General features: G+C 37.7%; 2 protein-coding genes across 5 annotated transcripts; one reads left to right on the top strand and one right to left on the bottom strand.

Moving 5' to 3' along the window:
- Positions 1-45,358: 45,358 nt before the first annotated feature.
- SACS (sacsin molecular chaperone) lies at positions 45,359-68,490 on the top strand. Its single transcript, XM_081326609.1, has 7 exons — positions 45,359-45,371; positions 46,576-46,661; positions 48,505-48,616; positions 49,123-49,269; positions 49,886-51,368; positions 52,583-52,674; positions 54,993-68,490. Exons 3-7 carry the CDS (start codon positions 48,601-48,603, stop codon positions 66,551-66,553), a joined length of 13,299 nt encoding a protein of 4,432 aa, XP_081182735.1. The 5' UTR covers positions 45,359-45,371; positions 46,576-46,661; positions 48,505-48,600; the 3' UTR covers positions 66,554-68,490.
- A 3,098-nt stretch (positions 68,491-71,588) lies between these two features.
- Positions 71,589-91,955, bottom strand: SGCG (sarcoglycan gamma). Of its 4 annotated transcripts, none has more exons than XM_081326657.1 (8): positions 90,549-91,955; positions 81,991-82,188; positions 80,569-80,670; positions 79,860-79,947; positions 79,016-79,141; positions 76,787-76,871; positions 74,243-74,366; positions 71,589-71,957 (listed from the first exon to the last, which is right to left on the bottom strand). In XM_081326657.1, the coding sequence occupies exons 2-8, from the start codon at positions 82,183-82,185 to the stop codon at positions 71,787-71,789; spliced, it is 891 nt and encodes a 296-aa protein (XP_081182783.1). In that variant the 5' UTR covers positions 82,186-82,188; positions 90,549-91,955; the 3' UTR covers positions 71,589-71,786. The 4 variants fall into 4 exon arrangements, with proteins under 4 accessions (XP_081182783.1, XP_081182785.1, XP_081182784.1 ...); XM_081326659.1 differs by having other exon boundaries at positions 81,991-82,185; positions 90,549-90,702; XM_081326658.1 differs by lacking the exon at positions 90,549-91,955 and adding an exon at positions 84,123-84,196 and having other exon boundaries at positions 81,991-82,185.
- Positions 91,956-144,179: the final 52,224 nt, after the last annotated feature.

Below are 144,179 nucleotides of genomic sequence, written 5' to 3'. Positions count from 1 at the left end.
CCTGGCACAGACCAATCTACTAGGTCCAGCCTTTCTTCAGGGGTGTGTGTGTGTGTGTGATCCCAGCTCTGAAAACCATGGAACCTACTGATGACTGGAATAACATGTGAGAGGCATTATTGATTTATGATAATCAGTTTTCTAGCTTGAGGGCAGTTTTGTCTTCCCTTCTTGCTTCAAGTTTGCATATCAAGGCAAGCATTTTGTCTTTTTTTCAGATGCCACCAAATTTCATATCTTAGCAGCCCAACCAGCAATGGACAATAGTGAAGGACAGTAACCATTACAGCACAGGAAGTCTGAACGTGCACAGTTTGCTTACTGTGTTGAAATGTACACATTGAATGCTTAAAGAATATTAGCATAGCAGCAAATGCATCTTGTTAGTCTTCTACCTGCAGCCATTAACTCATCTTGTAAGCAACAGGAGTTATGAGACTTAAAAACTTTAAAAAAGACCCAAAGATCCCCAAAAGAATAAAGCCTTCATAGGACTTATTTGTCAGTAAGCTATGTTATGGTTTAGTGCACGGGAATCAAATTTGCTGCGTCACATGATGTGTCATGACATATCACTTTTTTTTTTTTTTGCATTGACGGAGCTGGGGTGGGCGCGGCCTCCGCATGATGCAACTGGCCTGTGGGCTGGCATTTTGACATCCGTGGTTTAGTGGCTTAGTGGCCATAAGAATATAAAACAATATCTCTACCAATGAATACACTGTGATAATAATTATACATAATATTTATATTTTCAAAAGGAGATGACAGATAACTAAAAGCCTTTTTTTAATTTTAAACAACTGAAATCTGATCCTCAGTAAAATTAGTCTGAATTGCAATATAATTTAAGGTGAGCCAAATTTTTCACACTAAATCTTTCCTTTATTGTCAATTTTTGGCAACAAAACTTAATGCTGGGAGGGTAAAGAGAATGTACACAGATCTGTTTTATTTTGTAATTTCCAAATGTCTGGACGTCTGTTTTTAATTTACAAAATTGGATTAAATTCAGCTCATCCTAATGACAGAGAATTTATAATTTGAATCTTGCTATAATAAATTGATTGAATAATGAAGTCAATACCAAGACAGATGTTTTCTTTCAACTAGAAGTACAGAAAATGGTTGACTAGAATTAGATAGTTGAGATATTTGACTGGTTGCTAGTTTAATGGACATTAATGTTCTACCATAGTTCAGTATAGTTTAAGGAAAAATATGTTACAAGCAAATCATATAAATATAAAATATGTAGATGATATTTTTCACATTATAATTAATATAACATTAGGAGAAAATCTAATTGCAAAAACCTAACAATGTGTTTATTTATAATTTATTTACTTGTGTAGAACTAAAAAAATACTTCTACACAAGGATGACATTTATATTTGACATGTAAAAGTAATAGCTGCCCTTAAGACTATAGAGTAGAACTGTAGAGCGTTTGTGCTCTCTGAGTTTGGTTCTTTGCTTTCAGACATTTCATTTTCTGTCTAGGTAATAACATTTGTGCAAGTAAGTGTAGAGTAAGTGCATGTACCCCAATTTCTCTGGCAACCTAAGTTGCTTCCTCTCATCTTCAGTCTTGGTGACTTTAAATACTGAGATCCTGCAAGGAATGCTACAAATACTGATCTTCAGCTGACCAACTAGAAAAGACAATTAATGTAATGAATGCTCCATCTCCAAGTTATTACAGAGAACAGAGTAAAAATCACTCCACATAAAAAAGTGCTAGTCATTTCAGATCCACAGTTTTAGTTGATGTTATATATATTTGTCTGATCTCAAATAATTGAAAAAAAAATCAACTACCAGTACCTTTTTTTCCTGTATTTAATAGCTCATTGAGGGAGCTTTCTTGACAATAGTGAGAGCTCATTTTTATATCAACAGAGTTGGTCGTATTTATGTATGTATTAAATTTATTTGCTGCCATCTTATTGTGGGGCTACTCTGGGTGGTTCTGCTCTTCTTCCTATACCTGTCAATTTAGTTGTCCCTAAATGCTGCCCGAAATTACATGGCCGTGTTTTTACCGTATTTTTTGGACCATAAGACGCACTTTTCCCCTCCCAAAAGTGGGTGGAAAAACGAGGTGCGTCTTATGGTCCGAAGGTAAGCGAAAACACTTGTCTCCCGTTCAGTCAACGCAGTCCATCAGCTCCATTGGAGAGACGTGATTGAATGAAGACATGGAATTCTCCGCCCCGCCCCTGTGATTGGTCGGCAGGGGAGGAAATATGGATGTGCCTGCCATGCCTTCTGACTGCCTCCCACTCCCTGCGCACGCACATTTTCTTTCTTTTACCTCACTGCTAAATAAAGTTTTTGCTAAACTAAACCTCATAGGCAAAGCCGTGAGGAGTTGTCCCTGCAGGTTTCTCTGCGAAGTTTATTGGAAGTGATTTCCCATTTGCAAGATAATACTGCTAATTGTTTGAAATTGCTTCGGCATCTTAGAAAACCTATTCAGGGAAAAGAAACTACCGGTACCTACCTTTCTTTCTTTCTCTCTCTCTTCCTCCCTCCCTCCCTCCTTTCTTTCTTCATTCTTTCTCTTCCTTCCTTCTCTCTCTCTCTTCCTTCCTTCCTTCCTTCCTTCTTTCTTTCTCTCTCTCTTCCTTGCTCCCTCCATCCTCCCTCCTTTCTTTCTTTCTTTCTTTCTTTTTCTTTCTTTCTTTCTTTCTTTCTTTCTTTCTTTCTTTCTTTCTTTCTTTCTTTCTTTCTTTCTTTCTCTTTCTTTCTTTCTTCCTTCCTTCCTTCCTTCTTTCTCTCTCCTTTCTTCTTTCTTTCTTTCTTTCTTTCTTTCTTTCTTTCTTTCTTTCTTTCTTTCTTTCTTTCTTTCTTTCTTTCTATCTCTTCCTTCCTTCCTCCCTCCCTCCCTCCTTCCTTCCTTCCTTCCTTCCTTCTCTCTCTCTCTCCCCTCCTTCCTTCCTAGTATACAGGTACTATTTGGTTCAGAATATTTTTTTTCTTGTTTTCCTGCTCTAAAAACTGGGTGCGTCTTATGGTCAGGTGCGTCTTATGGTCCGAAAAATACGGTATTTTGTTTTTCGTTTTAAATTGTGTACATGAGATTCACCTATTGAATGGATGAATCTGCAATGGGATTCATGAATCTACAGTGGGATTCATGATCTTCATTGATCAAGAATCCCACTGAGAGAAAATCTGTATCACTTAACCTGCCTCACATACATCCCCATGGAAATTTAGATAGATAGAATGAATAATGGGAAGAGGATTTAAGAGAGGATAAAACTCTTATAAATACAGGAGGAGGCTAACATTTGATTCATCAGTGATTGCACAATTTATAGATTTTATCAGAGGATTATAAAGGGTCAAAATCTGCAGCTTATTCCTAAATGTTAGATTTTAAGATATGGTTCAAGATATAACATGCAAACTGAGCCTAAACTGGTCTTGAATGGAGAGTTTCGCAATAAGGATGTCTATCCTTGTTGTTGTCCATTTAAAGCTATGTATAATTTATCTCCTTTCCAAGTCTTAAATATACAAATTAGCCTGAGGTCTTATACAACTATTTAAGAGTCCTCTGCTAGAGGCAATAAAAATGGTTCTGCACAGTATTTTTCTTTAGGATTTTACTGTTCTGTGCCCTTGTTTTGGCTGTATCTGATGATTAATAAATTATTTATTTATTTATTTTTTTATTTTAATCCCATTTATATCCCGCCCTTCTCCGAAGACTCAGAGCGGCTTACAATTTAAGCACAAACCAATGTGCTTAGCAATAGCCTTCATTCTATGTATATGCCTGCTTATTAGGGCTTTCGCCCCCCCCCCCAAGCGGCATTATTACAAAGTCAGCTTATTGCCCCCAACAATCTGGGTCCTCATTTTACCTACCTCGGAAGGATGAAAGGCTGAGTCAACCTTGAGCCTGGTGGGACTCGAACCTGCACTAATTGCAGGCAGCTGGTGTTACTTAAGGAGGCATTAGCCCACTGCTCCACCAAGGCTCCTTAAATGATCAATACAAATTCAAATAATATATCTAATATGAATCTTTGTTTTACATCTAGAGTAAAAACAATCCTTATATTCCCTTCATTGGATAATGGTTAAAAAGATGGACAACTTCACAGAATTTTCACTGATAGCAATGAAACCTTAAATTTGCTGTGCATGGAAGGTGCATTTTAATAAATGAAGAAAGGAATAAGGATTATAGTATTCCGTTCCAGTCTTTATTGGTCTTGATCCATCAGCCATTCCTTCGTTCTGGAGAAAGGGTGCCTAAATGTTTTGGACCAAAAAACCTCCTTCGGTGGTATGTCAGAGGTCTTTATGCTAACACGTCAGCAGGGTCTGGACAGGAAATGAATGGAATAATATTTAATTGAATACAGTTAACATAAGTAGTCTCTGTATATTTAACATTTCTCTCCTTATGTCACATTAAAAGTTATATTTCATAGCAGTCTAAGGCTTCAGAGGGCTGTTTGAAGCCTCCAAATTTTGTACCCTCATTACAAAAATAAAAAATGGAGTTGTGCAACAATTTATTTCTAATTTAATGATCTAGGGCTGTTCTAAACAACTTACTGAGATTAAAAAGCAAAAGAAGAATATGTTAAGACATTAAGCCCATAAATAAAAAATGGTCATGCCAGGGGGATAAAAATATAATTATTAGCATCAGATAAATACAACTTCCATAGCAGATCCCTGCCGTGACCCAGCTCAGAGCCTAGAGAATGATCCAGGTCTTCAAGGTTTTCTTGAAGGACAAATGAATTGGGGTTCTCAAGATTGTGGAGGGAGGGGAAATATTGTTACAACAGAGAAGGTTCACTTTCTGGGTTCCTTCAAGTGGCGCTGCTTAATAAATGGTACCCAAAATCCCGTTGGATCTCATGGGAAGCAGAAACAATTGGAGAATGATAATTCTGCAAATATTCTGGCCCTGTAGATGACAACCAGCATCTGAAAGTGACCACGTAGTTAGTGCAATTCTTGTGGTAGAAGTATTATATGCAGTGCTTTTTTTGTAAAAGAAAAAAGTGCCGGAACTCACACATGTCATACAACCCGCCTTGCCTACCCTACAAGGTTCCATCCAAAAAAGGTGCCGGAACTCCGTTCTGAGCGTTCTATGAGAAAAAAAGCCCTTATATGGGTGTACCAAGGCCCATTCATAGCTAGCCACACTACTTCAATATGTGACTACTCTGTGGGTGCGCCAGACCTTTGGAACAGCTTACCGGTTGAGCTCCGGATGGCCCCCAACCTTCGCTCCTTCCGGCGCGATCTCAAAACTTTCTTTTTCGAACAAGCTGGCCTGGTCTGATGGGATGGGGTTGGGTTTTTATAAATAGTTTTAATTGTAATATGTATTAATTTTAAGGGCATAATGTTTAATGGCTTTTTAATTTTTGTATAATATTTTTATTGTGTATTGCCCTGTTCACCGCCCTGAGTCCTTCGGGAGAAGGGCGGTATAGAAATCAAATTATTAAATTAAATTAAATTAAATTAAATTAAATATGGATATGTATCAAATCTATAGTACTATTAGCTCTTCAATGAATTCAAGAGATTGCTCATTCTTCCTTTGTTTCCTGAATGCTTAACTTCCTTGCCTATGTTTTTTTTTGTCACTGAAGCTATTAATTTTGTTGCCAAGATACTTGGCTCCATTCAGTTGTCAAATTATTTCTTCTCTTTGTTTTTGCAAAAGAAAAATATTATTGTAAGTTCTTTCCAGCTTGCAAGTAACAATATTTTTATTTCAAGATTTTTTAAAAAATAATAGTCTTTCTTTTCCTTCCTTCCATCAGACCTGCAGCAACTGGCCAAGCTTTTACCAACGGCAAAAAACAATAACAAAACAAACACACATTTATAGCTGAAGTAACATCTTGTGTTCTTCATTCTGGACTTTACGATCTCTTTCTGAGATACCCTTTCCTGTTCAACAAATAAAAATTTTATAGCAATGGCTAGAATTCTGTACTTTACAAGCTTTGTTTCAGTTTTGGTCCTTGGTTTTTTTTTAAAATGTACATTTCTTTCATTTTCTAATAAGAGGATAGCATTTGTTTTGCTCTTCTAATCAGTAGCCAGAAAACTATTATTTTTCTGGAAATCCTGCAGTGCTCCTACATTTGCATAAGTAGTTTTGTGCCAAAATAAAGCCTGTTTTGTCTTGATATCTAAAGGAAAATTGCTCATTCAGCAGTTTCCCTTGATAATCCATGTGTTTGAGAAGCCCGGCAAGAAGACTTAGTCTCTCTCATAGCATTAGCGGTTATTTAAATTAGGGATACACATTTTTTTCAGGACAACTGCCTCGAGGCATTTGAATAGCATGCTAGGGCTATAGTCCAAAAGAAGTGAGGCTAGGGGGAAAAAAATCTGCATTTGATCTAATGAAACTGGAATACAGTTAATGTAATTATTCCCCACAAACACAGCACTTTCCCCCTTCCATAACATAACCAACAGCAAATGTGTGGCGCATTTTGGAAGACATTGAGAGTGGCACCAAAAACTTTCAGAGCCCAATATATTGTGTGCTCTCTTGGCTTAAACTTTTAATCAACAAAATTGAACTGGATAACTTTGGAGTTGGGCAGCTATTATATATTTGAATAAAGAAGTAAGTGAGCATTTAGAATTGATGTCAGGGGATTTGGTCTATAAGATTGGTTAATTTACTTACTGAGCCTCATATAATGCACCATGGGAATTGTATTTGTTCATTGTTTTTGTGTTTCTGTCATGCCTTACAAGGGGATATGCCCCCATTTTATCCCCACAGTAGCGTCCTATTGGGAGGGAGGTTGCATCAATCACCTGGTAAGCTCTATGGCCAAATAAAGACTTGGGCCTCCCCAGTCAAAGTCACTTATGCAGGGTTGTCCCAGAGGGGTTCTGAAGTAAAGCTGGCAGTGACAACTCTATGATTGAAGCCTCAAAATGAAGGGGGGGGGGCTTTGGTCCTGAGTCGTGGGCACCATCTTGACATTTTTTACCCCCATGATGCCCCTACATTCACATCTACATTTTTCTATAACGTAACTGTCAAACCTGTGGCCATATACAAACTTTTATATTTCCTGCTGTTCTCTTGAAACTATTAATAATAGCAACCACAACAGATGGGGGAATGCTGGAGCCTGGCCTGGAAAGGAGGAAGAGAGCCAGATCCCAGGATGTAGAAGGCCGAGGCCAAAACTAGGAGTCTGGGGTTTCCAATGGTTAGACTGGTGGGAGAGCAGGGAGGGGGAGAGAAAAGAGAAAGGGTGAGGAAGGAATTTGCTGGCTGGATAACAGAAGAGGAAGCAAAAGGAATAGAAAGACAAATGAGTGAAGAGAAAGAAACAGAGAGCCAGGGAACTGTGTGTGCATATGTCTCCATATATAATATATCAAAAGCAATTAATTTGGTGGAACAGTAAGTTAACTTTACCTTCACAATCAGAGCCTTTGGGCACCCCAGGGCTCATCATACTGCACACAATTGAAAGGGACAAAAACAGTATTTGCATCTTTTTCTCCTGCCTCCTTGTCAGCTCAAAAGATAAATACTCGAAAAATTTGTAGGGTAGTGTGTCAGAAATCCCTGTCATCATGGAGAAAATAATTACACATATAAATTACATCAAATTTGGGGTATTTCATCCTTGAGATCCTGTAGATTCTCACTTGAAATGTCACAAGATTTAGCAAGTGTCACAAAATTTTAACCATTTTGTTTTAAAAAATAAGTAATATGTAAAAATAATGTTACTCTAGTGGTCTGCAGATTAGCACCTGTGGAAACTATATACAGATAGTCCTCACGTTACGACCACAAAAGAGCCCAAAACTTCTGTTGTCAAGTGAGACATTTGTTAAGTGAGTTTTACCCCATTTTACGACCTTACTTGCCGCAGTTGATAAGTTAGTAACCCAGGTGTTAAGTGTTAATCTGGCTTCCCCATTGACTTTGTTTGTGAGAAGGTCACAAAAGGTGATCACATGACCCTGAGACACAGGAATGGCCATAAATATTGAACCAGTTGCCAAGCATCTGAATGTTAATCACATGATCATGGGGAATACTGCAAAGGTCATACCTGCGAAAAATGGTCCTAAGTCACTATTTCAGTGCCGTTGTAACTTTGAACAGTCACTAAATGTACTGTTGTAAGTTGAGGACTACCTGTACTCCTTTTGTTGGACCATGATTATTTTGCAAAATGAGTCAGAAAAAGTCAAGAGGACAGCCACAGCTGTGAGATTAAAGCTGCACTCTTTTTTTGTGTGAGTTGCATGTTTGTGTTCACCATCTTAACTTTTTCTTTTTTACTTCTCCTTTGGACTCCCTTGCTTAGGATCATGATTGAAACAGGATCATGATTGCGTAACACTGAACAGCCGAATGTCATAAATTTGCAGTCCTATATTGGTAAATATTTCTTTTACCTCTTTTCCTTTTAATATCATATTAAAATTGATGCTTGAGTAGCATTCTGCCTAAAAGACATTTGGAGAGAAGGCAATATTACGTCAAATGTTTAATAAAATCTAAACTTTGGCAACACTGGTGACCTTTACATAAAATAGAGATGCATCATTTTACTGTTATGTGCAATGACTGAACTAGACGTTAAACACAATTTAAAATGAAAAAAATAATTGTGTGTATCTGACTACTGCTGAGGTAGTGTGAAAAGGAAAATGGAATGCTAAATCATTCAGTTGCATTTGCTGTAATGTAATAGCTTTATTTTTTATATGTGCATTGATTTTCAAAAAAGTAATAAGGCAAGATGAAAATCATTGAAAAGAAGGAAAATATCAAAGCAAGATAAAAAAGGAAAAAGAAAAAAAAAGACTTTAAATTTGGTACAGATATAAATAAAAAATATACCAAACACTTGTTTTAAAATTGACAATAGTCTACATTATTTCTACAAGCCCAAATACTTCTAATCATCAAATTTCATTTCTCCCATTTTTTTTGCAAAGTCTAAAAGTGGATTCCAGGTAGGGATAAAATTGATCAAAATATTTTCTTTGTAGAACAATGCCTTTACAATAAAAATACTTGTTATTATGTTCACTTTTTTGCATATTCATCTTGGTATCCTATTACTAAAATAAAATTTTAAGAAACCTAAGAAACAGCTAATATTTCCATAGTCCTACAAGGGCCCCTGCTGGATAAAATCTAGATAGCTGTATTTGAAGGTACATTCAACAATATTTAATAAGTACTGCAAAGATTTTATGGCACTGTAATAGAATGAATGAGAAAAAATATCAGTGCTTTCATTAGGTTGCAGTTAATGAAGCAAACGTGTGAAATCTCATCCTTTTTCTGCTTTCAGGTTGTATTTCTTTTTGATGGAATGCTAAAGAATGCTAGAGCCTTGGTGGAGCAGTGGGCTAATGCCTCCTTAAGTAACACCAGCTGCCTGCAATTAGTGCAGGTTCGCATCCCACCAGGCTCAAGGTTGACTCAGCCTTCCATCCTTCCGAGGTAGGTAAAATGAGGACCCAGATTGTTGGGGGCAATTAAGCTGACTTTGTAATAATGCCGCTTGGGGGGGGCAAAAGCCCTAATAAGCAGGCATATACATAGAATGAAGGCTACTGCTAAGCTTGTAAGCCGCCCTGAGTCTTCGGAGAAGGGCGGGATATAAATGGAATTAAAATAAATAAATAAATAAATAAATAAAGTCAAAATAATTCTGAGATGCTTTTCTAGTGTTATAACCATGGGATTAGAAGTTATAAAAATAATAAACTTAATAATAATAATAATAATAATAATAATAATAATAATAATAATAATAATAATAATAATAATAATAATAATAATAATATAGTAGTAGTAGTAGTCGTAGTAGTAAAAGTTGGAAGGGACCTTGGATGTCATCTAGTCCAACCCCCTGCTCAGGCAGGAAACCCTATACCATTTCAGAAAAATGGCTGTCCAGTCTCTTCTTAAAAACTTCCAGTGTTGGAGCATTCACAGCTTCTGGAGGCAGGTTGTTCCACTGTTCATTTGTTCTAACTGTCAGGAAGTTTCTCCTTAGTTCTAGGTTGTCTCTGTCTTTGGTTAGTTTACATCCGTTGCTTCTTGTCCTGCCCTCAGGTGCCTTGGAGAATAGCTTGACTCTCTCTTTTTGTGGTAGCTCCTGAGATATTGGAGCACTGCTATCATGTCACACACACAGCCATCCTTCTCTTCATTAGACTAGACATACCCAATTCCAGCAACTGTTCCTTATATGTTTTAGCCTCCAGTGCCCTAATCATCTTTGTTGCTCTTCTCTGTACTCTTTCTAGAGTCTCAACGTCATTTTTACATTGTGGTGACCAAAACTGGATGCAGTATTCCAAGTGTGGCCTTACCAAGGCATTGTAAAGTGGTATTAACACTTCACGTGATCTTGATTCTATCCCTCTGTTAATATAGCCTAGCACTATGTTGGCTTTTTTGGCAGCTGCAGCACACTGTGTTCTAAGAACATTTTAGCTCTTTTAATTTTGTGTATACATGAACTGAGTGTCTTAATTTGTCAAAATAGGAAATCTTTTGACTCTTAAAAATTGAGCATGTATTAAATACCCTTGGACCATGACAAGCAATTTTTTAAATGACTTAATCATTTTTAGAGTCTCAATTTTATGGTGCAGCTGAAGGGAGAAGAAAGTGAAGCCAGGGAATGATAATTGTATCAACTGAAGACTCAGAATACTTGACAGAAATTCCTTGATCTATACCATGAATAAAGTAATAATGATAGTTTCAAGTTTTAGTCTTATTTTTGACAGATTATAACTTTCTATACATTGGAGATTTTCTTTGCCCTGCTTTATGCTAATACTTCTTTGTTTGGAGAAAGTGTCCTTCAGATCAAACAACATTTGAGAACTTTATGGATGCATCTTAAAATTGTATTCTGAAATACTTTTTTTTGCACTAATTCCCACTTTAATGCTGTACATCGCTGCATGGAATCTATTACATATGTCTACATCCAGTGAATTCACTCTGGCTCATATGTCTTGGAAGGTAGACATTCAGTACAAGTTGAAACATATCTACTCAAAAGCAAACTCTATTGAGCAGTTTCCAGGTAAGTGGAACAGATAATGCTCTGGGTCTTCAAAATACTGAAGCAACAGGTATTCCCACAGATGCCTGAAATTAATGATATGTAGCCCTTTTAAAAAAAAGGGAGAGAAGAGAAGAAAGAGGGCGCTAGAGTCTTTTACTGCATTAGTTCTGTTTGGCTTTGCTAAACCTGCAAAAAAAAGATCATTCAGCGTTCCATAAGAAGAGCTAATTTTACATAGAGTAAAGTGTGTGCTCCTCTGAAGGAGTTGATACAGTTAAACACACACCTCTAAAGGAAGAACTGGGTATCATTCTGGCTAGCATGTGGATGTCATTTAAAGTGAAAGAGTTAAATTTAACTCTTGATGTTCTTCTACCGATGTAAGTACCAGCTTGATTGAAAACTGCTCAAGTATTATTGTAGGTTGTCTGAAGGAAATTTTATAGGATGCCCCATGCTGCTGAGAAGGAAATATTAAAAAGGGCAGAATATTATATTTCCTCAAAGGATCTTAAAAAGGCAGAAAAGCATGCCCAGTTTTTCTTAATAGCCCCAAGTCTCCCTCTCCCACGCAGAACCCAGCTCTGTAGAAATGCAGATATCATAATCATTTCAGAAAGACTGGCGCTTGGAAGTTTAGAGGTGATGGGATTAGAAAGACAAAGATCCCTAGAATCAACAATCCCTCACACCAAAAAAATCCGACACAGGACATAGTCATCAGCCACACCCCCAGGGAAGCAGGATATGACCTTTGGGACATAATAGGATCAACCCACCACACTCAGGCACACTCAGTCTCAGGTCAAAGTTCATGCCACAGGAACCACTCCAAACAAAAGCTCAAGAAGGTATAAAAACCCACCACTCCCTACTACATGTGGTCAGCTTTCCAAGAGCCATCTTTCTGTCTGGCTCTCCTCTTCAATAAACTACAATCTCCTTTCTAAAGCAGTCTCCATTTTGATTATTCCCAGCTTGGACTGGACTCTGATGAAGATTTTTCTTTCAACACCTCTTATTGTCAGTAGCAGTTGCAGTTCCACTGTTTTGCTTGTAAATCTAGGAAGGTTTTAAATTTTATTTTATTACTTTATTGACATATGCTAAGATGTAACTGTTTGAAGCTGAATGAAATGCAGGCCTGGTTGATTTGCTTCTGTCTTTCTTTTACCCAAAGTTGGTGAAAATGCTCTTGTTTCTGCAGATTTACAGAGGGCTTATGCTGGTATATAAAATTCAACCTGAATTTCTATTAATATAATTTCTATTGATATTAGAAAGGCTTCAATGGAAACAAAGGAGGCATCTTTGAAGCCCTTGAAAACATTGATTTCATGAGCCTTGTCTTTGTTTGAAATGATGGACAGCTACCTAGCAGGAGAATAAAAGCATTCTTTATACCCAACCCATTGTAAGAATGAGAGAATCTTCCTCTGCTTTGACCATTTTTTCTCATGCCTTAGCATTATGTTTTCTTGGCAGGTCTCTCTTAACTCTTCATTAGAAGATGTGAAGTATAACTGATGTGACTAGGGATCTTTGGTTTTTAAAATGATTTAAAGTATTATAAAAGCCACCAGTTGGATTTTGGGTAATAAACTTTATATGGAAACTTCATATCTTTGGGCGGCTGGTTGGTGGATAATGCTTTCCATGTGTCAGGAGTATTAGGTATGAAACTGTATATTCTTAGTAACAGGTGGAAAAAGGATAAACTTTCTCATTCATAGGGAACTTAGAGACAATTGCACAGTAATAAACTCTTTAAAGTGCTATAGTTGACTTTTTAGCCCTGATAAATTACTTGCAGAGAGTCCATCATCTCGTTAAAAAAAAGTCATATAATCAGCAGTGAAAGAAAGAGCAGATGTTTACTTCCTCTGCAACATTTGGTTTTTTTTAATCACATCCCTGAGATTTCAAACGTAAATCTCTGGGTATCAATATTCTTTGGTTTCTGTCTGGCTCTTTGCCCTGTTCTGCTTATTTTAATTTTAAAGGAAACTTAAAAGGAACCTGGTCTGTATATAAAAAACAAAAATAGAAGATGGTTTTACTTTAATGCAGACACTTTATTCCAGGAGAGTCTGGATGAATTTATTTCAAAATAGTGTTTTTCCACACCATTCAGCAGAACAACTGTCTGTCCCCTGACCCCAGGTCATAAATACATGCCAGTTGCCAAGTGGCCAGTTTTGATCATGTGAATATAAGTATGCTGCAATAGTTGTAAGTACAAGGACTGGTTTTAAAATACTTTTTTCAGTACCCTTGTAACTTTTGAAGGGTTGCTAAATGAATGGTTGTAAATCAAGAACTACCCCTATAGACTGTTGGGAGATATTGTGATACTTTGAAAGATTAGGCACTAAGTCACACACGTTTAGTTATGCATCTTTCATATTATTGCTCAATAATCCAGTTCACGAGAATTACATCTAACTCTCCTTTAAAAATAAAATCTTTTAAAAAATGTTGAACCTTATTTTTTAAAAAATTGTAAACCAGCAAAGGCAATTCTGTGTGGGAGAAAGTGGTTTTTCAAATATGTTAAGAGTATTAAATCATTTATGGACTTAACTGTATATTGCCCGGAGATCTTTGGAGAAAATCTAAAAGATTGATAAAAGAAAATGTTGTGTATTCAATTTTTTAAAGTTCATTATAAGTTATTCTCAGAATCACTTCAGTTCCAGGAATAGAAATGTGAAAAATAGGAAAAATTTGGATAGCCTTATACAACCTGAAACATAATCAACATGTTTCCATATCTTTTGGTAGGAAAGTATTTAAAGCATTCTGCCATCATTTTTTTTTAAAAAGTGCTTTTGAAACAAAAACCTATCCTAAGAGGTTTAGTGCTGCAAAAGGCACAATAAATTAATCTTAAAATGCCACAGTACTTTTCACTACGTTTGCTGTAGTAATTTCCTTTGAATATTAATGTTTAACAGAAAACACAAGAAAGCTTGATGTCAGAGAAATGTACAAATAACACTAAAAAATCTAGTGTTTGCAAGTAGAAATCTGTGAAAATCAAAAAGAAAGCACATGTACCAATGTATATTACAAAATCTTATATTGGAGGAATTCATGTTCTGGCGTACCTTTTCACAGTGATCACCATTGTGACAGTACTTTTGACACCACATCATTTAGGAGAATTCTACCAGGGAAAAAAAAATGGCAGCCTGTAGCTGCCAAACATAGTTCTGTCACTATTCCACTGTCCCTGGCAAACATACTGCAACCACTTTTGCTCACCATACTACAAAAAAGATGTCGAGATCTTGGAAAAAGTTCAGAGAAGAGCAACTAAGATGATCCAAGGCCTGGAGACTAAAACATATGAAGAATGGCTGCAGGAATTGAGTTTGGCTAGTCTAAAGAAAGGAAGAAATAGGGGAGACATGATAGCAGTATTCTAGTATTTGAGGGGCTGCCACAAAGAAAAAGGAGTCACGTTATTCACCAACAATGGTTGGAAACTGATCAGAGAGAGAAGCAACCTGGAACTAAGGAGAAAGTTCCTAACAGTAAGGACAATTAACCAGTGGAATAGCTTGCCTTCAGAAATTGTGGGTGCTCCATCACTGGAGGTTTTTAAGAAGAGATTAGACAGTCACTTGTCTGAGATCGTATAGGTTCTCCTGCTTGAGCGGGGGGCTGGACTAGAAGACCTCCAAGGTCCCTTCCAGCTCTATTCCATTCTATAAATTGGGAGGCAAGGGAGAGAGAGAGAAATAGCTGCCATTGCTAACGGTAATTTGTCCTTGAGAAGCCTGAGCAGAAGAGGGCATATTATTTTCTGCCTTACTGATAGAGCTATGATCCACCGAGTTAGAACATAGAACATCTATGAGAAGATAATGTCAGGGGCATTTCCATTTTATGAGAATGCAGAAGATATCAATGTCCAAGAGCTCTGGACTGTTGCCAGTGGCTCCAAACATGAAATTGATTCAGAACTGTACTCTGTTTTTATGAGGTTGGTTTCTGCCTCATAAGCACAAATTACAATCTCTGTGGATGCATGAGAAACAAATTAGAGATTGAATAGTCACATTCTGAGTTTTTTTTTTTAAGGCAGGCCCACTTAGAAGTTTAGGTTAATGAGTTTGTAGAGTGCTGCTATAAATAAACCCATGCACAGTCTTATGAATCAATTATTCAGTTGCTGGGAAACAAAAGGAGATATGCATGCCTAGTTTCTGAATTGTTCTTCTCTGTTGGAGACTTGCTTCCAGATCCTTCCAACCAGTTTAATTTTGCTGCTCTAATAAGGTTGGTGCCTGGCTAGTCTTCTCACAGGAGAAATGAAGATCATTCTGCTGTTTGGATTAAGAAGTGCTAAAACTAGTATTCCTTAATAAATGATATGGAAATTCTGGATATCATTAGAATGAGGATGTTAGTTATCTAGACTAATGTATTAAGTTAGCATACAGTCTTGTTTGTTTTTTCTCTCTTCTGTAGGGCTACAGCCATAGCATAGATGCCTAGAGAGGTCGTCTGCTCTGTTACAGTAAGTTTATAATCTGGTGTGGATATAAACCCACACTTATTAATGGAGGATTAAGGAATCTTTGTAATTAGAGATGCCTCTTCCCATGTTCATCTGGTTACAGCATTTCCAATACACGTACAGCCTCATTACAGGGATGCATGCTTAATCTCATGGTTAACCTCATGGTTGTACAATTGTATAGGTCTGCCTTGAGATTGATGAAGAAGGTTCAACTAACGTAAAATGTTGAAAAGTCTACTTCAACATTTTAGACCAGTTTACACTTGTTTTGAAAGAGTTGTGCTGGCTACCAGTGTGTTACTGAGATAGACAATTCTATTGACTTATAAAGCCATATATACAGTCCTTCCAGTGGCGTAGCGTGGGTTGTCAGCACCCGGGGCAAGGCAAGTAATTTGCGCCCCCTAACCCATGGATTTTAGCACTCGAGTCTCTTCCACTAGATTAGTTAAAGAAACCCTTACCCCCTAAGCACATGTATTGTTTGTTATGAAAATACTGATGTAATTAAAGTAAAATGCATCTAATGCGCCCCTCCCAGATGTTGCGCCCGGTGCGGCCGGCCCCCCCTGCACCCCCCACGCTACGCCACTGAGTCCTTCACATTTGATCATGAACCATCAAGTCATTGCTGACCTCTAGAAGTAACATTGATAGATTTGCTCCAGGGTGATTTGTCCTTAACCTGGTCTTTCAGGTTCTCCAAAAGTACACTCATCATCACTGTACCTGAAGGTATCCACATTGCTGACAGCCGTCCTTTTTATTTATTTATTTTATTTTATTTGTATACCGCCCTTCTCCCGAAGGACTCAGGGCAGTGAACAGGGCAATAAATACTAAAATACAGAAATACAAAAATTAAGAAGAGATTAAACCATAATGCCCAATACAACAAATAAATTACATAAAAACAGTGATAAAACCCAAACCCATCAGACCAGGCCGGCTTGTTCAAACAAATAGGTCTTTAGATCACATCGGAAGGAGCGAAGGTCAGGAGCCATCCGGAGCTCAATCGGTAAACAGTTCCACAGATCAGGCGCACCCACAGAGAACGCCCTCCCCCTGGGGGTCACCAGTCGGCACTCTCTGACCGGTGGCACCCTGAGAAGGCCCTCTGTGGGAGCGCACTGGGTGGAGGGAAGTTGATGCCGGCTGCAGGTGCTCCCTAAGGTACTCTGGACCCATGCCATGTAGGGCTTTAAAGGTCATTACCAGCACCTTGAATCTCACCCGGAAGGCAACTGGAAGCCAATGCAGCTCACGGAGCAGAGGTGTAACATGGGAGTATCGGGAGACCCCCAACACGACTCTCTTTCTTTCCATTTTTACAAGCATTAGTGTTAGGTCTTTGCATAATGTGTCCAAAGTAGAATAATTTGAGCCTGGTAATTTGTGCCACAAGTGAGAACCCTGAGCTGATTTGTTTGACAATCTATTTGTTTGTTTTCTTGGCTATTCATAGTATATTCTGCCCTGTTCACTGCCCTGAGTCCTTCGGGAGAAGGGCGGTATATAAATAAAATTAATAATAATAATAATAATAATAATAATAATAATAATAATAATAATAATAATAATAATAATAATAATATTCAAAAGCAATAATACTCTTTTATATCCTGCTTCTTGAAAACCCAACTTTTGCTTCCATGGGGTGTCATAGGGAATACCAAGGCTTCCACGATTCCAAACTTAGTAGGTATAGACACATCACAAATACCCTTTTGTATGGAAACCGACTTTTCAGTATCATCACCGGTATGACTTCAGTCAGAAAGACATTGTTCATTGAAATTTGTGTGCTCATGGAAAGCAAAGATATCACCCGAATATTGTAGGAATGCCATAACCTTCCTGACACTGATGTCCAGGTTATAGAATTCCACCCATCCATTTAAGTGAGTCTTTTTCAGCATCCATCAAAGACCTGCCTGTTTACCTAGCTTATGGCTGAATTTATGCAGCAGTCAAAAAACATGTGGGAAAACACAGTAAGTGATATTGAGTAGAGTACTTGACCTTGTCCTAACAATGCAGCAGCTATATGAGACACCAATCCATACTTTATACAAGTTGCTTTCAACTATTTTCTGCAAGTACTGCCCAAAGGAATATGCGGCAATAAAGTGTGTTTTATGATGAAAATAAGAATGTTAGAAGATCAACCATTCTGGATTAATTGATTACTTTGAAAATCAGGAAATAGATTTCAGGTTTCAGCTAAAGGATACTAACTCTGATCTCTGTAAAACAGTGAAAACAGGGACTGTTCTCCCTATCCTCTTTCATCACTCCATCACTGGCTCTAATGTGGGAATGGATACAGACCTGCATCATTTGCCTGAAATTTTGGGGAAAGATTCTGCTCCGTGATCCCCCTATTGCAGAATCTAAATAAACTGGGGAAGAGGAAATGAAGTGGCACTAATCACAGCCAAATTGTGAAATTCTCTGCTTGGCTAGAATAGTTTTTATGGAGTTGCTTCTGTTTCCTGATGGTAGCCAGAAAGGCATGGTATAAAGGATACGTATGTGTATGTGTACATGCTTTGCTGGTTTAAAACTGCCGTGAACACATATACACTTGTGTGTGCAAATGCATTCCCAATCACATACTTAGAGAGAGTTGCATTGTAGAGTTGTTGTAAATTATTTTGGAATATTCAATGTACGTTGGTTTCTTCTGCTTTATCTCTAATGTTACCATTTTAAAACTTTTTTGTTTGAAATAGAGAGTTCTAAGATGCACTATAGAGAGTTCTAAGATGCTCTTGCCAAATGACTGCAGGCTAATGTGTCTCTAATGGTCTTCTGTGGTTTTTCAGACCTTGACTTTGATGATGGGAAAGGGGGAGGCAGGAGAAAGTACTGCCTTCTTCTGTTTCAACTGGCAAAGCAGACTACTGTGTTTTTTCCCCCTGCAAATGTGACAGACCTTCAGGGTAAATCAGACAAAGAAATCCAAGCTATGTAGGTCAGTTCTGTTTTTATGGTAAACCAACCTTGCAAGATTCTATGGTACTCTTGCAAGTCTGAACGCACTTTGTGACAAAGTTGCTGATCCCAATTTTGGTCATTAAACAAAAACTATCTGTACTCATACTGCATTCCTGTCCTGGATCCAGGTTTCTCTTAGCTGACCTTGGGAGTGGCTCTTCCTGCTTTTTCCCAAGGCCATTCCATCTGCCCTCTATGGGAATGGTTATACACAGTGCTTTTTTTGTAAAAGAAAAAGGTGCTGGAACTCACACATGTCATACAACCTGCCTTGCCTACCCTACAAGGTTCCATCCAAAAAAGGTGCCGGAACTCCGTTCTGAGCGTTCTATGACAAAAAAAGCCCTGGTTATACATATTATACAATTTTCTGTTTTATTTTCAATGAGTGATTAATGATAAACAGCTGATCCTGAAGAACTTTCCTGTTAATCTGCTTTCGTTGTTTATTTCCGGTGATTAAAGCCAGTAGGGAAAGGTTTTATTGTTAATTTCCTCTTATTGATTTCTGTTTCATGATGTAATTACAAAGCAAAGGGAAAAAAAAGAGAACAAATATTACAATGGTTAGAAAAAAAGAATCTGGAAATGCAGTAAGACAAAAAGGCTGAAGAAAAGCAATTTGTGAGTCTTCTTCATTAAGCCGATATCAATAAAAACCAGTAAACTGGACAGAACTTTAATAACCTTAATAACCTTTTTTTAAAAATAAAAATTGGAAAGTAATAAATGAAGCACACAAACATTATAGAGGAAACATAGCCATGGTGAACGTTATTTATTTATTTATTTATTTATTTATTTATTTATTTATTTATTTATTTATTTATTTATTTATTTATTTGTTAAATTTTTATACCGCCCTTCTCCCGAAGGACTCAGGGTGGTGTACAGGGCAATAAATATAAAAACGATGTACAAAAGTTAAAAAACAAATAAATATTATGCCCGAATATAAACAGTAATTAAAAAACATGTTAAAACCCCAACCCTTAACCCATCAAACCAGGCTGGATTGCTCGAATAAATGAGTTTTTAGATCCCGCCGGAAGGAGCGAAGGTCGGGGGCCATCCGGAGCTCGACCGGCAAGTGGTTCCACAGGTCTGGCGTGCCCACAGAGAACGCACTCCCCCTAGGGGCCACCAATCGACATTCTTTGATCGGAGGCACCCTGAGGAGGCCCTCTCTGTGGGAGCGCACTGGACGGAGGGAAGTTGATGCCGGCCGCAGGTGTTGCCGTAGGTAATCCTATCAAATATCACAGAATTATTCAATTGCTAAGTTGAATCCCTGCTTTAATTTGTTTTATAATTATGGAAAACAATACCAACTGGAGCTCTTTTAATTAAGCAGCTTAGAAAGAGGGCTTTTTTACCATCATTTGTGCATCATTTCAATTTTTGCCTAGTCGCCTCAATTCTGGTACATGCAAAATTGATGTTGCCTATCTCTTTGAACCTCATATCTCATGATGTATTTATATCTGCATATGCAATTATACATATATGGGGTGACTCCAAATGAATTGAACAACACATTCAATCCCTACTGTGGATGGATGGCATGCTTGTTTTTGTCTGTCAAAATTGACATTATCCCAAACTAAGTTTAGCTTAATCCTCCCATGAAAAAAGTTTTTTTTCTCTCATGAATTTTCTCTTAAATTTAGTTGGAATGGTAAGACTTTATCAAACAAAAAATAGCTGTAATAGGCAGTGCTTTTTTTGTAAAAGAAAAAGGTGCTGGAACTCACACATGTCATACAACCTGCCTTGCCTACCCTACAAGGTTCCATCCAAAAAAGGTGCCGGAACTCCGTTCTGAGCGTTCTATGACAAAAAAAGCCCTGATAATAGGTAAAGACTATTTTGCTAGATTATCTGAGAAAGAAGAGAAGTCAATCCCAATTAGACCCAGCAGTTGTAATTAGTTGGTACAAACCTAGAGCTGAGTTTAATCTAGGGGTTTATGAAATTGCCCCCACAGGCTGGCATGAATTCTAAGAGCTTTGTTAGCCCTTTCAAGTAGTCCAGGCAAGAAGCCACAAACCATGAGTATTAACGCTATTTTATTGCAAGGTTAGAGTAACAAAATCTTCAAATTTGAAAGCATTTCTCTCCTCCTTTACTTTTTTTTCCAGAAAAGAAGGGAGAGTCCCTTCTAAAATGCTTCCCATGCTTGTTTTGTTTCCATGAGCTATCTTTTGCACGACAGTTATCTAATCTATGGCTCTTCCTCCTGTCTCCCAAGGTCATTCTTACATACCATTATATTTGTAGACCTAGCACATTAAATGCTCAACAATTTTATGAAAGTTCGGTTAGAGCCGGCATTCCTTCTGTGTCCTTGCATATCTCACTGCGTGCTGGTTTCCTGGATCAACTGTATGTCTTTTAATTATTACATTTTTAAAAAATGTAACAGGGAAGATGAAATACTTCAAAGCAAAGCTGCAGTCTCCAGCCCTTTTCCTCCTTTCTTCTCCAGAAATGTAATTGTGTCCAGAGTGGTTTTGGAGGGATTCTTAAGAACTAAAAGTGGTGGTTTCATGCTTCATTTAGAAGTGTCTCATGTGGACTCTAAAATGACCAAGGTAGGATGTGATAGAGAGCTCACTGGGATGAGAGACAAAGAGTTGTGCCATTCTTTTCTAAAAAAACAGATAATTTATGATTGGCTAAATCACATGAGAGCTATTTTATGAGACCACTAATGACTTGTTCTCAAATTTTTAAATGTGCCTGCTAGCAACAAAGTTTGCATACTTAGACCAGTCAATCGTTTCATTTAGCATATAATCTTAAAAACTAATGTGGATGTCCCAAATTTATTTCTTAGTTTCGATGTAATAACCTATGTCCGCTGATCCAGTGTTTATACAAAGTAACCAATAAAATGGTAGCATAAAATGCAACTACACAGGTGCATGCAATATGAGCATCAATGTAATTATGCAAGAAATGCATAGTATAGTACAGGGGTCAGCAACCTGAAACAGTGAAAGAGCCACTCGGAACCGGTTCCCTCACAAAAGGAAAAACTGGGAGCCGCAAAAAATGCGTGCGCATGCGTGTACATGCATGCATGTGCAGAACAGGGTTTGACTGAAGAGTGGAGACAAGGCGAGATATGCACCTACCCTGCATATTTGAATTGATTGGTTGAACTTTTTTAGTCCCACTTTTTTTTTTTTTGGACTGCACATGGCAGAGGACTGGGAGCCGCAGGAGACGGCTGAAAGAGCCGCATGTGGCTCCAGAGCCGCGGGTTGCAGACCTGTGGTATAGTATAATCTTATGGCATCATATCTTTCTGCCCTGTACAGATCACATAATGTGGGCTTCAAGGAAGGAAACATTCACGTATAAATAGAAAATATTTTTTTTCTTCATTATTTCTTATTTCTATAAATGTACTGTATAGCTTTTGCTTGTTAAACAAAGCACCAGTTGTAAAGAAATCTTCATGCAAAATTGTCACTTGTTTTTGATGTATCCACTCTTTGAATTCAATTTACAATACCTGAAGAATAATAAGTATTCGCATTAAACATAGGAATTCCTAATTACAAATAGATTGTAATTGTTCGTTAGAGAAGTTATTTGAGCAGTTTATTTAAACTGTTCTGGAGAGTGGATAGCTACTATAAATATTTGTTTACATTATCGGGTTTGTCAGTATATATCCTATAAAAATATTAAACTAGATTCAGTCCAAAGCCAATGGTTTTACTAACATTTCCTATGGAAAAAAATCTGTAATATAACAGAATATATTGGAACGAAGAAGGATTCTAAATTTAATCAAATGTCAGTGCACAGCTTAACTTCATTATTATAAAGGATGGAAACTATTAGGATGACTATGTGTTGGGAATTTGAACAATTTTTTTGTACATGACTGTGGTTAATTTTGAATTTGCAAGATATACCTCACTTTTCTAGAAGGTTCAGTCTCCCACAGTTGGAATAATTCCATATTCAAATAAACTTAGCAATCTTTGAATGCAATATTCAGTAATAAACCTTTAAGCATAAAGCTTAAAAATAAAATTAAAAGGAGGTATTATAATGCAAATATAACATCAGTGCATTAAATTTCAGAAACAGTAACTAGTTCTAGATCAAATATATACATGGAGGGGGGAACCATCCAAATTATAGTTTAAAACATGAAATAATCAAATATATCAGTATTTTTCATTCAAGGTATTAACACTGATCACATTACTAAAACAGAAATAATTATCTCAGTTTTCCCTTCTCCCCTCCAAAATCGTTCTGCTGACTTAATAGACAAAAGAAAATGGGGAAAAAAAATTAGATGGCAACATGAAGACAATTGGAGTCAAATGAATATACTGCTGCCAAAGCTCTCAGATCTTAAAAAGGCGCAGACACAAATTACCCAAAGCTAAAAATATATTGCAGATAGAAAACTCAAAGTGAGGCTTGTTACACAGTGTTTAGTTTTTTTTAAAAAAAAAACCATAGAAAAGACTCAGCTGCTGTCATTAATAACATCTGTTACTCAGGTTGCCATTCTTGGGTAGATGCTTTAAAGGGGACAAAATCTTATTTCTGAGTCTGGTAGTCTGTTTTTGAAAATGCTTCTTAAGAATGCAGGAAAATCATGACCCTAATCTTCCCTCTTCAGTTGTCCTACAGATACATTTTCAGCATTGCAGAGGTTTCAGATAGCACATGGAACACATACATCAAACAGAAAGCACTACTCAGCTAAATATGCTCACTCTGCGGTCATGTTTCTTGCATGCCTTATATCAGCAAATAGAGTACAGCTGGGAATCTCCTGGGCCCCATGAAGTAAAACATGTCTGCTGCCTATTGTGCATGAATATTTGAGTAATTCAGCCTCTGCACCTTAAAACCTTCTGAAAAGCAATCTCTCATGGGAAGAGGAAAATAAAAATCTATATGGTATCACTGCAAGGTTTAATTTAATCTCCACGGGTCCAGGCAAAAGTGAGCAAAGAAAAATGTGGCTAGTGAAGAAATCAATTTGGTGTCCATTTATTTTTTTAGGAGTTATTAAGAGCTACAGAAACATGCAAATTAAATCTTGTCAATTTCGTAACAGAATATTAATGCAGATTCTACCAAATTTGCTGAAGGGAAAAAAAGCCAGCAATGTTTGTAAATTCTCTGTATCGCTTCCAATATACAATCATTTGTCTACGTTCTTTTGTAGTCTGGTTTAAAAAAAGAGAGAAGCTCTTTTCCTGTCTGCACTATTGTTCCTCTTTTATCTTTTTAGGTCATGGAGAAAATCTATGTGGTTGTTAAAAGTCAGCAATGGCACATAATTGATCAATGCTAGTTTTCGACATTAGACCTTATAGAGAGTTCATCTTTCAGGATCAGAAAGGTCTCTCACCATTGCCCCATCTCTTGTCATCACTGAAGCCTTCCGAAATGAATTTATAAAACCGAACAGAACACCGCTGTCGGTTCATTTTTCTTACTGCATAAATAAAGCCAGTGATTATATGTTCTAAGAAACTGAATACAATTGTTTCTATGGTTTCCCATCATGATGTAAAATCAGAGGGCAGTACAACTGGCTAATGGTATATTTGTATGTCAGCTGTAAAGCTCAACATAATCAACGGGGAGGAAGGCAACTCAACTCAAAGGGCCCTTCAAAAGTGAAGCCTTTCTGTCCCTCCAAACCATCTACTTCTAGTATAAAATATACCTGATCCACCTTTCCTTCCTGGAACTTCTCCAAGTACCCCAATATGGAATTGATAATAGCTAATGTGCAGAAGACAAGCTCAAATTATAGGTCTTCTTTGAGAGATCTGAAAGGTAACTCCCTCTTTCTCTTCAGTTTGACAGAAACCATTGTGCAAACTAACAGGCTACACAGATTGCATCATACTCGTTTCGGAAGCACCGAGGCACTTCCTGGTTGAAAGGATTAGCCAGTAGCATCACCATTGTCTCGGGATACCCATTTGGAGGCTCCTTTCATGTCCCCAGCAGGAGCTGGAGCAAGGATGGGAGCTTACCCTGCCCCATAGCATCACTTGGGTCTCAAATATAGATTACCCAGGATCCTAACCATGTAAGTCACCGTGCTCCTGGGCTACACAAATGAAGGAACTGGATTGTGCCTCCAGCAACAAGGGCACCTATTCTTCATATAATACATTTAGGTCTCAAGATGATGGGAAAGACTTCTAAGTTTCTTTTTTTAAAAAAAGTAGATCATATTTGGCCAAATAATCTCACGTGTATACAGATGTCTATGTAGTACAATCTGTACTTCTTGAAAAGTAGCAAACTTAGCTATCCAATATAATTATGAAGGTTATTGAGCATCAACTGCAGGAAATCATCCTGTTTATAAGTCTGTTATAGGCTTTAAAACAAACTGAAACATGAAGGATAGAGAATTTACCCTTATCTCCTCTTCCTCCTAGCCTTAAGAAGCCTTTCTTGATTTTTGTTTCTCTCTTACAAATTCCTGTCAAGAAATACATCGCTTCTTTTCTAAGAAAGTCTCATGTTTTGTCTATTCATTAATGGCCAGTTTTGTTTGATGCATATAATTTAAAAAGGGGGGTTGGGAAGAAATAAACATTTGGCTTCGGGCTCATTGGCTGATGGCCAGGTCATTGTGAGAAAGAGAGATTGAGAAGAAATTCACCAACTGGCAAATGAATGAGATATTCACTGATGTTGGCAACTCTGTGAGCCTGGCATTTTCTGAGACTGACCCAGGGGTTCTGACACAACTAATTTCAGTAAATGAACAAATTCTTAGCATAGTAATTGCCAAGACCATTATTTTCAAAGAAGAAAAAAATGATCTTGCAAGTAAATAAACCATATTAGGATAACTGTGCATATTAATGCAGTAAACTGTTTTCAATAACTTAATAGGTCACTCATACAGATCTTATAATTATTGATTATAAGGAATATAATATAATATACCTGGAAAGAGGAAAATACATGTGAAAAAGTTGTCAGAGGAATCAATCTGATACACTTCTCTTAAAAGTAGCATTTTTAAAAAATCTTTCCACAGTTTTTAAAAACTTGTGCACTTCCCATAAACATGAGCTAGATTAAACTGAAGAATATTCTTTTTCTGTTATACAGTTACTAACTTTTAAATCTGTTAAGAAAAAATGGAAAATTAAATATATAAACTTGCAGATGAAATCTAAATTTCTAAATAGTCATCTATTTGGGAGGTTTATTCCAAACTGAATCAAGCAGCAATTTAAGTTATAAACACTTTGCAACCTTTGCATGCTCCTTCTGCTACTCCTTTTTAAATGGATCAACCTCCAGTTATCTATGAAGCAAATTATGAGTAGTTTCATGAGAAAAAGTCAACAATAGTTACCACTTCTTAAATCTAGCTCATATTCATCTGTGGCTTTATCACATTCTATTTTTTCTGTTGAAAACTAGAGTCATATGATGTGATCCTAGGCTATTAGTTTCCCCTTGGATAAATATCTATTTCATATATTGGTTTTGTTTTGGAAAACTCATTGTTTTTTGTAGATAATTCTTTTGAATTCTAAATGTCTGTTCTAAAAATGAAGAGAAATGTTAATTTTGTCCTTTTAGGATTGTAAAACAATTGATTTAGCAAAATTGATATTTTAATTCCTAGGGTATGATGACCTGAAGAATACAGATTGCTTTTAGCAACTGTTATTACTTCCGGAGCACTACTTTCAGAGCTGTTCAGAAATATGGAGTATATATAATAGTTTATATGCTTACTTTTCTATTTTTTAGTTACAATATCTGACTTAACATTCTTTAAATATTTTTCAAATCACACAAGATTTTGGTAATCTTAACCCCGGATCCATGATTTTATATGATCTGGGTATAAGACAGAGGGAAGGAAAAGTGCAACCAGACTTGCATTATCCTACTACTATAGCCTTGCTCAATAAATTTTAGTCTTCCTATGTAGTTGATTTTCAGATCTGGTCTACTTTGTAGGGCTGACATTTTGCAAGAATTCATGTAAGTAAGTAAAAATGCACAAGGTTTGGCAATCATGAACTTTTGACTATTTTAATGATTTAATTATATCATTAATTATATGATCAAAATTATATGTAATTTTGAAGATTCAAAGAAGCTATGGGGTTTTTTCCGCAACAACTTTAATTCCCGCAGAATGTATGTCCTATATATATCCTAAATATGATTATCTGAAAGTAATGAAATAAAAAAGAATGAAAATAATCAATGGGTTACATGAAAGTCAAATGATTATATCAGACTGGTAGTTTGCAACCCATTTTCTTCCCTATAAGTAAAAATATTCATTCATACAAAGGAATTCTATACTCCTATAATTCACCCAGAGAGCAGAACATTATAAGAATCTACTAGCTGGACTTCAGCTTTCCCAATCCCTTGCCACTGGCGATTCCAATTAAGACTCTTTTAATCCCATTTATATCCCGCCCTTCTCCGAAGACTCAGGGCGGCTTACAATTTAAGCACAAACCAATGTGCTTAGCAACAGCCTTCATTCTATGTATATGCCTGCTTATTAGGGCTTTCACCCCCCCCCCCCAAGCAGCATTATTACAAAGTCAGCTTATTGCCCCCAACAATCTGGGTCCTCATTTTACCTACCTCGGAAGGATGGAAGGCTGAGTCAACCTTGAGCCTGGTGGGATGCGAACCTGCACTAATTGCAGGCAGCTGGTGTTACTTAAGGAGGCATTAGCCCACTGCTCCACCAAGGCTCTTAATAACTGATGTCCAAAATATCTGAATGGCACTAGGTTTCTATTTGGATTAATAGACCATCATTTAGGCAATGAAAACTACCTTAAACTAACACAGATAGATTTAAGCAGAATCCAATTGTCCTGCAGTTTCATTGAAGGAAGGGAGTAAATGTAGCTTACATTGTCCATGGGCTGAAATTGGAAAGAAAACAATGTGCTAAGGAACTTATAATTAGAAATATGACTCATGATGGCCAGCTACATTTTCAGAGGCAATGATTTTCCCAAACCTGCAGTGCCTTCACTTTAGCTTCTGCCTTACTCATTTTCTTTTTTTATCCTTTAGGAGCAAGCTATTATATGAAGCTTATTATCAGACTGAGAGAAGAAAACAGAATGGATTCAGCCTCAGCCTTCATCCCTAGGCTCTAGGGAAGTAGGAGAACATAGCAGCTACATTCCAATTTATTCTCAGTCAAAGGACACCATTAACCTTGTTGTGTACTGGATTCTTGGCAAGCAGGAGATGAGGCGAGAGAGTTCAGGCAGGAACATGCTTTATTGAATAACAGGAACTGAACTGGTAACCAAGGCTTCTACACAGCTCCTTATACTGCTGGCCACTAGGTGGCGGCCACTAGGTTCGAAGGAACCTATTGCCGCCCTAGAGCCAACCAACGGTCGTCCTGAAGACTGCATGACTAAGGAGCCTGCGACCGTTACACAGACTCCCTGATTAAGCAATCTCAAGCAGCATTCAAAACCAAGTGGAACAGTTCAAGCAAAACAGGCCCAATACATTACAAACCTATTGTTTATTGTTTAGTTTATTGATTAGTCCATAGGCCATATCAAAATACAGAGTTCCAAAAAACAAATTGCTAATAAAATCCTATATAAAAACAGTTTAAAATGAAATTGGAGTAAAGTACAATAATTTGATATGTAGATAACTAAAATAAGATAAAAGTATGTTTCAGTATCACCCCTACAATCTACCCCAATCAATCCCACATATGCTGATCTCAGCCGAATCATTTTACTCAAGTACTGAGCTGTATTAAATGTTGTTTAATTTGGACTAAAGTTGATATAAAGACAATATCAGACAGTCTCAAAACAGAGAATGCTGCTATTTGGGCTAGAACAATCCAATCATCTACTACCGACTGGCTGTCAGCCTCCAAAGCATTTTTTAATATCTGCAATATGCTGAAGTAATATTTAATAACTAAACCTACTGCCAAAGGTTTTCGAGTGAGTAGATCTCGCTGGTTTGATTTTGAATGCTGGTTGCTGAAAAAAAATTGAAGGCAGCCATGAGACTCGTTCAGAGGAGTTCTACTGCCCATTAACCTAAGTAAAAGAGAACATGGTATGATTTTCTTTCAAGCTGCAATTCAAATCCATATATTTTCCCATTATGGTCTCCTCGTCCGTGAATTGAAACTGAATCTAACCAACCCTATGAAGAGAATGACTTGGAAGAAGCCAGATAAAAAGCAGAAGTTTTGGAAATAAGATTTTTTTTCTTAAAAAAATATGCTAGATTTTGAGATGATAGACTGATATATAACCTTATTAAAAATGCTGCATTTATGTCTGCTTCATATTGCTAGTAAAGAACAAACATATGTGCTGGGGAAAAAAACAGGATGTCAGGTAGCCACTATTGAACATCAGGGTATATCTGGAGTTACAAAAAATAATCTAATATTACTTCCTTCTTTTCAAATTCAATTCAGTTCAACTGATTTCTCTATAAAGTCAAGCCATGCTTCTTGTATTGTTTGAAGAAGCTTTGTGTTATGTATTCCTGCTAATATTCTCTCCAAAAATAATATGTAGCAAAACATTTCATTCATTCATTCATCCATCCATTCATCCATTCATTCATTCATTCACATTTCTACCTGCCCATCTTACCTAAATGACCCTGGTTGGTTTATCAAGGTCTTTAAAAATGTAAATAATTCCATTGTCAAGCAAATATTTTTATGTCAGATAACAGTATATTCAGTATATTCACCTGGAATACTGCATCCAGTTTTGGTCACCATGATGTAAAAAAGATGTTGAGATTCTAGAAAGGGTACAGAGAAGAGCAACAAAGATGATTGGGGGACTGGAGGCTAAAACATATAGGGAACGGTTGCTGGAATTGGGTATGTGTAGTTTAATGAAGAGAAGGGTGAGGGTGACATGATAGCAGTGTTCCAATATCTCAGGGGCTGCCACAAAGAAGAGGGAGCCAGGCTGTTCTCCAGAGCACCTGAGAGCAGGACAAGAAGCAATGGATGGAAACTAGTCAAGGAGAGAAGCAACCTAGAACTAAGGAGAAATTTCCTGACAGTTAGAACAATTAATCAGTGGAACAACCTGCCTCCAGAAGTGGTGAATGCTCCAACACTGGAAGTTTTTAAGAAGAGACTGGACAGCCATTTGTCTGAAATGGTATAGGGTTTCCTGCCTTAGCAGGGGGTTGGACTAGATGACCTCCAAGGTCCCTTCCAACATATTATTATATAATGTATAAACTTATACATTGGGGTGTTGTATGCATATGTTAAAGAGAAACAACCTATTTTTGGGTAAATCCAGCTGCTTGACATCATTAGTTATGTCCTAAGATTCATTTGAGGGGATAGTTTTGTCCAAAATTAAATGGTAAAACCAAGGGGCCTTATTATACTAATTCATATTATGCTAACTGATGAACACATGGAGTCACAGTGAACTTCCAAAATGTGCATTTATTAACATTTTTGTTCTTTCCGAGAACTGAGCATACATTTTATGCAGATAAACCATGATTGTAATAGAGATGGCCAGTTGACCTGAATAGTACAGTAGTATTTTTGAGACTGGTTGAGCCTTCCTTTGTGCCCCCTCCACAACTCACAGTGACAACAAACCCACCATCTTGTTACACCATGTGAGCTAATTGCACAACACACCGCCCTCGCAAGTCAATCATACATAAAATTGTAAAAATTATTTCCTGTTCAAGAGCCTGACAGCCCATGGATAGAAGCTGTTCTTCAGCCTGTTGGTACGGCTGGCTATACTCCTGTATCTCCTACCCGATGGTAGGAGAGTAAAGAGGTACCGACCAGGGTGTGAGTTATCCCTGAGAATTTTCTCTCTTCCAAGGCAGCAAGCCCTGGTGATCTCATCCAGTGGTGTAAGGGGACAGTCCACAATGTTTTGTGCTGTGCTCTCCACCCTCTGTAATACTTTCCTATCCGCGATTGTCAGGCCAGCATACCAAACCACAATACAGTGCGAGAGGATGCTCTCTATAGTAGACTGGTAAAAGAAGGTCATTAGCTGTTGTTCTACCCTGTTCTTCCGCAAGACCCTGAGGAAGTGGAGTCTCTGTTGGGCCTTTCTGGCCACCTGGGTTGTATTGACTTTCCAGGTAAGATCTCCACAGAGGTAGACTCCCAGAAATTTAAAGGAGGAAACTCCACACAACCCCCCCCCCATGTAAAGTGGGGCAGGTTCCTCTCTTTTCCTCTGGAAGTCTAGCACCACCTCTTTTGTCTTGCCGATGTTCAGGTGCAAGTTGTTCTCTAAACACCATAAGGATAGTTTTTGTACCTCCCCCGTATGCTGTTTCATCTCCACCTATAATAAGACCCACTATGGTGGTATCATCTGAGGACTTAATTATCACAGTAGATGGGTTGGACGATACACAATATGTGTACAACGAGTACAGGTAGGGGATAAGCACGCAGTAAGGAGGAAAATCTGCCTTTGCCTGAAAACAAACTCACACTATGTCAGTACAAAGACAAGCTAGCATCAGGCATGTGTCAGAACAATAAAATTTGCCTACGCAGAGTAATACTAGAATTGATGGAAACCAGATTCCTCTCTTCCTTGAACTTTAGAGAGTTCTTTACGAAGAAATTACACTTCCATCCTGTATTTTATATTACCAAGTCAGCAATGAACAACTTCTATATTCTCAGTGGTCTGCTAATATGTATTATGTTGTACAGATTGACTCAATATGAATACCTCATTGTATTATGTCTCTAATCTCAGATATAATTGTAGCATTAAGTACAATACCAAAGAGAATGCCAGCTTACCTCATTCATTTAAACATCAACAAACTAAGCCCTATCCATCACTTTTCTTTTCTTTTTTTAAAAGTATTTTTTTAAGGTTGCTATCACTCCCTGCAGGAAAGCGTTGGTATTTAGAGGCAGATACACAATCTTCAGAATTGGATGGAAATTGTGCAAGGAAAAAGGATGACACAGAATATTATCCCAAACAATAAGCAACTTGAAATTCATCTTTTTCTGTGGCAGCAACTCCTCAATTCCAGGATGAGATGGTGGAAGAAGTAGTGTTCAGAGATGACAAGGGTGACACAAGCTTTCTTGTTAGGCTTCCATACAACAGGAAGTGAGCTCTTTGAGAAGTTCTTGAGTAGTAGACCAGCAGTGGTTTTAGGCTCAGGTCATCAAAAGCATTGCCACCTAGCAGCACAATTAGTCTATTCTTTGCAGTTCTGAAGCCTGGCATTATCTTCTCCTCCTAGCTCATATAGGTTCGGTCTGGCATGTTATTCCAATAAAGCCTCATTTCATCTGAATATTTGTGGAGCAAATAACCACCTTCCTCGATGATCTACTTGAAGGTTCCAGGAACTCCCTGGCTGCATCCATATCTGCCTTTGCTGCCTTGCCACTCACTTTCATGTTATGGAGATTTGTATGAGCCTTAAAATGCAGGAATCACTCATGACTTGCAGCAAATGTGTCTTTAGCAGCACCTTACCAGCCTTCTGCTGCAAGTCATGGAACTGGCTCTTAGCTTTCTTCTTGATCAGCATTAGGCTAAGTGGCACACACCATTAATTCAATCCATAAGCTGAGCACCATCTCCATACTTTCCATTGTTTTTCTTCTCCTCTTATTACTGTGAATTGCATAAGTACTGAATTTTTAACCTATTCCATGATCTACTCTTTGTTCTTAATGATCCACCAATAAGGGAACAATTCATGTCACTAGAACGTGTGACATTCACCGTCTTTCCCCCTCCCTATTTTATTCAATATCTCCTTTGTTTGCACTGCGATGGATTGGTGCTTCTTCATGCCACCCCCTTCATCATTATCGCTCTTGCACTTAATTGCAAACATTTGCAGTTGCTACACACCACACACAACTAAATAGTATAACACCAAACAGTATGTGAGTGGATATGCAAATGGTATAAGAGCTAAAGTTGGGAGAAGGCAGGAAAGGAAGGCAGGAGAAGATAGGAAAGAGTCAATTTTCAACATGCCACTTATGTGACATGCCGGGAATTAACTTTCCCGCCTTCTTCCAACTTCCAGAACCTCCTGACAGACTTGAACCCTGGGCTGTATCTAACAAAATGAAATTCAATGTAGAGAAAAGAAAAGGTTTTACATGTAGGCAAGGAAAAACAAATGTACAGGTACAGATTAGGTGAAACCTGGCTCAATACAGTAGCTGCGAGAGGGATCTTGGAGTCCTAGTGGACAATCACTTAAATAAGAGCCAGCAGTGTGTGACAGCAGCCAAAAAAGCCAATGCAACCCTAGGTTGCATTAACAGAAGGATACAATCAAGATCACCTGAAGTATTAATACCATTTTTAAAAACTTTAGTAAGATCACATTTACTAAGTGCATTGGGCTGGAGGCTAAAATGTATGAAGAGCGGTTGCAGGAATTTGGTATGTCTACTCTAGTGAAAAGAAGGACTAGGGATGACATGATAGCAGCGTTCCAATATTTAACGTGCTGCCACAAAGAAGAGGGTCAACCTATTTTCCAAAGCACCAAAAGGCAAGACAAGAAACTAATCAAGGAGAAAACCTAGAACTAAGGAGAAATTTCCTAACAGTGAGAACAAATAACCAGTGGAATGGCTTGCCTTCAGAGGTTCTGGGTGCTCCATCACTGGAGGATTTTAAGAAGAAACTGGACAGTCACTTATCTGGAATAGTACAGGGTCTCCCACTTGAGCAGGGGATTAGAAAACCTCCAAGGTCCCTTCCAATGCTATTATTCTGTTTTAACCCTCCAGGTTGGAGTTGCAGACAAGTTTGTTTTGGCAAAAGGTCACAATTTGAAAGTTCCTAAGTACAGTAATGTCTATATATCCAGAATGTTAAAAAATTACTGATAAATGTGAATCTTAGCCTATCAGTATTTAATCTAGCACAGGGGTGTCAAATTCAATTTCACTGAGGGCCGCGTCAGCATTGCGGTTGCCCTCAGGGAGCCAGGTGGGTATGGCCAGGGTGGGCGTGGCCTACTGGGTGGGCGTGGCTAGAGTGCGTATGGCCTACTGGGTGGGCATGGCCAGCTCTACATCATTCGCATCAAGGGTGCCTATGGGGGCCTGGGCAGAAGTGGGACAGATCTGAGGGTCTCTGGGCCAGGGACTAGGCAGTGGGGGCCGTTCCCTCACTGTTTCCAGGATGGCTTCGTGGGCCACATGAAACCACTTCGCGGGCCGGATCTGGCCCCCGGGCCTTGTGTTTGACATGTCTGATCTAGCACATGTAGAGAGGCTAACCAAATCCTTATTTGACTCCATAAAAACAGGGCACTGAAGATAATAATCTCTTTGTTGTTCTCCTGCTGATAGTATTCAGCAAAGCAGTTTTCTTGGATCTGAAAGCTGCGTATTGCTATTTCAATCTATGATAGAATATTGAATAATATATAGATACTCTGGATTTAAATAGCAACTTAAATCGTCATCAGAACTCTCAATTTCTACATGAATTATTTAAAATAATGGTATTAAAATCCATTAAGGGGGTCTAAAAACTTGGATTAGATATAAACAACTAAAAGATGGACATTACATAGTGTAGTATGAAAAGTTCCACAATAGCATTGCATTATTTCACATTCAAATGTGGTTGCTGAGTCATTGGCATTTTCCTGCCAACACTGCAGAATCTTAACTGCTGCAGCTATAGGTCCTTTGCTGCAGTACAGTTGCCTGCATAAGTAAGCCCCAATTGTTCAGGTTTATGCAGACCTTCCCGTAGCTCTTTCTAATCTGATTCTTTATAGTTTTGCCCAATAACACCTGCTGCTGATTACTTTGGGAGGTGATTCCAATTAAACAGCCTAAACAAACAAGCAGCCCTAGTCATTCAGAATCAAAGTTATTGCAAACTCCCAAAAAAGATTATTGGTCCCTTTGGCTTTATGCTAAAACCCACAAAATAGCACTGTACTTGGCTGCAGTTCTTGGTAGGGGTTCAAGATAGTGATTCAACACAGGTTTTTTCCACCATACTGGCCATACACACTAATTTAAACCAGTCTTAAAGGAGCAACTCATCAGATGAATGTAGCTTTGGGGTTGGGGGAAAATCTATCAAAATGGCATGAAAGATTAGGAAAGAGGAAAACTAATTTTTCTTTTTTAAATTCTGGAATAAGCAACTGAAACTTTCTGTGGCTGCACTTATTGCACTAAACCATGGTTTATAAACCACAATAATTAGCTTGAGAAAGACTGTTACACGCAACTAAATAAATCGCAATTGATTCAATCCCATTATCTTTGTAGCAGCACTGGGATGGCTAATATTTTAGCATTAAACTCCTACACTTTGCTAGCTGTCCTGATGGTGGAATTTTGACATATATCTTTTATTCCACAATTTTCACCTGTTAAAATGCTGCTATGCAACTACCAGTATTAAATAAAACAGGAGTTCCAAAACATGAGTTATTGGTTGGCTTTCCAGACAATCACTCAAAGTAGATAACTCAGGCTATAAAACCTATCTACATAAGGGTGCAGATAAAAAAGCAACCAAACTATCATTGTATAATAATAGTTCTTACTGCTAAAATGTCAAACATAACAAGACTGGGCTTGATATACAGTCCCAAGTGGGTATATATGCTGCATTTAATTTAACCAATCAGCTCATTACTGGTTTACATCTGAAATTTAATTTTAAACAACGTTCTTACCCCTGGTATTGTTACTATTATCTAGGATTTGTATATGTACAACTACTTGAAGTATCTGCTCCTTGAGAGAAGAATAAGTACAGTTCTAAAACTTATAATCTACTGTACATGCTATCAAAGTTACCTTTGATCAATGCATTAAGGATTACTTAAAACATTAATTGATCTGTGACATTAACTAAGCCCTAATGCAGCTTGTATGGTTTTGGTTGGGAATGTGATTCAAATCTCTTGTGGTTTCAAAAACATGCTTTATTGGCTAGGCCTAGGGCAGACATGTCAAACACAAGGCCCGGGGGCCGGATCCGGCCCACGAAGTGGTTTCATGTGGCCAGCAAAGCCATCCTGGAAAAGTGAGGGAACAGCCCCCACTGCCTTGGCCCTGGCCCAGAGACCCTCCTTCTGCCAGAGACCCTCAGATCTGTCCCACTCCTGCCCAGGCCCCCATAGGCGCCCTTGATGCAAACGATGTAGAGCTGGCCACGCCCACCCAACAGGTCATACACACTCTAGCCACACCCACCCTGGCCATACCCACCTGGCCCCCTGAGGGCAACTGCAATGCTGATGCGGCCCTCAATGAAATTGAGTTTGACACCCCTGGCCTAGGGGGTTAGTAAACCCTGCAAACTGTGATTTATTTCACAAACTAGGGTTTTACAGTGTGCGGATCCATTCATTTCATGGTTTCTAGGTTTCATAAACAGTTGTCATACCATGTTCTAGCAAGACTGATGATGGCTGGATACAGATTTTATTCTAAGGATGCTCAGGCACCATCTACATATTATTGGTGCTTTTATCTCCAAACTGCCAATGAAAAGTAAAAACAGATGCTCAGACTAGTTATCATAAATATCCTTCTTTCTTGCAAAACAGCTCATTCATAATTGATACGTCAGAGGAGGAAACAGATGGGCAAGAACTCATACAGGTACCAGTTTTTACCCTGTTTAGAAATTCTGCATAGGAAATTGTGACACTTTCAGTGTAGCCCACTGAGATAGTGGCTGAGCTAAAAGAGAAGTGGCTCATTCATTCCTGATTGGGGAAGTTACTCTGAACAACTTGGCTAGAGCTACTAAACACTTAGTATTTCCTTGCCTAAACAGAAAACAAAGCATAAGCGATGCAGCCATTTTCTAGGCCTACTTTATTTCCTCACCATTGGAACAAAAGATTAGGTAATGATCTTTTTATAAAGCAGAAGCTCTAAAACTTCATTTATTCAAGGGAAGGATGAAATGCATGGTGATTTGTATTCCTAATAAATCTCACTGCAGTTTACAGGAATGTTTCTGACTTGAAAAAAAATGCACCTTAGAAAATACAATTCATTTCATTAAATTCCCTTGTGTATATTTGTATTAAGAAAAGTCATTATATCAATTGTGAAGAAACTATTTTATTGGAAGAAGTTTGAGGTGTAACAATATAAACCTTTCCTAATTAAAAAGCTAGGCTCTAGCTAATATTGTTTTTCTCAGAATAATGCCAAATAAAATGTTATAATTTTTAATTGGTTTGGAAACAAATGTTAAACATATTACAGACATTTGACACTTTCATATTCAATTACCTTAATGCCACTTTCACCTCTGCTTCTTTTGATAATTTAACATTCTTTACGTTCTATTATTCCAGATCATAAATAAAAGATACAGCTTTTTATTATAGTATATAAATGAGTTTTAAGAAATCTTTACCTAAGGAATGTTTCAATTTTCTTTCTGAAAATGCTAGGTACTATTTCAGATTTTAAATTATGAGGGTTCAAAGTTTTTTAGATATAACCAAGGCTTTTTTCTCATAGAACGCTCAGAACGGAGTTCCGGTACCTTTTTTGGATGGAACCTTGTAGGTGAGTTGTATGACATGTGTGAGTTCTGGCACCTTTTTCTTTTACAAAAAAAGAACTGGCTATAACTGACTAAATATGTCTATGGAGCTTGTCAATCATCCAGGTCATAATTATCTCAAAGGTCTTTTTCAGGAGGCAACTGGACTTTCTTGTTTTTCCTTTGAAGATGTTTCGCTCAGAGCTGAAGAAGCTTCTCAGATGAGAAACGAAATGTCTTCAAAGACATTTGCCTCCTGAAAAAGCATCTTTAGGACAACTGACTAGATACCTATTGCCAGTAAGTCCAATATACGCTTAGAAATAATGCTAAAAGTAGGTAATCAAATATTATTAAGTAACATGACAAGGTACAATAGCTGATCAACTATTTGGTTTGTTTGAAGTCTTAATTCTTATATGAATTACAATATAAAATGACATGACATTTTATTTCTTCTTCCATTTCTTTCCTTTTGTGTTTTGACTGTCTATATTTTAAGTCTTAAGAGTAGTGAATGTCTTGATTTTATTTTTTGTAAGACCCAAAATAGTGGTATAACAATACAAGTAGAGCAGTGTTACTGGATAATTCTGGGGATTGAGGTCTACACACCTTAAAGTTTCACCGCCCTGAGTCCTTCGGGAGAAGGGCGGTATAGAAATAGTATTAAATAAATAAATAAAATAAATAAAGTTGTCAAGATTGAGAAATCCTGAGTAGAGAAAGATCTAGAAACTCAGTTTCTCTTGTCATATGTTGAAATCAAAACATTAGCAAATAGGCAATTCATCATAATATTCCCACTTAGACCTAGGTTTTTAGATCTCCAAATATATAAGGAAGTATAGCTCCAATATGAGGGGTATATATACTTTCAGATGGCTCAGGCTTCAAAGTTTCTTGCATTTGTTTTCTTACATACGTACACTGCAGATCTGATAGAATTGAATGTAAATTCAAAGCTGCTTCTTTAAAAGCCCATAGCAAGGGAAACCTTACTGAAAATAGTAACACTTCTGAGAAGACTTATAGCAACGGATTTTTTTGCATGCTATACTGCATTCTTAATTGATGTTTCTGAAAAAGTGCACCCCAAGTGACATTATACTTGGCAGATTCTAAAAGCAAAAATAAAGAAGTGGCTTTAAACCTGTAGCGTTAACACCGCACTGATAAGAAACGTCTCTCTTTTGTACTCGGGAGATGTAAATTTAGCTTTTAGAAGAATTTAGCTTTCTCGCGCCTACGACAGGCAGTTCTCCGCATGTTCTGCAAGCTGAATGAATACAATGGGGTGTGGAGATGGGATCCTTTATCTATCTGGCCCAGCAAGAAACTCAATCAATACACTTTTGTCATTTAGAAAACAACGGCCGTACAAGATTAGGGCATTTGTGTACGTACCCTCCTTTGGTCAAGAGTCACTCAGTGGTGGAGGGAAAATGAGTAACTGGCAAACCGTATGGAGGCATATGTTCTCTCTCTCTCTCTCTCTCTCTCTCTCTCTCTCTCGTGTGTGTGTGTGTGTGTGTGTGTGTGTGTGTGAGAGAGAGAGAGAGAGAGAGAGAGAGAGAGAGAAGCATGACACATAGGGCCAGGATTCCTCCACGTTTCGCACTCCAGAGAGCTGAGTGCTATAAACTCTGCAGCTGTCGCAGGCCGACGGCAACGCCATCTGCCACTCCTTTCCTTCTCCCTCACTACCCTCCATTTGACCCTCAGGCCCTCCCTCCACCGGCTCCCTCCCCTCCTGCAGAGGCTCTCCTTCCCTCTCCCCCGCCCACCGCCCCCCCACCGCCGCGGCGTCCCTCCGTCCGTCCTCTTAGGGCGGTCTCTCCTTTTCCCCATGTGCGGAACCGGCGGCGCGGCGCGGCGCGGCGCTGGGTGGAGGGAGGCGCGAGGCCTGTCTGATGTTGCGGCTAGCGGATTTTTAGCCTGCCTCCCGATAGGCGGGCGCAGCAGTGACTTTCAACAGCCTGCCCGTCACGGAAAGGAGGCTCGGCCCGCGCAGGAGGCCGGCGAGGAAGCTTTGGAAGGGCATGTGAGTGAAGCCGAGTGGCGCGCGTGTGGGGTTCCGCCTTGGGGAGCCGCTTGAGACTCCGGCGCGTTCCTGGCGTCCCAGGCTGGTGCTCGTCTCTAGCCCACGAGGATGGCGCTGCGGCTGTCGGCTGAATGGGGCGGGGAAGGCTGCTGCAGCTTGGGAATGGCCGTTACCCGGTTACAATGGGAGCCGTGTTTCCTCGAGAGGATGTCCTGGTCGGAAATGTGGTTTGCTTCGTAGCCCTGGCCTCTCCGTCTCCTGCGGCAGGATTCCCAAACCGGGCGCCGCCTCTGGTTCCTCGGGTTGGCGACGTGACATAGGTTGACATTGGGTCTTATTGCCAAGCTTGGTATTGTAACCGTTGCTAATTTTGTGCTCTTCGGCTGTTTTAGAATTAAACTGTCCTAATACTGTTGGGGAATTACCGGTTACCGGACGGTAAGCGCACCTGGAAGAGGCACTTTGTGGGTGGGGGGTGGGTGGGTATATGTGGCTATCTGCATTGAACGTTTCCATCTTAAAGTGTAGATTCAAACCCAAGCACACACCCCAGTATAAAATGTACTGGATTTTAGAATGGCCCAGAAGGTCTTCCCATCTCTCTGTGTTTTGTTTCCCTTTAATATAAATGCTTAGTACGGTAGGGGTAAGGAGTATATATGTAGGTATATATCACATTTTAAATTCTGGTGTGAAAGGCCCACACCCACCTCTGCATTGTTACTCAGCTGAAAGTGCTACTCCTGGCACTCTTACCACTCCCCTCCTAATGACGCTTCTGCGGATTGGAGTAAATGCAAAACTCCTGGAGAATAAGAGACAAGTGACTACCTTCATAGAGCAGAAAGGCCGCCCCTGAGGTTTGAGACAAATTCCTCTAGTGTTTGCAAAGACAAAGAAACTTGGAAATGAAATGAGAAATAGTTGAAAGATGATGAAATTGTATAAAGGTATAAGCTGATAATTAATCATACACAGTCATAGAACAGGAGATTATTTAATCTATTTATATCCCATCTTTCCTAGGAGTGCTTAAGGTGATAAGCAATTTCCTCTTTTTTCCCCTCAGCAACCTCTGAAAATAGATCTGTGCAGCGCAGAAGTGCAAATGCAACTCTGGCAGCTGCTAAATGGTCCTGGGAAAAGATATGGCTGCTTTAAAGGGTTTCAGACAGGTACCGTGTCTGAACTCTGTGGCTCCAAAGAAGTTTCATGGAACAGAATCTGAATGTGTACAACCTTGCTAGAAAGTATGGTCAGTAAAAAAATAGATCTGGCCCCATAGTATAGGCTTCAAAGACTGAGGGTAAACTTATACTTGGTTCACTGTGCCACACTGCCTTTGGATTGTGATGGTTTGCAGTCAAATTTCCCATGTAAATTCCTATATTACAGTAGTCCTTCACTTAACAACCATTTGTTTAGTAGCTGTTCAAAACAGCAATAGCACTGAAAAAAGTTACACTTCCAACTGGTCCTCATATTAACTGTAGAACGGTTACAGCATCCCCACAGTCACATGATCAAATTTCAGATGCTTGGCAACCACTGTGTGTTTACGACAGTTGCAGCATCCTGTTGTGGTTGTCTTTTGCGGCCTTCCCAGTTGGCTTTTGACAAGCAAAGTCAATATGAGAAGCTGGATTTGTTTTAACAACTGCATTATTCACTTAACAATTGCAGTGATTCACCTAACTGTGGCACAAAAGAGTCATAAAATCAGGCATGATTCACTTAACAACTATTGCTTAGCAATGGAAATTCTGGTCCCAGTTGTGGTTGTAAGTCAAAGCCTACCTATTCAATTTTTTCCTGTGTTTTCAGTACATATTTCCTATATAATGTTTAAAATTTTGGTGTGTGTGTATATACATATATATAAGAAAGAGATATATACATATATGTATGTATAATTTTTAAGTATGCCTTAATGTTGCGAGTTTTGGGAACAATATAAATTTGAGGGAAATGTGCTGATAATGTCTGAAACAGAAAAACAAAGTATATAATGCTGATCTGTCTTGATACCTGTCTTCTGTGGTTGCGACATATAAGTGTGAAATATGTTCCATTCAGATATGGTAATGCTCCTCAAAATGTTTTCTTAATAAACTAATCATTATCGGTTGGTATTCTTTCATTGCTATTGCAGTAGTTTATTTTTCACCTCTTATTTTGCTTCCTTCTCATCACAATAAACATTGGGCTTTTCTTTATTATTTTGACTGACTGAAGATTTATAGTTACATTGTATACTTATAAATACTGTAATTTCAACAGGTTGCCAATTTTTAATAGCTTGCTGAGGTGTTTTAAGAAAAACACTTGGTTCCTTATCTTCCGCAATTGCTTTCTTACATTGTTTGGCATGGAAATTAATGTTTTCCTTTCCCAGGTCACTTAAGACATTTCTGAGTTAGGTGGAGAACACAGGCATTTTATTTGTTTTCTGTTAGTCTACTTCACACATGTCAAATGCACGATGTCACGCGACTTGCGCAACGTATTGGGACGGTTTTGCCATTGCTGGCAATGATGGCGCGACTTCTGGATGACAAGTCTGGCCCGTGGGCCGACAGTTTGACACCCCCCGACTACTTGGTTATCTGCACATAATGCTTTATCACCTATAGCTGCAGGCAAACTATTAAGTTCAATGCTTCCTTGCTAGCCCATACTGTTTAGGCTTTTGTATAGAGCTAGGAAAAAGATCTTTTGGCTGTAGTTCAGTTTATAGAAAATTGAGGGGAAATAAATAGAATAAATATAGGGACGCGGTGGCTCAGTGGGTTAGGACGCTGAGCTTGTCAATCAGAAGGTCGGCAGTTTGGCGGGTCGAATCCTGAGTCCGCGTAACAGAGTGAGCGCTTGTTACTCGTCCCAGCTTCTGCCAACCTAGCAGTTCGAAAGCACATAAAAATGCAAGTAGAAAAATAGGGACCATTACGGTGGGAAGGTAACAGTGTTCTGTGCACCTTTGGCGTCTAGTCATGCTGGCCACATGACCATGGAGATGTCCTCGGACAAGCTATTCGGCTTTGAAACGGAGATGAACACCGGCCCCTACAGTTGGAAACGACTAGCACGCATGTGCAGGGGAATCTTTACCTTAAATAGAATAAATAGAGTATTGTGTATAGATTTTGCAATATTTTATCTTTTTAATATTGTGAACTTTCCAGAGTTACCTTGTGGTAAAATGGGTGGTCAATACATTTAATAAATAAATAAGGAAATTGAGAATTTTGAATTTTAAAGCAGCAAACACCATGATTATTTAGAATATATCCTTGGTATGCTATATTTAAAATTATGAGATGTGGCTATGTTTGTATGTGTTTGTGTGTATATATATGTGTGTGTACGCGCGTGCACACACACACACACACACACTATTTTTTTTAACCAAGGTACGTCAAATGCGCTAATGTACAGAATGCATCCAAAATCAGGCACTCAAGGGAGTGAAATTAGGGAAAGTTGTGACTGCTTTAATGCTACTGGCTGCTGCTGGGCTGCTGCTGCAGTGACATGATCTTATTTTCAACTTTCCCAGCCAGTCTCAATTCCTTGTTCATTTCCCCCACCCAGCAGCATCTACTTACCTGCCTAATGGGAAGGCAAGGGGGAAGAAAGGGAGGAAGGGAGAGAGAGAGAGAGAGAGAGAGGGAGGGAGGGAGGGAGGGAGAGAGAGAGAGAGAGAGAGAGAGAGAGAGAGAGAGAGAGAGAGAGAGAGAGAGAGAGAGAGAGAGAGAGAGAGAGAGAGAGAGAGAGAGAGAGAGAGAGAGAGAGAGAGAGAGAGAGAGAGAGAGAGAGAGAGAGAGAGAGAGAGGACAATTTCCAATACTAATTTCCCACAAGAAAACTTAACAGAAAGTCAAAGTTGCCCCACTCCACTGTTTTTTTGCGGTCATTCTGTTTCTCTATTTAGGTAAGGAAATATCTCTGAAAAGATCAAATAGGTTATGGGTTGTCTAGTTGCTGTTTTAATTATTGGGCATATTATTAATTGTCCTAGTTCAGAAAGGATTGCATAGAATTGAAGGATATACAAAATGGGGAAATATGGTTACAGTAGATTTGGAATACAGTTCTTTCAAAGACAGTTAAAAGATGAAGAAAATATTTACAATTATTGATAAATTCTGAAAAAGATTACGAAAGCAAAAGCAATATCTAGGACAAAATCCAATAATTCCTCAGCAAAATATACCCATTTTATAAAACAATGTAATAAATGGAACATGGTCTCATTTAACATTTTGTCAGTTTCTCTGCTCTCTCAAAGCTAAGAAAGCATATATGATAAATTTGTATTATCTCATAAACTTAGTTTAAATGAAGTTATAATTACCTCATAAAGTTAAAATGTGTGATTGAATGTAATTGACTTCAGAATAGATGAAAAACTTTTTTAAACATGGTTCATGCCTAAAATTTATAGCAACCGGAATTGGATACCGTATTAGTATCTATGGATATTAATATGAAAGAATTATGCATTGAGGGTTAAATTACAGGAACCTAATTTACAGACTTTGCAAAGACTTTGTGATTTATTCCTAGTACTGTATTTGATGAGACTTTAATCTGATAGTATTTATTTCTTGTCAATTAAGGTCAGCCACAGTGACTATTCTCCATGATTATGTGGGTTGCAGAACCTTTGAGGTACCTTATTCAACAAATGTGGGAGCCATAAAAGAGTTAATTTATCCTGAGACGGGTTTTCCAGTAGCTGAGCAGTGTCTGTTCTACCAAGGAAGAGAGGTAAGTAAGAAGTTCCAAAGGCCGCCTTCACACCTGCAGTCACATGTCTGCACTTCAGGCACTTGGCAACACCAGGGCTTTTTTTGTCATAGAATGCTCAGAACGAAGTTCCGGCACCTTTTTTGGATGGAACCTTGTAGGGTAGGCAAGGCGGGTTGTATGACATGTGTGAGTTCCGGCACCTTTTTCTTTTACAAAAAAAGCACTGGGCAACACGGTCACATTTATGTCTGTTTGCAGTGTCATGTCACCCTGTTTTATGATGGTTTTGCTGAATTTCAAGCGTTTCCAGATTTTGGGCAAAGCGGACCATAGTGAACAATGAATAACTGTGGTGTTTCCACTTACAACTGCAGCTTTTGCTTAACAGCCGCCATAAAAAATGCAAAATGAGGTCAGGTGATCCACTCATTTTGTGATCATTACAACTTATGACTGGGATGGGGAGGCTCCTTTAGGGTGATAACTTGAGGACTACCTGTATTTGTGAAACTGAATACAAGTAGTCCTCAACTTACAACCATTTGTCTAGTGACTGTTCAAAGTTACAATGGCACTGAAAAAAGCGACATGACTATTTTTCACACTTTTGACTGTTGGAGCATCCCCATGATCAAAATTGAGATTCTTGGCAACTGGCTCATATTATAGGTCACGTGATTATTATACGTGTGTGTATGTAGGTGTATGCAAATGATATTTTTTGAGAGCTTAATGCAATGAAATTTCATTTTAATGTATGTTGATTAGTTTACATTTAAAGTGACAATAAGGTTTCTATTCTACTTTACTCTACCCCACCCTACCCTACCCTACCCTATCCTATTCTACCTTTTGTGACCTTCTGGCAAGCAAACTCAGTGGGAAAGCCAGATTAACTTAACTGCCGTGTTACTAACTTAGCAACTGTTGTGATTCACTTAACTGTTTCAAGAAAGTGAGACAAAATTCATTGAACAACTGTTTTGCTTCTCAGCAGAAATTTCAGCTCAATTATGATTATAAGTTGAACACTACCTGTACTGAACATTTCTATCTTATTAATGGAACTACCTGTTACTTCACAACATATCAATAAAAGTTTAATACTTTTTTCATCAGCATATAATGTTCTGTATCCCAATGATTTTTTGAGGTGGCACTTGATAACTGTAGACGTTGATTGATTGATATCATATAAAGTAATTAACTGTTGATGCTTATTTAGAAATATATAACATTAAAAATGTGTTTTTTCTTTTTCTTATAGTTGTTTAATTGTGTCAAGGTTGGGGAACTTCAGTCTTCTCAGAATCATGTATTTCTAAATCTTTTGTCCAAGGGGCTAAAAGGAGGAGGTATAGTAAATCATAATATGCTATCCATTCATTTCTTTAGCTGTTCATTTTTCTTTATTCATGTGCTTCCAGTATTCCATCTGCCTGTATTTTTAAAAATTGAATTATTCTAATGAAAAAATACAGTAGACAGTCCTGTGTATTATAAATGAAGTTTGTTTATTAGTAATTTGATGTAGATAGTAGCAATAGCTTTATTCTGTTTCAAGAATGTTTGTTAAATATTGATGTTCAAATGTAACATATGATCAAAAAAATCTTTGCCACAACCAGTATTAAATTCTCAGGTGCCCACAAAAGTAATTGTCCTATATATGTGATTTATGGTTCATTTTAGGATAGTAAATTAGTTTGAGGCCATAGTTATATTGGCTTACTTATTGCTTCTATAGCAAAGTTATACGAATATGGGCCCTTAGATTTTCCAGCTTGTTTTTATGTTTTGCCAAGACCTTTAACCAATCTAAAGAAATATAAATGCAATGTAAGTCGTAACTTAACAAAATAAGCTACATATATTTTATTCATCTTTAATATTGGTTGTTTCTGATGTTTTAAGATACCATGGATTTATAGGCTGTCGCTTTCTGTAATGATTTCAGATGTTACTATGTACTATTTTTGTGCAGATTTCAAAATCAGATTTCTCTGGGGAGATGTTTGCATTGGCTTTGCTTTTTAAAATGTATCTGGGTTTGATAGTTTTTTTTAAAATTCCCACAATACATCTGATATAGCAGTGCCTCTTGGAGCAATATGAAAAACTAAGGTGAGGCCTTTCATTTACTTGGCTTTGATTCAGGATGCTGTTCCTGCATTGTATCAGTGCTTGATTCTACTGACCCAGGGAGTGCTCATGAGAGCTAGGAACATGTAGGGACCATCTAAGCATCTTGTAGCTTTCCTGATCACATGTTTTCATGAAAGCTACAAGAACACTCATGTTGTTAAGGATCGTCATAATATGGAACTAGGTTTGGGATTTAAAGTTTTATGTCTTTCTCACTTTGGCTTATACATTTTGTTTTAATTCTCTGGTTGTTATTACTGTTGACTTGATTTTTAACCTGCCTATTTGCAGAACAGCTTCTGGTAAGTGCAATTAAACTGTTATAGGAACTCAAAACCAATTCTGCAATGAAAAGTGTATTTTCCAATGTTTTCAATTGCAGGAGTAAAGGCCAGTTTTATTTCTTTGATTTAGGTCGCTTTGGACAAACCACTCCTCCACTTGTTGATTTCCTTAAAGATATTTTAAGAAGATACCCAGAAGGAGGACAAATTCTTAAGGTAATTAAAAGTATTGTACTTATCTAATATTAAGTTATTGTTTTGTTAGTCACGTAATGTTGTTTGTCAGTTCACCCTTTCTACTGTTTCCAAGAAATTGGAATTTAGGTTTAGAATTCTAGATGGTAGTTAAAAAAATTAGCCACTTTGCTAAAAGAAACAGGGAATGCGAGACTTATTCCTGTCTTTTCCATCTTGATAAATCATGGTATGTCGTGATAGCAGAGCAAATTCACTAACCACACAAGCAGACCCCGAATGAAACTGTGTATCCCAGATAGATTTATAAATATATTTTCCCCACAGAAATAGCTATTTGCAGATCTAAAATTTGGTAGTAAGATTTCATAACAGAATTTCAAAAATTGTAACTTACTGATTTGTCATGTGAAGGATGTTGTTTCATTTGACTATTTAATTTAAATATAGAAGCAGAATTATGAAGGAAAAGTATAAACATCCTTTTTCCACGCCTAAATATTTCGATATGAAGCAGAAGAATTTGAAGTGCTGATAAGAAATTATTTGATCCAATTTATGGCAAAGAGAGAAGAAAAAGACAGTGTCAGAACTGACCTTCCATAAGGTTTTCCCAGGATTTATATAAAGTTGTGGTTAATTAACAGATTAATATTCTTAGACTGATTCTTACCGAATAGCCAAAACTTGTTATTTGTCATCCTAAAGGGCAGGATACAGCACAGTTTAAATTGTTGTTGTTAGTTGCGAAGTCATGTCCGACCCATCGCGACCCTATGGACAATGTTCCTCCAGGCCTTCCTGTCCTCTACCATCTTCTGGAGTCCATTTAAGCTCACGCCTACTGCTTCAGTGACTCCATCCAGCCACCTCATTCTCTGTCGTCCCCTTCTTCTATTGCCCTCAATCTTTCCCAGCATTAGGCTCTTCTCCAGTGAGTCCTTCCTTCTCATTTGGTGGCCAAAGTATTTGAGTTTTAGCTTCAGGATCTGGGAAATTATAGGAAAGCAAATTCCAGTTTGAAATTGTAGAATATTTTCTAGCAGTAAGATCAGTTTAGTAGCAGAACCAGTTACCCAGAGTGACCAAAGTATCTGTCCAAACCTATTTTGCTTTGGCAGCAATCTTGGTTGAAAAGTTTTTTGTTCATGTATGTGTATCTTCAGAGGATGAAGGAAAGCCCTCACGTATGTAGATTAGTGGGTTTTTTTAACTTGGCAACTTTAAGATGTGTGAACTCCCAGAATTCCCCAGCCAGTTGGCTTGTTGCCAAGTTTGAAAAACACTATATGGTAAGTATTCAAGAAGTTGGGGCCTTTTTTTGGGGGGGAGGAAAGATGTTCAGTGGTTGCTTTTTAAAGCACCCCTCTAAATACTTCGATTAGGCCTAATGGATAAATATATATTGTGGTTATTTTAATTCAGATTATGGAGTATGGAATTTAATTCAGCAATCTAACTGACCTTTCAATTTTATAATTCTTCTGTCATTCATGATTGTGTGCCTGAATATTCTTGCTTTCTTTTTCCTGTGCATTCCCTTCCCTTTTATAACTTTTAGATTACAAGATTGAGATGGACTAACTTTTTAAAATTTACAAACTGCTTTGCATTTCCAACTTCAAACAAAAAATTTAATCCCTCAATCTTTAATCTGAGCTGAAGTATTTTTCCAAGTGTGTCATCACCACTTTTGACAAGAGATACCCATTTGTAATTTTAATATAATTTTAGTGTAACTGTGTTTTGCAACATTCCTTCTTAACCTTTGTCCCTGTGTAACAACTGTCCCTAATTCTAATCAACTGAGCTTTGGTTTAATATAAATTGGAATACTTTAATATTTGTTCCATTCTATTTCCAGGAATTAATTCAGAATGCAGAAGATGCTGGGGCCACAGAAGTTAGGTTTCTCTATGATGAAACTCAATATGGAACAGAGAGCCTCTGGTCTAAAGACATGGCTCAGTACCAGGGTAATATATTTTTTTGAGCTTTATTTTCATGTCTGAATTACTGTTTTCTTGCGACATCATAGCAAACTGTAAAATTCCATGTGTGGGAGGGCTCTGCCCATATAAAGATAGTAAGAAAAGTTCCCTGAGGATGGGTTCTGGCACAAGTCCAAAAACCTGGAAGACAAAACCTCTGGTTCCGGTGACCAACCCAGATTGGATCCTGCAACTTTATCCTGGGACACGTATAATCGCCTTCATTCGTGAAAGATAGTAATCTTGAAACAGAAGCTCATATACAATTGCATTATAATTCCCTTTGAGATGTACGTAAAGAGTTAGTTATATTTTTTCTAACCCCATTTCTGGTCTGATGGAAGAATCTTATGTTGGGATTTTACTAGCAGGTAGGTCCCAAAGTAACTCTTGCCATTGCAAAATTTACTTTCACAGCTTGTAAAATTTGTATGCTGTTATTGTACTGGTAAGATAATAGTTTTGAGTTTATATTGCTTTTTCACCTCTAGGTCCCGCACTTTATGTTTACAACAATGCTGTTTTCACTCCTGAGGACTGGCATGGCATTCAGGAGATAGCAAGGAGCAGAAAGAAAGATGATCCGCTCAAAGTGGGGAGATTTGGAATTGGTTTTAATTCAGTTTATCACATTACTGGTATTTGCAATTATGTTTTTGAATGCTTTAGAATTAACATTAAGGCATGTTATCTCTGTATGCACTGGGATTTGCTCTGGTTTTTTTTTAAAAAAGTTTGTTTTTACATGAATTTAATGGGAAAAAGATGTCCATCAGAAGATCTCTTTGACACAGAGTGAGATTACAAGATGTCTAGACCATTGGAAGACCTGAGAGACCAGATTAGGAATAGATCTTCATGAAGAAAAGCTACCTGTATGGTTGCTAATTGTGGCACATAATTTAAAAAAGGGTAGAGGGGGATACGGTCCTGAATTGTTTTGTCATTTTTATGGTTCTTAATAGTGTTAGAGCCAGTCTGGTCTACTGGTTAAGGCACCAGGCTAGAAAGCAAGAGACTAGGAATTCAAGTCCTGCCTTAGCTATCACAGCCAGCTTGGTGACCTTGGGCCAGTCACTTGCTCAGTCCAATTCACCTGACAGGGCAGGGTTTTTTTGGGGAAAAATAAAAGGTGGGGAAGGTGTGTTGGATAAGTAAGGAAGGAAGAAAAGAAAAGAAAGAAAAGTCTTCAAAATGTTTACTTTTGTACTTAATGCAGACATCAAAGTACATATTTGTGCTTTTATCTTGTAGATGTTCCTAGTATATTCAGTGGTGACCAAATTGGAATGTTGGATCCTCATCAAAAACTTTTTGGACCTTCTGAGTCAGGCCAGTGTTGGAACTTGAAAGATGACATCAAAGAAATCAATGAACTAGCAGACCAATTTACACCATTTATTGGTGTGTTTGGAAGCACAAAAGAAACCTTCAAAAACGGACACTTCCCCGGCACATTCTTTCGTTTTCCTCTTCGCCAGCAGCCTTCCCAACTGAGTAGCAATCTATACAATAAGGATAAAGTTCTAGAATTGTTTGATTCATTCAGAGCGGATGCTGACACAGTTCTTTTATTCCTTAAAAGTGTGCAAGATGTCTCCTTACACGTTAGAGAAAGCGATGGAACTGAGCGGCTTATTTTTAGGGTTACAGCGAGTGAAAACAAGGCTTTGAAGCACGAAAGACCCAACTCCATCAAAATTTTGGGAAGTGCAATAAACCAGTATTGTAAAGGCATTCCAAGTAATAGTATAACCTGTGTGACATACCATATAAACATCGTTTTAGAAGATGAGAGCATTAAAGATGCACAAAAGACATCTTGGTTGGTATGTAATAGTGTCGGAGGACGAGGAATATGTAATGAATTGGACTGCTTGGCTGATGACTTGAAATATATTCCAACTATTGGTATAGCCATGTCTTTATCATGCAGTGGAGAAGAGAAAGGTGCTGAGGCCCAGTTATCAGGAAGTGCATTTTGTTTTCTTCCATTACCTCCTGGTGAGGAAAGTAAGACTGGTTTGCCAGTTCACGTTAGTGGGTTTTTTGGCCTTACAGACAACAGAAGAAGTATAAAATGGCGAGAACTTGATCAGTGGCGAGATCCAGCAGCCTTGTGGAATGAACTTCTTGTAGCCAATGTGGTCCCTGAAGCCTATGCAACTTTGATATTGGAAGCCATTAAGCAAATGGAAACAGAAACAAATTCAGATTTTCCTTTGTCAGCTGAGCTAATTTACAGGTTGTGGCCACAAAAAAATACAACAAAAGTTCATTGGCAGCCAATTATAGAACCTCTTCTGAAAAAGTTATTCCAGCACAATGTTATTTATTCCATCAGTGGCAATTGGGTAAAGGTGGAAGAGGTGTATTTTTCAGAAATGGATGAGAGCTTGGAATATACCCAAGCTGTGTTAAACTATCTTCAGGACTCGGGAAAAGAGGTTGCTAAAGTGCCAGACAATATTGCTAATGCAGTCAGTCTTACAATTTCGGGTATAAAATCTATCAAGAAAGTGACTCCGGGAACAGTACGACATGTGTTAAGAAAATCTGGGCATAAAGGATCTGCTGATGAAAAACTTCACATTCTAGAGTTTGTGCTGGGTGACGGAAATTATGGTGAACTTATTGGATTGGAGCTTCTACCACTACAAAATGGGGATTTTATTTCATTCTCTTCATCGGCTTCAGCTCAGGATGCAGTTTATATCACTTCAGAAACTTACCCAAGGTATAACCTGTTTTATAAACTCTGTTAATGAGAGTTTCATTGAAATACTGATAGTACTGCAGGCAGTCCTGAGCCCAAAATTTCTGTTGCTAAGTGAGACAGTTGTTAAGTGAATTTTGCCTCATTTAATGACTTTTCTTGCCACAGTTGTTAAGTGAATCGCTGCAGTGTTAAGTTAGTGATAGAGTTAAGTGAATCTGGCTTCCCTATTTGGCCTTGCTTGTCAGAAGGTCGCAAAAGGTGATCACATGATCCCAGGACACTACGACCATCGTAACTATGAGTCAGTTATTCATCTGAATTTTGATCATATGACCATGGGGATGCTGAAACAGTCATAAGTGTGAAAAATAATCACAAGTCACTTTTGTCAGTGCTGTTGTAATTTAGAACGGTTACTAAATGAACTGTTGTAAGTTGAGGACTACCTATATTTAATTACAACGTTTAATAGTTCAATCTGCCTTTAGCAGCATAATTTGCTTGTGCAGACTGAGGAGAAAGCCTGCCAGATGCCTTCAAGAGGCCCACCAGCCCCAAGTGTTAGTTGTACCTGCAGTAGAGAGGAGATTGATTTTTATAAGAGCTTTGACTTAGATGGAAGGAGTAAGCCCCATCTCGCTGCACATGTTATTATTTTAATTAGCTCCCGGGATATTTTTTTACATAATAAAAAAATTATTTTGCATAGTATGTACTACTAGGTTTTTCATCATTTGACAAATGGTATAATTCTGTAGCAAGGAATCACAAATTAGAACTTTGTATGAAGCTATTGGATGGAATGTAATCCTGTCGTCTTTGAACTACAGGCAAGGTTGTGACTTATATTAATGGATTTAGAACCATCTTTGGCTGATCCTGAAAAAGGTATGTAGGGTAAGGGCTAGTTGGTATTTTTATGGGAGCCCATCGGGTCCTTCCCAAATATGTAGGTGATATTGGGAAATCTTAAAAAAAAATTGAGAAGAAAATAGCGGTAAACAATTTCCATATTTTCTGTAAAAATATACTTAGAAATGGAGTTAACTAGAGGAAGAAGTTTATGGAGGCTGAAAAGTATCTGGTTCATTGAGAGAATTCATTGACAGGTTTTGTGAAAAGGAACAAAACCTTTTATTCACTTGGATTCTATGGAACAAAATCCCTATATTATTACATGAATAATATAAAGTATCAAGATGATCAATACTCTGTTTTTAATGACTTACTAGGTCCCTCTTCCCAGGTCTTGAAGGAAGATTACTTGCTGATAACCTGAAGCCTCAAGTGTTAGCTGCTTTAAAAGAAGCTTCGAAAAGTAGAGGTAAATATATGTTTAAATATATGCTAAGCTTGTAAGCCGCCCTGAGTCTTCGGAGAAGGGCGGGATATAAATGGAACTAAAATAAAAAATAAAAAAAATCTTGTAGATTAAATAAAAAAACCCTGCAGTGAACTGAAGCACAAGTAGTGTCAAGTGATTAGGTTACAGAGACTGCTGCATAAAACTCAAAAATGTAATTAAAAGGAAATGGCTTTATGTAGCCATATCACTTGATAATCAACTGTTCCAGTTCATGATAGCAATATAATTGGCTTAAAATGAAATGAGAAACATGCTCTGTAAAAATGAAACCAACTTGAGAGAGAGGGTGACAGAAATCACAAAGTGAATTGATTAATGGCAAAACAATATAAAGTGCAATTGAACAAAGAGAAAGTCAGGTTATATAATCTATTTAAATTACCTATTTAGATTTATAGTTCTGATGGTCCCTTAATAAAAGTGCTGATTGTTTTCTTGATACAGAAATTGAAAGACTCTGATTATTAGCATTGTTTGGACACTTACCATATTTGTTCTGGTTCATACAATTTCATATATTGCAAGAACAAGGAATCCGCAAATACATCAGATTTCCATAATACCAAAATAGTATATGGATTGAATGCTACTTATATGGATTTGTTTGGCACTTCAGAACTGTTAGATCCCACAATCAGTATGTGCCATTATTATAACTCCAAATAGCAAATGAAGCTTTTTTCTTTCCTGAAAATGCATTTTATTGTATTTTAGCCCAACAGCTTCTCTGGGGAGTTAAAGGTAGGAAGGTTGTCTGAATGGCTGCTGAATTGAAATCTAACATTTGTGTGTGTTGGTTTATTGAATATTCTGTTCATATCGAATGTCAGATTCATAACGGTTTCCATGCTGGTTGACTTATGCTTTTCAAATTTAATTGACTAACTCTACTTAAAGCATATTTGAAATATAATTGATACCATTAACTTGTCATGCTTTATAATATTGTTCAAAATTGCATTATTAAATATATGATCCATATTTTATATAGATTCATAATGAGCAAAATTGGAATAATTGTTTTTGAATGTACTTCTTGGATTTTGTAAGATGGGTAAATATTGAGCTAATAAAATTAAGGATTACATCTTAATTTTTAGAAGAGATGCAGATGAAACTAAAAAGTAAAACGTATATGTGTGTATATTTGTCATATACATTTCAGGTTCTGTAGGAAATACGTTATCTTGACATTTAGATGTCAATGATGTAAAAAGTAACATGATTTTTTTTATGACAGCCCTTATGAATGATTTAAATGTGGCATTTAAAAATTAGTTGTTATCAATAGATTTGACATTGCTGTTTACAATTCTTTCATTTTGAAATTTACATTTGCACTAAAAATATATCTCCATTATTTTTTTTAGTTTTGGTAATAATGAAAATTAAAAGTTTACAACAGTATGAATCACCAATTTATAGCATTAATCAAATTTTTAAGCATTATATTAAAAATAATGGTAGAGTTGTACATATATGTTTGTTTACTTGCTTGGACTGAATAGCTGTACAAGTATAACAAGTATATAAGTACAAGTATATCAAAATAATCATAATATCACATGGACATCTGTGAATTACTTAGAGGAGAGAGTCCATTCTTTCCTGTACCTTAGTTCAGCTGTGAATGGAAGACATCCTTCCAAACGTGAAACCTAATTAGAATGTATTGTTGATATGCATATCTAAATAAACATTAATAGAATTCCATTATTTAAACTCTGCACTCTGTTAAACTTTCCAGATTAATATAAGAACAAAATAGGCTGATCAAATAAGAACAATAAAAACTTGAAAAGTGCAGTGACAGTAAAGGTATCTTACACAGTCTATTGTCTGTTAACATGAACAAAATAGAATGAATTGTGATGGCATCAAGAGTCTGTACATGCGGGTAGTTGCCATTTTTCATGCTATGAAAAGATACGTGACTGAAGAGCAGGTGATGTGTTTGATGAAAAAGGAGCATGAGTGTTTTGTTAGAGCCAAGCACATTATTACATGTCATTTTGTGGGTAACAATAACTACTGATCTCTCTTGGGTTTCTAGCATGCAAGATATAATTGGATGGTATACTTCTGTCTAGTATAGCATTAGAAGGCTACCTGGGTGCTGTTTTTGTCATTTGTTTGCTTTTTGTGTGGGGTGAAAAAAACATCACAAAGAAACAATGTTCTTTGCTTTTGTTTTGATTTACTTTTCCTAAAAGATTTCCAAATTAGTTTTCAGTATGACTAGCTTTTTTGTGTTTTGTTTGTTTGTTTCATTTCAGGAAGGCAGTGCACTCAGTTGCAGCTTCTAAACCCTGAACGATTTGCACGGCTCATCAAAGACGTTATGAATACTTTATGGCCCAGTTCAGAGATTACAGTGCAGTGGTTTCCTACTTCTGATAAGAATTGCCCTCCTGTTTCATGGCTGAAAATGGTATGGAAGAATTTGTATATACATTTCTCTGAAGATTTGTCTCTGTTTGATGATCTGCCACTTATTCCGAAGACATTACTAGATGAAGAAGATGCAGTGGAACTTATACGATTGAGGGCTCCATCGCCAATTATTCTGGATGATGGATCTGAAACGCAGCTTCCGGAATTTTTACCTGAGATCATTGAGCAACTTGGTGGGATCATTGTTAAGAAACTTGACCCCTCTGTACAACATCCACTTTTAAAGAAATATATACATGCTCCATCTCCACATGTAGTTTTACAGATAGCAGAAAAACTTCCCTTACAGAAGTTGGTAAATCAGGTTACCTCATTGCCCATGTCACACAAAAATGCACTTAGAAGCTTTCTTGCTAGTGTAACTGATCTTACTGAAAAAGAGAAGAGAGTCATTAATGAGCTAATAATATTTAGGAAAATTGAACAACCACTTGATGAAGATACTGCTTTTACTGCCCTGAAAGTTTGTAAGGTACTGTATCACAATGCCAAACTTCCCCCAGATGTAAAATTCTCTGTTTCACTGGTTGACAGCAGTGATGAAGCCACCATTCGTTTAGTAAAGATACTGAAAGCAGAACAGTTGAAAACCACTGACTGCATAAAATTTATTTTAAAAGATATACAGAATGATTTTTATTCTACCGATGAAGCAACACAAATTATGCTATGGATTTTAGAAAATTTGACTTTCCTCAAAAATGAAAATGCAGAGGTGCTGGATTGGTTGAAACCATTAAAATTTATTAAAATTTCAGAAGAAAAAATGGTGTCTGCCAGTGAACTTTTTGATCATGAGGTGGAACTATTACAAGATCTGTTTTATGGGGAAGAAGAGCTGTGTTTCCCCCCTACAGTTTTTAAAACTTCTCCAGATATTCTACATGCTCTGAGATTAATAGGCCTAAAATCTGAGAACAGTTTAGAAGAGAAAGATATTTTAGGTATAGCCCATAAAATAGAGAAGTTGAAGGACTGTGCTAGTACATGTCAGGATGCACTGACACAAAAAGCCAAAACTTTGTTAATGATTTTGAACAGACGTTCACTACTGCATTCCCCTGAAACAAAAGCTACACTGAAAAAAATTAAATGGGTTCCAGCTTGCAAACAAAGGCCTCCAAATTACCCAAGTTCATTAATTTGGAAAGGTGACCATTGCTATTTGTGTTCACCACCAGAAATGTGTGATATATCCCAAGCAACTTTAATAGGTTCTTCTGTTCCCCTTGTAGAAAGTGTCCAACCTAGTATCGAAAAAGCTCTAGGGATTACCATCAAGCCTAATATAAAGTCAGTGTTAAAACACTTTAAAGTAGTAGTGGACTGGCACAGTTCCAAGAAATTTAGTGACGAAGATTACTATCAGTTTCAGCAAATCTTACTTGAGATTTATGGTTTTATGCATGATCATTTAAGTGAGGGAAAAGAAGCTTTTAAGGCCTTGAAATTTCCCTGGGTCTGGACTGGTAAAACATTTTGCTTACTATCTCAAGCAGTAATAAAATCACCACCTGATCTTGATCTCCAACCGTATCTTCATAGTGTGCCAAAAACCATGGCTAAGTTCCATCAGTTGTTCATTAGTTGTGGGTCAATTGAAGAACTGACCCCAGATCATGTCTCCATGGTAATTCAAAAAATATATCTCAAAAGCGAACAGTCTCTTACTGAAGAAAAGAGTAAGCAAAATCTTCATATTATGTTGAATATTATAAGATGGTTGTACAGTAGCCAGATTCCAGCCAGTTTAAATACACCTGTTCCTCTATATTGTAGCAAAAAACCTTTTAAACTTACGATGAAGCCAATCCATGAATGCTGCTACTGTGATATCAAAGTGGATGACTTAAATGATTTGCTTGATGATGCTATGGAGCCAATAATTTTAGTTCATGAAGATATTCCCATGAAAACTGCAGAATGGTTAAATGTGCCATGTCTCAGTACTAGATTGATTAATCCAGAAAATATGGGGTTTGAACAATCGGGCCAAAGAGAACCCCTCACAGTAAGAATTAAAAACATTTTGGAGGAATACCCTTCGGTGTCTGATATCTTCAAAGAGCTGCTTCAGAATGCCGATGATGCTGATGCAACAGAGTGCAATTTTTTGATTGACATGAGGAGAAATAATGACATAAGAGAAAATCTTTTGGATCCAGGAATGGCAGCTTGTCATGGACCAGCTTTGTGGTCTTTCAACAATTCTGAATTTTCGGACTCAGACTTTCTAAATATAACACGATTAGGTGAGTCTCTAAAAAGAGCAGAGATTGACAAAGTTGGAAAGTTTGGTTTGGGATTTAATTCTGTTTATCATATCACTGACATTCCTATCATCATGAGCAGAGAATTTATGATCATGTTTGATCCAAACATCAATCATCTCAGTAAACATATACGAGATAAATCTAATCCTGGGATCAAGATAAATTGGAAAAAACAACAAAAGAGACTTAGAAAGTTTCCTAATCAGTTTAAGCCATTCATAGGTGTATTTGATTGTCAGCTACCTTTGACTGTGGAGGCACCTTACAGTTATAAAGGGACCCTTTTCAGACTATCCTTTAGAACTCAGCTGGAAGCTAAAGTAAGTGAGGTCAGCACTACTTGTTACAACACTGCAGATATTTATTCTCTTGTGGACGAGTTTAGCATTTGTGGCCATAGGCTGATCATCTTTACTCAGTGTGTAAACTCAATGATTTTAAAATATTTGAAAGCTGAAGAAGCCAATCCTGAGGCAGCTCAAGACACTGTGACTATTAAAAAAAATCTGTGTCCCTCCAAAGCAATTACTACACCCTTTACAAGCGTTCTAAAGGAAGCTGCTAAACTCATGAAAACTTGCAGTAGCAGCACAAAAAAACTTCCCACCGAATTGCCAAAGTCTTCATGCGTATTACAAATAACTGTAGAAGAATTTCATCATGTATTTAGACGGATTGCTGATTTGCATTCCCCGGTTTTTAGAGGGCCAGAAGATGAAACTGTTTCGTTCTTTGAAATGGCTAAAACTGGACAAACCAAAAGGCCCCCTGATGAACTGCCACAAAAAACAGTAGATTCTACCACATGGCTTCTGTGTGCTTGCATGGACACCGGAGAGGCCTTAAAATTCTCATTACATGAAAGTGGACGAAGATTAGGACTTGTCCCATGTGGTTCAGTAGGAGTTATGTTATGTGAAAGACAGGATCAAAAATGGACAGTGAAATCCAATTTCTGCAACTTAGGAGAAGTATTTTGCTATTTACCTCTTCGAATTAAAACAGGTCTACCTGTTCATATCAATGGTTCCTTTGCCGTTACCTCAAATCGAAAAGAAATATGGAAAACTGACACAAAAGGAAGGTGGAACACTGTATTTATGCGGCATGTTATAGTAAAGGCCTATTTAGAAGCTGTGGTGGTTTTACGCAATATGGCTATAAATGGTGAGCTAGAAGATTACAGTTGCTTTGCAGTGTGGCCTGATCCTGATTCAGTGCATGATGATTTTTCAGTTATATGTCAGGGATTTTATGAAGAAATCGCCCACCCAAAAGGCAAAGAAGGAATCACAGTGTTCTCCGATGGCTCATCTTGGGTGTCAGTAAAGAATGTCAGGTTCTTGGATGATTCATTGTTGAAACGTCCAGACATAGGAACTGCAGCTTTCAAGATTTTTCTTAAATATCTTAAAAAAACAGGTTCAAAGAATCTTTGTGCTGTGGATCTTCCTTCTTGGGTCAAAACAGGCTTTGAAGAAGCAGGGTGCAAGCAAGTGTTATTAGAGAATACTTTTTCAGAGAAACAATTTTTTTCTGAGGTATTTTTTCCAAATATTCAAGAAATAGAGGCAGAACTTCGTGATCCTTTAATGCACTATGTATTGAATGAGAAAATTAGTGAGTTCTCAGAAATACTTTGTGTTACTCCATGCATTCCTTGTTCTCTGATTGAACATCCTCTGGTGGTACCTTCCAGATTGATCCATCCTGAAGGTCGAGTTGCAAAGCTTTATGTTAAAGAAGATGGAAGGTTTCCTCATGGAACTAGCCAAGATTACCTTAATCCAGTAATTCTGGTCAAATTAGTTCAGTTAGGCATGGCTAAAGATGATATTTTATGGGAAGACTTGTTAGAACGTGCAGATTCTGTAGCAGAAATCAACAGGACTGATCATGCTTCAGCATGCCTCAGAACCAGTATACTGTTAAATCTCATAGATGAAAAACTTAAAAGCAAAGATCCAAGAGCTAAAGATTTTGCAGTAAAATTTCAAACAATACCATTTCTCCCGTTTCTCACAAAACCTGTAGGCTTCTCCTTACAATGGAAAGGCTCTGATTTTGAGCCTGAAACAATGTTTTCTGCAATGGACCTTTACACAGTTGATTACCAAGACATACTCTGTCTACTAAAACCCATTCTTAATGAAAATTCCCATTATTTTAAAGGATGTGGGACTATTTCCTTGGCTGTCAAAGAATTTTTAGGATTGCTTAAGAAACCAACAGTGTCTATGGTTATAAAGCAATTAAAAGAAGTTACAAAATGTTTTGATGGAATTACTTTGTATCAGGAAAATATCACTAATGCTTGCTATAAATATCTCCATGAAGCACTACTACAGAATGGAACCACAAAAACAACCATTGTTGAGGAATTGAAAAATTACAGTTTCATTCTGGTTGAAAATGGTTATGTTGACTCCACAAAGGTAGTTTTTCATCTTAATTTTGAGGCAGCACCACATCTTCACCAGCTGCCTAATAAATACAGAAATAATTTTCGTGAGCTCTTTGAAAGTGTAGGAGTACGCCATGCTTTTATGGTTGAAGATTTTGCTCTAGTTCTTGAAGTGATTAATCAAGAAAGAGGAGATAATCCACTCACAGAAGCAAATTTTCAACTTTGTAGGAGAATCATCAGTGAAGGAATATGGGGTCTTATTAGAGAGAAGAAGCAGGAATTCTGTGAAAAAAAGTATGGAGAAATTTTGTTACCAGATACTCGCCTTGCCCTTCTACCAGCCAATTCTTTGTGCTACAATGACTGTCCTTGGATAAAAGTGAAAGATACATCTGTAAAATATTGCCATGCGGACATTCCTAGAGAAGTAGCAGTAAAGCTTGGGACAATACCTAAACGCCACAAAGCCTTAGAACGGTATGCATCAAATATCTGCTTCACTGCTCCTGGAACTGAGTTTGGCCAGAAAGAAAAGTTGACCAGCAGAATTAAAAGTATTCTTAATGCATATCCATCCGAGAAAGAAATGCTGAAAGAGCTCCTTCAGAATGCCGATGATGCAAAAGCTACAGAAGTCTGCTTTGTGTTTGATCCTCGGCAGCACCCAGTCAATAGAATATTTGATGAAAAATGGTCACCTCTTCAGGGCCCGGCATTGTGTGTCTTCAACAACCAGCCATTTACTGAAGATGATGTTAGAGGGATTCAGAATCTTGGTAAAGGCACTAAAGAAGGCAATCCATGTAAAACTGGTCAATATGGAATAGGGTTCAATTCTGTGTATCATATAACCGATTGTCCATCTTTCATTTCTGCAAATGATATTCTTTGTATCTTTGATCCTCATGCGAGATATGCTCCAGGGGCAACATCCATTAGTCCTGGACGCATGTTTCGGGACTTGGATGCTGATTTCAGAACCCAGTTCTCTGATGTGTTGGATCTTTATTTAGGAGATCACTTTAAGCTAGACAACTGCACAATGTTTAGGTTTCCACTTAGAAATGGAGACATGGCAAAAGTTTCTGAAATTTCTTCTGTCCCGTGCTCTGACAGGATGGTACAAAATCTTCTAGATAAGCTGCGTACAGATGGTGCAGAACTTCTGATGTTTTTGAATCACATGGAGAAAATTTCTATTTGTGAAATAGAGAAAGCAACAGGAGCCCTTAATGTGTTATATTCTGTAACTGGCAAAGTAACCGATGGAGATAGATTGAAACGAAAGCAGTTCCATGCGTCTGTAATTGACAGTGTAACAAAGAAGAAACAGCTGAGTGAGATACCTGTGCAGCAGATCACATACACTATGGATACAGAAGACTCTGAAGGAAACCTTACAACTTGGTTGATTTGCAATAGGTCAGGTTTCTCAGCCATTGACAAAGTTTCAAAGAGTGTGGTATCAGCACATAAGAACGAGGACATTACGCTTTTCCCTCGAGGGGGAGTTGCAGCATGTATTACCCACAACTATAAAAAACCACACCGGGCATTTTGTTTCTTACCTTTGTCTTTAGAAACTGGGCTTCCTTTTCATGTGAATGGACACTTTGCTCTGGATTCTGCCAGGCGAAACCTGTGGCGTGATGACAACGGAGTTGGTGTCCGAAGTGACTGGAATAATAGCTTAATGACAGCACTGATAGCACCAGCCTACGTTGAACTTCTAATTCAGCTGAAAAAGCGTTACTTTCAGGGAACTGATCCAACTGTGTCAGTTTTACAAAACACATCTATGCACACTATGAAAGATACTTTGAAAAAATTTCTATCATTCTTCCCAGTTAATAGACTTGACTTACAACCGGATTGGTATTGCTTAGTGAAAGCAGTTTACAGCTGTATTCACGAGGAATCCAAACGTCTCCTACCTGTTGTGCGAACCCCAAATGTTGATGGTTCTGATTTGCATTCTGCAATTATCATCACTTGGGTTAATATGTCTACCTCAAATAAAACTAAGCCATTCTTTGACAATTTGCTACAAGATGAGCTGCAGCACCTCAAAAATGTAGAGTACAACATCACGACTCGTAAAACTGTAGCAGAAAATGTGTACAGACTCAAACATCTTCTCTTAGAAATTGGATTTAACTTGATTTACAGCTGTGATGAAACTGCAAATCTTTATCACTGTCTTGTGGATGCTGATATTCCTGTGAGCTACGTAACTCCTGCTGATGTTCGATCATTCTTGATGACATTTTCCTCTCCGGATTCTAATTGTCACATTGGAAAGTTGCCCTGTCGTCTTCAACAGACAAATTTAAAACTTTTCCACAGTCTAAAGCTTCTTGTTGATTATTGTTTTAAAGACGCAGAAGAAAATATAATCCAGATTGAAGGATTGCCTCTGCTCATTACACTTGATAGTGTGTTGCAAGTATTTGATTCAAAACGCCCAAAGTTCTTAACAACTTACCATGAATTAATTCCATCTCGTAAAGATTTGTTTATGAACACACTTTACCTGCGGTACAGCAATATCTTACTTAATTGCAATGTAGCAAAAATATTTGATATCTCCAGTTTTGCTGATTTATTGTCATCTGTGTTGCCAAGAGAATACAAAGCAAGAGGGTGTATGAGATGGAAAGAGAACTTTGCAACAGAATCCTGGCTTAAGAATTCATGGCATTTTATTGGGGAATCTGTAAATGACAAAGATGACCAGGAAGAGGAAAAAACAACATTTGAAAATGTTATTGAGATCCTGAAGGATTGGACATTGCTTCCAGGCACAAAATTTACTGTCTCTTCTAATCAGCTCATTGTACCAGATTGCGATGTGTTGTTGCCTCTCAGTCTTATGCACATAGCTCTCTTCCCAAATTCCCAAACTGATAAAGTTTTCCATGCTTTGATGAAAACTGGTTGTATTCAACTTGCCTTGAACAAAATTTGCTCCAAAGACAATCCTCTAGTTCCCCTGCTGTCAGGACATACAGCAAATATAGATAACCCTTCAAGCATTTTAAGAGCTATACATTATATGATTCAAACTTCAATGTTTAAAACAGAAAAGTTAGCTGAAAATGACTTTGAGGCCGTCTTGATGTATTTCAGTTGCAACCTAAATCATCTGACTTCTGAAGATGACATAAAAGTTTTGAAGTCCCTTCCATGCTATAAATCTATCAGTGGACGATACATTAGCTTATCAAAATGTGGGGCGTGCTATGTACTCACAAGAAGTATTCCCTCCGTTGAAGTGGATAAATGGACACAGACAACGTTCGTTGCTTTTCTTGAAGAAAAAATCCACTTAAAAGATTTGTACACTGTGCTAGACTGTGTTCCAGTAGATGATCTTGAAGTTTATTTAAAGCACCTTTTACCAAAGATTGAAAGCCTGTCTTACGATGCAAAACTAGAACATCTGATTCACTTGAAAAATAGGCTTTCTAGCATTGAAGAATCGTCAGAAATGAAGGAGCAGCTGTTTGAGAAGTTAGAGAGCTTTTTGATCATTCATGATGCATGTAATAGACTAAAACCTGCAAAACATTTTTATGACAGGACTGTAAAAGTCTTTGAAGCTATGCTTCCTGAAAAACTGTTCATACCTCAAGATTTCTTTAAAAAATTGGAACAGCTCACAAAACCAAAAAACCGTGCTGCTTTTCTGACATCATGGGTGGCATTCCTTCGAAATATGGGGCTAAAGTACGTTATTTCCCAACAGCAGTTATTGCAGTTTGCTAAAGAGATCAGCATGAGAGCCAACACTGAAAATTGGACCAAGGATACTCTGCAGAATACAGTGGATGTCCTCCTTCACCATATATTTCAAGAAAGAACTGATTTATTATCTGGAAACTTCCTGAAAGAATTATCTTTAATTGCATTCTTGTGTCCAGAACGTGCTCCTGCTGAAATTGTTAGATTTCATCCACAGTATCAAGAAGTTAATGGCACGCTTCCTCTTATAAAATTTAGTGGAGCCCAAGTAAACCCTAAATTCAAACAAACAGATGTTTTGCAACTTCTTTGGACTTCATGTCCTATACTTCCAGAAAAAGCCACACCTTTAAGTATCAGAGAACAAGAAGGAAGCAGTCTTGGTCCACAAGAACAACTTGAGCAGGTTTTAACAATGCTTAATGTTAACTTAGATCCACCTTTAGACAAAGTTATAAATAACTGTAGAAATATATGCAATATAACAACTTTGGATGAAGATATGATAAAAACAAGGGCTAAGGTTCTAAGGAGCATCTATGAATTTCTTAGTACAGAGAAAAAGGAATTCCGGTTTCAGCTTCGAGGAGTTGCTTTTGTGATGGTTGAAGAAGGCTGGAAGCTATTGAAACCTGAGGAAGTAGTAATAAATTTGGAATATGAATCTGACTTCAAACCTTACCTATACAAGCTACCTTTAGAACTTGGTACCTTCCACCAACTATTTAAACACCTAGGCACTGAAGATGTCATTTCAACAAAGCAGTATGTGGAGGTTTTGAGTCGCATATTCAAGAACTCTGAAGGAAAACAGCTTGACCCGAATGAAATGCGAACTGTTAAGCGGGTTGTTTCTGGCCTTTTTAAAAGCCTTCAAAATGATTCTGTTAAAGTTAGAAATGACCTTGAGAACGTGCGAGAACTGGCGCTCTATCTTCCAAGCCAGGATGGTAGATTGGTAAAATCAAGCATCTTAGTTTTTGATGATGCTCCACATTATAAAAGTAGAATACAAGGAAACATTGGTGTCCAAATGCTGGTTGATCTTAGCCAATGTTACTTGGGGAAAGACCATGGTTTTCACACTAAGCTGATAATGCTTTTTCCTCAGAAGTTGAGACCTCGCCTCCTCAGTAGTATACTTGAAGAGCAGTTGGATGAAGAATCACCTAAAATTTGTCAATTTGGAGCACTCTGTTCACTTCAGGGCAGGCTTCAATTACTCCTGTCTTCTGAACAGTTCATTACAGGACTTATTAGAATTATGAAACATGAAAATGACAACGCATTTTTAGCCAATGAAGAAAAAGCCATAAAACTTTGCAAGACCTTAAGAGAAGGCTTGAAAGTTTCTTGTTTTGAGAAGTTGCAAACAACCTTGAGAGTTAAAGGTTTTGCTCCCATTCCTCATAGTAAAAGTGAAACATTCGCCTTTTTAAAGCGATATGGAAATGCAGTAATACTGCTCTATATACAGCATTCAGATAGCAAAGACATAAATTTCCTTCTAGCTTTAGCAATGACCCTGAAATCTGCAACTGATAATCTAATTTCTGATACCTCCTATTTAATTGCAATGCTGGGCTGCAATGATATTTACAGAATTAGTGAAAAGCTTGACAGTTTAGGTGTAAAGTATGACTCTTCAGAACCATCCAAACTTGAACTACCAATGCCTGGTACTCCTATTCCGTCTGAAATCCATTATACTCTTCTCATGGATCCAATGAATGTTTTTTATCCAGGTGAATATGTTGGGTATCTTGTTGATGCTGAAGGGGGTGATATCTATGGATCTTACCATCCAACATATACATATGCCATAATAGTGCAAGAAGTAGTAAGAGAAGATGCTGAAAACTCCAGTTTTTTGGGGAAGATTTATCAGATTGACATTGGATACAGTGAATACAAAATTGTAAGTTCCCTTGATTTATACAAATTTTCAAGACCTGATGAGAGTTCTCAGAGCAAGGACAGTGCACCATCAACACCAACAAGTCCTACTGAGTTTCCAGCACATGGACCAAGGACAATTCCTCCTCTTTTTTCTGGCCGGGAGAGTCATAAATCATCATCATCATCATCTTCAAAACATCATTCTCCCAAAAAGGGTAAGGCAAATTCTCTACCAGAAATTTTAAGGGAAGTTACATCAGTGGTAGAACAAGCCTGGAAGCTTCCAGAATCTGAAAGGAAAAAGATTATAAGAAGGCTTTATCTTAAATGGCATCCAGACAAAAATGCAGAAAACCTTGATATAGCCAATGAGGTTTTCAAGCATTTACAAAATGAGATTAACAGACTAGAAAAGCAGGCGTTTATCGATCAAAATGCAGACAGGGCATCCAGGCGGACTTTTTCATCCTCAGCTTCTCGATTTCAATCAGACAAATTTTCATTTCAAAGGTTTTATACTTCGTGGAATCAAGAAGCCACAAGCCACAAGTCTGAAAGGCAGCAGTCTAAAGAAAGAAGTCATTCCTCTACCGGGCCTTCGTACTCACAGCGATTTTTTGTGCCACCTACGTTCAAGTCTGTTGGAAATCCTGTTGAAGCACGTAGATGGTTGAGGCAAGCTAGAGCAAATTTTTCAGCGGCCAGAAATGATCTACATAAAAATGCCAATGAATGGGTCTGCTTTAAATGTTACTTATCTACAAAATTAGCTCTGATTGCTGCTGATTATGCAGTAAGGGGTAAGTCAGATAAAGATGTGAAACCAACCGCATTAGCACAAAAAATTGAGGAATATAGCCAACAGCTTGAAGGTCTTACAAATGATGTCCACACACTGGAAGCATATGGAGTGGATAGCTTAAAAACTCGCTATCCAGACCTCCTCCCCTTCCCACAGGTTCCAAATGACAGGTTCACTTCTGAAGTTGCCATGAGAGTAATGGAGTGTACAGCGTGTATTATTATAAAACTTGAAAACTTTATACAACAGAAGATATGAGAGATGTTAAAGATGTGGTGTATTTGCACCATATTTTTCACCTTTTTTTAAAGCTACTTTTTGGTGGCATGTTATTGTAGGTATATCATGTATTCAGTCAGATGCCTTTGTTTAACAGGAATGGAAGTCACTTGTTTATCCCCATAGAAGGTAATTGCTGTAGCTGTGATAAGAGTACATTTGAGTTCACTTTTGTTAGCAAGAAGTAATTAACTAAATATGATGGAGTAAAATGTGATTTAGTTCTGTAGTTACTGTACTTCAGAGGATACACAGGTTTTAGCAGATTGTAAATTTAATATATTCTGTGTTGATTAGGGCAAAAGTAGGTGGTCCTGCAGACCTGGGTAAGTGACTCTGTCCATTACTAGAAAGCAGCAGAGGCTGGCTTTATAGTCGAGAAGTGTTGGGCAGACGAACAGTCCTGAATCTTTCTGTAGCTTATCATGATTAAAACGTTACCTGCTAAAAGTTGTGCCATTCTCTGCTACTTTGCAACATTTCCATGAGAACTTTTATCTCTTTCACTGAATGCCATGTTCTGTCTTCAGGCATGCAGAGTTAAGAATATAGAGACTTTGTAAAAATCTGAGCCTATTAGTATATAGTAGAATATATATTTAAAGATTTGTTGGAGACTGGGCTGTAAAATATGTACACAATAAAGTACAATTAACAGGTCTAAAGTGCACTTTATATAACCAGAGCATTGGACCAGTGTTTCTAAACCTTTGCCATTTTCAGATGTTTGGACTTCAGTTCCCAGAATTCCCCTTGTTGCCTGAGGAATTCTGGGAGTTGAAGTCCACATACCAGGATGTGGCCAAGACTGAGAAACACTGCTTTGGGCTATGGTTGGTAAAATTTGCTTGCATGTATTCATCCAACTTTTTCCCAAGAGGTGTCATTTTCAGTGTACTAATGGAAGACTGAGTATATTATTCTTTTTTAAGAAGTTCAAAAATCTATGGAGAAAATTTCTGCTGGAACAATCTGTATACATTTGTTTGTTATGGACATTCATTTTATTCCAAATGGAATATGGTGATACCTCTGCTGCATTCTTACATGAAAAGGTTACTGTGGACTGCATATAATTTTAATCCTAATTGTTTATTGACTTTTCAACACAATATATTTTCCATATAATTTACTTTAGGTGCTTTTGACATGTTCACGTCTTTGGTTGGATGAGAATTGCATGTGTATTACATATCAAAATACTTCACTTTCTGTACGAATTTTTAAAACTGCACACCAGACCATCTTTCAGACCTTGCCTTGATTTAGCTTTGTGTTTTATTTATTTTTTTAACGAGTCACCATTAGAAATAATATAAAATTAAAAGTATTTTGGTATTCAGTGGGGTATTTTTTAAAAATACATTTTAAATGGTGCTGCAATGTTACGCTTTTTTATTTTGTCTCACACAGTGGCACATAAAGAAATTTGAGTTTTTTAGTTCATACAGTTTCTTTTATAAATTGTTATACTTTTGATAATGCCATGTAAATTATTAAATATTTGTAAAACAAACTTGTACCAATAAACTTGTTGTAGTTAGTATTGTATTCCATTATATAATGGTTGTAAATTTCACTGATTAGTACACTGAAACTATCATTTCACTTAAAAAATGTAATTTGCAAAACAAAAAAAATGATTACAGAGAAAATAAAATAAATATAATTGCAATACAGAAGAAAAAATGGTAGCTCTTGAAACAAATGTAAAAAGGTGTTCGGAAAAATAGCTCAGCAAATTCTAGGCTTTGAAATCTTTAAGGCTTTGATTGCAAAGCCATGTGATTATTTCTGCTGCTAAGTGCCATAAAATAAATTTAATAATAAAACTTAAAAAGTCTTCAGGCTGTTGGTGTGTTGGTTTTAAAATAATTTGTTTTACAGTAGTGTTCAGGAGAGAACACACCTGCTCATCCTCCCACCTGAACATTTTTATTTATTTTGTTGTTTTGCTTTTGTGAGAAGAAAATAGCAATTTCCAAATGGTGCCTTAGCTTTCAGTGTCCTGGAAAGAGCCTCCCAAATGATTACCAGATTGTAATTCATGGGTTTGAAATAGAAGTTTGGGAGTCAATTTGAGCTTCCAAAAATTGAAAATGGGTGAGTTAGGATAGCAAACCGAAAAAATACGCATCCATGTTTACCACTTTTGCAAGGTTGAAACTTTTGTATGAGAACTACTGAAGAGGGAAGGGGCCATTTAGGTGATCATATCCAAACTTTTAGTCAGGGCAGGGTCCCAGATTAAAATATTCAGCTGGTTGTTTAACAGTTTGTTTGAACACATTCACTGAAGGACAAATTACCATGTCTCTTGCTTTTGAGAAAAGAGGTCATATCTTGGATTTGCCCTTTATTTTAGCACCTTGATTCCCATTCTTTTGTGAAGTTTTTTTTGTTTTCTGTTCATTTATTCTTTCATGCACGCAAGCAAGCAAATTCATGTAGCAATCCCTCTTAACCAGGCAGCTAAAAGAGTATACATACACACAGTGTAAAAGAGTAGAAACTATCTGTGAAAACAGTTGAGGCATACTTACCTGTACCAGCATAAAAGCAAAATGCACGTACCAGGCCCCAGTGTTTGAAGGAAGAACCAAGTCTTTAGGGTATTGCAAAAGTCCAGCAGAAAGGCAGGCAGAAAAAGCATGCCTCCTGGTCCCATCAAATTACATAAGGGACCTGAAGTGTGCCTAACCTGTCAAATCTGGTGCGATAGGCAGAAGTCACTATAGGCAAGCATTCCCACAATTAACTTGGGCCTGGACTATGTGGGGCTATAAAGATGACAACTGACACCTTGAATTGCACCTGGAAACCAGTGTAGCTCATGTAGCAGTAATATTGCATGGGCATCATGTGCTGTGCCCAAAATTCTATACCACATTTAGGAGCAGATGAAGCAGCCAAATGTTCTTCAAAGGGGCGTAGAGCATGTTGTAATAACCCAACTAGGGTGCAACTGGGTAGTGATTTAACCTTGTGTGACTGTGAACAGTGCCTCCTGATATAGGAATATAATTGGTGTATCAAGTGGATTTGTGAATTAAGTCTCTTGGCCTTAGTGCCACCTTTTGCTTGAACAACAGCCATGAGTCCATAAGTACCCAATATTGCACACCATTCTGTCTGCGGGAATGTTACCCCTTTCAGAGGTTTGTTTTATGGAAGATTACCAGATTGGAGTTTGTACATGCACTAAAACCCACAGCCACCCAGTTAGGTTTATGGAATGTTGTTCAGTTTCCCAGGAGGGAGAGATTGCATTCTAGAGGAGCAAGACATAACATAGTTTAGATAGTTTGTGTGAGAGAAAGAGGGCGAGGATGGCTCCTCCCCAATAGTTCCCTTATGTTTTATGGTGCAAGTAATCTGCTTTAGTTTGGCAAGATTTCTGCCTATAGCTAAGGAACAATAAAGAAATTTGCTTAGAAAAATAGCAAGGTGTCTTTTTTGCCTCGAAGCCTTTTTTCTCTTTCCAGACTCATAGCTTCCAGGCGCTGGAAAAGACAGCATCACTTGAACAGACTGAATTTTATCAGCATATTGATGATACTTCTATCTACCAGAAGCTTCGTGTAGATTTTCAATAGAAACTGGGAGAGCAAATTGAGGATGAGGTAGGATTTATTACAAACTGACATTAGAGGCATTAAGCAGCAACAGAGAAAATCCACAGTCATGAAAGCTCCCACAATAAGACCCGCGGCTGAGCACAAAGACTGGAACGCAACATAGGAAAAATGCAGAGTCTGCTTTCCCCAGGAATAGCTCACCTCCTGTCTTCTACTCTATGTTCCCATGCCTATTTTTAATTACTAGCTTGGGAGTAGATGAAAAACGATTAACAAATCCAACCAAGGAATTATTTCAGAGTAGCTTACCTTGGCAGTTTTTTTCCACTATTCCCTTACTTAAACCCAACTCCTTAGACAATAGACATAGTCACTATCAAGTATGCAGAGACCAATGTAGGTGAAGGGATTTTTCAGATCTGTTTCCTGTCACTTAGTAACCTTACTAGCGAACAACCCAAAGAACATTCTGCTTATTAATAGGGTTTGGGGTGACTGAAGGTGAAGAAGCCTAAAAGAAAAACAGTGTTATAAGAATACACAGGATTTCTATTATAGTCCTATGCCCAACAAGCAGAAAGTCATGATATACGTACTATAAATAACAGCTTTGGGGAATTCTTTTTAAATTAAAACACTCTTTGTTTGGATTATTGAGATGTTTAGTCATTTTGGTGTTCTTTTGGTAGGTTACCAAAATATGCAGATTGATCAAAGTTCCTTCTTCATATTTCTTTTAAAGCGTGATAAATAAGGAGTATCTTGAAACAATGCCCTGAGGAATCTCCGTAGATTTTGGCAGTAAATTGCTATTCTATCACTGAGAGTTGAGTTCTTACAGAACTAAAATAGGTTTTGTGATTCATTTAAACAAGACTTTAAATTGATAAAACTCAGCTTGCACAGAGAACAAGATTAAAAGTATCTACAACGAAAAGATTCATAAAATAGCTGCCAGAGTGGATATGGCTGTTTTCTTAGAAGACAAAGTGAATAAGACTGAAAGGAAAGCATTCTTACCCAAGAACCTGAATTCTTTTGTACTCAGTTTTTGTGAAATACAGGTAGTTGTCAACTTATGTTTGTTTAATGACTGTTTGAAATTACAGTGACGCTGGGAAAATGGACTTAGGATCAATCCTTGCACTTAAGACTGTTGCAGTGTCCCAGCAGTCATATGATCAAAATTTGGGTGCCTGGTCCCCAACATGTATTTATAACCCAGGATCAGATCTTCCCAGGGGCCTTCCAACAAGTAAGTCAATGATCACAATGATTTGCGTAAGGACCATAGCAAAAACCCCTCATAAAATCAGTTGTGACTCACTTAATGACCCATCACCTGGCAATGGAAATTCCAGCCCCCATGGTTATAAATTGAGGACTACTTGTACTTACAAAGAAGCCAAAGTCACAAAGCAGAAAAGATAATATAATCAAGAAACTTAAGATGAAGGGAAAGAAGGAATTCAAGCTACAAATGACAAATCATATGCTTATGTACCTGATATCTGATAAAACCTAAAATCATTCACGTATTCTAAACAATTAAATTACATTATCCTAATCTTCCACTTGATGGTTTTACAAACCAAGCAAGAATGCCAAAGAATATCAAGTTGTGTTCTTGTGCTTTATTGACAATTATGACTGTATTGTAAGCAAGTAGAAACTGTATCAGCCACGGATAAGTATAACCTTCCATCTTGGCAAGCACAAATTTCATAAAGTCCTTCAGATCTCTCAGATTCTCCATTTGTTCCTTGAAGTAAATCTGGCAGTAGCAAATTTTGAGCATCAAAGATCTGCAAGGAAAAAGCACACCAATCTATTTTGTAGCTTTACTGTTAACAGAGAGAATCTCTTGCTGTACAACATTTACCAGGTAGAAATATCCAACTGTTTTCAAATATACCCCCAGTAACAACTTCAGTCTAAAAAGAAGAGAGATATTAGGAAGGAAAAAATGTTCAAAAACCACTGCTACAGTGAGCCCACTCTTTCCTTTGATTCATTACTGAGCAATTTAATGGAAGCTTTACTATGAATTTGCAAATGAAAGTTCAAAGTCTCCTTTACATTATTCAATATGTCCTAATGAGCTAAAAATGTTTTAAATATAGCCTGGAAAACCACTCTGAAAACACTGTCAAATTGTTGAAGAAAGTCTCCTTTAGATTGTGCCTCAAAGCTTGGAAAGTATTTCAACCTCCCTGCGCCCTGTGCGTTCCCACAGAGAGGGCCTCCTCAGGGTGCCACCGATCAGAGAATGTCGATTGGTGGCCCCCAGGGGGAGATCCTTCTCTGTGGGCGCCCCGGAACTATGGAATCAGTTACTGGTAGAGCTCCGGATGGCGCCCGATCTTCGCTCCTTTCGCCGCGATCTAAAAACATTTTTATTCGAACAAGCCGGCCTGGCCTGATGGGGGATTGGTGGGGTTTTTTATTGCTGTTTTATTGGGGTTTTTTAATTGTATTGTATTGATTGTTTTTTAGTGGGCATGTATTTAATCTTTTTTTAATATTTGTAATTTTGCATTTTTATTCTTGCCCTGTTCACCGCCCTGAGTCCTTCGGGAGAAGGGCGGTATAGAAATATTAATAAACTAAACTAAACTAAATTGACCCTTTAGTTAACCCAAAGAAATGTGTCCCAAACTGTAACCATTTCAGCATGCTGCTACTTTCATTTATTTAAAACACGTCTACCATTTCTTCAAGGAGTTGAGAGAAAAAAAGTATATTTTTTCTGCTTTTTTAATCACAGCTAACATGTCAGTCTGAGGAACAGTGTTTGGGTCAAGGTCTTCTATTTTAGTACATTAAGAAGACAATCTTCTCTATTCTTAATCTGAAAGTCAATTGCTATTCCAATCAGCATGTTTTGTTGGCTGCATGATGCGTGATATACATAAAAAGTTTCTATTACACATTTCTAATGCATTTCTAGGCCATCATCCAGGGTGCTTTTCTTGGTAAAGCAGAGATTCTTTGGGGGTCAGGGGGTTTATATGGGAATTTAAGAAGATGATGTGCAGTTTCATAGGTTGGATACTGCAATTGATGTCACTGGTTACAAAATATTAATTTACCAGAAGACAAACTGGTGAATTTGTTCCCCTTTAGCCTTCCAGTCACCTTAATTTACTTCTACCCTTTAACTGGCTTTTTATAAAGAATGAAATCTTCTGCTACTTTCATTTGTGAGATTCAGAAGCATTCTTAAAAATAAAGGATTTGCTTGAGTCTGGTGCTTTGCTCTACTTAGTATTAGCTTTCCAATTAATTTTTGTTTAAAAGTGTTTGTTTAAAAGTACATAAAAATAAAATCAGGTGGGGCTTAGATGATGCATGGTGGATTCCAAAGAAAGTTCTGCTGACATCATATTGGGTATCCAAGTGTTAAGGAAAAAAAGTACTAGGAACAAACTCAAATGAAACAAATATGGATCTGTGCACACACCAGTGCTTATCCAGTCAAGTTGCACCACAGCATGCTATACTTGGTACTATTGGCAGTTGCCAAGCACGTGACAAACACCTGCAGAGCACTATAAGGACTGCCCATACCTGCATCTAGCCATCTTTTAAAGTTCCCTCACTGTCTCTCCACCCAGCATTACCATGGCTTTGTATTGCTCAATCAAATTGTGCAAAACAGGAATCTTGCGCTGAAACTGATATTCTTTCAAATCTCCCTGTGCAGGAAATGTAAGGATTTCTGAGACATGAAACATTTGAAAAAGTAAGGATTTTAACGTAGGAAATTAATAACACTAAATAGACAATAAGGGGGGGGGAAATCCCTTTGTATACTAAGTTTCCTCTTTTTTCTTCCTGCATTTTGTTAACATTGATAATGATCTAAGAATATTGTGAGCCTTTATATAAATTATAAAAATATAGAAATAACAGAATTTCTAAAGGATCAAATAGCCTTTATCATAAACCTGAACTTTCCAAGGCCATAGTAGTCTTTATTTATTGGAACTAAAACTAATAGTTTGACTCACGCGGCAACCCCCCACCCCTTGAATACCAACTGTGAGCAGGAAATGTATTGATCTTAAATAAAACTTTAACATCTCACCATGCCATTGGTACTATGGAATGTGATATCCAAATGAGAGAGTCCAATAACATCTCCATTTTCTGCTTTGATGTGAACCTCTCTTGGAGCATTCATGGTGAGAGACCGTGTTGGTGATTCAAGTCTGAAACCAATCATAAGAAGAGTAATCTTAATATTATAAAAAAGAAAAGTATTTTCTTCTTCAATCCAAATAAAAAACAACTGGGTTTTATAATAATGTTTTCAAAGTGATTCTGGAGGCAGATTTCCTCAGAGTGATGTCATCCTGCCATCTTAAATTCTTATGGTAGGATTTTAATCTGAATATTAATTTTCCTAGGAAGTATTGCAAGCCTGATCAATGCGAGCCTGAATCATATTCTGTGTATAGCAGTGGTGCTCAACCCGACCAACTTTAAGATGTGTGGACTTCAGTTCCCAGAATTCCCCAAACAGCTGGTCTATCTGGCTTGCCTGAATAACTCTATGATTGCAAAGGGTCAAACATCCCTTTTTAGAAACTAGACTCAAATTACATAATTTGCTATAATAAGACAAGAGGTGCAGCTCCTGGAGGCTTGTATGTACTGTATATTTGGAAACAGTGAAAGCCCCTTTTTGACTAGCTGGCATTTAAAATCAATTATTCCCAATTGTCCATTTAATTGGAAAGTACATCAGCCATGTTAATGTCATTATGTAAATGACACATCCTGCACCATTTACTTCATCTTACAGTTTTGACAAATTATATAACAACAACAAGACTTTTACTCTTTGCATTCGATGTCTGTTGCACTGAGGTAATTACTAATCTTTTAAAACCTATCCACAAATTAATTCGCAACTAATAAATCTCAAATGTCAAGTAAAACTATTTGCTATTTTTTAAAAAAAAACCATTTGACAACAGTCATTACAATATGTAATGCCTGAAAGTGCCAGAAAAGAACCACAAAACTTTTGATATGTTTGCTAGGTTGCTTGCAAACTTAAATGCAATGAAGTTGTGCATAATCCAGCTTCTGCCCAATGGATTCCTAAGGGACAATTAATACCAGTACTTCTATATACTTTAAGAAAACAACTTGTAGAGGTGAACTTGTAAAGGTGACTTGGTTTTATATACCGATTTGGTTTGCTTTTTAGTACAGGAATGTTACAAAAACTAATAGATGTTTTCTCTGAATGGAACATTTTTTCAAGATAGCACAGTTTTTTTGTCAATTGGCAAACAACAAGCAACAATTTTGAGCTGAGGGGGAAAAATAGCCATTTGAATCTTAGAAAATATGAATCAACTATGGAATAGAAATGATACCGAAGTATCTTCATTCACTGTCCCCATGGTTTCCAACAGTGAAGATTCATTGTTTATATTTATCTGCTGTTTCATGGAATCAACCTCTTTAAATCTTACAAGAAGTATATAAACAATCATTCACACCCATTCTCTATTTTGGGATTAGTTTTAATATGACACCATGTGATCCTATTTGGTTTAAATAAAATAAAATGTTCTTAGTCATCTGGTTCCTTAGCAGTCTTCACTTTGGTTTAGTTAATGTATAAAAGAACACATTCTTTTAAAGTAAATAAGGATCACAAGAAGGATTACAGGTAGTCCTTGATTTACCTATATAACCACAATTGGGATCACAATTCTGTTGCTAAGCAAGGCAGTTGTTAGGTGAGTCACCCCAATTTTATGACTTTTTTGTCACTGTTGTTAAGGGAATTGCTACAGTTATTAAGTGAATCGTGGTCATTAAATGAATCGGGGCTTCCCCCATTGACTTTGCTTGTCAGAAGCTGGCTGGCTGGGTTGCAAAGGGTGATCATTTGACCCCGGGACACTGCAATTCTCATAAATACATTTCTGTTGCCAAGCACCTGAATTCTGATCACATCACCATGGGGATACTGCAGCTGTTGTAAGGATTGGTTGTAAATCACATTTTTCAGGGCTGTTATAACTTTGAATGGTCACTAAATGAATGGTTGAAAGCCAAAGACATATCTGTATGAGATTAAAATACCCCCATCTGCATTTAAAGCATTTGCACCATGGATGCCTTCACAGTAAGCATCCTTTTCTGTAATTCGGTGCAAGGGATTCCTGAGATTTTGGCAATGTCTTAGTGGCACTGCGTTCTCAGATTGCTTCTTTAGCTGTCTTACTATACAATATGAAGGTGGAAGATGATCTTGAGAACATGATTATTTCACCAATACTGACCATTCTTGCTAGTGTTAAAGTTCTCAAAGTTGTGGATATCCTTTTTGTTGATATTTTCAATGCTATATACATGGCCAATTGGGAGCTGATCATATTATCTGTAATGATACGTAGTTAGTCTTTAAATTAGTTTGCAATAAATAATGTGATAATATGGAGTTTGATTCCTTGTTTCTCCCTAGTAATCCTTTTCCTCTTCTTCAGTATGTTACTGATTACTTATCATCTTACTGCTCTACAACTCTAGCTTTACTGAGGAATACAGCAAAAAAAAAAAAGAAATAAATAATAAATGTTTACTCATTTCGGAGGGATATTCTTACTTAAGTGTTAGATTTTTGACATCATCTCCCACACCTTGGACAAGGGGCGTTTGTACAGAATGTTCGCAAAGGGCACCTTCTGGACCTGAAGCAGAAAAAAGACAAATGATTGTCACTTTAAGTGTCAAATTAAGTGCATTACTACTGGAAAATAAGTTTTTCATAACCACGCAACAAAATATCCAAAGCTAATTCAGAGTACCTACGGTCTTTTAAGTATCTAAGATTCCACCATATTTTGAGTACTCTGATATTTGGGTTGGTTTAAATATTTGAGGTTCTAATGTAACACTGTGGGCTTTGGAGGTTTTGCTGAGCATTAGAATAGCATATGTTTAAGGTAAAGGTAAAGGTTCCCCCGCACATGCGTGCTGGTCGTTTCTGACTCATCTCCGTTGAGCTGGTGCTCATCTCCGTTTCAAAGCCGAAGAGCCAGCGCTTGTCCGAGGACGTCTCCGTGGTCATGTGGCTGGCATGACTAGACGCCAAAGGCGCATGGAACACTGTTACCTTCCCACCGTAGTGGTCCCTATTTTTCTACTTGCATTTTTACGTGCTTTCGAACAGCTAGGTTGGCGGAAGCTGGGACGAGTAACAGGCGTTCACTCTGTTATGCGGCATGCGGGATTCGACCCACCAAACTGCCGACCTTCTGATCGACAAGCTCAGCGTCCTAACCCACTGAGCCACCGCATCCCTTACAAGCCGTTAAACCTATACATTCAAAATGAAATATTCACATAACTGAAATGAAAAATTAGATGTATGGAGAAGAATTATTAGATATAGAAGTTACCAGGCAGTAAAAATCTTGCTTAGAGGGATAACCTAACTGGAGCAATCTACCTACTGGATAACAATAACTGTTTGTAACTTATACATAGTCCCTGACTTATGACCAGAATTTCCATTGTAAGTTATTGCTAATGTAAGGTGAGTTGGACCTGATTTTACAATGTTTTTACAGCAGTTGTTAACCAATCAAATGGTCATTAAATGAATCCAGCTTCACCAACAGTTTTTTTTTGCTCAAAATTGGCAAAAAAAGAGAAAAAGGTCAGAAATTCACATGATTGCACAATGCCGCAACTGGTCTTAAATGCAAGATGTTGCCAAGTGCCCCAATTGCAATCACATGGCTGATGGTTGTTGCAATGGTTGTTAAGAGCAAGTGCAGGTAGCAAATTATTTTTTCTGAGACCATTATAACTTTAAAATTTTGCTAAACAAAGGCTTATAAATTGAAGACTTCCTGTATAAGGGCTTCCCCATTTGCTAGTCCTCTTGACCATTTTCTATCTGTTGGCTAATATGGAACTATGTTAACCTATATGTAAACTTGTTTGGCTGAAAACCACAACGTGTTCTCTATGTGGTTTAGGGAGTGAAGCAGACAACTGTAACCTCTTCAGTTCCATATTTTTGCTCACTCACTGCTCACTTCAGCCTACCAACCTACATTATGATCCCTTATTAAGAGACTGTTAAGAGGTTTTTCTCATGAAGTCCGACCGGCATTTGACAATTGCACATTTTCTACACCATTCCCCAATCCTCAGAAGCCAATTTGCAAGTAAGTAAACAAAGTTTTAGAAGTAAGGTAAAGGTGATAAAATCTGCTTGGTTCACAAAAACAGAAGCTAGTTCCCAAAACAAAAATTGTGCAGTATTGTCAGATCCAAAGATCTTACACGTCTTTCACACTAGGTCATTCAATAGGTTGTACAAATAATTCAATGAGGTGCTTTACTCATCAACCAAATCAATGATTTTTACAATCTCAGTATTAAACTGAGTAATGTTGTCTTACTCTGTCTACTTCCACATCCCATAATTTTGTTAGGAACAGCAGAAATGCTCTGTCATTTCCTTCTTCTGATAAGTTTTTTTTTTGCTCCAGATTTCCAGTATAGCCAGTGGTCTTCCAACATCTGGCCATATTTAGCTTTCTTTTTTTTTTACAGATGCTGCCTACCATCTAGTTAAATATTAATTGCTAATAATAAATAATTACCAATTAATCAAAATAAATATGTTTAGACCTCAATGTAAAATACAGTTTTGAAGATTTTAATGTAACAGTTTAGCTAAAAATATGAGTAATAAAATATTCAATATTCTCTTTAAATTGTTAAAATAACAGATTACTGTTATTTATATAACCAATTTCAGATTATAGTCTTCATTTTCAAAATAACAGTTTTTGTAGTTTTAGACTTGCAAACAAACCTGTGACTCGAAGTTTCTCTGTACCAATCATAGTGTCATCATCATGCACTGTAAAAAGTGGCTTTTCATTGAGATTCACAGAGTTGATCTGAAATTGTGGACTATGGAACTGTACCATGTCTGGATCTAAAAAGGAAAAAAAAACATTATAAAATGGACTTTCTTTGCTGAAGCTTTAAAATACATAAGTACGCATCCTCAATGATGCAACATATAGTTATCTAATTAGGAAATTAAATTTGTTATCATGCTCAGTAATTTGTGATTAACTCATTACATTGACCGGTCGATACATATATTGAACTACAGTGCAAGGTTAGCATCTGGTTATGTTCTCAGTTTCTGGTTGATTTGATCAGAAAAAGCAGAATGTTATAAACCAAACGGAAAGAAAAATACTTTAGATCCAGCATGCAAAAATATAAATATAGCTCTTTGTGAATATATACAATGTGGACAAAGTAAGCTAAATTAAAATTCCAGATCTGATAAATCTTGTCTCTTTACACAGAATCTTTCATCCAAATAGGGCTGTATTTTTAATTATGAATGTATCTATATCTAAACAATATTTTTATAATTTACATAAATTGGATATTCGTATCTTCCTAGGAACTGAATCACTAAAGAGATTTATAACTGAAGTCAAATTATTCATATATTCATTTTTTGATAATGACATAAAATTATTTTCCTTTATTTCAAGTATTTGACTATCCAGGTCAATTGGCATATCTAGACAATATACATGCTATAGTATATGAGCTCATAATAAGAAACACATTCATTTCTTTTGATATAAACCTTTCAAAATCCAAACTAAAGAAAAATATATTACACCTACCTACACTTAATCTGCCTGTGACATTTCCATCACTATTGCGTGCATTCAAAGTCACATTATGAGAAGATTGCAAAAGTAAGGGTGAATCCTAGGATTAAGAGAAAAAAGAATGCAAATATTTAAGACATTTGGCTAGACCTTACTGAAAAATAAATACCTGCACTCTTTTCCAATTCTCCATAACTTACAATGAGATATGATATAATCTGATACAATATATGATATGATATGATATGATATGATATGATATGATATGATATGATATGATATGATTAGCAGGACTGCTAATTAGAATTCCTTACAACGATGCTTGGGGGGCTATCATCCAATAAATTCTTTGTGTATATTTGTTGAAATGGAAAGAAATTATAGAACTGAATATTCTGGAACAATGCCAGAATGAGCAGAAAAAATATCAGATCTGTGATGTGCTTCAAAGTAAACACCCTGAAGTATTTTTAGTCATGTGGTATGTATTGCTGCTTTGAATCAGGTCTTTGCTTCAATTTCAAAGCAAAATGGCTTTGTAGGGCCAATTTTATTGAAATTCTATCAAATCAAAACAGGCTTTGCATAACTCTAGTAAATATGACTTTTTTCCAATATGACAAACCACAGCACATTTCTATGTGTATTAACTCAGAAATAAGCCTTGTTAAAATCAGTGGGATTTATCTACAAATAGCTGTGCATAACATTGCATCATTACCCTTCTGGAGTGAATTTCTTTGACATATAATGGATATAAAAATTCAGACTCTCCTTCTAGATGAAGCCCATCAGATTTAACCTGTAGGTATCCCATTCCAGACTGCAAATACAAAACACGTTTTAAATATTAGTTGTGTAAGACATTGTCAAATTGTTTTCAAAGATGCCACATTTATTTTTTCCAAATACTGCATGATTTATTCAAGAAGTACAACCCTAATGAAAAAGAAAGTCAGAAGATAAATATGTTATGGATGGAAAAAAGATTATCATAACAAGCATTTTTTCACACAAGGTTTTCATGAGAGCCATCTGCACACAAAGACGTCTTCTCCAATCCATATACCAGCAATGTATACACAAGCTCTCTTCAAAAAGCAAGAAAAAAATATATAATTTGCATAACAGAAAAGCTAAAAGTGGTCCATTTGTTCCTCTTCTCCTTTTGGGTTAATCATACGTTGCTGTTATTTGAAATGGAATCATATATTCATGATTGCTGGCATGCAACTAAATCTACATGGTTATCTCTCCCATTAAGAATTTAGATATTTGAGCACTGCACTACATGAAGCATCTCAATAACTAATTCAGAAATTACAAAGTCACATAAGAATTAAAGAATGAATTTCAAGTAATACAAATCAATGAACACAATTCAAAGCATGATAACGCTGAGTTAAATACAAATTATCCTAAAGTATATTTAAGATTGCAGCTTCTGGCTAGGATTACATATGACACGAAGTGATGTTTTTTTAAAATATGGGTTAACAAACCAAAATGATTGACTATTAGCAGTACTGTGATTTGAAAAGTACATAGCTGGGGGTGGGGTGGGATTTCATATATCAGGCTAAATTAAAACTAAAAACAAATAAAGACAGTGTGATATAGAAACTCATCTACTGAAATTAGAAGCGGGGGAAATACCTTTATTTGCTGCAAATAACTACGTTAAAACTAGATACTTGTCAGAGCATCTGTGTTCTGTCTGTCTCTGTCTATCTATCTATCTGTCTGTCTGTCTGTCTGTCTATCTATCTATCTATCTATCTATCTATCTATCTATCTATCTATCTATCTATCTATCTATCTATCTATCTATCTATCTATAGCTTGAGCACAGATCTATCCCATCTCTATATGTATCTAGTTGCTGGCCTGTCACTTTGTTATTGTAAATGTAAAATGTGGATCCTGTAGATTAGGAATAAATTGTATTATGAAGTTATTGTATTTTTGTTGATTTTTATATAGGTATTCCCCAGGATCTGAAAATTATTTCCAAAATTCCTCTAGGGTAAATAGACTGAAGGATATTTTACAAAGCACCATCACTGGGAAAACCTTAAAGGTGACAGCAAGAATATAAGCAAAAGCAACAGCAAAACCCAATTCAAGGAAAAAGAACACTTACTGATGAAAACCACATTACTTTAAGAATCCAAATTGTCAGAGCAAGATTCACAACTAGAATGATGATCAAGAGGAGGATAAATATATAAAGGCAGCGCTTTCTCCAGCCATAAATGCCAACATTGTAGACATATGGAGGTTCTGGTCTCTGTATGTCAGTACCTGGTGTTGCTGAAATATACTCTTCACGTACCATCTGCTACAGGAAAAAAATTGGACATAATTAACCAAAATTAAATATTTCAAACGGCATTCTACTTCAAATTTGAAAAGTGAACATCTAATAATTAAAAGTAGATTTCTAAGAGCTAAGAATTTAGCAAGCTGATGACCTTCCCAACAAAATAGTGAGGCATTATTGATTAATAATTTTTTTATATAATTTCATTTAATGAGAATAGAACAGAATAGAATAGAATAGAATAAATAGAGTTGGATGGGACTTATACCATTTCAGACAAATGGTTATCCAATCTCTTCTTAAAAACTTCCAGTGTTGGAGCATTTACAGCTTCTGAAGGCAGGTTGTTCCACTGATTAATTAATCTAACTGTCAGGAAAATTCTTCTTAGTTCTAGGTTGCTTCTCTCCTTGATTAGTTTTCATCCATTGCTTCTTGTCCTGCCTTCAGGTGCTTTGGAGAATAGCTTGACTCCCTCTTCTTTGTGGCAACCCCTGAGATATTGGAACACTGCTCTCATGTCACCCCTAGTTCTTCTCTTCAATAAACTACACATACCCAATTCCAGCAATTATAGCAGTAATGGGAACACCAGTGGAGGACCTGAAGGGACAAGTTGGGACAGATCATCCTGGAGAAAAATCTCTCAGTGTGATCACTAAGAAGCCAATACCAAATTGGTGGCAAATCACCAATCAATGATGCATCACATGCATATATATGGATACATTTCTGCTTTTTTATCTCTATTGAATAGTCTTAAAATTAGTAAACTGTCCTAATTAATATAGTCTCCTGGAAACAATATATTCTGATAAGAAGTAATCTACCTATTTCTGTCCCTAGATCACAGAACCTGATTCTCAGAGTTGGGCATGCCATTCTGTAGGCAAAACATTAGGGCCACAGTACACCTAGTATACATAGTATAGTATACATATGTCTGTTTTGCGCATCTATTTGGTATTCAATAATTATATGTCAGAAACTGACATATAGGGCTGACAGGGATAAGCAGTCGGCCTTCCTGGGATCCGATATAGATGCAATAGTAGGTATAAATGATAATGGGTCAGAGAGATTTGCTGGCATCAAGGGAAGAATCTATAGGCACACTGCAGCCCTAAATACTGCAAATCTGGTCCTAAATATTCAATTTACTGACAGTGTCCCAACAAAAATTAGTTATGGGGTAGCATTTTAAAAAATAAATAATTAATTTAAATGATAAGCTACTTCCCTACGAGCCCAGTTGGTTCCAGATGAATTTACATAAATCTGGAGGGTGCCACATGAAGAGACGGTTCTTTAGATTACTCCTAATGCAGGAATAGTGATCCACTTATGAGAACAACTTTCCTTAAATTATAATATTAAAGTGTAATAAGTATTTGTGGGACTCAAGCGTAGTTACTGCATCTTTCAAGATAGTTGACTGACAAACACGCAGTCTCCAGAAAGAGACAACTGAAAGCATATGATTTTATACTCAAGCCCTTATATGGCAGAAGCACCCATTATTAAGTAACATGATCATTTTTTTCCATAAAAGATCAGCCTTTCAGTTGGAGCATGCCAAAAAAAAACCAGAGAAACCAGCAAGGCAAAGAGGCAGCTCATTGCATTAAAAGCATACTGTCCCACCAAAGGAGTAACATTTGTTATTACGATATTGCTATTTATTTTACTGCACATATGTAATGCCAAGGACACAAAGTTAGCGTCAGATGTTGCCGCATTTACATAGTTACTATAATCTGAACTACAAAAATAACTTATGTATTGTGTTTCAAGTTAATATAATAACAATCTAATGTTAGGCGGGGGGGGGGGGAAAGGCAAAATTGAAAGAATTATCATAGGTTTTTTTAAAACAGTCTATTAATCCTTTACATTAATTGTTTTATAATTTATAATACCTATGCAAAATAATGCTTGCCTAAAAGACTTACCTTGGAAGATTTTAAACAACAGCAGAAACTGCAGATCTAACTCGGATGAAACGCCTTCAGCCTGACAATGTATTTCTACACTTGTACCCACAGTGGAAAATATTTTAGGCGTGGCTCAACTTGTTTACATGTTTGGCCACATTTCACATTCCACCCCCTTTCACTAGCGGCACAGACAGGGCTAATTTTACTCTATGCCAAACTAGCTGGTGCTGCACTAATGCTTTAGGAGGTGAAAGGCCGGGTATAATTTGTATTTTCAAAATAGTATACACCTCTTATTGGAATGTTACTCACACTACTCTGAAGAGGGGAAAAATCCTATTGAACTGTTAGCTATTAAAAAGAAAAGAAAAGAAAAGACTTAATTTTGCTCATATTCAATTTATCAAAATAAAAGTTCAGAGACTGTTGTACATGTACAACAGCAGCACACAACTTTTGGTGAAGTAGAAACATGCAATTGGTCTCTAGAAGTATATGCTTACTCCAAAATGGATAAAACCAAGACCAAGAAGTAGGTAAACCCTGGAGGAAAAACTATATGTGATTTAACTGAAATATATATTGAATGCAATTACCCTACAACTTACAAAACTATTTTATAATTTTCCTGTTGTGTTATATTAAGAATGGTTAATAGTAAGAAACCTTCTCAGTTTGGAGCAATGTACAAATGGCTGGGCTAGGGGTTGCAAACATTTATTTACTGAAGAAACTCATATAGTCTTTATTTAAGAAACCCAACTTGGAAGGTTCACAAGAGTTATATACAGCATCTTTAAAACACAATAAAAACAGGAAGGAAGGAAGGAAGGAAGGAAGGAAGGAAGGAAGGAAGGAAGGAAGGAAGGAAGGAAGGAAGGGAGGAAGGAAGGAAACTGCGCACAGTTATCAACATTCAAGTACAAATTTTCTTTTCTCTCAAAAATACATATAAATACATACATACATACATACATATACATATACGTACATATACATACATACATACAGCATTTTTAAGAAGGACATTGGAAACACAAGAATCATTCCTTTGTCAACAATTTATCAGTTTTTCTACTTCCATTAGCAGCAGGAAAATTATAGTGTGATTTGCTCCAACAATTGGTTGACTGACTGGTGAGCACTCTTTTCTGCTATTGATGATACGCTACAAGGAAGATTTATTCCTGCCAATTCTATTGTCTATTTGTTTATATATCTCTAATTGCTGGCAAACAACTAAACAGAGCGCACCTTTCTACAATCAGACATCTGAGTGGCATATTGCATCTGCATATGAAAGAATCCTGCCCTATAAATATATCCCAAATTACAGAACATCAATAAGTCTCAACAATCTTCTTTCAACAGTACAGATAGTCTTTGATTTACGACCATTTGTTTAGTGACCATTTGAAGACACAGTGACACTGAAAAAAGTGATTTACAACCTGTCCTCACAATTAAAAGTGTTGCATTGTCCCCATGATTACACGATAGCAATTAGGACACTTGGCAACTGTTGCACATTTACAACGGATGCAGTATCCTGCAGTCCTATGATTGCTATTTGCAGCCTTGCCAGCTCACCCCTGACAAGCCCAGCCAATGGGGAAGCTGGCAGGGAAGGTTACAGGTTGCAATCACGTGATATCTTACTTAACAACCATGATGATTTGTTTAACCACCGTGGCAAAAAAGGTTGCAAAATTGAATGCAATCATGTGTGATGCCTCGCTTTATGACTACAACTGCTTAACAATTGAAGCCTGGGAAATGGGCACCTTGTCAGTCGACAGGAGTGCTGTCCCAAAGGTGCTTTTTTTCTGGGAGGCAACTGGACTTTCTTGTTTTTCTTTAAAGACATTTCGCTTCTCCTCCAAGAAGCTTCTTCAGCTCTGACTGGATGGTGGGAAATAGAAGGATTTATACTCCTTGCAGACAGCTGGTCATTTGCATTCTTCTAGAGACTTGTTTGGGCCATTTGGAGGTTTGGAGATTTCCAGAAAATCTTGTAAACTACAGGAACAGGGCAGAAAACATCCTGCAGCCAAGAAGGCTCCACCCGCATTTGGACTACTCAGGTGACCCTGAGGATACAGATAACCTTCAAATAACCAGAAGAGCACTGACACAGACATCCCCTAAATGCTGCTGAAGATGTTACCTAGCCTGGTAATAAAACGTTCGGAAACCAACCCACAAGCTCATAGAACAAACCTCCACCCTCATCCTATACCCGAGCTACAGATATTCGCCACTATTGCAAATCCTTCCATTCCCCACCATCCAGTCAGAGCTGAGAAAGCTTCTTGGATGAGAAGCGAAATGTCTTCAAAGAAAAACAAGAAAGTCCAGTTGCCTCCTGGAAAAAAAAGCACCTTTGGGACAACCATGACCTGGATGACTGAGAATCTCCATAAACAGGAGTTTTGATTTATTACCAGCTTACCAGGCACTTAGGAGACAAGGCACTGCGAACCAGGAAACAACAACTAATGACTTGAGAGCAGGCTTTTAACACCCTAACAATTAAAACCCACAAACAACTGAGCATCATATAAATACAATGTGTAGACCAGCTCAGGGCACACATTCTGGAGAGAGAATTTTCTGGAGGATGGGCTCCAGCAAAGACTCAAACTGGATCCTGAAACACTGCTTAATAATTTTTATTTATTTTTTATTTTAATTCCATTTATATCCCGCCCTTCTCCGAAGACTCAGGGCGGCTTACAAGCTTAGCATGAATGAATAATGAATGTTCCCGTTCCTATTGTTGTCACAGATCAAGGACTACCTGTAACTAAGCTGAATTTTTAACATCTCCACTTGGGAGAAGAAGAATCGCCATAATATTAAGCTATATTGGAAATAAAAGCAATTTTAATGAAAAACTACCTGCACTCAATAAATAACTAATTTTATTCAAAAAGAGTAGACTAATAAAAGTTACCCAGTCTCCTCATTCTATGCCAGCCACCCAAATTTGACATATTTGGAAATCCTGCAAAGATAAGGAATTTAAAGTACATGTTTTAATCACATTAGCTAAAATGTTCAATTCACAAAAATAAAAAGAAAGCTTAGGGATTGCTAAATGAGTTTTGGATAACTGGAAAACTTCCTCAGTATTTTATGAGCTTCAGTCTTGCCCTAATATGGGTATTAAAAAGAGCTCTTATATTTCTGTTGAGTAACACATTGGCTTCTCCTAGATTAACAGTTTGAACTGCCTAGTCAACTTAAAGTATTTCTGTTTAGTGATATAGTTCATATCTCACAACATTTATTTTCTATAATAAAAAACAATTTCAGATTACAGAATCATACACAAATGCCTACATGTTTTCATCTGAAGAAAAATGCTGCGGTGAAAGGTAGTGTTGAAAGATGCCACAAATCTACATGCATGTCAATATTATGGAAATAATTGAAACAAGGAAATGCAATAAAATACAGCAAATGCAAGGAAACACAAGTGCAAGCACGGCTTGTAGAAAAACAACAACACAAGACTACCATTCTTCTGACCCACTATTTAAACAGGATGCCAACCCTGTTGCATTTTATTTCCCTTTCTTTGGGAATAGTGGGAAAGAAAAATAAAAGCAAAGTTACTGTATGGACAAATTAAGAAAAAAAAAACTAAACTAAAAGCTGCATCCCACTTTTCACTGTCCTGGCATTAGAGAGGAAGCCGAAACAAAAGTGATTCGTCTACAAAATGTCTTCATTTCTACTTGACCAGGCTTCCCAAGAGTGAGCAAACTGTGGCTCCTTTTTGGTGTGGTTCCACCTTCCATTTAGTAGCCTTTGGAACTGGCTAAAAGAGCCAATGACTAAAACTGGATATTGTGGTGTTGGGGAAGGTAACCTCAACAGTGCTGATTAAAATACATATTATGACTCAAAGATGGGGAGAGAGGAAACAGAATGTACAGGGGAGGAGTGAAATGTACTATTGGTGATACTTCCCATAGAGTGCCCAAGCCAAGAGGAAGAGCAAGCCCTTATGAAAGGCCAAGAGGATGGGAGCCAGTCTGGGGGCAAGATGTTCCAAAGGGTCAGAGCCACTGCAGAGAAGGCTCTTCTCTGGACCCCACCAACCCAAATTCCCTGACCGATGGAGTCTGCAGCAGGCCTTCTCTGCTGGCATGGATGGGGATGGCCAGTTCCATAGGGGTGAGATGGTCCCTCAAGTATCCTGGACCCATGCCATGTAGGGCTTTAAAGAAGATAACTGCCAGATATGATGAATTAGGTGAGGGTAACACCGCACTAATTTCAAGGCTCTCTTCTGTGACATTAATTTAATTTTCTGAAATAATCTAAAAAAGATGCTACAATTTAGGAAGTGGAATGTGTCAGATAAAAGCAATCACAGTAATAAGTGGCCTGGAAAAAAAAGTGATTTATGGGTGTGCTGGGTAGGTTTAACCAGAAGAGAGAAAACTGTGTGTGAGAATGGCAAGTATCTGGATGGCTATGAAGCAGAAGATGGGCAGAACTGAGCAGACTTGTTCCAGAAGAGAGGACAAAGGAAATAATGTATTGAAACAGTGAAGAAATCAATTTTGATTGGACATTTGGAAAAAGTTCCACATAGGAACAACTCTTCGACAGTGGAAATAGGGCTCAGAAGACGGTGGTCTTTCTCTCTTTCCTGGAGGTATTAAACTGAGCCTGGATGGTCTTCTGTCACGGATGCTAATGGTATAAGAGAGGATTCCTGCATTGAACAATATTGTTGTGATTCAGGGTCAGCCTGTGGGTTCGGCAGTTGGGTCGGACGATTCAGAGGAGGAGGAGGGGGGTGTTGGAGAGGTTGCTGAGGGTGTTGGAGAGCTTGCTGATGAGAGCCCTCAGCCAGGCCCCTCCCATCTGGTCACGACGCAGACCCAGCTGTGTGAGCCTGGCAGCGTGGATGAAGATGACCCACAGCTGGCCCTGTTCAAGGACGCCCGACGCAGGAGGCAGTCAATCAGGAGTAAACCGAGGAAGGCAATGGGGCACCTCAGAAGGAGGCAGAGAGAAGCCACGCCCTGAACTGTTTAAAAGGGGAATGCGTGGGAGGGCTGGTTTGCTGAAGGCAACCGTTTGAATAGCTCCTGTTTCATGGTTCGTGTCTTGTTTTGCTCTGTTTTATGTTAATAAATTTGGCAGGCTTAGTTCCAGCCTCTTACCGTTTGTAAAGGGGTTGTCCCTGCCTTTTCTGCAGGGCCGGTAGTAGGCTGGTACAGAACAAATATTATCTCTCACTGTACATCTGAGATACATATTTTCAGCTTTTTATATTTATTTTACACTTTATCATATGTAAATGAAGAAATTCAAAGTTAAGAATTTAAAATTTCCTTAACTTTCATTCACCTTATATATCAGAAGAGGCATACTGTGGATAGGTATATGTAGCTTCCCTGGAAGCAACTTAGATTTGCCCTTGCCTTCTTCCCAGATTTTTCCAATCTAGTTTACAGCTCTGGCATTCTGCGTTGGTCTCCATTCAAGTTGTAACCGGGTCTGTGCTTGCTTAACATTTTCAGGATCAGCTGCTAGGTGCTACCCCTCTGTGATGTTTTTAAGGAGACTAAAATACTTAGAAAAGGGAAATGTTACATTCCCATAGATACTCAGTACGGGGAATGTAGCCACAGAACCAGATGGGAGGGCTTGGCCTAAGACAGGGGTAGGCAACCTTGGCTCTTTTATGACTCGTGGACTTCAACTCCCAGAATTCCTGAGCCAGCTGGCTCAGGAATTCTGGGAGTTGAAATCCACGAGTCATAAAAGAGCCAAGGTTGCCTACCCCTGGCTTAAGAGAACTGGCCACCCAATTGACCAACAGGTTTGCCAGAAGGTGAATTGTTAAAGGAGGAGCAGAATCATTTCAACTTCTGGAGCTCCATGGACAAAAGGAGAAATAAAAAAGTAGCAGAGAGCAAAGTTGGACATGGCACCTTAACGAAGGGTAAGTACAAAGACTGGAAATGAGTTTGGAGTACATCAGCATTCCCCAAATCCGGAACCAGGATTTTCGGGTTGAGGAGCGGGCAGGAATAGAGAAGGTCCCGCTGGAGAGGTGGGGCATCTACAATCTTGGTGCCTCCCGAGGTGAAGCCCTAGAACAGGGGTCTTCAAACTTGGCCCTTTTATGACTTGTGGACTTCAACTCCCAGAATTCCTCAGCCAGCTTTGCTGGCTGAGGAATTCTGGGAGTTGAAGTCCACAAGTCATAAAAGGGCCAAGTTTGAAGACCCCTGCCCTAGAATGTTGTTAACTCTCCTAAATCTCACCGCATCCTCAACCAGGAACCCACGACTTCTCCGCTCGCCCGCAAGCCTTAAACTCGCTCGTTCCGAGTGTATTTTTTTTATTTTTTGGCTCCTCAAGAAGTCCGCTAGAAAAAAGCCAAGCGTGGCAGAAAGGAGAGGGCTTTACCTGATCTTCCCACGGGCGTCCTCTTCGGGGGGCTGAACGAGGGCGAGCGGAGTCATCGCATCTCCCTTTTTTCCCGCCGGGGAGACCGTCGAGCGCGCCCGGGATTCAGCAGCCTCCCTCCGGCGGCGGTCCCTCCCCTTCCTTCCCTCGCAGCCCGAACGAACTCGTCCGGCAACAAGCGCGGTTTTTTCGTCTGGTCGGCGCAGCTTCGTTCATCGCGTAGGAGGGAAACGCCCCGTCAGCGCCCGCTATTCGCCGCTGGAGAAAAGCGGGAGCCGGTTCTTCTTGGCCCGCTTTTCCTTTAGCCGGCAGAGTCCGGACGCTTGGCTGCGCGCTGACAGCGCGTCCCCCCTCGCTCGCTCGCTCGCTCGCCGGCAAAAACAGAATCGCCGCCAGCGGTTTAGCCAAGGCCGCCAGCGGCTTGGAAGAAAATCCATCTCTTCCCCGCCCCTTCACGACCCCAAAGGCGCTTTTCCAAAAGGCAGCTGGATTTTGTTTTTCCTTGAAGACGTTTCGCTTCTCATCCAAGAAGCTTCTTCTGAGAAACAAAATCCAGCTGCCTTTTGGAAAAGCACCTTTGGGACGGTCCTGACCCGGAGGACTGAGAATCTCCACAGACGCGTCCCTAAGCAATTTTAGTTCTGGACTTGTAAATTTAAAACCTCCAGAGAGAACCCCCAAAACAAACCAGAGCCATTGTTTATTTTATTTTATTTTATTTTATTATTTTATTTTATTTTATTTTATTTTATTTTATTTATTTTATTTTATTTTATTTTATTTATTTTATTTTATTTTATTTTATTTTATTATTTTATTTTATTTTATTATTATTTTATTTTATTTTATTTTATTTTATTTTATTTTATTCTATTCTATTCTATTTTATTTTATTTTATTATTTTATTTTATTTTATTATTTTATTTTATTTTATTATTTTATTTTATTTTATTTTATTATTTTATTTTATTTTATTATTTTATTTTATTATTTTATTTTATTTTATTTTATTTATTTTATTTTATTTTATTTTATTTTATTTTATTTTTTTATTTTATAAAACACTTTATTTTATAAAACACTTCCCTGCAATCTCCATGAATATTTATACTCAATTTGCTTGACTTACTTGAGAATGTATGCCATATCTTTTGGAATTATTAATCGTAGTATGTTTGACAGCTGGCTACCCATTCTCTGCTGGGAGCTATAGTTCTGCACAGCTCCAGTTCTATTGAGTGATTAAAATAAGCTAGTCATCAGAAACAGCTTATATCTAAGCAGATGCCAAGAAGGTGAGAAGTTTCTTTCTTTTGAAAACAACTTTATTACTATTAATTTTCTGGCATGAGATTAAAAAAAAACAAGTTTTGAATCTGGATTATTCTGCTTTCCTTTACAGATTGGTTTATGCCGTGAACCCAACTGATGAATGGGAATGGGATGCAGATGTTGCTACATTCTTTTGTTGCAGTCCCACTTCTTCTAACCTTTTTCTTTCAATGGAGCATTCATAAAAGGGAAAAGATGGATAAAGAAACAATTACAATAGCTGTGTTTGCCCAACATGCTTAACCTATTTATTGAGATTAACTCATTTTCTGGATTTCTGCTCTATACTGAATCCTATCTTAAACAAATGGCCATGGCACAATAAGAAAAAACAAAACAAAAACAAACCCTAGTCAAAAGTTAAATATAACAAGCTTACAATTTATTTATATGCAGTTGTAACTTCCATATCTTCATTGGTGAATTGCATTGGTAAATAGATATTCTGAAAGAATCTGTCAATAAGTAACCTACAAGAATAGGTTTTGCACTGAATCGAAGTATGTATGTATGTACATATGTACTGTATGTATGTATTAAATTTGCGCACCACTTGATTCCCATCTCTGGGCTTTTAAAGTGCTACATTCTTATGTTTTGCTTTTGCTTTTTAAAGTTTAGCTATATTGCTCAAAAAAATAAAGGGAACACTTAAACAACACAATGTACTGTATTTAATAGTAGGATGTCTTATTTTCTGTTCCCTTTATTTTTTTGAGCAGTGTGTGTATATATATATGAAAATTCTAATTTAGGTGTTTTTGTTAGAAAGGAAGCTAGGCATTTTTAAGAACAGCCATCCAGCAACTGGAATCCCTGAAAATTTCATCATCTCAGAACTGCCAGTCCACTGAAACAGTCATGTTTCTGATGTTTACCTGGAATTCCTCCCATCATCAAGAAAAGTACTTTTTTAATTTACACTTATTTGCATGTCTCCAAGGACATCGGTTTTCTTTTCAAGTAAACTACAAATATGTCTTAGACTATAGAAACCATTGTAAATCTATTTTTGAAAGATTTCTCAGAGCTCTGATTGCAATGCTATACAATTCTATTGCAATCCTGTACCAATGTACCTAGGAATAACCACCACTGCATTCATTTAACATACTTTCAATAGGCATGAATGTGCCTATCTACTTACCATCCTAGAGTTACTGCCCACTAATTCTAGGCTAGGAATTTTATGACGGAATCTCTTGATTCATTTTGCAAACTGAAAGATTGCCAAAATCCATTCCAAATTTTAAAAAAATAATGTTGACAATTGCAAATTATATATATATATATATGTTTTCTGAGGTTTTTGCGGGTGTTTGTATGTAGATCTTCGGTCATTCGGGTTTTTCCCCACGTAGAATTGAAGGTATAAGAGCAACGTTTTGACAAAATCTCATCCGTCATCCTCAGGCTGGTGGCTTCAGCTTCGTTCTTCTGGGAGAACGAAGAACGAAGCTGAAGCCACCAGCCTGAGGATGACGGATGAGATTTCATTGAAACGTTGCTCTTATACCTTCAATTCTACGTGGGGAAAAACCCGAATGACCGAAGATCTATATATATATTATATATATATATATATATATATATATATATGGCGATCACAGAACTCCAGGACACCAAAATTGACAGAAATATGAACCAGTTGCCAATTGTCAGAATTCCGATCATGTGACCCTGGGGATGCTTCAACAGTCGCAAGTATAAAAAATAGTCATAAGTCACTTTTTCCCAGTACCATTGTAACTTTGGGCAGTAAATGAACGGTACTAAATTGAGAAAGACCTGTATAAGGTTGGAAGTCATCATCCTCATTATCCAAGATGCTTTTATATCAGCCAATTTGAAAATGTTCCTGAAATAATGGGAAAACTAAGTAGATGGTCAGGAAAAAGAATGGACTTCTTTCAGATCAGTTCAGTTTACATTCCAATTCCAAAGAAAGGCAGTGCCAAAGAATGTTCAAACTATCGCACCATTGCACTCATTTCTCATGCTAGTAAAGTCATGCTTAAAATCCTACAAGCTAGACTTCAGCAGTATGTGGATCGAGAACTACCAGAAGTACAGGCAGGATTTCGAAGAGGCAGAGGAACTAGAGATCAAATTGCCAACATACGCTGGATCATGGAGAAAGCTAGGGAGTTCCAGAAAAACATCTACTTCTGCTTCATTGACTATGCTAAAGCCTTTGATTGTGTGGATCATAACAAACTGTGGCAAGTTCTTAAAGAGATGGGAGTACCAGACCATCTTATTTGTCTCTTGAGAAACCTATATGCGGGTCAAGAAGCAACAGTGAGAACTGGACACGGAACCACTGATTGGTTCAAAATTGGGAAAGGAGTCCGGCAAGGCTGTATACTGTCGCCCTGCCTATTTAACTTATATGCAGAGCACATCATGAGAAAGGCAGGGCTAGATGAATCAAAAGTTGGAATTAAGATTGCCGGAAGAAATATCAACAACCTAAGATACGCAGATGATACCACTCTAATGGCAGAAAGTGAAGAAGAACTAAAGAGCCTCTTGTTGCGGGTGAAGAAGGAGAGTGCAAAACTTGGGTTGAAACTTAACATTAAGAAAACCAAGATCATGGCAACTGGCCCTCTCAATTCCTGGCAAATAGATGGGGAAGAAATGGAGGTAGTGACAGATTTTGTTTTCCTGGGCTCCAAGATCACTGCAGATGGGGACTGTAGCCAAGAAATTAAAAGACGCTTGCTCCTGGGGAGGAAAGCCATGGCAAATCTAGACAGCACACTAAAAAGCAGAGACATCACCCTGTCAACAAAAGTGCGTATAGTCAAGGCTATGGTCTTCCCAGTTGCAATGTATGGCAGTGAAAGTTGGACCATAAGAAAGGCTGAGCGCCAAAGAATTGAGGCCTTTGAACTATGGTGCTGGAGAAGACTCCTGCGAGTCCCTTGGACTGCAAGGCGATCAAACCGGTCAGTCCTAGAGGAGATCAATCCTGACTGCTCTTTAGAAGGCCAGATCCTGAAGCTAAAACTCAAATACTTTGGCCACCTAATGAGAAGGAAGGACTCACTGGAGAAGAGCCTAATGCTGGGAAAGATCGAGGGCAATAGAAGAAGGGGACAGAGAATGAGGTGGCTGGATGGAGTCACTGAAGCAGTAGGCGTGAGCTTAAATGGACTCCAGAAGATGGTAGAAGACAGGAAGGCCTGGAGGAATGTTGTCCATAGGGTCGCGATGGGTCGGACACGACTTCGCAGCTAACAACAACAACATCTGAAGACCTAGCTCCTGGAAAAGGCTCTTATTCTGGAAAGGGTAGAAGGAAAGAAAGGAGAGAACAACCAACAGCAAGGTGGACGGGCTCAGTTGCAGTGGTAAGGAGGAAACTCTTGGAGGACCTGAAAGTCCAAGTTAGGGACAGATGGAGAAAATCTATCTATTTGCCTGCTAGGAATTGAAAATGACTTGATGGCACATAATTTATCAATTGATTAGCAGTAGCAATAGCATTTAAGCTTACAATATATACCACCCCTTAGCGCTTTAAAGCATTCTCCAGGCAGTTTACAATTCAAAGCCTTATTTGCATGTTGCACCAACAATCTGGGTTCTCATTTTACCAACTTTAGAAGGATGGAAGGCTGAGTCATTTTTGAGCCGGTCAGAATCAAACTACTGGCTGTGGGCAGAGTTAACTTACAATACCATGCTTAACCACTGGGCCACCAGGGAATCATATAAATGATGAGAAAATCAAATGTGATCATCCGTTTAGAGACGGCCTGCAAGAAAGTTAGAAACCAATTTGCCTGCCTGTGTAAAGTTTGAGCTTGTGTAGTATCAAGACATGAATTTCTGTGTTAATTCATTTTTCCATTTTATATGCTAACAAGATATGAGGTTTCTATGACAAAACTCAATTTTATAGGCTATCATGAATGCTGAAATTTACAACTAATCTATCTTTATACATTTTTTCCACATGCATTACTAATAAAATTAATAATGTTTCGGCATTATTAAGAAAAATCCTATTCATCATTTTATATATTTCTTTTTCTTTTCTACAATGATTAATGTGCCTATTCTGCACTCATTAATGTCTTTTTATATTTAACATTATAACTTTAAAAGCTCTTGAAAGATATTGCAGGAATAGATAGAATGCATCAATTAGCACAAAATAAAGAGCAGCATTTTGCGACAAAAAAATAAGATGTTCTAAAAGAAAAAAGCTAGGGTACATTATATACTTATGTGCATATTGAATAACTCAGCAGAAAGCTATTTATGGAATAACATTAAATAAATCTATCTGCACGTGCATAGTGCTTTTAGCCATATAACAGAAGAGATAATGAGTAAAATAGACAGTGGACCAATAAAGAGAATAATTAGCTTCTTGTGATACAGATCTGAGTGTCTCAAATATAGAGACCCTCATAATATTGTTTTAAGTACTATCAGAAACATTTACTGTTTAGCCCACAGATGTCTACTCAAAAGTAAGATTACTATGTCCAGAATAGTTTATTCCCAAAAGAGTTGATACCATTGATGAGCTTTCTGGCCCTTAGAGACTTATAGTTCTTTACTTTTAACCTGGAGTTGGAAAGGATGCATCTTCTGCCACTGAAAGAAGTCAGATTGCAGCAGACTTGAGTTATATGCTCAGATTTGATCAATAAAACATTTTAGGATAGCAGCAATTTTATCACTTCCATTAATCTAAATTGACTCGGTATCAGGCATGGCGTGGTCTTTTTCAACATTAGAATTATTGTGATGCACTAAGCAGCAGAAATTATTATTGAAATTATTCAAAGTAGATTAATTAGACTATTTACTTGTCTAGACTGTTATACTGTATCTGATTTTCAATAAAAAGATATGATGGGCTAATTTTTTTCCCCATTCGGCATCAGTACCCTATTGTGTTCCATTATAAGAACATAAAATATTTCATCAGCAAAGTAAACCCAGTTTTGTACAGAAAAGTTAATGTATGAAATTCCCCTCTCAGAACAGTTGTCTGTTTGTACCTGATTCAAGAAAAAAACCAATGTCTATGCATTTTCTCTATCCTGACACAATTATTCTATTTATAATTATCCTGTAGGTTTCTCTGCATAATGCAATCTTACCATTAGATGAAGATAAGGAAAAAGCACAATTCAACTTGAGTCTATCTTCCTTCAATTTACTACTTAGAATAAAAGAAGGGAAAATACAGTTTTACAAGAGGGACAATTTTGATAGATGCGAAATTGATTCTAGACACTTTATTGTCAATTCAATTTTCAAAGCTGTATAGTTTGCTGCTGACTCAATTTTTAAAATTAATATAAGGGCAACATAATATTATATATTTATTTATTTATTTATTTATTTATTTATTTATTTATTTATTTATTTATTTATTTATTTATTTATTTATTTTATTAGATTTATATACCGCTCCTCTCCCGAAGGACTCTTGGTTTTGGTTGCATTGCCTTATGGATGTTCTAGCATTTTACTTGTGCCTAACGGAGGATTTCATCATGATTTAAAGGAATTATTTCCATTGTTATTCAAGCAAATCTCCAGGGTATCCAGAGGAAAGTTCAAAAAAATCAATATGTTGGCCATGAACATGTTATTGAAGACCCACTCTTTTATATGTGAATTCTATGATCCCTCCCACCCCCACCTCCCCAGATATCACAAAATGGGTGGTGAAAATGTTGAAGGAGAAACGATGTCTTGAGAAAGGTTGAAATTGGCAGTTGAGAAGTTGTTGTTGTTACTGGCCTTACCTAAAAGCAAAGCAAAAAAATGAGAAAAAGTTGAGGGTGTGCCAATAGCCATATTCTCCTTTATGTATGATTATTTTGTTTACTTGTTTAATTCAGAAACCACATTAATCATCCATGAGATTTTAAGTTATATACAACATGTTGGAAAAAAATAAAACAAGTAGTACACCATGAGCTCATATATACAGTGTAGAAATATTCTGTCCCAGAGTCTCTTGAAAGAGCCACATTTTAAGGGATTTCCTAAACAACAGGATTTGGGGATATCCAGACTTTGGGGAAGATACTATCTGTTGTGTAGTGAGTTCTTTGGAGGCAGTAAGCGAGACGAGAGGTTGCAAACAGGAACATTGCTTTATTGAGGCAAACAGGAACAGAACTGAAACAGGGCCTTTTGCACAGCTGCTTATACAGTTGGCCACTAGGTGGCGGCCAATAGGTTTAAAGGAGCCCATTCCCGCCCCGAATCAACCAATGATTTTCTTGGAGACAGCAAGTCACTGGCTTAGCCAGTGACCATTACACAGACCAATTGAGCAACCTTAAGCAGCATTCAAACAGACACGTGAAACAGTTCAAGTAAAATCCCAATACATTACACTATTCCAAAGGGCATGTGCTGCCTACAGAAAAGGCACATCTAGAGGTTCTACAAAATTATGTAACTTTAACAATGGCTCCTGCAGTATGTACTAGATCTAATAGGATAGGCAAATATAGCAGGAGAGATGAAGTCCCACAGATAATCCAAGTTCTTATGAAGAACCTTGACTAGTGAATACACATTAAGCACATTGAATTCATTGACCATGAACCAGACAAAAGCATTTACATGTTGTAGTGTAGCACCAGGGAGGCAAAAATAGCTATGGCTGATGAAGATGCAGATGTCAGCATGTGTAACTGGGTTGCTATTTGATTGGATGCCCCAGATTATCATGCTACCCAAGTGTGAGGCATGTAATAATGAGTTACAACCGATAGAAAGCAGATTCATAACTTCTGCTGGGCTCATCAGCAATATGGGTCACTGACCACTGCCTTCATGTAGAAACGAATGACATTGTTTTCCTCACACTCCTAGTCCATTGCAAATGCACCCTGCAGCCTTATTTCCAGGCTTCAGTACACAACTTACTGGCCAGAGGTGTATTAGGCTTTCAGAACAAATGGTCTCTACTGCTTCATTCCATTTTAGTAGCAGCCACAGCAATGACTGACTGTGATCACTGGCATGCATCTTTCCCACCCACCCATCCCAACTATTTGTCAGCAGCTGCTGGTGTTTTAATAATCTACAATGGTCCAACAGTGGCTCATTAAGTCAATGAACTATTATCAACCCTAGAAATCCATGCCCCATTCAACCCTTACATATCCCAGTGGATAGAACTTTTGTTCCTGCTCAAGCTAGGTGAAGCATCACTCCCTTCTTTTCCACCCCTTACCTAACATACTACTTTCCTCCCCCTTTTTTTAACCTGTTGAAGTTGTAACACTGGAACATTTCTGCTTTGTTTCTGTGCAACTGAGCTGTCAGTTCTTTCTTGCTAGAGAGTTTCTACAAAGGAACACAGGAACAAAAAAAACCAACTTGTTCCTTATTGCTTTTATTATTGAAGCACCAGAGGGGGTGCTATAAGGGAGGAGGGGAATGAGAAAGGGTCAGCATTAGTATCGTAGTATTAGAGATAATGTGGGAAGAAGCAGTGAAGACATGCAACATCTGTGGAAGCAAAGCAAAGACACAGGGACTTTTGAGGAAGAGAGTTCCAGGAACCATCCCTAAAATGAAAAGTTAGGCCCTAGCAGACCAGTTCATATAAAAGCCTCCATTGCTGGGAAGGACCAATCGGATCTTGGAGAAGTTACAATTTTGACTAAGCACCACTTCAACCCTATTGTCAACTCACTGCAATCTGAATTGATGAGCAGCTTAAGTGGCAAGGAAAATTGCCCTTGGTACATGCTTTGGTTTACTCTCGGGTGAGGGTTCACGTGTGCACAAAAATATGTCACGAAAGAAAAAAAAATCTAGCAGAAAAAGCATATCTAATTAAGGTGTTAAAATTGTGGTGGTATTTCCCTGACATGTTTTAAATGGCATGCTATAGCTGAAACACATAGACGGGGAAAAAGAATGCTAGAAAGTGTGTGTGTGTGTGTGTGTGTGTGTGTGTGTGTGTGTGTGTCTGTGTGTGTCTGTCTCTCTGTCTGTCTGTCTTGTTCAAGCAGTTAATTGAGTTCTGCTCTAATTATGACTTTTTATATCAATAATAAAACTAGCTTATCAAAGAGCTATGCCCCTGAATTTCTGCCTGCTACCCTCTGAGTTTAAACAACAGTGTAAAAAACCAGACACCTCATTTTATTCCATTTGTTTAGTTTAGGATGAAAGTCCTGTTTAATCTCCTAAATTCTCTTTTGAGCATCAAATGTGTGTTGCTGCGTATTTATTTTAACTCTGATAGATCAATTTTATGATTGTTTGCCACTCAGAGTCCTTTGTTGACATGGCCAGCCATACAAAGTATGTGTATATGGAATGCTACTACATTCCCACCAAAGTAGTGAATAGAATAGAGCTGGAAGGGATCATGAAGGTCTTCTAGTCCAGCCCCCTGCTCAAGCAGGAGAACCTATAGTACCATTTCAGACAAGTGACTGTCTAGTCTCTTCTTAAAAATCTCAAGCGATGGAACGCTCATGATTTCTGAAAGCACATATTAATCTACTGGCATCTGTATGCTTTCAAACTGCTAGGTGGGCAGGAGGTGGGGCAAGGAATGAGAGCTCATCTCATTTGTCCGGTGCATGGGTCTTGAACGCAGACTGTCAACTCAGCTTGTCAAGAGTCACATGCAAAAAATCCTTGCAGAGCCAAATATGAAATCCTTACAATGGGGCAAAAAACATTAATTTGGCAAGTTTGTAGAAGAGAGAGAGAGAGAGAGAGAGAGAGAGAGAGAGAGAGAGAGAGAGAGAGAGAGAGAGAGAGAGAGAGATTGAGATTAGAAGCATGGATCTTTTTAGTCCATAAAATATTTGGACTTTGAAAATAGAACGGCAGTGTCCCCTGGTGGTAGTAAAGCTTATATCATATTTTTTAAAATAAACACCATAGATTGGGAAATAATTGTTTCTGTTCTATTTTATATTTATAGACCACTACTTTGAAACAGAGAATATGAGAGACCTTTTAAACAAGGTACTCTCTGAGCTCTATGACTAGCACTGATGATGTTACCTAGTTTGGGTAATGAAACGTCTGCAAGAAAACAAGGAAGCTCAGAGAGCACCAAGGGCCGACCCCTCATGTCAACCCTGAGCTGCAAACATTCTCCTTTATTGGTATCAAAGCAATCTTCTCTAACTAGGAACATCGACCAGAGGTCCCTTCATTTTCACATATCATGAGAAGTACCGGTAGTTGGCTGGTATTGTGGAAGGGGCTAGGCTGAATGCAAAGGTTTTTGCTTTTTCTTTAGAATTCAGTACAGGCAGTCCTCGCTTAACAAGCTTTTGAAGTTACAACGGACTCAAAAAAGTTTCTTATAACTTGTCCTCAAAATTACACCTGCTGCACACACTGTGGTCATGTAATTACATGTCAGGTACTTGCCAACTGGCTCACATTTATGACCGGTGGCAGTGTTCCATGGAATGTTTTTTGCCATTTTTTGGCAAAAAAATGTCAATAAAAGCTCATTGGATATGCTAGATTCAGCTAATCAAATGATGATTTATTTTATAAACATAATAAAAATGGTCATAAAATCAAGTCAGGTCGTGTGATGATACACTTAAAGAAATCAAATTACTTTCAAGCTGAGCAATTATTCTATCCTATTCTATTCTATTCTATTCTATTCTATTCTATTCTATTCTATTCTGTTCTGTTCTGTTCTGTTCTGTTCTGTTCTGTTCTGTTCTGTTCTGTTCTGTTCTGTTCTGTTCCCTTCCATTCTCTATTCTATTCTATTCTATTCTATTCTATTCTATTCTATTCTATTCTATTCTATTCTATTCTATTCTATTCTATTCTATTCTATTCTATTCTATTCTATTCTATTCTATCCACCCCACCCCACTTCACTACACTACACCCCACTCTTTCTACCCTGCTACATTTCAAAAATATTTGGTCAAAATCTAAAATACTTGGAGAAAAAAACCTTCAGTGGTTATCTCTACATATTACAGGATAATACACATGCCAAGCATCTAATCCAAAAGCGTGAACGTAAGTGGATTTTATATGAATTCCTACTTCAGAGACTAAGGAGCAAATGGAAAGCTTCATTATTAATGATGATGATGATGATGATGATGATGATGTTGGAAGGGACATTGGAGGTCATCTAATCCAACCCCCTGCTCAGGCAGGAAACCCTATACCATTTCAGACAAATGGCTGTCCAGTCTCTTCTTAAAAACTTCCAGTGTTGGAGCATTCACAGCTTCTGGAGGCAGGTTGTTCCACTGGTTAATTGTTCCAACTGTCAGGAAGTTTCTCCTTAGTTCTAGGTTGCTTCTCTCTTTGGTTAGTTTCCATCCATTGTTTCTTGCCCTGCCTTCAGGTGCCTTGGAGAATAGCTTGACTCCCTCTTCTTTGTGGCAGCCCCTGAGATATTGGAACACTGCTATCATGAGCGGAGATGGAATCAAAGGCTCTTAACCTGTGTTATAAATGTAATCTCTTTAGTTTTTATCTGCCAAAAAAAATATAAGCCTTGCTTCAATGTTGAATAAATAGGTAAGCCAAACAAAAATTATAATTCTAACCAAGTTAGTTGGAAATGGTTAGTTCCAAATAAGTTATTACGTGAGTTATAAAGCCAGGCCATTAGGTAAAATAATATGTAAATGTATGGAGAAATCTTAAAATGTACATATTTAACACCTTTCTAGCTCATTTTCTTCATGTAATAGGCTGGCTTCCAATTCATCACTGGATGCAATTCAAAGTTCTGCAGTGGAACAGCTTGCCTCCACAAATCGTGGGCACTCCACCACAGGAGATTTTTAAGAAGAGGCTAGACAGTCACTTGTCTGAGATGGTATAGGTTCTCCTGCTTGAGAAGGGGGATGGACTAGAAGACCTCCAAGGTCCCTTCCAGCTCTATTCTATTCTATTCTATTCTATTCTATTCTATTCTATTCTATTCTATTCTATTCTATTCTATTCTATTCTATTCTATTCTATTCTATTCTATTCTATTCTATTCTATTCTATTCTATTCTATTCTATTCTATTCTATGGCACTGTTTACAATTAGAAGTCATAGTTTCTGAAGGTGCATTGTGTTTCAAGTATTGTTGTCCAAAGTCATAAGCTGTCATCAGAAACCTTGCTTCAAGCATGCCTGCCCATTGAAGTCTTGTGAGTGGCTTCCTGGTTTTGGACTTCTGTAGTTCCTTCCTAATGGGACATGGTGGCTCAGCGGGTTAGGATACTGAGCTTCTCGATCAGAAGATCGGCAGTTTGGTGGATCGAATCCCGAGTGCCGCGTAGCAGAGTGAGCGCCTGTTTCTTGTCCCAGCTTCTGCCAACCTAGCAGTTCAAAAGCATGTAAAAATGCAAGTAGAAAAATAGGGACCACTACGGTGGGAAGGTAACAGCGTTCTGTGTGCCTTTGGCGTCTAGTCATGCCGGCCACATGACCACAGAGACATCCTCGGACAAAGTGCTGGCTCTTCGGCTTTGAAACGGAGATGAGCACCGGCCCCTAGAGTCGGAAATGACTAGCATGCATGTGCGGGGGAACCTTTACCTTAGTTCCTTCCCTGAAATTGATTTACAGTTTTATCTACCTTGTTCCTTTTTGATACCAGACAAAGGCTTTTTTATTATATAAAAACTTTTAAGCATAGCTAAGTTTCCAGTGCTGTGTTTCTGTTACATACTGTTATTTTCATGCTAAAACTAATATTATCCTCCACTGCTTTTAGTGGATTATTTTAATTTCTGACATAAAGTTGATCTCTATGAATTTTGTATGTGTTTTCCTGGTTTCTGGGACTGATTCAACAAACAAGTGAATAAATGCATTTGAACCATTGCTTAAAACAATATGAAGATATGATTGTGATTAAAGAAGCTCATGGACATCTGAAATTTTGGAGCAATGTAAAAAAGTAGTTGACCTATCCTCATAGATTGTCATGTTTCAGCAGCTGTATCCAATAACACCTTGAGGTTCTCCTATAGTACCATTAAATGTATTTATAGGCACCTTGACAGTTCAACAATATATGGGTACAAATGAGGCAATGGGACCTCATAATATCAGTGCAATTATGCCTGGGATCATGTTTGTCAGCTTATGTTATTACATTGTCACCATAATATATTACATTATTAAAATGTCACAGTAATATTCTCTGCTGTTATTTCTGGTGAAATAAATTTCTCCAGTTTGTCTTTGATTGTAAAAAATCTCCACACTGGTAATATTTAACGCATAACAGGATGTGGATACATCTTAATTTAGCCAAGGTTGTCATTTCTGTAATGGTAGGCTGCATTGCCAAGAAAAACAAATAGTAAAAATGAAATGCGTGAACTGCAGCACCCTAGCAAGATGACGTTAAACCCAAAATGTAATTGCTTAAGGTCATAGTCAGGAAAGGTTAATTTATAAGTTGTCTGTGTTGATGACAATGTTTTATATATCCAAATCCATATCTATTTGTATGCAGTCTTGAAAGTATATGAATAGGCACATAAATATACACATACACAAATATAGACACAATAAAATAACATTTTATTTTGGATCAAAATTATCAAATGACAATGAAGAGGGTTTTGAGCCTGTCAATAAAACAGTTTCTCCAAACTGATGACTTCCAGGTCTGCTGAAATGTTAGCTTCCAGTATTCCCAGCTAGCATTCCCAACGATCATATTAACAGGGAAATTGTAGTCTTAACAAACCCAGGAGTCACTAGGCTGGAAGAATACCAAAGATGCTTTTTGAGGATGCAACAGGACTTTCTTGTTTTTCTTTGAAGACGTTTCGCTTCTCATCCAAGAAGCTTCTTCAGCTCTGACAGATGGTGGGGAATGGAAGGATTTATATTCTTTGCAGACAGATGGTCATTTGCATTCTTTTAGAGAGTCGTTGAGGCCATTTGGAGCATTATCTGTGTCCCCAGGGTCACCTGAGTAGTGCAAATGTGTGTGGAGCCTTCTTGGCTGCAGGATGTTTTCTGCCCTGTGTCCCTTCATTGTTGAAGACAGGTGCAGGATGTTGGGGATGAGTCTGGGTTGTCTGCATCTCAAACTGAAGTGCAAATGGTTCCTGTAGTCTGCAATGTTTTCTGGATATCCGTTCATACTCCCTCACCATTGGAAGGGTGTCCAACCCAAAGTGCATAGCTAAAAGTCTATGGAGATTCTCAGTCATCCAGGTTACGGCTGTCCCAAAGGTGCTTTTTCAGGAGGCAACTGGACTTTCTTGTTTTTCTTTGAAGACGTTTTGCTTCTCATCCAAGAAGCTTCTTCAGCTCTGACCGGATGGAGGGGAATGGAAGGATTGATATTCCTTGAAGACAGCTGGTCATTTGCATTCTTTTACAGAGCTGTGGAAGCCATTTGGAGCTTTACCTGTGTCCTTAGGGTCACCTGAGTAGTGCAAAAGAAAGCTGGAAGAGGATGCTTTATGAACATTAGACTGAAGGATTACATCATGAAGGATTACAGCTAATATAATTCCCAGTTAATGTGGTCCTTTACAACATACTGAATTGAGGTGATGTCTATTAGGAGTACTAGGAAACATTGAACTAACTCAAGGATGAGACTCTAGATGAATTTTCTTCAACATTATCTGTATAAGTGCATATAATCTATATACATAACAGCCATTTATGTTATCAGGAAAGGCTATATTTATCATGGCATCATTTATCATTACTTCATGAAAAATACCAGAATAATTTTCCTTTCATTTTTGTATCCATATTCAGTAGTATATTTTAACAGGACAAGTATATGGGTGTTAATATTTTATAAGGTAGAAAAATAGAGAGCTGTTATTTTAATTTACCCTACAGTTTGAGAAAACAATGGAAGTCTGTACCTAAACATTTTTTGCCAAAGTGGATCTCATTGAATTGTAGATCTTAATTAAACCATTAAATAGAAAAAGAGGGATTATTATGCTTTTCATTAAAATTGCTTGAAAGATGACACTTATAAGTTTTCATGCAGGGGACAGTAGGAAAAAATGATACTGCATGTAGCAAAACTACTATAGGATCAGGAAAAAAATGGAAAAGACATCGTTAGACTGCTTATTATGCGATAATCTTCAAGATAGATATATGTAAAAGGTAAAGGTAAAGGTTCCCCCGCACATGCGTGCTAGTCATTTCCGACTCTAGGGGCCGGTGCTCATCTCCGTTTCATAGCCGAAGAGCCAGCGCTTGTCCGAGGACGTCTCCGTGGTCATGTGGCCAGCATGACTAGACGCCAAAGGCGCACGGAACGCTGTTACCTTCCCACCGGAGTGGTCCCTATTTTTCTACTTGCATTTTTACGTGCTTTCGAACTGCTAGGTGGGCAGAAGCTGGGACGAGTAACAGGCGCTCACTCTGCTATGCGGCACTCGGGATTTGACCCGCCAAACTGCCGACCTTCTGATCGACAAGCTCAGCGACCTAACCCACTGAGCCACCACGTCCCTTGGTAGATATATGTAGAGCATTTTAAATAATCAGATCTGCAAATAATAGTACTTATCAACTGTATTTTGTTTTTTCTTCTATTTTTTTTAAACCTCAGCTTGCCAATTTCCATAGGGGTTTTATAATAGATTATTAACAGTTATAACTTAAGTCAGTTTCTTCTATTTTTTATGGAAATAAAACTCTCAACATGCTCTCTTGCCTATGAAAGCCACATCCATATTTTAAAATTTCATGATTTCTCCAGCATTTAGAAAGTACTCATCATTTTCATTTTATGTCTATCAGCAGATTTGAGGGAAATAAAACAAATGTGAAAAAACTTCATCTAACAGCACAGTATAAAAAGTTTAGAGCTACTTAGTACGACAGATGAAAATATTGAGTCCATGACCTGTGAATTTTAGCAATGCCAGGAGGTGGAGCTGAAGTTCCAACTGTTTACTTTGTTTACCTATTTCTCTAACAAGTCGCTAAAATGCTTATCCAAGTTGATCCATTAATTTGAATAGACAAATCGCTGCAATAAAACTAATTTTATGGAAAAAAAAATTCCTCTCCTGATTGTTACAAGACAACAATGGGGGCTGCAGGATAAAAAGGAGAGACCAAAGTATAGGTTGATTGTGTTCTTCTAACAAATAAAACCTGCCCCAGTTTGTATTAAATGGTTATTAAATGTAATTTGTATTAAAATGTTTTAAAAGGTACCTACGCATCTTTTTCTACTCCTAATATATCCAGGCATCATCAATTAAAAAGAATCAGGATTATTGGTGATTTGAAAGATACCCAGCAGACAACCTTAGAGAGCATTCTCACTTGAGGTAAATAAAGTCACACTAGATATGTACATTTTACTTGATCTAAGCCAGGGACCAACCATAGAAAATTACTGATATTTATGTTCCCTTTCCTACACCAATGGTGCAATGCTGGATGCCCAGTCTCACTGAAATTTCAGACTGATTTGTTCTATGGTTTTTCATGGATAATTTCATAATACTGTTTCAAAGGCCAGTGAAGTTAAATATACCCTCCTCCCACACTATAGTTAGTGTGAACTCCAGTGAGTTTGGTTTATGGTAGGCCTGTTTGCGATGGACAGCTAGGAATAATTTTTTTAATTTGACTGCAACCCAAAAACATTGCTTATACTGTCTGCCTCTTTTATCAGAATAAAATAATTTGCCTGGAATGTTAATACATGAAGTCCAACATATTTGGAGGACGTAAGGTGCTACTGGACTCACTGGTCATCAGGCATAGTGTGTGTACATTAGATGATAAGCACAGAAGACTCCATTAGTGTCCACCTACAGTCTGAAATTTCAAACATGTAAATTTTCAAACTGCGTAATAGCCAGACCACATAGTAATCTGAGTGAACAAGCTAGGAAATTATAGGATATTGCTTTATCGAAAATGCCTTGCTCACTTTCTTCTTAATTTATGCTCTTCCACAAAAGAATGAACAACCATAGGATTGCCCCAACTGACCTTATCTTAATCCTTGACCCTTGGGCCAAAGCACAAATGGGTAACGTCAGGAGCAGCAGACACAGTGCTACTAAGCGTCTCTGTGCGCAGATAGTAGCTGACCACCATCATAAAGTTTATAATGTCCCAGTTGAAAGAAGTTCTTCGGATGCTCTTTACAGAATACAGAGAGTATGTAAGTGAATGAGTTAAACTTCTTATCTTCTCTAGTGCTGAAATAAAATTTCTCAGATGCCACTTTCCTAATTACATTCCTGAGATTTGTTTCCCCTCATCATCATATAAAAATGATGTCTATTTGCCAAATCTTTTCTGCATAAAGAATGTGAGTATTACAAGTGTCTGCTGGTACAAAGAACCTAGACAAATTGAGTCATTGATAGAACCAATTCAGTTAATTTGATTTGTTTGGGAGTTTTAATTGGATTTCCTATGATTTTATATTACCTTGGGAACAACGTATGTTAATTATCTGATACAGAGGAGAAAATCGTGCATGATATAGTTAAAAGAGTATTATTTCTGTCAAAGGAACACATTCTTCTTTTTAGCAGAAATGCTGATAATCCAGCATAAACCCCTGTTCAGGGAAGGGAATATTGAAGCAATTTTAACTTCCTTCTGCAACCTTCAGTTTCAATCTTATTCCTGGAATTGTCCCAGCAACTATGGGAACAGGAGGCAGGGAAAGAGATTCAATTAAAAACACTTTTTTGTGTGCTTTGGAGAGTAAGCTCTGCTTAGGATCTCTGGTGGTTTAAAGTTTTACAATATTCCAACTAATTGTTATCCAGGTAGTCCTCAATTTAGGAACACAACTGAACCCAATTTTTTTGTTACTAAGTGAGATAGTTGTTAAGTGACGTTTACCCTGTTTTATGACCTTTCTTGCCACGGTTGTTAAGTGAATCGCTGAGTTGTTAAGTTAGTAACACGGTTCTTAAGTGACTCTGGCTTCCCCATTGACTTGAAATTCCTACCAACATTGAAGAAAAAGGAAAAATAAGCAGGATATATAACAGTAGGAGAGCTCTCTGAACATTACAAAATATTGTGCTTCATTTGCATTTTCTGCTTTTGATTTAACACTAAGCATACAAAAATAATTCCATCAAATTTCAGACTCAATCTGGGAATTTCCACTATGCATCAAAAAATCTCAAGGCATATTCCTGCTGCATAAAATAGTCACAAATGCTTTTTAAAAAAATCATTTGTGTGAGTGGCTTGATTGCACTAGAAAGATAAAAGGGGAACATATTTTGTTTTTCTCTGTATTTATTTTGAAACATGTTTTTGTCTAGGACAGGGATCAGCAACCTGAAACAGTGAAAGAGCCACTCGGAACCGGTTCCCTCACAAAAGGAAAAACTGGGAGCCGCAAAAAATGTGTGCACATGCGCGTACATGCGCGTACATGTGCAGAACAGGGTTTGACTGAAGAGTGGAGCCAAGGCGAGATATGCACCTACCCTGCATATTTGAATTGATTGGTTGAACTTTTTTAGTCCCACTTTTTTTTTTGGACTGCACATGGCAGAGGACTGGGAGCCGCAGGAGACGGCTGAAAGAGCTGCATGCGGCTCCATAGCCTCGGGTTGCAGGCCTGTGGTCTAGGACATGCTGTTCACATGAAGTTTTTAGGATTAAAGAAAAGATAGAGCAGCTACAGTATTCTTAGGATATAATAATATAATCTTTTGAGGGTCTGATTAAAATAAAGAAAATTATGAAAGGTTATTTGTATTTAACCTGTCTAACAATTGTTCTTACATTTTCTGTTATCTACATCACGGAAATGAATGAACTTGGGATGCTGTCTTAATGGATGGGGGAAGCTCTCTCCCTCCCTCCCTCTCTCCCCCCTCCCTCCCACACTCCCACATACTCTCTCTCTCTCTCTCTCTCTCTCTCTCTCTCTCTCTCTCTCTCTCTCTCTCTCTCTCTCTCTCTCTCTCTCTCTCTCTCTCTCTCTCTCTCTCTCAACACCATATATAATTTTAAAACTACATTTAAAGCTGACACATTACAAAAGAAACAAAGCTGAGAAAAGACATTGGGAGGAGAAAAGTGCATGGAATAATTGATGTTCTGTCTTCCTACTAACTTTTCTTGTACTTCTATTCATTCATTCATATGAAGGAGGAGGAGGAGGAGGAGGAGGAGGAGGAGAAGGAAGAAGAAAAGAAGAGGAAGAGGAAGAGGAAGAGGAAGAGGAAGAGGAAGAGGAAGAGGAAGAAGAAGAAGGGGCAGATGGGATATTGAATGGAGCTGACCTTCAGAGATTCGAGATTTGCTGTTGTTGATGTTTACATTACAGATGTAAACATTTTTGTCTTTACAAGAAATTTTTCATTTAATTGCATTTTAGCTGACACATACATATAACTTTTACTCACTGTTTTATTGATTCATGCTACATATTTTAAAAATGGTTCATTCTTAAAATATGACTGTAATACAGTTTACATACAGTTACATTATATATGATACACTCAGAGTGTCAACCTTTTGGCACTTTACAAAAGTAGCTCATAGAGCAAATTGGGATGCTTTATAGCATCTTCTTCAAAATTCTTCCCTAGGTCTCAGCTTAAGTTCTCCAATTCACAGTCCAGCTGTTGCAAAATAGCATCTGAGCACTCAGAACTTGAATCGGGAGAGAAAACCCAGCTACTTTGGCCCAATGATCTCTGCCATGACTGTCACCAGAATTGCATTGACTGAGAGAAGACTTCCTGAAGCCAACCAAATAAAGTATCTGAAGACCAAATTTTGTTTCTTCATAAAGACAATTTAACTAAAGGCAGATGCTTGTGTTGACGTGAACAACAGACCCTGAACTGGCAGAAAAATATATTAGAATCCAATTTGCTGCCACAATTGATGAAACCATCATGGTAACAATAATGGCAAATCTTTGCTGTTTTGATATGGGGCAGGCTAGTGTGATAGATATCCCAAGATTTATTTTCCCCTCTACTGAATATATCCTGCTGCTAGGAATGGCACGTTTAACACCATTTTCCCATGTCCTGACACATTTCTGAAGACAGTTTTAGCACTCTTTTTGAAAATGGGTCACAGGTACAATTTTGGGAAATCTGCCTCTCATTCATCTAGCATTCTTCCGGGATCTGCCAGGAATCTGTCACCTGTCTGCTGGGTTGTTTTTCTAAACAACATTAACCCATGTAATATAAAGAGCTTGTATGAAAGTTCACAAAGCTTTGAAAAGCTCTGATCAGGCATTATGCAGACAGATGTCTCTGTAGAAGCCTAGTGTCTACTTGTAATATTGCTTTTTGTCACATACATATAAAAATAGGCTTTGATCCACAGCATCTGCCTAGTAAGGCCTGAAATGCAATGAATAGACAGGTTGATACAAGTCTTTTGTTGCTCTCTTTAAGTAACTAGTTGTAATGAAACAAAAGGGGGAAAATAGATTTGAAATTCGCCAAATGGTTACTGGTTAAAATCTGATGTTCATCAGTGACAAAAGAGTTCTGAGCACAAAGAAATTTTTCAGTAACTATCATGCAGAGAACATAAAAACGTCTCTAAGACCATGTCATTTTACTGGAAACAATAATCCTATTTTGTATAGGCCAACTGGTGGAGGATCTTTGCAGTCTATCTCAATTCTGCTTATTCAGATCCTTTTATAACTAAAGGCGATAAACCTGAGAGTGGCAATGAGTCCTACTAAAGAAGAAAATCTGGGACTTTCCATGTTAGTCTTCCATAACCTGGTCAAGAACCTTCTTTTGGAGACATACAGGAGCTAGATGTTCCTGTTGATTTTTGGGGGTGCCCAATTATAGCTGTATGTACCTCTGTACTAAATTTATGTTGCAAACAGTCAAGAGTTCATTTTGAGCTGGATATTCATAAAATGAACATGTTTACTTCTATGTACACATGTATATGTTTCTATGGACAATCCAGCTTTCCACCAACCAACTGCCTTCCAGACTATTGGATTAAAGAGAGATGCCCTCAAGATGAGCTCAGTTTTTGTCTTCATGCAGTTCCTTGGCAGGCAGAACAACATATGTGAAGGGTAGCAGATTGGAGTAAGTTAACAGAGCCAATGAAACAAATGAAGCAAAAGTAAATTAAATCTTCCTTCCCATCAAGCTCATGTTCCTATGGTCTTAATGGACACATAACGTAAATCCCCACTTGCTCTACTTACATTACGGATGTAATTTTGTACTACTTTCAGTATGAACCAGATCAGATTAAAATTTTCCTCTTGCAAAGACAACCTTGCATAATTACGGCTGGTAAATGGAATGAAAGATTTTTCTTTCATTCTTAGTAGTTCTTAAAATTGTTAAGACTCAAGACAATAAGTGCTTAATATAGATGGTTTTCACAATCATTTTGGGTTGTATGAGTTTAAGAAGGTAGGTAAACAGAAGTTTCTGAGGTGAGAGAAAGTAGGAATTTGAGGTAACAAAAATTTCTGAGGCAATAGAAAGTAGGTAGATTCAAGTTTATGGCAACAATAAGGCCATCAGGTGGAGCTCAAGTCTTTTTGTTGCCTGACGAACACATTAATGCTTTATATGCACAGAAACTGCTTGGACAGACATTTATTTCAGTGCAGATGGCTTGATGCCTTTCTCTTGATGCCTTCAGATATGAAGACCACATAACTTTGCATTCCATTCTCAGCCTGTACACAGTTTCATACTCTCTGAGATACCTGTTTCACTTGTCCGAAGGCCCTGAAAGTCCCATTGTAAAATAAACTATGCATTGCCAATATAATAATATGAGAAGATGCGGAGAATTCCTGGGTTATTGCTGATTATTGTACTTTACCATGAAATTTGTTTCTGAATCAGAAGACAAGTTTATGCCCAATTATGTCTTTGATTTTCTTTTTCTGCCTTCCCATTCCTGATATAACTGAAGGGCAATTCATCCATTTGTTTATAATATCAAGGTTGGCTAGAAAGATTATAGGGCTGAGGGAGAGAAAAACTGAATTTGCTAACTAAGTCTCATTTCCTCCTTGTTTCAGCAATAAATGAAAAGTAATTATAGGATAACTACATGGTTCTCAGGCAAAGAATTTCTGATCATTTGCTACTTGAAGTCCATTTTTGTCTGGATTCAAGAAACCTGGACCTTTTGCATAACAAAACATAGATCTAGCAACAATTGTAATTTTAGGTCTTACTCTCCCCCCCCTTTCCCCTTTTATAGCATGTTTTCAGTCTGGAATGCTTTAAAACAAACTGTTCTGAAAGCTCTTTTAGAAGAAAAATCTGATACAGTTCTTTAAATAAATAATAAATGTTAAATGCTTAAGTTTCTTATGATCTCAGGATTAGGAAGAATGGAGTTGTTAATTTCTTTTTAAAATAGTCTTAGGAAAGAGGAACATTATAAAGTAAAGCAATCAATGCAATCCAATTCATTTTGTGGGAAATTATTAAATCATTTTAATAGTATGTTTCTTGTGTGCTTTACTGTTGCAAGCTGGTGCATGTTCTTTAAGAAGTGGAATAAGGACAAAAGTAATTAGGATGTGCTTTCCTAAGAAGCTTAGTATATTTATTTATTCCTCAGTTAGTTCTAACACTAATTTGTTTGGTTTGTGGCAGAAAAATCTTAACATTCTTGAAGGGCTATCTGAGATGCATAAGTATGGGATGAAAATCCCTCTTTAACAATGCAAAGCAGAGATGGGCAGAATTTGTCAAAATCTTCAAGCTCTATTCCCAGGGAATTTTCAATCAATAAGCAGTTGATACATTCAAAATTGAAAGGCTGAGCGCCAAAGAATTGAGGCCTTTGAACTATGGTGCTGGAGAAGACTCCTGCGAGTTCCTTGGACTGCAAGGCGATCAAACCGGTCAGTCCTAGAGGAGATCAATCCTGACTGCTCTTTAGAAGGCCAGATCCTGAAGCTAAAACTCAAATACTTTGGCCACCTAATGAGAAGGAAGGACTCACTGGAGAAGAGCCTAATGCTGGGAAAGATCGAGGGCAATAGAAGAAGGGGACGACAGAGAATGAGGTGGCTGGATGGAGTCACTGAAGCAGTAGGCGTGAGCTTAAATGGACTCCAGAAGATGGTAGAGGACAGGAAGGCCTGGAGGAATGTTGTCCATAGGGTCGCGATGGGTCGGACACGACTTCGCAGCTAACAACAACAACATTCAAAATTAGGGACGCGGTGGCTCAGTGGGTTAGGACGCTGAGCTTGTCAATCAGAAGGTCGGCAGTTTGGCGGGTCGAATCCTGAGTGCCGCATAACAGAGTGAGCGCCTGATACTCATCCCAGCTTCTGCCAACCTAGCAGTTTGAAAGCACGTAAAAATGCAAGTAGAAAAATAGGGACCACTACGGTGGGAAGGTAACAGCATTCTGTGCGCCTTTGGCGCCTAGTCATGCTGGCCACATGACCACAGAGACGTCCTCAAACAAACGCTGGCTCTTCGGCTTTGAAACGGAGATGAGCACCGGCCCCTAGAGTTGGAAACGACTAGCACACATGTGCGGGGGAACCTTTACCTTTACCTACATTCAAAATTAGACTTTTGGGGAGCAAAAGGTGGGCTTCTGGTCACAAGGCCCCAAATTTTGTCCTTATTTACATTATCTTCAAGCTTCATTTTGCCTTCCATTGATTTTAAAATGAAGGGATTTTTCCAAATTTGAGAACTGATAGGTGAAAATCCACTGCTTTATGTACTTGTGATTCAGGATGTGGATTTTTTAAACCTTTAATTTCTCTGTTAATAGGATTTGTCCTCCAGGCAGTCAGGAAGGAATTTCTGTGAGAATAATGACACCATAGGTATGGTTTTGTGGAGTAGCCATCAAGCTACAGCTCATGGGTGCCCAGTTCACTGTCCATCTCGCCCTGAACATGCAAACATTTGACACAATACAGTATTTCAGCAACTCTGTCACAACATTTCCTGCTCCTCCTAGATGACAGATTGTTGCCTTAATTTAGGCTGATGCTAGGTGAATTACTATGATGAAATGGGATAAATTGGATAAATTAGTGAATACCAACCATGAGGCAACCAGATCAGCAATTAAGATAGTCAGCAGATAAAGTAAAATATATATTTGAAATACTTTGTACTATGTAGTTTGCTTTTGGCTTAGCATCCTTTAGGAACCAGGGCCCTTTTGGCTAAATCCACAAACCATGGCTGAACAAACCATGGCTTAGCATTATAGATATTCCTATAGATAGTAACACTGCTACAACAATATCAAGGTCCACAGCATTTTTCTGGGCAGGTTGCTACTGCTATATAGAGTTTTTACATCAGTTAAAAGACATGGAAGGCATCTTTTTCTTGATACAAATATTGGCATGGAGATGTTTACATAAATAGTGGTAACATGAATACTGTATAATGGATTTTTTTCTATTTTCTTTTTCTTTTAATGACCCTGTAATCTCTTGCATTGGGGTGTAGTCAGGGCGACTGAATGGAGCTGAGTGTTTACTGGCCAGATGCCCTTCCTGATGCCTATGCGGAGCTCACAGCAGATATTTTCTCTTTGACCTCAGAGAGAAAAATATCTGCTGCTACCTAGGATCAAACTCACAGCTTCCTGATTGTGAAGAGAGAGCTAGAACTCTAGGTTACCACATAGCTCAATTAATACTGTATAATGGAATATACAGTATTATACAGTATATAATGGAGAGAATAATCCTTCTTTCTGTTGGTTCATTTTCTAGATTTATATCCTGATTTACTCTACAAGCTGTAGTATTGTAAGCTGCCCAGAGTTACCCTGTGGTGATATGGGTGACCAATAAATTTTACAAACAAACAAACAAACAAACAAACAATAAGTTCCTTCAATTTCCTCAGCAACAAAAGCACTGGGTGAGTTTCCATGATATAGGGTAGACTTGAACCCAAAACTTTCTAATCCTGTACTGCATGCATAGCTGCTGGTATACCTTGCACTGGATGTACAATTTCTGAGTTATAAGCTTCTCCCTATTTCCTCTCCTCTCCCAAAAACATGGTGATGATGAGTCATAGAAATCTAATCATGTAATGTGTGTGTCTCCAGTGGAACAGTCTAGGCATAAAGATGTAAAGGAAGAGAAAGATGTTCAGCCACTCTATTACGAGTTCTGCAATGTCAAGACATTGGCATTTCACTGAAACTGTAGATTGCATTCAACACCCTTGAGATATATATGGCTGAGGTTTAATGTTCTGGATGCTCAGTGAATTAAATGTGAATCCAGTGTTTTGGACATGGCTTTTTCCAGGGATGTATGTTTTACCACCACTTGAATGATTATATATATACGGACACATACACATACACATACATATACATAGAGTATATATAGGTAGTTCTCGATCTATGAACACAATTGGGGCTAGAACTTCTGTCACTAAGTGATACACTTGTTCAGTGAATCATCACACAACATGTTCAGTTTTGCAACCTGTTACCAATACATGCTGGTTGCCAAGCACCCAAACTTCAATCATGTGACTGTCAGGGAACTGTGACGACTGTAAATGTGAGGATAACTTTGAACTATCAGTAGGTGAATGCACATAAGTCAAGGACTAGAAGTACAGTACTGCATTGTGAAAGGAACTGAGCAAGGCCACCCCTAACACTGACCTTCAGGTAAAAGATTCATCCTTGTTTTGTACTGCAGTAGTTTTAAAGCAAGCACCAAAATTTTATTTAATTCACAAAAGGTGCCATGTTTTTTTCCCTGTGCTGATTCACAGCAGCTTCAAGGAGCTTCCAATCTCTTATCCCTTATGTACTCCCCACCACCAGCCACAAACCTTTATAAACTGGAGCATGAAGGCTGATCTCAGGCTAAACTAGTGATGAAATCCTTCATTAGTACCTCATTTGTAATTTATATCCACTGAAGTAGCTGACAAAGAATCAAGTCACCCATTTCTTAGAAAAGCAGCCTTTGAGGTCACTGAACTGGATTAATTATAACCATGTGTAAAGCAAAGCCTGTCTCTGTGTCAATTATCAGTATTTGATAACTAAAATTATGTCCAGCTCTGTTCTTCTTCAAGATGTGGCAATTTATCTTTTTTTTAAAGCAAATATGCTCACTAGACAATATGCCCTAGATAACTAGCAGTGCTTACTATTTATTAAACATTATTTTGACCTAGGACATAGAAACTCAGTTATATAAATGTGAGCTGGGGAAAGTGAAATCTACTTCTGCAAAAATAAACTTTTGTACTTAATCTTCTGCCTTTAATTATTATGAGTTTCAAAATACCTGGTCTATTCACTAAAGAACTATTGAAATGTAAAGTAAAATTGGGGTGGCAAGATTTAGTCCTCTGCTGTTAGATGAGAGGTGGTCTTAATGGTTATAAAGGCTACTAATTGTTAAACTATGGACTTAATAGACGAATCTTTTGTTCTAGTTAATCCAGTCTTCATGTTTACGAACATTCTCCTTCCATCATTCAAAGTGTCCATGATTTGGGATCTTTCAGACTTGGAAGAAATATGAATTACATTTCCTTATGCATTAATGCAAAGAGCTTCCCTATATAGCCTGGTTTACGTATTTATAAGATTAAGCTGTTTTTATGGTAAATCCTCCCAAGGCAGTGCAAAGTAAAAGCTGAACTCATGAGAAAGCAATATTAAATTTCAGTTGCAGATGGTCCTCATCCTGGCAAACAATTGTTTTGCTGAAAAAAGTGGCTTACAACCTATCCTTGCATTTATAATTATTGCAGCATCCCCACAGTCAATTTGGGTGCATGGCAACCAACATGTATTTACAAAGGTTCTTCTCCCAGGGTCATGTGATCTCCATTTGCAACCTTCCCAGCCATCTTCCTGCAGCAAAGGCAATGGTGGAAGCTCAGTTTGCTTAATGAGTGCCTGATTTTCTCAACAACGGTGGCAAAAAAGCAATGAAACTGGGCACAACTCATTTAACAATCACCTTGCTTAACAAAAGAAGTTCTGGACCCAGTTGTGATTGTAAGTCGAGGACTACACATATGTGTGGTTAGTCTTTAAGTTAGTACTCAAATATTGCATAAAACAAGAATCCCCAATCTTGTTTGAGAGTGGCAAGATATATAATCATTTTACATATTTTTATTAAAGAGTTTTTTAAAAGAATAAATAATACAGATTTGGAAAGAGAAAAATAAGGAAAGGAAAGGAAGTTATTACTTCATGTCTGCATAGCTTTTTTTCCTTCCTTCCTTCCTTCCTTCCTTCCTTCCTTCCTTCCTTCCTTCCTTCCTTCCTTCCTTCCTTCCTTCCTTCCTTCCTTCCTTCCTTCCTTCCTTCCTTCCTTCTTTCTTTCTTTCTTTCTTTCTTTCTTTCTTTCTTTCTTTCTTTCTTTCTTTCTTTCTTTCTTTCTTTCTTTCTTTCTTTCTTTCTTTCTTTCTCTCTCTCTCTCTCTCTCTCTCTCTCTCTCTCTCTCTCTCTCTCTCTCTCTCTCTCTCTCTCTCTCTCTCTCTCTCTCTCTCTCTCTCTCTCTTTCTTTCTTTCTTTCTTTCCATATAATTTTTGGTTGCTGGACACCATTGAACTTATATGTCATAGCTTACCTGACCACAGTATAGGACACCAGTAGCTATGGTGAGGATCTTGCTATGGAAATATTATAGAGACTAATATTCAGTAAATTGAGACCTTTAGGATGTGGTTATTTCCACCTACAAAATAACTGATGTAGTATCGTATAATATAATACTGACAGTAGGAAAAATTTTAAGGATCACGGACCACAGAGCAGTGAAGGTATCATGGAGAAAGTGGGGTCAGGCTGTTATTTTTGTTTTCTTTTTATCTTATTTTGTTTTTTATATTTCTATATGTATGAAACCTATTTAATGCCAGATTTTACTTTCTTGTCCATTTTCAACTAACAGCTGAATGATAGGGGGAGTCTGCAAGAGTTTTAATAAAACTGAACAAGATAGAAAAGCAGTTCTTCCAACGTGACCGTAATGTCTTACAAAGGTGAATTGTGCAATTACCTGTTAAAGCCTAAAAATGTATTTTCACGCTGCCTTCTCCCTGTAAAAGAACAGAGGGCAGGATGTAATAGTGATCAGTTACAGCTATTTCTGTACCAATATTTTCAGGTAAAAACACACCTGTTTAAAGAAACAGAAAGGAAGTCAGAGATCAAGACATACAAGAGGTGGCAACAGACATTCCTGCAAAGACCAGATTTTAGATAATGGTGGAGAGGAAAAAAACGGCAACAGGAAAAACGGCTGGAAGAGGCAACAAAAGGAATCATTTTTTTAAAAAATCTACTGGAGATTAAATAGACAATATTAAGGCAAGAGAAGAATTTTCAGCATTTTGAAACGTATTAAAATTCTTTCATGCTCATATTGCACAACAGTTGGTTTACTTTGGGGACTGTAGCTAAGTTGGAAAGAGCTGATGTAAACTTAATTTTTTTGGCTGCCTAGCTGAATTTCAACTGAATTTTACAAGGAATATTTATTTATTGGGTGACTAAGGGTTCTCAGCTGATGGGTGAAATGATTAAGAAGTTAAGAGCATGCATTTCATTTTAAAGGTCATTTTGGTTCTTCTGAGTTTCTGTATCAGGGATTAAATAAACTAAGATAGCTCAATAATTCAAATTTACGTTAAAATACCGTACTTAAATAAAAATTAATTTAAAATAAAAGAAATGAATGAAATTATAGCATATGATTTTGATGCTTAGAAAAAAATAGATTATAGAAAAATGTAAGTAATACTAAAATTATAGAGTAAAGGATTAATTTACAGTTATCAGTGATGTGAAAGAAAATTGGAAGTCACTTATTATATTCTTTTTCTGCACCTTTTTCTTTTTCTTCTCTTTTTCTTTTCTTCTCTCTTCATTCTAAATACTAATTCTTGTTAATAGAATAGAATAGAATATAGAATAGAATAGAATAGAATAGAATAGAATAGAATAGAATAGAATAGAATAGAATAGAATAGAATAACAGAGTTGGAAGGGACCTTGTAGGTCATCTAGTCCAACCCCGCCCCTGCACAAGCAGGAGATCCTACACCATTTCTGACAGGTGGCAGTCCAGTCTCTTCTTGAAAGCCTCCAGTGATGAAGCTCCCACAACATCTGAAGGCAAGCTGTTCCATTGGTTGATTGTTCTCACTGTCAGAAAAAAACCTGTTAGTTTTTATCTTTATGTTAAAAGCTATTTGTGTGTGTATTTACATTAATTAATTAACATGACTCGGGAATAAAAACTTTGCTTGGCACCAAAAAGAGAAACTTAAAACAACAAGGTGACCTTATCAGGTAAGGCGCATTCCAGCATGGAGTTACGATTAAATAGACTGGCTTTAGAATAATTGCAGCAGCTATCCAAAAGGACATGAAGATAACATAAAGGATGTGAATATGATTTCAGATTATGGGAAACATACTGGAAAACACACCAGGTTCAGATTGCCTTTTTCATTTTTGAAACCTTCATTTCTTTACTTCTTCCTGTTTCTGGTGAAGCTGCCATTACATTGCTAAGGCGTCTAGATATAATTTGACCTTCAGCTCTGTGTCCTTTGACATTCAACGGAATACTTCTGGTCTCTGAAGATTTTTCTGCCTGACTTGAAATAGAACTTGCAGGTTCTGACCCACTACCTCACTCACTAAAACAATATCCTATCTTCTACTCCAGGTGCTTTAGGTTTTTCTCCTTATCTGGCAGGTATAGCAATAAAAAAAATCTGTAAACTGTGCTGCACTATCATGTGAGCAAAAAAAAAAAAGATAAAAACCCACGGCCACCTGCTTTATTGTGATCAATTGATCATATTTTGTATGTTTTTACAAGAACAAGTTATGACTCATGTAACCTGCAGTAACTTTCACCACTTACATACTGAAGTTAAAACAAAAAACAACGAAGCCTATCAGGTGTTTGACAACTAGGTCTTTGTTTGAACTAGGAAATGCTTTCATAATAGAATCTGGAGAAGGAATTCAGAAGATATTCAGCTCACTGTGTTTGGGAACTCAATAGTTATTGAGCATATTGTTTCATTTCTAGGAATTATATATCTAAAATATTACAGAGATTATCCCCTCTAATCGTGTCCCCTTCCATTCCATTGCTTCGTCCTGGAAAAAAAAATCTATTTATGTGAGACCAACCTGATGACATGTAATCAAATAATCAATCATCCCATTTTCTAATTCTTGCTTTTAATCCACTCTAAAATGTTTATAAATGCCTGGGTCATGTTATCTGCATTTTCATTTAATCGGTTGATGAGATCATTTACAACCTACCATACACTCTAACTAAACCAAAAACTTCAGATCTCAAGCTGATCTACATTTAGATTCCAGACATGCTTCCTAGGTAAAAGGTCTCACATTTTATTTGCATCTGTTAAATATACTCATATTATGCCACTTAGGGTAAAAACATGTTCCTGGATGGCAGATGGTGAACAAGCATCAATTTGTAGTTCTAGGGGAATTATTTAATACTCTGATATTAACAAGTTAGGATTGAGAAAGACCTGTGTCTGAAATTTCCTGGAGAAAAAACATTTTGCTTATCATCCAAAAAGCTTCTTCAGTTCTGACTGGATGGTCCCACCATCCAGTCAGAACTGATGAAGCATCTTGGAGGAGAAGTGAAACCTTTTCTTCCTCAAGGAAAAAAAAACAACATAGTCCAATTGCCTTTTGAAAAAGTACTTTTGAGACAACCATGACCTGAGTGACTGAGAATCTCCATGATTTCTCCCATTTGCTTGCTAACTGAGCTCTCTGGAAATTCATTAATGGAACATAAGAAGAAACACTTTTACCACATTGCTGCTAAGGTAAGATCTATAAATTAAATTAAAGGTAAATAGCAGCCACTGAGTGCCATAAAGTTTCTGACTGAAATTAGCATTGCATCACTCTCTATATTGGCTATTATGCCTTTAAATTTATTCTTCTAAAACTAATTAATATTTTACTTACAGTATGCCACTATAAAATATCCACCACATTGGCAGTAGAATTGTTCAGATTATTTTCTGCATTTGATTGCTTTTGAAAAGAAGGATTTTTTTTTTAAAAAAATGAATTTCTAGACTCCACGTGACATAAATTCAGTTTATTGCGCAGTGACATAGGCTTGCTGTGTGCACATAGCACATTAGCAAGCAATAAATTTTCTCTTGCTAATTCATTTTGTGCTGAGGAGATCAGATTATGGAAAGTTAAATCATGAGACAAATGCTAATGCACCCTTGAGCCTGGAGCTTGTCCAACTGAACCTGTAGCAGCTGTTGACCTAATTAAGCCAGATGTGTGTTAAGCATAAATGGACCTCCCAGGAGGAAGGGTAACCAATTTTAGATCCCTAGAGAGCACAAAGTACAGGCAGTATAATATTTCTGAGGGGAATATCATTCCAATTTTACTGTTTCTCAGTTCATTAATACCATATTGGTTATCATCAGCTGATGCTCACTTTGGTTGGGGAGAAAGAGGAAATGGGCAATTCTAAAAAGGGCAGGGTTAACATTTGCTTTCTGTTCTCTAATCATTCCATTTCTATTTGTTCGACATATATTCACTTTTTTAGTCTGCAGCCATGTTCATTTTCCCACCATGCCAATTTTTTAAGGAGTGTTCATAAAAACTGAAGAAGCAAAATCCTTTTTATATTTAACATTAACAGCCAAGTAAAAACAAGAGAAAATGGAAATAATTCAGCAGTGATATCTGTCTATCATCTATCATCTATTCATCTATCCATCTATCATTTATCTATCTATTGAAAGACATAAGGGAAAATAATATGTTTGAAAGAATATTGTAACATTTTGGGTACATTTATATACCCATACCTATGTATGTAGGAATCTTTAGCCACTAGTCTACCTTAATGTCTTGCTGATACTTTGACTCCCAGAATCATCAGTGAGATAGGAGGAGATTTGTAGAAGATAGATATATAACCTTTATTGTCATTTTTTTACTGTGTGCACAATGGCACACATTAAAAATGAAATATAGTTGCTTGCTCTCAAAATGTACACATACATAACACACATTTAAACATCCTATATACACCCTTATATATAAGTAACATATAAATATTAATCACTGCCCATCTTGAATACATAACAGAAGGAGGAAGCTTGAGAGTTCACAAAGTTAATACTGTATGGAACAAAACCGTGACTGTTCTGCTTTGGATACCATGGAGCCTCCTCCCAGAAGGTAACTGTTGTGATTCAGGGTCAGCCTGTGGGTTCGGCAGTTGGGTCGGACGACTCAGAGGAGGAGGAGGGGGGTGTTGAAGAGCTTGCTGATGATGGCCTTGAGGCTCCGCAGAGCCCTCAGCCGGGCCCCTCTCACCTGGTCACGACGGAGACCCAGCTGTGTGAGCCTGACAGTGTGGATGAAGATGACCCACAGCTGGCCCTGTTCAAGGACGCCCGACGCAGGAGGCAGTCAATCAGGAGTAAACAGAGGAAGGCAATGGGGCACCTCGGAAGGAGGCAGAGAGAGGCCACGCCCTGAACTGTATTTAAGGGGAATGTGTGGGAGGGCTGGTTTGCTGAAGGCAACCGCTTGGATAGTTCCTGTTTCATAGCTCCTGTTTCATGGTTGGTGTCTTGTCTTGCTCTGTTTTATGTTAATAAATTTGACAGGCTTTATTCCAGCCTCTTGCCGTTGGTAAAGGGGTTGTCCCTGCTTTTGCTGCAGGGCCGGTAGCAGGCTGGTACAGAACAGTAACAAGGAAAACAGGTCATGAAGAGGATGTGTAGTGTCCCAGACAATCTTACGGACCCTGCTCAAGCATTGCTTTTGTGCCATGTCCTGGATGGAAGGGAGGGAACTGCCAATAATCTTTTCAGCCAACCTCACCACTCTCTGCACCGCCTTCCTATCTGAAGCTGTGATGCTTCTAAACTGGACTGTGATCCTGTATGACAGGATGCTCTTGATTGTTCCTCTGTAGAAAGTGGTAAGGACAGGGGAAGGAAGATGTGCTTTTCTCACGCGACGCAGAAAAGGGAGGTGCTGCTGTGCCCGCTTCACCCGTGTCTCACTGTAGAGCGACCAAGGCAGCCTACTTGTTAACTGCACACTCAGGAATTTGATGCTGGTAACCATCTCCAAAGGTGAATCATTAATGCACAGAGAAGGTGGCTGTGCCTGCCTTTTCTGAAAGTGACAATGATCTCTTTGGTTTTTCCAGTGTTTAAAACTAGATTGTTTATCTTACACCAGTTCACCAAGTCCTCAACCTCTTTGCGGTAAGAGCCCTGAATTAGTTTATATTATAAACTGAAGGCCTGCTAAAGAAGTCATATATCTCTGGTGATACTTACATGTATGCTAAATTATAGATTCTGGTTAACAAATCAAAGACTGCTGTATTTATGTAGCATGCTAAAACATTGGTAAATCCCGAGGTTACTCCACAGGATTAGATGGCTCAGTATAATGCAGTTTCATATACTTCAAAGGGGCTGGGTCCAAATGCCTGATAGGATGGAGGATTATGTCAAGTGCTGAGGAAATCAGGAGATTCAAGTAGTTCAAATGATATAAAGATTTATTGCAAGCTTAAGCTCTCTAGAAAAATCTGAGCTGCTAACAGTCAAGGGAAATGTGCAGCAATTAGTAGTCATTCAAGGTGGGGTGGGCTTAGATCTAGAGGAGTATCCATAATGGCAATGGATTCCCAGATACCTCAAATTTCAAATGAAGAATTTTTATTTCTCCTTTTTTCATTGCTTGATTATCTTTTTCAGAATCTTCCCAAGTAGATTATGAAAAGGATAAACAACGAATCAGTGAACACCTAGAGGCAACCAAAGTCATAACCAAAAGCCAACATGGGTTTGTCAAAAGCAGATCATACCAGACAAATCTTATTGCATTCTTTTTGTTGTTTTCCAGTTGACAGTGCCTTGGAAATTTTGGATTATAGATATCCAGGGTACTGTAGTGAACATATGGTACCTCATCATCTACCTTGTTTCCATCATTCCAAGGAGAAGGATATGGACTACGTTGGCTCTCTTGCTATATGATAGACTTTGGAATCTGATCATGGTTCCTGAATGTTGGTCTTCTAGCATAAAGCTAAAGAACTGTTTTCTAAAACAGAGCTACATAAGTTTTCAATTACAATGCAGTGTAATTGACATGATTACTCTGCAGTCATGCATTTAATATTTTTCTGTCACATTAAAAATTATAATTTAGAAACCACAATTTAGAGGTTTCTGAGAATTGCATCCTTGGTTTGGGAAGACTTTTGAAGATTACATATCAGCTTGGAGCCTGAGGCTGTGCATCTCCAATTAAAACAACAAAAGCAGCACGAACAATAATAGCAGCATAGTTTAACTCAAACCAAAATCTTTCGAAAGAATGAAAGAGGAATTCACTTGGAACTGGGAAATGTTTGAGACAATACCAAAAAACACAGGGCTACAAAATTATATCTATGATTTAGTTGAATTAATCAAAGTGGGAGGATGAATAATTTAATAATACACATGAATATATCTACTACAATAACCACATGGGATAATTAATATAACTTCTGTGCATTAAATATTTTAGTCAGGAGGTGACATAGATTGTATGAGTCTTTCCCATGCATTTAGCATTCTCCTTCCTTGTGATATGTGAAAGTTACCAATTTTTCTGGTAGTAACTTTATTGAAGATTACAATTAAAAAGAGCAAAACTAATAAAACCAAAAATATAAAAAAGAAAAAATAGAAATAGAAATAAAATAAATAAAAGGAAAAGAAATATATAAAGAAATGACTTCTCCCTTCTTCAAAAGTGTAAACAATTTTAATAACTTATGACCTTCTCGTAAAGTACAACAAATGGTCTTCTCTTCCCATATCTCACCTCTTTTTATACACAAATACTTACAACCTCATTGTTCAGTTTGGGTTAGCAAAAGGCCATTAAGGGTTACCAGGAATAACAACATATCTATTTTAACATGGTTCAAATAAGCCAACTTTATATTCCTTCCTATTACCTTTAACAATCTTATCTTTAATCCCTTCAAATAATGTTGTACAGCTTAATTTCTTATCATTATTTCTTTGTCTTTTCTCAAAACTGCAACACTTTTACAGTTAGCTTTTATAAACCCAGTATAGAAAAATTATCCAAGCCACTCTTTTGGTTTGTATATCCCTTTTAATTATTAAAATATCAGCTGGTTTCCTTTGAATGTCCAGTTCAGCATCTTTTTCTATGTAATTTTTGTAGCCTGTCATTTTTAATCCACTTTTAATAAAACCTGTTCCTCTTCCATATAATCTTTTAAACACAATTTATGCATAATGGCAGACAATATTAAATTTATCTTTTGGATCCATTATTCACAGATATCCTTCAAAACATCCAATATTAAGGTATTTTGCTCAATTCTGTATTAGTAAGTCAAATTTCTGTTCTCCTATAATTGTAATCTTTAATTCCTTCTGGTTCCCTCTAGTGCAGTGATGGCAAACCTTTTAGAGACCGAGTGCCCAAACTGCAACCCAAAACCCACTTATGTATCGTCGGGTGCCAGCTGGGCGTGGCCCATTGGGTGGGTGTGTCCCATTGGGTGGGTGTGTCCCATTGGGTGGGTGTGGCCATTGGGTGGGCATGGCTGCGGTGGTAACGGTAGACTGGGTGGGACTAAAAAATTCAATCAATCAATTCCAACTTTGCGAGATCTTTTTTTTCCTGCGAGAAGTTGAAATTGATTGATTGATTGAAACTTTTTTTTTTGCACACGGTGGCAGATGCCTAAAGTGAAAAGGTTTTATAAAACCTAGCTGAAGGCCTAGGACTGGGGCAATGGCGTGTGTGCCCACAAAGAGGGCTCTGCATGCCACCTCTTCTTAAATTTATGTATTAAAAAATCTTTTTCTAAGGACTGAAGGGAATTACTTGGGGTTATAAAAACTTGTTGGTCTAAAGATAGTTGAAAAAGCAGTCCCAATGTATAGGCAAATCTCATGCATGACATTTGTTCAATGAACTGTATTCTAGAATTTTTCATCCACTCTTTATGATGATGAATGTCCTACTCACAGTTATTTTCCTGTTGTGATTGATTTTATGGACATAAAACATATTTCTAGTTGCTCATCAAGAGCTATGAAAATGATTCTTTTCTTAACAATTTGAAGCATTTTTTTCAGACAAAATGCAAACTATTTCAGTGTAGAAAGTACTCAAATGAGAAAAAGGGATGACAATCTCAATTTGCAGCTCCACTGGTTAAAACTATTGGTCTTACTGAGTTGATATTAGAATAATACTTTGATAAATAAGCTCGACTTTTCTTGGTGCTTAGTAATCAAAACTAAGCCTTGTACTAGAGTCTCAGAAGATTTTTGAAAGCCAAAGTCAGACATGGTTTGCTTTCCTGGTATGTAATCTAATATCCTTTCTCAAAGCTGAACAATAACTATATGTTTGTTTAACCATTTCACCGAGGCCTCTGTTTCCTCCATGATGGGGTTGCCCTGGCTGTGGCAACTTGCAGGAATTTGGAGGAAATGTGGTACTTGCTTGCCTGCTTTCACTCCTCATGAAAGAAGTCTGGAAGATTAGATTTTGTTCAAAGAAGTACAGGAGCAAGCTGGCTTCTCCAGCTGTACTAATTTCTATGCCACCCATCTCCCCTGAAAAGTGACTCTGGATGGTTACAAATTATAGAAATAAATGGAAAAATGATTAAAAGAGTAAAATGAACTGACATTAAAATTTTATTAAAAATTGCTCTAAAACTACGCCTAACAGGAGCCAAGAAATGGATGAAATGAGGATGAAGTTTTCTTACCCTCTCAGCCACTTCCAGCAGTCAGCCCTCTAGGGTGATAGAGTGGACTTATTCTTTATTCCAGAATAAGATAGCAGTACTAGGATGGATGAATGGATTGATGGACGGATGGAAATTGCAGAGAAGCAGATTTCAACTGTTCAGCAAATATGAGCTACTCAACAATGGAGAAACTGCTTGAGGCCAATTATATACTATAGTTCCTGTTAGGAGCAGGGATTTGGATATGATAACTTTCAAGATCTTCATGAAAGTTGAGTTACTAAGATCCCCATAGTCAGGTTGAAGATTAAAAAAACATTTTAATAAAAGTAGTTCAACAAAAAGACCAGTATTTTGGAGAGCAGGGTAATAGTTCTATTTTATTAATAATATTCAAGTATGATAGGATGATATTATTTCAGATACTACCTGACTTAATTATTTTATGATTCTCTATTTGCATATGCAGTAATGAAAATGTATGAAATCCTGATTATATACTTTTATCATATTTTTCTGAATCAGAATGATACAACCCACTGATATCTTTCACCCTATTAGACTGTTTCATTCCTAAATTTTTAGAGATGTGTTTCTTTGGATTTTCTAACATTTTAGGGCAGGGTTTTTACTTATTCACTTATTTTGCTAAGAACTAAAATCCAATCCTAATTTGTTTACTAACAAATATATAGCAATATTATATATATATAGCAATATTACATATATATATATATATATATATATATATATATATATATATATATATATATATATATATGTAAATTTATTTATTTTTTTGGATCGCTAACAAAGAATTAAGGGAGACTGATATGCATTTCAAACTTATTTGTTCTCATCAGTCAGCCATACTGATGAGAACAAATAAGTTTGAAATGCATATCAGTCTCCCTTAATTCTTTGTTAGCGATAAAAAAAATATTACACAAATATGAGCTGTCACTACTGTGACCACTGCCTGTGGATGGCCTTGGTTAGGCTGAAACAGGAAATAAAATTTGTCCCATTTTTGGAGCCTAGCAAGGTAATCTAAATATTTAACAAACATTATGTGTGTGTGTATATATATATGTATATGTATATGTATATGTATATGTATATGTATATGTATATGTATATGTATATGTATATCAAGTAATATATAACAAGTATATAGCAATACTTCTCAAATTTGCTTTTATATCACATTCATATATTAAATATTCAGCTTTTCTGACATTTCATTATTCTGAAACGAAAAATAAACAATGTCAAAAAGGACTTATAGTTGCCCTTAAATAACCTTTTCCTGTAAGACATTTGCAAGAAATAATATATATTGCACCCAGTGGTCATTGGTTGTGTATATGTATATTTTCTACGATGCTAATACTATTTGGCAGGTTACCAAGAAGTTGACATAGGAATGCAGTTGAGTAAGGGTTCCTGAACTAATATATTTTAGTCAATATACTCACACACATCCCATTTTATTACCTTATCTGATTTTTCCTTCCAAGTTTAGAATCTTAATGATAATGAATGATTAATCACAATAATGGATTTGGAGTGGTTGCTTCTTGCAAATATATTATCTCAACTTGTCATTTAGTTAATTCTCAATATTCAGTTAATTATTTTTATAGTATAGGTATTCTTCTATAATCCCCAAATTGGACTGACTAATATAGATTCCTTGGTAAATATAGAAGGATCTCAGATCAAGTCCAGAATGGTCTCCATTCACTGTACTTGCATATATAAGTGTAGGAAATACACATTGTGTTAGTCACAAATACTCATTGGGCCAGAAAACAATTGTTTAAAATCTGCACAAAGTAAGACATAGCACAGGAGCAAAATGAACTCTGCTATTGTTGTTAGCCTCTCTAATAACCCAAGGTTGACAACGTGATGGCGCAAGGCCCCTGAGCCCACTTCTGGCCACCTTTTTCAAGAATCAGTATTTTGAAGTGGACAATGCAATGGCAAAAGTGCTGAAATAAGAGACTTAGCCTTATCCAATCCAGGATGTAACTTCACACACAATTACTCCATCTGTTTATTTGAGAAATGAATGATTTCTCTGACATATCTACTGAAGGAGGAAACACTAGTCTGAATTCTTAAAGAGCTGTTGCCATTCAGTGTTAGTCATTGGATGGCATAGATGAATAAATGATTTCTTGCATTCCTGTGATCAGAATTGTATTCCTGGTTCTCTTCCTGCTTGCCAAGTCATCTGCTTTTTCTGCATCACCATTATAAAATGTTCTGCTTTTTCTTTTCTGATTTTGTTTCTTCTGTTTCACTGACTTTCATTCCTCTCTTATTGTTTCATTTCAATTAACCTTAACTACCTCTAATAAAATGATTTTTTCCATTGCCTATGTAGTATTTATTCTTTTTAAATTATGCTTTTAATCCTGCTTATTAGGAGCCATGGTGGCGCAGTGGTTAGAATGCAGTACTGCAAGCTTACCCAGCTCACAGCCAGGAGTTTGATCCTGATCCGCTCAAGGTTGACTCAGCCTTCCTTCCTTCTGAGATCAGTAAAATGAGGATCCAGATTGTTGGGGGCAATATGCTGACTCTGTAAATTACTTAGTGCTATAAAGCCACTATGAAGCGGTATGATTCTAAGTGCTATTGCTGTTGTTATTATTTTTACAAATATCTCAAGGCATTGAACATACTCAATAATCCCATTTTCTGCCTCTTATTTTCCCGACAACAAACACCTTGGAAGGTAAGTTTGACTGAGAGATTCAATCACCCATCTGGCTTTTATGCCTAAAATGGGACTAGAACTCATGGTATCCTGGTTTCTAGCCTGGTTATTATTATTAATAATTCTATTAGATTATCAGAGCAATGCATTTTCTCAGTGTCAGTTATGTTTGTCAATTATCAATATCATAGAATCATATGGCTGTAATGGACCTTGGAGATCTTCTAGTCCAACTCCTTGTGCAAGACAAGAGTTCTCTTATCATCTTGGATGGGATTGGTCTGTAGAATTTAATTTGGGATCTAGGAATGTAAATGTATTTTAAAAGCAATTGTCTTCTTTTGCTTGACAATAATGCTGATTTTCATCATAATTACTAATTGGCAAAAAGAAAAAAAATCAGTAGAGTTATGTATGTTGATTAGGATCAAAATAAATAGTGTTATTTGGGCAGATTCATATAAATTCTGACTTTCAAGAAGACAACTTCAGGCAGATTTCTAAATAAGATGTAATTAACAACAACAACAACAAAAATAAAACTAATAAAGTTGGAAGGGACCTTGAAGGTCATCTAGTCCAACCCCCTGCTCAGGCAGGAAACCCTATACCATTTTGGACAAATGGCTGTCCAGTCTTTTCTTAAAAACTTCCAGTGTTGGAGCACTCACTGCTTCTGGAGGCAGGTTGTTCCACTGATTAATTGTTCTGTCAGGAAATTTCTCCTTACTTCTAGGTTGCTTCTCTCTTTGGTTAGTTTCCATCCATTGCTTCTTGCCTTGCCTTCAGGTGCTTTGGAGAATAGCTTGACTCTCTTTTCTTTGTGGCAGGCCCTGAGATATTGGAATACTGCTATCATGTAACCCCTCATCCTTCTCTTCATTAAACTAGACATACTCAGTGCTTTTTTTCTTAAAAAAAGGTGCTGGAACTCAGAGGTGCTGTCACTGGGAGCGATGCCAGTGTCTTGCTATGGCGTCGCCGCCCATCCTTTGCACCCCCGCCCCTGCGGCTCAGAGCCACATGCCGTGGGGATTCCCTCCCCACAGCCGCTGTGGGGATTCCCCTCCCCGCAGTTGCCACGGCATGGCCCGTGCTGAGCCCCACCCAGAGCTCCTCCAAACCCTGACCCAGAGCTGTGTTCCTCGTGGCAGTGGTCTCCAGCGCCAAACAGCCTCTTTCCAACCACATCCAGAAAAATTTGTAACAAACATTGGAATTCTCAAGGCCATATTTGGTATTTCCCAGCAATCTGTTACTGGAAGGAAAAGGCAATCCCTGCTGCGTTACTGATCCCAGAGAAGCATTTGCATGTATGCAGGTATCCTTAGGGTGCCATAGTTATGGATGAGAAATATTGGTTACAAAGTTGGCTTTTCTGGATGTAATACAGATATTTTGGACTTATTTTTGTTTCTTTCCATGTTTGATATTTTTAAAAAGGCATATGCTACTGACTACACTTATGCACATATGTAACATCTTTTGATAGGATAGATGACCACTGCTTGTCCAGAATGTGAAAAGTGAAAGATTGTGACTAAACAAAATTTTAATGTACAGATAATACCACCAGAAATTATTTTAGCCGACAAAGCCGCCGGGGGTGCAGTGCAAACAGTTCAGCCCACCAAACCTGCAAAGGTCGAAGATTCTGTCCATCTTGAGGTCGCCAAATGCGTCGGAGAATCGTCAGAAGAAGAAGAACCCAAAATCAACAAGCTCCAAAGGCAACCAAATGCGCAAACCCGCAGCAACCACCAGCAAGAGAACAATTACAAGGCAGTTCTCTTACCTAGATGTAAGGGATACGGAGGCAACCATCTTCGCACCAGTTGCAGATTTTGCTTGGCCACATGTAGAGCTTGCGGAAGGACCGGCCACATCACGGTGGTTTGCAGAGCCCGCCAGAGAGACAGGCCACCCAAACACCAGTCGGAGGAACTGACTAGGAGAGGTACTGGGGCCCAGGGTCCAGTTAGTGTGGGGTTCTTCAGAAGCCGGAGAAGCATTTGCCACACCGGGGCTTGACGCCCCCTCAAGCCTAAACTTAAGCTCTTGGTAGAGCTACAAGGAGTTCCATGTAAGATGGAATTGGACTCCAGCTCGGCAGTATCGATCATTTTGCAAGACACATTTGACTTCGTGTGTAGGCGCAGTAACAATCGGGGTAAACTAAGACCCTCAGATATCATTTTAATGGATTTTCAGAATGCTCATGTTAAAGTTAAGGGTGAAGCCATATTATTGGTAAAATTTAAAGGGTTTTGGGGGCACCTGGATGTAATAGTAGTAGTGGGCCAAAGAACGAGTCTTATTGGACTTGATTGGTTTGATGCTTTAGGTATTCAGATTACTGGCATAAACCGGACACAAACTGCAGACCTCATGACTGTTTGCAAAGAGTACGCAGATGTTTTTGATTCAACCCTGGGGACTTACACTGGCCCGCCAATTTCTTTTAAGTTAGATCCTAATGTTGTTCCAATTAGGATTAAGCCTCACAGGGTCCCCTTTGCACTAAAGCACAAAATTGATTCCGAAATCTATAAGCTTGTAGAACAGGGCATGTTACAGCCTGTTGATGGGGGGGAGTGGGAAACTCCTATTGTCACCCCACTGAAGTCCAATGGGGAAGTTCGCATTTGCACTGATTATAAATGCACATTAAATAAGGCCCTCAAACAACATGCTTACCCAGTTGCTGTAGTCAACCATATTTTAGCCTCCTTGCAAGGGGAAACCATTTTTGCTAAACTTGATTTAGCGCAGGCGTATTAGCAATTGCCAGTTGACGAGGCCACAGCCGCTGCTCAAACAATAGTAACTCACAGAGGGGCATTCAAAGTCAAACGCTTACAGTTTGGAGTCAGTATTGCACCGGGTATTTTCCAAGGAATTATGGAACACACACTTAAGGGTTTTCAGGGTGCATGCCCTTATTTTGATGATGTTCTCATTGCTGGGGAATCCCCAGAAGTGTTGGCCAGAAGGGTCAGGGCTGTTTTGCAGAGGCTTCGTGATGCGGGCCTCAAATTGAAGAAGAACAAATGTAGTATTGGGGTCTCCTCAATGGAATTCTTGGGGTTCCGTATCGATGCTAATGGTATTCACCCCGCTGATTCTAAAGTGAAGGCCATCAAAATGGCTCTAAGGCCAAAATCAAAAGGAGAGCTGCAAGCATTTTTGGGCCTCCTAAATTTTTATCACACATTCCTACCTCATAACGCAGCAATAGCAGAGCCCCTCCACAGGCTGCTTGATAAAAAAGCCCCTTGGAAATGGACTAACTTACATGAAAAAAGCTTCCAGAATTTGAAAGCCCTTCTATCAGAAAAGTCCACTGTAACTCATTACATAGAGTCTAAACCTGTATGTCTTGCATGTGATGCATCTCCCTATGGGGTGGGGGCAGTCTTAAGCCACGTAGAGAAAAATGGGAAACAGGTTCCTATTGCATTTTACTCTAGGACCTTATCCTCTGCTGAGCGCAACTATGCACAGATTGATAAAGAAGCCTTGGCCATAGTGGCTGGAGTTAAGAAATTTCATGATTATTTATATGGCAGGGATTTCACAGTCTACACTGACCACAAACCTCTGTTGGGATTGTTCACAACAGACAAACAAACCCCCCACATACTATCTCCAAGAATGTTGAGATGGTCTATTTTTTGTCTGCATACAATTTTAAGTTAATTCATAAACCAGGGAAGGAAATGGTCCATGCGGATGGCCTCAGCAGACTACCACTGCCACTAATGGATCCTGATCCAGCTCCTGCTGCTAGAATATTGTCCATACAGGACTTACCTGAGTTTCCCCTCCACGCAGGGGATATTGCTGCTGAAACTGCCACAGATAAAATTCTGAGTAGAGTGTTGTCATGGGTATACACGGGCTGGTGGGAAAAAAGTCCAGGCTCTGAATTTCAAAGTTATTTTGTCAGGAGACATGAATTGTCTGCACATAAGGGCTGCATTTTATGGGGGAACAGAGTCATAATTCCCACTTCATTAAGAGATAGAGTCTTACACTCCTTACATGAAGGCCATCCAGGCATTGTCAGAATGAAAGCTTTAGCTAGAAGCTACCTTTGGTGGCCTGGCCTTGATAAGGCTGTAGAGGATCAAGTTCACGGTTGCTATACATGCCAGCAATCTAGGCCTGAAATGCCAAAGGCCCCAATTCACAGGTGGGAGGAAACGCACATCCCCTGGTCTAGGATTCACATAGACTACGCTGGGCCTTTTCAGGGGCAGCTTTTCCTGATAGTAGTGGATAGCCACTCAAAATGGCTGGAAGTAATTCCAGTTCCTAACATGACTACTGCTAGGACCATCCAGGTGCTGAGAAAACTCTTTGCAACACATGGATTGCCTGACGTTTTAGTTTCTGATAATGGGGCCCAATTCACTGCTACTGAGTTTCAGGCTTTTCTTAGAGCTAACCTCATCAGACATAATACGTCTGCACCATTTCATCCCTCTTTGAATGGACAAGCTGAACGCATGGTGAGGACAACAAAGGAGGCACTCAAGCGTATTGTCACAGGTGACTGGCATCACAGATTGGCAGATTTTTTGCTCTGCCAGCATTCTATGCCCTGCACTGCTACAGGTAAAAGTCCTGCTGAGCTACGTTGGGGAAGGCATTTAATTACTAAACTGGACAGGTTGCATCCAGACAGAGTGGCATCAGAAGCCTCTCGACCAAAACCCCCTAAGGGGGCTGCACATGGGCGATTGGGTTTGGGCCAGAAACTATGGGGCAGGGAATTTATGGGTTCCTGGTCAAGTAACCAAGGCATCCGGACCCCTATCTTATGAAATGGGGTTGGAGGGAGGGTGACTGGTCAGAAGACACATTGACCAACTCAGAAAAAGGTTTCCAGAACAGTCACAAAGTGAGGACTGCAGCATAAGTCCCTCCCAAGGTCCTCAAACTGGTAGCCAAGCCAGCCCACACTGGAACCACCAGGGTTTCCCCTTCTCAGCAGAAGTGGAATCAGAAGAAGAACCAGGAAGCTCAGAAGTGCAACATGGAACCCCTGACCAGGCGAGCCAGCTGAATCTCAGCAACTGCTGTGCCTACTCTGCAGAACAGACTGACTCTGGGGTGGGCCAACCTGGTGAGGCCAGCCAGAGTGTTTCCATCCCCCTGGACACTGGAGCACAAGGGGACATGGGTCTACCCAGCCCACTGGGTAAGCTGGTAGACCACAAAGTGAGGGGAACTCCAAGACGTTCCTCTAGGCCACACAAGCCTCCTGTGTACCTCACAGACTATATTGTAAAATAAAGAGATGTATAGTGTTCTGAAACTTGTACCACTACCCACAGAAACTGGGGCATTTTGAAACTGCCAGTATGCTTTGTAAGCATCTCATTAGATGTTGATTAATCTCATTGTAGTCCTTACTGCATTAGTAAGCCGTTCAGACATTGTTTAATGTCATTGTAGCCACAACAAATTTATAAGTATTATTATTTATTATTTTTGTTATTATTTCATTATGGTTGTTGGGACTGATTCATAAGTCTTGACTGTTGTTAAGACTATTTTGGGGTATCATAGTTTGATCTAAGAAGGGAGGGGTGTTTTGTATTGGGCTTGTGGTATTACACCACATGCATTGCTAGAAGAACTAACAGCTCTCCAGCAACCCAGACAGGCCGTCTCCGGTCCTGCAATTGGTCAGCCCCAGGCGGCAAGCGTGGGTTCAAGCCTATTGGCTGCCACCTAGGGGCTAGGCTATATATTGTGGCTGGGTGCGGCCCAAGCTCCAGTACAGTTCCAGCAAGAATAAAAGAATGAGTTTCCCTGTATTCAGTCTTGTGTCATCATTCCTGCTCACCAGAGCCCACGACTTAACAATGGTAACCATGACAGTGTGACTGAAACTGCTGTCATTTTTAATGTGGAACTCATAAAAAATAGACGGAGCTTCAGTTCCCACATTAATATAAAATAAAGTCAGAATATGTCAAGCAGAGATGATATACTAAATACAGAAGTGGAATAAATGAAGCACAGGGTATTCTTTATATGCCCAACCACTGTATATAACTTTTTGGGGAGGACCTAAATCGATGGATGAATGTGGGAAACTACATCAGAAATGTGATAGGGCCAGCATTTTGTTATCTGCTGGCTTGCAAAGAATTTTATAGGACATTCTTTTGCCTTTCTTTATGTTAGTCACAGTGTTAAGCCTATTTTAGACCATCTATTTTTCTTCTATGTTGTCCATTTCCAAATAGAGGAAAGCTGTTTCTGATTTTAAGTGTGGTGGAAAATGGCCTGTATAAAGAGGGGATATTTTTCAGTGCTGTTGTAATTCCAAATGGTCACTAAATGACTAGTTGTAAGCCAAGGACTATCTATACTTTGTTGTTTTTTATTTTAAGAAGGATCCGGTGCCATAGCGTACTTGCTGAACTAGGTCTCTTGAGGAGGGCATTGTTCTGATATGGGCATTTTTATTTTTTGACTGATGTGATATCCCATAGTGTGTGCACCAATTTTCTCCCTTCCTCCCCATTGAAACAGTGTGAAATTATTCTGCTGTTTCTTTAAGTTTGCCATTTAAATTTAATGCCACAATTTCTGGGGGCCTTTTGAGCTGCCTCAAATTTTACCTGTAAATTTCCCTGTAATTTCAGGAGATGCACATTACTTGTGAATAATAGCCTACCCATCCAAAGACTAGATTTTTGTTCATGCAAATGGATCATTCTGGGATTGAACATTTGTAGAATGTTTGTATTTGTGAGGCTTTATGCAGGCAATTTTTTTTGGAATTTAGGATTATTTTTTTCTTAATTTCCAACATTTTAGTGTCTTCCTGAACATTTTGCAGTAGCTTTAGCGATCTGTAGAAATAAATGTAAATTCTATGGAGTTGTGCAGCTTAGATCAGTAGTTTTAAATGGACTTGAATTTTTTTTTTTAAAAAAACCAACCATATGTTTTTAGATATATTTTATGACATCCTATAAAGTTGCCTACACTGGTTTTTGCATCATGTCACATGTCATCTTTTTACAATTTCATTGCATTTCATTTGCAGTTTAAATAATAAAGGCCTGCTACAGCCTTCTTCAAATGATATCTGTTAATCTTGCAATGGAAACACTAATTATTCTTATGATAAGAGTTTAATCCTTGAAATGTATCACAGTTACCCAATTAACTGTAATGTTAAAGATACAGTTCTGCAAATTGTTTTAAAAGATTTAAGAAGGTGCTTTAACTTTAATCTTCCTCTGCTTTCCCAGGGTGTAGAGAAGAAGAAAATAAGAGAAACTGCTCAAGGTAAGTGAGAAGTGCTAACAAAGGATATACTCAAAATACAACTGTAAAAATCCCTATGAAGAAGAAAACAAAACTGAAGAATCTAAAAAGGGCCAGTATAACTTTAAAAAAACCTTTCTGAAAATAGAAAAGGACACATATAGGAGGTGAAAAGATGAACAGCAAACCAGGAGACTGTGAGTTCTAGGCCTTCCTTAAGCACGAAAGCTGGCTGGCTGGTTTTGGGCCTGTCACTTACTCTCAGCCCAACTCACCTCACAGCATTGTCCTTTTTTTAAAAAAAAATATTTTGTTCAGGACAAAGCTAAAGTACAAAATACAAAACTCAAAAAATATATATCCAAGAAGATAAAAAAGAAGAAGAAAACATAAAACACAAAACAGTCCAAGCATTAAAAAAGTGCATCACACAAACATTATACACATATTATGCCCTCTGGTTGAATACTGATTCATATATTATTACAATATTAGTTCCCACCCTTTGCGAAACAGGCCTTTCCAAATTTTTTAAACTACTAAATCTATTTGCAACCTGTTGACTGTCTTCCATATGTTATATTAAGGACAAAGGAGTTAACAGGGAAAAAAGTAATAGTGAAACAGAACAAAATTAAAATTTCAAAACTCTCTATTAACAAACTGTTATTGTAATCCATTCATAGGATGGAATCTTAACTATCCCAAATCATCCCAAAAGTTATAAATTGTTCTGGGTCAAATATCCATGTTTGTTTCTTGTCATTTGTTTAATTAAATGTAGTAACCTCTTCTGGGGGGAAATAGGAGGAAGCAGTATTAGGTATGTGCCGCCTTGGGTTATTTATAAAAATAATATAGGTGAGATAAAAAAAATCTTTTAAAAAAGGTAAGTACAGAACAGTACAGATGTAACTGTAGAGATAGTATCAGGAAAGCCAGACTTTAGAATGATCCAAGATTGACAAATGATACAGCCGAGAATAAAAATAAATTTTTCGGATAGGCTTGGAATAAAAGGGAAGAAAAAAGAATTAGTACAGTATAACAGTTGTACAATAAAAACAGCAACATTCTTGCCAGTTATATAGAAAGAAGTGTTGAAGGAAAAGTCTTCATCATGGTTCAGTTGAAGCCGGGAATAAACAACATGGCGACTGCTTTAGAAAGAAGGTTGCAGTTTATTGAAGAGGAGAGCCAGACAGAAAGATGGCTCTGGAAGAAAAGAGAGCGAGCACATGTAGGGTGTGGGTTTTTATACCCTCTGGAGCCTTTTGTTTGGAGTTATTCCTGTGGCATGAACTTTGACCTGAGTCTGAGTGTGCCTTTCTGGTATTCTGATGGTGGTGGGTTAATCCTATTATGTCCCAAGGGTCATATCCTGGGGCTGGGGCTGAGGACTCTTAGATTTTTGGTGTTGATTCTAGGGATCTTTCTTCCTAATCCCAGTTTCCTGGCTCTAGTCTTTCTGACAAGATTATCATCTGCATTTCTTTCTGCTTGGGGGAGGGATACTTGAGGCTATTAAGAAAACTGGGAATGCTTTTCTGCCTTTTTAAGATCCTTTAAAGAAATATATTTTTCTGCCCTTTTAATATTCCCTTCTCTGTGTGGGGGTGACTTTCCACAGAAGAAAAACTATTCAAATCCTATTTTACATCAGGTTTCTTCAATTTATACCAGGATGGTATAAATTCCATCAGTCAATTGTGAAAAATGGGATAAAAGGGAACATTTGAGATTGTCAGAAACATAATCAAGGAAGAATATTTTTAAAAATACATCAGAGCAAGATAACTTGTTTTCTAGGTTAGTTACACAACTGCTGCATAGGATGACCCTGGAAAATCTCTCAGATACTGATCCAGAAGATGGGAACAGAAATAGTGGGTACTCTTTGATATATCCATGTAACATTGCTCTTTTGTGGGCTGCATTGGCTAACTATAGGCTTCCAGTTGTAATTCAAGATCATCTCTAAAATCTTTCATGGCACAGGGACTTTCTCTTTACAATTAGCCCATCCTAGATGATCTGACAAGGCTGGCATGCTCTTGGCCCCAACAATTAAACACTGCATCATATGGGATGCAGAAACATACTTTCTATGTCAAAGCCCACGAGGGATTAGCAAATTTGGAGATGTCCACAAGTAGTATTTCACCACTCCGCTACCCAATCTAATTCAACAAGGCTTTTGCTATACTGCAGCCTAAGGTAAACTTTGTCCTTTGTATGTTATGTTCTGATCCCACCTGCACCTGTGTACAATATTCATATATTGTTGGAAAGTCTGGAAGCAAAACTAAAGCTGCTTTTCATGTGTGCATGCTGTGCTTAAGGTGAAATTGCTTTGGTAGAACAAATATACACAGGACTATATTCTTAGCTTTTTCAGCCAGACAGTCTAACCATGTAAGAAAGAATGCTCCTTGGAATTAATGTTTCTGATTAATTTTTCTTTGTTTACGTTACAGATGGAGGATTATAATGGAACTGCAGATGTGGGGAACACAAAACTTTGTATTTATATATTCCAACTCCTTGCCACACGTCAAATGGATTTTAAAAACTGAGGAAGAAATTTGTAGCTGCAATCACATTTGAAGTTATACAAAGAATTTGAGTGTTTCCAAATGAGAAGTAATCTGAAAAACATTTTTGAGAAACAAGATACAAACATCACAGACAGAAGGAATAAGCAATGCACTTTTCTTGATGCAAAATGTTTTTAATATTCAAAAGCTACGTTCTTAAGAGAAAAAGCATACCCAGGTTATAGAGTTATATCAGCACACAAATTTGAACATTTGTTGTATGAACAGCATCATTATACCTTTCCTGGATGTTCTCATGGAAACTTCACCAAAAAAATATTTCATTAACTTTTCAAGCCAGGAGATGGTGAATTCTAGTCATAAAAACCAGCTGGGTGACTTTGGTTCAGTCACTTTGGTTCAACCAACCTCACAAAGATGATGCTGTGAGGAAAATAGGAGAAAGATGGAGTTTTAGTTGTGTTTGCCGCCTTGAGCTATTTATAAAATGAATAAAGGTGGGATATAAATAAATAAACCTACTTTAATCATCCCACCGGCATGTTTTAGGCCATTATCATCCTTTGGGCCAGTCATACTCTGAATGTTTATGGATAAAAGGGCAGCAAGGTAAAAGTTATTTAAAGAATTATTATTAAATATATTAATTACTATTGAATTCCACTGAACCTTAATTCTTAGGGAATAGGGAAATATATAGGGAAATATTTGAGATATGTTGGGGTGGCATGACTGGGAACTCTGAAATCGAACTCCACATGTGGCTGGTGCACATCTAGGCACCGGCCATTTTAGAACTCTGTCAGCTATATTCCCATAACATTCAGTGAAGCTAGTGAAATCTGCTGAGTCATCATGATAGATGCTGCCTTACTTTCTGATTCTTTGAAATAGATTACTTCAGGCACCATTCATGTCAATGAAATTTACTTTAAAGAAAAACTACAATTTGGATAGCAGATTTTGATATTGTTTCCACTTTAATATCAATGCCGTTATGTATATACATTTTTGCAAATGTAACATACTATAAAAGATAACCATATGCTATAACATAGTATGTCTTCAATTCTGCTGGAGACTATTGAAAAGAAATTTGCACTATTACAAATATTTTGGCCACATACTGCACATCTGTTCTCTCCTATACAAATATGTATAAATCTAATACTGAAAAAAAGAGAGTAGGGTTATTCTGTTAATAAATCAGTGCATTGTTCTCTTTACCATGCCAAAATCTTTTTAAAGCTTCCAAAGTCAAAATGGAAACTTAGTTGTTATCTTTCATGTTCTTTTTACAATGTGCTCACTCAAAAATTATACTCTGAGAAAAGCTATCAGTGGATGTGACATACAGATGAATGAGAGTGTTTCAGTTCTGAGATGATAGAGTGGACTGGATTATTTTAGGTTGCAACTGAGAAAGTCCACTTCTAAATAACAACAACAACATCAAACATCCACATCTGCCTATTCCAGGTCCTTGGAAAGGACTTGATAGGTAGACAAAAATGCCAAATCCTGTTTGAACATCTGATTGACTGTGGGATGAACCATAACAACCATAACCGTAACAACAATAACAAAAACAAAAGCAACAACACAATGGAGGAAATACCATGAAGGCAATCAACACCTGGGCAATTCCAGTCATTAGGTACACAGCTGGAATAGTGGACTGGACTCAAGCACAACTAAAAGTCATCAGTAGGAAGACAAAAAAAAAATATAATGATAATGAATCCTCGTAGCAATATAGACAGGCTCTACCTACCAAGGAAAATAGGTGAGCTTGGAATGTTGTAAGTACATCAGATGGCTAAAGAAGAAAAATGTCTATTGGAAGAATATCTGAAGGACAGTGAAGAAGATGCACTGAAGTTAGTATTCCAGGAAGACTTACTGACTACTAAAGAAATCAAACTGGCTTACAAGAAAGACCAAATGAAAAAGAGAATGGAGGCATTAGAAGACAAAGCATTATGTGGCCAATACATTAAAAACAGCAGGGAAAACAGATCATAATAAGACCTGGCAATGGCTAAGAGCAGGAAAGTTGAAGAGACAAAAGGGCTAATTCTGGCTACACAAGACCAAGTCTTAAGAACGAATGCATACAGAGCCAGAATTGAGAAGACAGCAACAGACAGCAAATGCTGCCTATGCAAGGAAGTTGAAGAAACAGTGGGACACCTGGTTAGCTGCTGCAAGAAGATTGCACGGATTGATTACAAGCAATGACATGACAAACTAGCAACAATGCTGCATTGGAAGATCTGCAAGAAATATCATTTGCCTGCAAGCAAGAACTGTCATAGAAAGTCATAGAAAAGGAAGAAGCTAAATTGCTCTGGGACTTTACAATTCAAACAGGCAGGCACTTGCCACATAACACCCCAGACTTAAGAATTGTCTGTAAGAAAGACAAAAAAGTCTGGATAGTTGATGTGGCAGTCCCTGAATAGAATAGAATAGAATAGAATAGAATAGAATAGAATAGAATAGAATAGAATAGAATAGAATAGAATAGAATAGAATAGAGTAGAGTAGAGTAGAGTAGAGTAGAGTAGAGTAGAGTAGAGTAGAGCAGAGCAGAGCAGAGCAGAGCAGAGCAGAACAGAACAGAAGAATTGGAAGAGAACTTGTAGGTCATCTAATCCAACCCCCTGTTCAAGCAGGAGTGCCTACACCATTTCTGATAGGTGGCAGTCCATTCTCTTTTTGAAAACCTCCAGGGATGAAGCACCAACAACATCTGAAGGCAGTCTGTTCCATTGGTTGATTGTTCTCACTGTCAGGAAATTTCTCCTTATTTACAGGTTGAATTTCTCCTTGATCAGTTTCCATTTATTCCTTGTCTGGCCTTCAGGTGCTTTGGAAAATAGGTTGACCCCCTCCTCTCTCCAGTCCCTCAGATATTGGAACACTGCTATCATGTCTCCCCTGGTCCTTCACTTCACTAGACTAGTCATCCCCAGTTCCTGTAACCATTCTTCATATGTTTCATATGTGCCTCCAGTCCCCTAATCATTTGGTTGCTCTTTGCTGCACTTTTTCTAGAGTCTCAGCATCTTTTTTATAGTGTGGAGACCAAAATTGGTTTCAGTATTCTAGGTGTGGTCTAACTAAGGCTTTATTAAGTATCAGTTAATGCAACTTAGGATTGCATTGGCTTTTTTGGTTACTGCTGCACATTGTTGGCTCATATTTAATTGATTGTCTACTGAGACTTCAAGATCCCTCTCACAGTTGCTGCTTTTAAGCTACCCAGGCTTAAGTAGAACTAGAGAAGTTAACAAAATACAAAGACCTACAAATAGAATGACTGTAGCAAAAGCAAGCAAAGGTAGTATCAATAGTTTTAGGAGCCCTGAGTGCAATTCTGAAATAACCAAAGTACTATTTGGACAGCATTGGCATTGACAAATTCATCAGTCAATTGCAAAAGGCAGCTTTACTTGGAACATCTTCCATCCGGTGACGATATCTATAACACCAATAACATCCAGATCTTTCTATCCTAGGTCCTTGGAAATGAGTCAATATGTAGACAAAAATGCCAAACCCAATCTGAACATCTGGCTGACCAGATGATGCATGAATTGAAGAGAAAACAGCTAGAAAAAAATAAAAAAATATTGTGATTTGCAAATTGAAGTTGAGTGACTATGGAGGAAGAAATCGATGGTTGTACCAGTAGTACAATGGACTGCTGAATCATTAGGAAAGATCTTCAAATATTGTTTGAAAACATCTTGGCACCTTCTTACAACAGTTCTCTAATCATATTAACTTATTTTAGTATATTCTTTTAATTTTACTCGTTTCAAAAATAGGAAGTGGACATACTACTACTATTACTGTAATGAAAATGCCTTCATCTAGCAACATCTTTG

Source organism: Vipera berus (genome assembly GCF_964194415.1).
Source record: "Vipera berus genome assembly, chromosome: 4".
Lineage (NCBI taxonomy): Eukaryota > Metazoa > Chordata > Lepidosauria > Squamata > Viperidae > Vipera > Vipera berus.
The sequence above is the reverse complement of the archived record's forward strand: the minus strand, read 5'-3'. Positions and strand labels throughout refer to the sequence as shown.

Bases quoted from the DNA above. Each gene is read 5' to 3' on its own strand.
- SGCG (XM_081326657.1), bottom strand. From the start codon at position 82,185: ATGGTACGTGAAGAGTATATTTCAGCAACACCAGGTACTGACATACAG. The intron at 79,142-79,859 runs GTAGGTGTAATA...TTTCCTTTTTAG, and splicing joins CACAGGCAGATTAAGTGTAG to ATCCAGACATGGTACAGTTC. The intron at 74,367-76,786 runs GTAAGAATATCC...GATTGGTTTCAG, and splicing joins GTCAAAAATCTAACACTTAA to ACTTGAATCACCAACACGGT.
- SACS (XM_081326609.1), top strand. The intron at 49,270-49,885 runs GTATTTGCAATT...TTTATCTTGTAG, and splicing joins TTCAGTTTATCACATTACTG to ATGTTCCTAGTATATTCAGT. The intron at 51,369-52,582 runs GTATAACCTGTT...ATGACTTACTAG, and splicing joins ACTTCAGAAACTTACCCAAG to GTCCCTCTTCCCAGGTCTTG.